Source organism: Plecotus auritus (genome assembly GCF_963455305.1).
Source record: "Plecotus auritus genome assembly, chromosome: 10".
Lineage (NCBI taxonomy): Eukaryota > Metazoa > Chordata > Mammalia > Chiroptera > Vespertilionidae > Plecotus > Plecotus auritus.
Genome location: NC_137785.1, coordinates 9,296,678 through 9,412,719, shown reverse-complemented (window position 1 = coordinate 9,412,719; position 116,042 = coordinate 9,296,678). Strand labels below are relative to the sequence as shown.

General features: G+C 43.5%; 4 protein-coding genes across 8 annotated transcripts; all 4 read left to right on the top strand.

Moving 5' to 3' along the window:
• Positions 1–15,431: 15,431 nt before the first annotated feature.
• Positions 15,432–33,946, top strand: ZNF613 (zinc finger protein 613). The gene is made up of 5 exons (XM_080644285.1): positions 15,432–15,574; positions 21,977–22,184; positions 24,413–24,539; positions 24,808–24,900; positions 30,511–33,946. Exons 2-5 carry the CDS (start codon positions 22,170–22,172, stop codon positions 32,241–32,243), a joined length of 1,968 nt encoding a protein of 655 aa, XP_080500411.1. The 5' UTR covers positions 15,432–15,574; positions 21,977–22,169; the 3' UTR covers positions 32,244–33,946.
• Positions 33,947–45,266: 11,320 nt separating this feature from the next.
• On the top strand, positions 45,267–60,416 carry LOC308235454 (uncharacterized protein). Of its 2 annotated transcripts, XR_013959181.1 has the most exons (6): positions 45,267–45,404; positions 46,818–47,006; positions 51,113–51,239; positions 52,388–52,471; positions 56,528–58,924; positions 59,040–60,416. XR_013959181.1 is itself a non-coding variant. In XM_080644286.1 (5 exons), the coding sequence occupies exons 2-5, from the start codon at positions 46,992–46,994 to the stop codon at positions 58,243–58,245; spliced, it is 1,944 nt and encodes a 647-aa protein (XP_080500412.1). In that variant the 5' UTR covers positions 45,267–45,404; positions 46,818–46,991; the 3' UTR covers positions 58,246–60,404. The 2 variants fall into 2 exon arrangements, 1 of the variants encoding a protein (XP_080500412.1); XM_080644286.1 differs by having other exon boundaries at positions 56,528–60,404.
• Positions 60,417–63,117: 2,701 nt separating this feature from the next.
• Positions 63,118–80,550, top strand: ZNF614 (zinc finger protein 614). 2 transcript variants are annotated; one of them, XM_080644979.1, is made up of 5 exons: positions 63,118–63,458; positions 71,984–72,200; positions 77,265–77,391; positions 77,660–77,752; positions 78,588–80,550. In XM_080644979.1, exons 2-5 carry the CDS (start codon positions 72,186–72,188, stop codon positions 80,096–80,098), a joined length of 1,746 nt encoding a protein of 581 aa, XP_080501105.1. In that variant the 5' UTR covers positions 63,118–63,458; positions 71,984–72,185; the 3' UTR covers positions 80,099–80,550. The 2 variants fall into 2 exon arrangements, with proteins under 2 accessions (XP_080501105.1, XP_080501106.1); XM_080644980.1 differs by having other exon boundaries at positions 63,145–63,432.
• A 9,351-nt stretch (positions 80,551–89,901) lies between these two features.
• Positions 89,902–109,805, top strand: LOC308235189 (uncharacterized protein). 3 transcript variants are annotated; one of them, XM_080643948.1, is made up of 5 exons: positions 89,909–89,996; positions 96,181–96,291; positions 99,122–99,264; positions 99,996–100,094; positions 106,910–109,805. In XM_080643948.1, exons 3-5 carry the CDS (start codon positions 99,123–99,125, stop codon positions 108,703–108,705), a joined length of 2,037 nt encoding a protein of 678 aa, XP_080500074.1. In that variant the 5' UTR covers positions 89,909–89,996; positions 96,181–96,291; position 99,122; the 3' UTR covers positions 108,706–109,805. The 3 variants fall into 3 exon arrangements, with proteins under 3 accessions (XP_080500075.1, XP_080500074.1, XP_080500076.1); XM_080643950.1 differs by having other exon boundaries at positions 89,928–89,996; positions 99,999–100,094; positions 106,910–109,804; XM_080643949.1 differs by lacking the exon at positions 96,181–96,291 and having other exon boundaries at positions 89,902–89,996; positions 99,999–100,094; positions 106,910–109,803.
• Positions 109,806–116,042: the final 6,237 nt, after the last annotated feature.

Here is a 116,042-nt window from a genome sequence, read left to right as displayed (position 1 = left end):
AGTCTTACTCCTCTCTTCCCTGGGGTAACCATGCATCTCAGGTGCACAGTCATCCACAATATCCTTCCTGTGCTTACAAAATGTGTGCGTGTTAGTGATCAGTAATAAATATAGGATGGTTTTAGCAATGAGTAATAGATACAAGATTCAGCATGATGCTTATGTTTAGAAATTCTTCCTTATGAAACAGGCCAAGAATAAAATCATACCGGAAACACGGCATTAGGAAAATTATATACATGGCCATATGAGATATATACCAGGAATGCAAGGACAGAAATTTATTAAGAAATGCCGCCATAGCCAAAACCGGTTTGGCTCAGTGGATAGAGCGTCGGCCTGTGGACTGAAAGGTCCCAGGTTCGATTTCGGTCAAGGGCATGTAACTTGGTTGCGGGCACATCCCCAGTAGGAGGTGTGCAAGAGGCAGCTGATCGATGTTTCTCTCTCATCGATGTTTCTGACTATCTATCCCTCTTCCTTCCTCTCTGTAAAAAATCAATAAAATATATTTAAAAAAAAAAAAAAAAGAAATGCCGCCATATATGCCTTGATATTGTAAAATTCACTTGATATAGCTAAAAAGAAAATTCATATGACTATCTCCATCGATGCTATAAAAGCCTTTGAGAAAAAATCAACATGATTTTTCAAAAACCACCCAAGGACATAGGAATTTACGGATACTTCCTTAGTATGATTATATATTTACATACTAGTACTTTTGCTTAAGGGGAAATATTGTAGGAACAAAGCAAGGAGGACCATTATTTCAATTAATAATTAATATTGAACTATGAGTCAATGTAATTATAGCATAGAAATTTATAAAGTAAATATATATTTGCAGATGATATAATATAGCAAGAAACCCTAGAGAAACAATGTTAAAACAAACTCAATCAAATAATTTAGGAAGGCAGCAAGCTATAAAATTAATACACAAAGCGCATATACACAAGTAATAATGTTAGAACATATAATCAGGAAAATAAGAAAAGGAAATTCTATCTTACAAAACCAATCAGCATTATACATTTTAGGAACAAACTTATGAAAACAAAAAAAATTTCAGTGGTTTCCTATTATCTATACTAATAAAAAGGTAATATGCTAATTAGACCAGACATCTTCCGGACAAAGCTACAGTACGGTGGTGGGGGCCGAGGCATAGGCGGTTAGGGGCGATCAGGCCAGAAGGGGGAGAGCAGTTAGGGGCAATTGGGCAGGCAGGCAGAGTGGTTAGGAGTGATCAGGCAGGTGAGTGGTTAGGAGCCAGCGGTCCCAGATTGTGAGAGGGATGTCTAACTGCTGGTTTAGGCCCAACTGGCAGTCAGACATCCCTCAAGGGGTCCCAGATTGGAGAAAGTGCAGGCCGAGCTGAGGGACCCCACTCCTCTGCATGAATTTTGTGCACCGGGCCTCTAGTATTTAGGATAAAAGACAAAATTCTTCATAAAATCCCAACTTAATCATTCACTGCTCCTCTCCTCACCCAGTACTTCCAGTTACACAGGTGTCTTTTTTTAAAAAAGTATATTTTTATTGATTTCAGAGAAGAAGGGAGAGAAACATCAATGATGAGAGAGAATCATTGATCAGCTGCTTCTTTCATGCCCCCTACTGGGGGTCAAGCCTGCAACCCAGACATGTGACCTGACTGGGAATCAAACAGTGACCTCCTGGTTCATAGGTTGACACTCAACCACTGAGCCACACTGGCCGTGCTACACAGGTGTCCATTTGATGACTTGAGTTTTCAAGCTCGTTCCTACTTAAAGGACATCTAACATCCTCTTCTTTCCACAATCTATGTATCAGATTACTCTTAGTCATTCTGGTCTCAGCTAATGTCACTCTATCTGAGAGGCCATCTCTTAATACTTAATTCTAAATTAGGTACTACTAGTTATTTTCACTTAGAGGTAAAATTCTTTAGCTTTTCTTCAGGCATTTTTCTGCTATTTATATAAGAATAGAGGCCTGGTGCACGAAATTCGTGCACGGGGGGTGTCCTCAGCCCAGCCTGCACCCTCTCCAATCTGGGACCCCTTGAGGGATGTCCAGCTGCCCGTTTAGGCCCAATCCCGATAGGCATTGGGCCTAAATGGGCAGTCGGACATCCCTCTCACAATCCAGGACTGCTGGCTCCCAACTGCTCGCTTGCCTGCCTTCCTGATTGCCCCTAACCACTTCTACCTGCCAGCCTGATCATCCCCTGCCAGCCTGTTTGCCCCTAACTGCCCTCCCCTGCACGCCTGGTCATCCCTAACTGCCCTCCCCTGCACGCCTGGTCCCCCCCAACTGCTCTTCCCTGCAGGCCTGGGTCCCCCCCAACTGCCCTTCCCTGCAGGCCCGGTCACCCCCAACTTCCCTCCTCTGCCAGCCTGGTCACCCCTAACTGCCCTCCCCAGCAGGCTTGATTGCCCCCAACTGCCCTCCCTTGCAGGTCTGGTCCCTCCCAACCTCCCTCCCCTGCTGGCCTGATCACCCACAACTGCCCTCCCTTGCAGACCTGGTCCCTCCCAATTGCCTTCCCCTGCTGGCCATCTTGTGGCGGCCATCTTGTGTCCACATGGGGGCAGCCATCTTTGACCACATAGGGGAAGCCATCTTGTGTGTTGGAGTAACATTCAATTTGCATATTACTCTTTTATTAGATAGGATAGAGGCCTGGTGCACGGGTGGGGGGCCGGCTGGTGTGCCCTGAAGGGTGTCCCGGATCAGGGTGGGGGTTCCCTTGGGGCGTGGGGTGGCCTGGGCGAGGGGCCTGTGATGGTTTGCAGGCCTGCCACGCCCCCCGGCGACCCAAGCAGAGGCCCTGGTATCTGGGATTTATTTATCTTCTATAATTGAAACTTTGTAGCCTTGAGCGGAGGCCAGGGCAGGCCAGGAAGTTTGGCTTCCTCCATCGCCGGGGGCAATCCAAGCCTCCTGCTCTTTCCAGCTCCGTGGCTGCTGCCATTTTTGTTGGGATTTATTTATCTTCTATAATTGAAACTTGGTAGCCTTGAGCGGAGGCCAGGGCCGGCCAGGGTGTGCGGGAAGCTTGGCTTCCTCCATTGCCGGGGAAACCCAAGCCTCCTGCTCGCTCGTGGCCACAGCCATCTTGGGTTAATTTGCATACTTGCTCCTGATTGGCTGGTGGGTGTGGCTTGTGGGCATAGCAGAGGTACAGTCAATTTGCATATTACTGTTTTATTAGATAGGATTTTGTAGTTCATTTGTGTTTCACACCTTGAGCTCAAATTCAATTCTGTTGTCTCTACCTACCCAGCCCTCAGCAGAAAAGCTGGCCCACAGGACATGGTCAGCAAATATTTTGGAAATGATGATACCTGATTGGATTTCATGTGCACCTTTTTCAACCATCTCCCCATGCAGCTGTCAAACACATTTTTGGAGGCACCACAGTTATGTGGGGCCCCATCAGAGGCATGAATTTTTTAAAAAATATTTTGTATTGATTTTTAGAGAGAGGGAAGGAGGGAGAGAGAGATAGAAACATTGTTGAGGCATGTGCCAAAGGGTTGGAGTCAAACCCGACACCCTTTGGGTGCATGGGCTGTCACTCTAACCATTGAGCAACTCCAGCCAGGGCAAACTTTCACATTAATAACCAATCTACCTCTTCATTTTGGTCATCTTTTTTTTTTTTTTTTAATATATTTTATTGATTTTTTTACAGAGAGGAAGGGAGAGGGATAGAGAGCCAGAAACATCGATGAGAGAGAAACATCGATCAGCTGCCTCCTGCATACCCCCCACTGGGGATGTGCCCGCAACCAAGGTACATGCCCTTGACCGGAACCGGACCCGGGACCCTTCAGTCCGCAGGCCGACGCTCTATCCACTGAGCCAAACCGGTTTCGGCCATTTTGGTCATCTTATGATCTTTCAATAAAGTGGTAGGTAGAAATCATTCCAATTCTTTTGTAATTTTTATTGTGAACAGTACTTTTCAAAGCTCTTCTATTGCTAGTGCCTAGCACTCAGCTGAACTTGCAGTTGACCAAGTATCCAGAAGTCCTATTGGACTCTCTTATTCTATGTGGTTATCTGTGAATTCTCCTGTCCTTCTACATAGGCAATCCTATCATCTGCAAATACTGACCATTTTGTTTCTTCATTTCCAGTTTTGAAATTCTTCAGTTTTTATTATTGTATAGCTGTGCTGGTTAAGAACTCCAGCAATTTTTAGAAGAAATAGTGGTAACAGACATGTGTAGCCCGTTGCCAAACATCTTTAAAATGTCATCATTAAATATGATGTCAGCTGGAACATTTTGGTAGCTAATATCTATTAAGTCAAAGAAGATATATTTACACCTGTTTTGCTAAAAGTAATTGCTGATGTTTAGCTGCATTTTCAGTGCCAGGGTGCTTGCAATGTTATTGTTTTTATTTTTATTTATTTATATATTTGAGAGAGAGAGGAAGGAGGCAGGGAGAGAGAGAGAAACATTGATTTGTTGTCCCACTTACTTGTGCATTTATTGGTTGATTCTTGTATGTGCCCTGACCCGGAATCAAACCCACAACCTTGGTGTGTTAGGACAATGCTCTAACCAACTGAGCTACCAGCCACCAAGGCCCAATGTTATTCTTTATATATATATATATATATATTTTTATTGATTTTTTACAGAGAGGAAGGGAGAGGGAGAGCGAGTTAGAAACATCGATGAGAGAGAAACATCAATCAGCTGCCTCGTGCACACCCCCTACTGGGGATGTGCCTGCAACCAAGGTACATGCCCTTGACCGGAATTGAACCTGGGACCCTTGAGTTCGCAGGCCTACGCTCCATCCACTGAGCCAAACCGGCCAGGGCCCAATATTATTCTTTTTAAAGATACTTTTATTAATGTAAAATTCACACAATATAAAATTAACCATTTCAAAGCATGCAACTCGTAATATTTACTACATTCACAATGTTATAAACATTTTCATCATTCTAGAAAACCATGAATCCATCAGTCTCCATTCTCCCTTTCCCCTGGGCCCTGGTAACCACCAATTTGCTTTATGTCTCTGTAAATTTACCTACTCTACACACTTCCTATAAATAGAAATATAATGTGTGGTCTTATGTGTCAGGCTTCTTTCACTTAGCATAATGTTTCTGAGGCTTGCTCTTGTCCTAACATGTATTAATACTTCACTTGTATAGTTAATATTCCATTACATATGTGTGCGCGTATATACATATATGTATGTACACACACCACATTTTGTTTTTGTATTTTCCATCACTGGGAATTTGGATTGTTTCTACCTTTTGGCTACTGTGAGTGGTGGCATAAACGTTCATGTACAAGTGTTTAAGTACCTGTTTTCATTTTTGTTGGGTATATACCTAGAAGTGGAATTCCTGGGTCACATGGTAGTTATATGTTTAACGTTTTCGAAGAACTGCCAAATGGTTTTCCACCGCCTTGAGCCATTTTACATTCCAGCAATGCTCAAGAGTTCCCATTTCTGCCATGTTACTCCTAACACCAGGCATTTTAGGAAATGCTGCAAGGGAGGGCAGTTGGGGGCAATCAAGCCTGCAGGGGAGGGCGGTTAGGGGTGACCAGGCCCGCAAAGGAGGAAAGTTGGGGACAATGGGGCCTGCAGGGAAGGGCAGTTGGGGGGGACCAGGCCTGCAGGGGAGGGCAGTTGTGGGGGACCATGCCCGCTCCCTTTTTTAACAAAACAAAATGGTGAGAAAAAAAACTGAAAACAACCTGTGTTACCCCATTTCCCCGACCGAAACGCTCAGCAGGGGCGTAACACAAACTGCTTAGCTGCTCAGCAGCTGAAGCCGGCCCGGTGCCCCTCCAGATGGGCAGAGGTGGTGCCGGACGTTAAACCTTGGAGCCGACGAAGGCCAGAGAGGAGCTCAGTGGACACGGTCATGTTAGAGAGTAAGTGCCACGGAAGGAGACCCGAGCAGAATCCAAACGGAGGGGCGCCGGCTGTCCCCCGAGAATTGCGGATGGAGGGCGCTTCGTGGAGGAAGCCGCATTGGAGGCCAGTCTAGGGTTTAGAGACCGGCCGAAGCCGGCAGGGACCTGGGAGCGGGTAAATGGCGGGGTTAGGACGTTCTGGTTATGATTGGGGTGGAGGAAACCGGTGGTTCGGGGGTCGGCAAAGGGGGTAGAGCCATCGGAGAGGCCGGGCTCTCCCGGGAGTGGGGGCGGGAGTGGAGCTGGCGCTGCTCTCCCCAGCAGCACAGGTTCTAGGACCGGATCCGCGTGGATATGAGCGCGGCTGCCTGGGCAGAGCTTCCTGCTGGGGCAGTAAATGGGAAACATCTCTCTGTTGGAGGGAGAGAAAGTATGTCTCCCTGTTTGAGGTTCTTTTTTCTTCTTGTTTTCATCCTCACCTGAGATTTTTTTCCATTGCATTTTCAGAGAGAGAGATATCATGTGAGAGAGACACGTGGACTGGTAACCGGTTACCTCCGCGGGAGAGGAGGGGCAGGGCTTCGATTCTCCAGCGGACAAGGCGCTCTAACCACTTAGCAACACCGGCCAGGGTTCCCTGTTTGAGTTTCATATATATATTTCAGAGAGGAAGAGAGAGAGAAAGAAACATCAACTATGAGAGGGAATCATTCATTGATTGGCTGCCTCTTGCATGTTGGACCTCCCGGCATCCCAGGCATGTGCCCTTGACGGGAATCAAACCTGGTACCCTTTGGTCCGCAGGTCGATGCTCTATCCACTGAGCCAAACTGGCCAGGGCTGTTTGAGTTTCTTAATAGTGAGTCACAGGGTGTAGGAACACCCCCTACAGGCCATCCCAACTTCAATTTCAGTTAAAGTTTCCGGTTATTTTCACACCCGTGTCCCATCTCTGGGTTCACAGGTTCACAGGGACAGAGGCATTTTGCCTCCAAGTAAATTGTACCCCTCAGGTCTCTCTCACATCTGATTTAGATGAAACTTTGGACTGGAGACTTTCGAGTTAATGCTGGCATGAGTTAACACTTTGGGACTGATAGGATGGAATGCATGTATTTGGAAAACAAGAAAGACATGAATGGGGGTGTGTGAAATGTTATATACTGAATGTTTGTATCTCCTCAAATTAATGTTGCTCTAATACCCACTGTGGCTATATTTGGAGATGGGGCCCCTATTAAAGTTAAATGGGGTTATGAAAATGGGGCTTGGATACAATAAGTGTAATGTCCTTATAAGAGACACCAGAGCCCTAACCCGTTTGGCTCAGTGGATAGAGCGTCGACCTGCAGACTGAAAGGTCCCAGGTTCGATTCCGGTCAAGGGCATGTACCTTGGTTGCGGGCACATCCCCAGTAGGGGGTGTGCAGGAGGCAGCTGATTGATGTTTCTCTCTCATCGATGTTTCTAACTCTCTATCCCTCCCCCTTCCTCTCTGTAAAAAATCAATAAGATATATATATATATATATATATATATATATATATTTTTTTTTTTTTTTTTTTAAAGAGACACCAGAAAACTATCTCTTTCTCAGTGCAAACTAAGGAAAGGCCATAGGACAACACAGCGAGCAGGCAGCTGTCTGCAAGCCAGGGGGATCCTCACCAGAAACTAAATCTGATGGACCCTTGATCTTGGACTTCTAGCCTCCAGAACTGTGAGAAAATGATTCTGTTATTTAAACTACCTGCTCTGTGGTATTTGTTATGGCAGCCAAATAGAGTGGAAAATTGCATTGCTTAGAAAAGTAGCCCTAGCCGGTTGGACTCAGTGGATAGAGTGTCATCCATCAGTTCTGGTTAATTCCTTTTAAGAGCTCAATCCCTAGTAGCGGGCGAGCAGGAGGCAGCTGATCAATGATTTTCTCTTCGTCATTGGTGTTTCTCTCTCCTCCTCTCCCTACCTCTCTGAAATCAATAAGAATATATTTTTTAAAAAAGAAAATAAAACACATTTTAACTTATTTTGCATTTTTTTTATAAACCCAGTGTAGTTATGAAGTAGTTATCTCTTTACATATTGCATATGTGTTCAGTAGAAATCCGAGAAATATTTGCGGGATCATGGTAAAACATAATTTTGGATCAAGCAAATTAAATAATATGGGCTTACCATGAATTAACATGGCCATAGATATATATAGATATAGATATAGATATGTATTTTTAGATATATAGATATGTATAGATATATATAGATATAGATATGTATTTTTTTTTCCAAATTTTAAGAGAAAGTTTATTTAGAAACTTACAGAGGCCCTTTGGAGCTTAGGAGAAAGGCCGAGGCAATGCACCGGGGTGGGGATGAGGGGGAAGGGAAAGGCTCTATGTTTTTTTAATTTATTGATTTTAGAAAGAGAGGAAGTTAGGGGTGGGGGGAAGAAACCTCTATTTGTTGTTCCACTTATTTATGCATTTATTAGCTGCTTCTTGTATGTGCCCCGACTGGGGATCGAACCTGCAACCTTGGCAGGTTCTATCCAACTGAGCAACCCGGCCAGGGCCTGATTCTGGCTTTAATGTGTGAACTCAATTAGAGTGCTTCTAGCAGTTTGCCTGGTTGGTTGAGTAAAACCTGACACAGAAGTGGACTATACTAAGTAAGTTTAAATGCCAGAAATTTCTTCTTATTCTGCAAAGTACCCGCAGTACATGAAGTTAGGAATGCTAATGTGGATTGTCATGTAGAACCAGCTTACCTAATGCTAAATATGTATCCCAGAAGCACCCAGAAGACAATCTCTTCACTGAATCTTACCTTGCTTCAGAAGATGGAAGTACACTATTATAAAATTCTGTTACTATATGTGAAGAGGTATAATAATACTTGGACTTAGGCTGATAAGTTAATGACATATGCTGTAAACTCAAAGAACCACTTAAATAACAAACTTACAGCTAATAAGCTAACAAGGAGGTAAATACTAATAGGACATACTCAGTTACTTCAAAAGAAGGTAGAAAAAAAGGAAAAGGTAGCAAAGAACAGGATAAATAGGATGTTATGTTATTAATTTTAAAACTAACCATGTTAATTCTCACATTAAATATAAATGAACTAAATACAATTTTAAAAAAACACAAAACTCTGTCGATTAGATGAAAATGGAAGGCCCAGCTATTTGGTGCCTACCAGAAACCCACTTTAAATATTAAGTCACAAATAGTTTTAAAAGTAAACCATGTTACCCTTGGTTGGTGTGGTTTAGTAGGTTGGGTGTTGTCCCATGCACCAAGAGGTCGCCAGTTTGATAACTGGGCAGGGCACATGCCTGGGTTGCAGGCTTGATCCCCAGTAGAGGGTGTGCAGGAGGAAGCCAATCCATGTTTCTCTGTCTCTCTGTCTCTCTTGTCCTCTCTCCTCTCTCTCTAAAATCAATTTTTTTTAAACATTTGTTTTAAGTAAAACCATGTTAACATGAAAGATAAAAAGAAATGCCCAAGTCAAATTTCTAGAGCTAAAAACTACAATTTCTGAGATAAAAACAACTGGATGGGTTTAATGGTAGATTAGACACTGCAGAAAAAAATATTAGTGAATTTGAAGACACAGCAGTAGAAACCTAGCTAAAATGAAACATAGGGAAAAAGATCAAAAGTCTGAACAGTATTTTAAACTATTTTTGTATGCAAAAGATCAGTGCACTTGATGACAGGCAAATCGGGACTGGGCGAGATGGGCCGGACACGCCCTGGAGCCCTCCCACGGTCCCTCCCCAATCTCTAAAATATTTCTTCTAATTAATTTCCTTTCAATGTGCACGAATTCGTGCACTGGGCCTCTAATATTTAAATAAAGCCAAAGAAATGCAATAGCTAATCATCAAACAATGGGTGTTGATTGAAAATAATTTTTTAAAAGAAAAGAATCTACGAATGGAGAAGTGAATATATGATGATGTTAACCAATGATGTGGGGTAGAGACTATCTCCTTTAAGTTATAGAATCATTAACATAGTAACTAGGAATATGGTTCAAGGTATCCTGTCCAAAAACGTTCATCAGGTGTATTGTGTAATATATAATGAATTTGAACTTCAAACAGTCTTTATTTTCACAGGCCTTCTTTGATTTTCAAGGACTTCAATATTTTGTTAAATTTATTCCACATTTGCCCTAACCGGTTTGGCTCAGTGGATAGAGCATCGGCTTGCGGACTGAAGGTCCCAGGTTCGATTCCGGTCAAGGGCATGTACCTTGGTTGTGGGCACATCCCCAGTGGGAGGTGTGCAGGAGGCAGCTGATCGATGTTTCTCTCTCATCGATGTTTCTAGCTCTCTATCTCTCTCCCTTCCTCTCTGTGAAAAAGCAATAAAACATATTAAAAAAAAAAATTATTCCACATTTAGTGTGTTCACGGTATTTTATTTCTACATGATTTTACCTGCTAACAGATGAGGCAGAATGTCCTACTGAAAACTCAGCATATTCACTGCCTTCCAACAGACTCTCTCCAGAATATGCCGACACCTACTGAGGGCAAGAACATTCGCTCTATCACATTTCTACCCACTATGAGCTCACTGATGATCTATGGTGATCACTGATGATAGATAGGGTCTATCTTCCTAAAAACAGCTTTCCTACGCTCTGCATTCATAGGCTTTCTATTGACCCATAACCATATAATCAGCTAGATATTATTGCTCAAGGCTTTTCAAATTGAATGTACCAGTTTTTTCCTATGTGTTTTTTTGTGATATAAAATAAGATATAACTGACCATTGAAGGCATAACCACATTCACTTCATTCATAACATTCGTCTCCTGTATGAACTCTCTGTTATCTGCTGAGGGTGCATATCCAGTAGTTGGCTGTTCCACAGTAACCTCATTCCTATCTACTAGGATCCCCCTGATGTTTAATGATGTCTGAGGAGTCACAGTCCCCGAATTAACGGGCTTTTCCTTCTGCAGGAGTTCACTTGTATCTAATAAGCTGTGACTATTTGTGGGAGGATATTCCACCTTGAATAAATGTGTATGTTTCTCTCTTACGTGTGTCCTCTTATGTTTCACCAGGCATGACATGTGGGAAAAAGCTTTCCCACACTCATCGCATCCATAGGGTCTCTCTCCTGTATGAGTTCTCTGATGGACAATGAGCACTGTCTTTGTGGTGAAGGCTTTCCCACAGTCACTGCACCTATAGGGTTTTTCTCCTGTGTGAATTCTCTGATGTTTAATGAGTCCTGGTTTCTGCGAACAGGACTTTCCACATTGGGTACATACAAAGGGAGTCTTGCCCGTATGAAACTGCTGATGTGTAATGAGACATGCCTTCTGGCTGAAGGCCATCCCACATTCAGTGCAGCCATAGGGTTTCTCTCCGGTGTGAGTCCATTGATGGATAATGAGATTGCCCTTCTGAACAAAACCTTTCCCACAGTCACTGCATAGAAAAGGTTTCTCTTCTGTGTGAGTTTTCTGATGTAGAATGAGCTGTGACTTTCTGGAGAAACTTTTCCCACATTCACTGCATCCATAGGGTTTTTCTCCTCTTTCATTTCTCTGATGTGTATTGAGCTCTGCCTTCCTGCACAAGGCTTTGCCACACTCAAAGCATTCATAAGGTTTCTCTCCTGTATGTCTTCTCTGGTGTTCAGTTAGCCTGAACTTTCTGGAGAATGCTTTCCCACACATCCTGCAACATGGGGTTTATTTCCCGGGTGACTCTTTTGATGTTCAGTAAGCTGAAATTTCCTGAGAAAGGCTTTCCCACACTTGCTGCACGCATGAGGTTTGCACACGTGAGGTTTCTCTCCACTGTGAGTGTGCTGATGTTCAGTGAGCTTGAACTTGGAAAAGGTTTTCCCACAGACACTGCATCCATGGAGTTTCTTTCCCATATGAATTCTCTTATGTTCCATGAGCTGAGGCTTCTTGAAGACGGCTTTCCCACTTTCAGTACATTCATAGGCATTCTCTATTCAGTGTGTTTGCTGAATTTTAAGGGATTACGACTTATTTCTGATGGGTTTGCTACTTTTGTGGAATTTCATTTCAGTATGAGTTTGCTCATGATTTGCATGGAGAAAAGGATCTTCCATCTCCATTAAACTCAGCAGGCTCCCTTATGTCACAGCTTCTACTCTGGTAGATTAAATCTAAATATGATTTGAAAGTTTTTCCATCTAAATCAGTGGTTCTCAACCTTTCTAATGCTGCGACCCTTTAATACAGTTCCTCATGTTGTGGTGACCCCAAACCATAAAATTATTTTCGTTGCTACTTCATAACTGTAATTTTGCTACTGTTAATGAATTGCAATGTAAATATCTGTGTTTTCTGATGGTCTTAGGCGACCCTGCTAGCAGTTCTCAACCTGGGGGTAATGACGTCCATCGCAAGCATCATTACATCCACCATTATGTCACAAAGGGTGATGCACCCTTTCTAACCTGTCTCCAAGGAACTGCGTCCCATCACTTTTCAGCAAGGCGCAGGAAAATAAAAATGGCCGCCTCCGCTTTGCTGCTGATTTGTAGAGGCTGCCCTTCCCGCCCCCCCCCCCCCAGTGGGCGCAGCCATCTTGGAAAAGATGCACGTGTCTGTATAGGACTGGGAGGCGTCCTTTAGGGAGTTGGGAGCAGGTAGAGCGACTGGCAGGGATGCTTTTAGAGAACAATATAGGGTTTGGAACAGCCAAGGTGGTAGGAGGAAGGCGGGATGCCTCCTGTGGGCACAGAGTAAACGAGTTTAGTTGAATGAAAGCATCTTCTTCAGCCAGAATTGGTAATGAACGTTAGGTGACATCTCTGGGGCAAAAGGTGAGAGAACTCGGGGAGGATCAGCGGTAATAGGGAGGGTGAAGGTTTGTGACGTGGGGAAAATAGAAGACCAGAAATACTTTTGGTAGAAATTTCTGTGCAGTCTTTATCTAAAATCTTTTCACATATAGTTTCTAGTGAAGAAATTATTAACATTGGAATTGTTAAGTAAAAGAGAATGAAAAATTCCAGATTGTTGTCCAAAAATGTTCTAGTAATGAACACACTTTACCGACTGCTATCCTTCCTCCCTCAAGAACTCCTATTTAAAGCTAATGGCTAATTTTTATTTAGTATATACATATTTTTTGAACAAGGAACTATTTTATTAATACTCTGAAAGCTATAGATTGTGGAAATACATCTCACTCTTACTTCACATGTAAAAAAATAAAAAAGAAAAGCTAAATGTATCAGAATGCCTATTTTCTCACCACCTTATTAATCTTTTAAGCTTTGCCATCTTAAAGGTGAGTAAAAAACTTAGTTTTATTTCTTTATACATTGTTTATTATTTCCCCCTTTCCTATTTTAGCTTGGTTATCATTTTCTAAATCATATCCTAGATATTTATACCTTCTTTTATATACCTTTTTTAAAAAATATTTTTTTATTGATTTCAGAGAGGAAGGGAGAGAGAGAAACATTAATGATGAGAGGGAATCACTGACCAGCTGCCTCCTGAATGCTACACGCTGTGAATGGAGCACACAACCTGGGCATGCGCCCTGACTGGGAATCAAACTGTGACCTCCTGCCTCATAGGTGGATGCCACGCTGGCCCGGCAAACATTTATCTTTTAATTCTAGCTCAGTTCTCCCCACCTTTAAGTAACTACTAATCTACTTTCTGTCTATAAATTGGCTTACTCTGGACATTTTATAAGTGCAGTCATATAATATGTAGTGTTTGTGACTGACTTCTCTCACTCAACATAAAGTTTGAAGGTTTGTCCATGTTACAGCATGTTTCGGGACTTCGTTTTTACACCTGAATAATACTGGTATTCCATTGTATGGATAGGGCACATTTTAGTTTTCTCCACATCAGTTTGTGGCTATTTGAGTTGTTTCTATTTGGGGCTATTTTAATGAATGCTTCTATAAACATGTACACGTTTTTGTGTGGACATATGTTTCCATTTCTCGTGGATGTAAACCTAGGAGTGAGCTTGCTGGATTACAGAATAGTAAATGTGTTTAGCTGTTTGAGGAACTGCCAGACTGTATTCCAAAGTAGCTGCATAAAAGGAGGACCAACTAAATGAGGACTGTTTTTCTACCTTATAATATTTCTGACACCAAATGCATCGTTTTTTTCCACACCAAGCAACTCTATTTATCTGCGATAACAAGTGTGTGTTCAATTCAATTCAATTCTGACAATGTCTTCCTTGAGTCAGGTTAAGGGCCCAATCCTACAATATTGCTACCCACCCCCCACCCCCACCCCAAATGCCAATTGCCAGGTTGGCGGCCGGGGGGGGGGGTAGTTTCCTGTATTTCTGATGGATTAGCTATAAATCATGGACTTCCATGACCTCCTCCTCAGTTTGGTAATTTGCTAAAGTGGCTCACAGACCATGGGAACAGTTGACTTATTACATTACCACAATTTAAAAAATCAGATGTAGTGTTTACATTATGATGGCTATTAAATACGATTTATAGCTCAGCCATGTAATATATAGGGTGTCCCCCCAAAATGTATGCACACTTGGAGTAGTTATTAATTCCACTGGGTTAAATCTGAAAAGAAAGAAACATCAACGGAGCTATCAGAAAAATAGTGTGAATACATTTTTGGGGACACCCTGTACTGTGATTACTTTTCCATTCTTGCATAACTTCTTATTCCCTGTGGAGTTATTTATGCCTTCTAAAAATCCTGGCCTTCAGTTCTCAAAAAGACCCACTCTGGTATTGGCATCACTGGAAGCTGTTTCTTCAGTCCCGGGATGGGGTGGGGGGAGAGAGGGAGAGAGAGAGAGAGAGAGAGAGAGAGAGAGAGAGAGAGGTGTTTACTTCCTTTGATGGCTTTATAGCTATACCCAGTGAGTGATTCTGAAGACCCTTTTCTGTCCCCCAAATCTTTCCGCCAAAAGCATTTTCGGGGTATTTGCCTTTCAGCCTGTACCTTTGCTCTTGAACTCCGCGGAAGAGCCGCTTTGTTTTGTACGGACACCTAACTTGCAAGATGGCTGCGCCCACGGTGTCACTTGGGACTCGTGCTCCGTGCAAAGCGGACAGCTTTTCTCCCTAGAGGTGGACGTAGCCCGCCCCACGTTTGCCTGGTGCCCGTTTGAGCTTCTGAAAGTTAATGCAGTTTGTTCACAGGGTTTTAAAGTGCTGAGCAATGAGGTCGTTCGGTGGCTTTCCACCGTTCCAAGCCTTCCCTGGCGACTCCGTCAAAACGGCCCTTTTGCCTCTTCTCCAGTCAAGTGCTAAGCCGTGGCCTGGACATATTTCCTGCCCGGAAACGTCAGAAATCCAGGTGTCCGTGCTCCGTGGGGTGGTTTCGGAGACTTTTCACCGTTCGGGACCCTTCCCTGACTACTCCAGCCAAAACGGCTATTTCGCTTTTTGTACGTCAAGTGTGGAAAGATGGCCGCTCCCTGGATACGATGAGGAAGTGGGCGCAGACATTTTCTCCTGGAAACCAGAAATCCAGGTGTCGGTGCTCCGCAGAAATGCCGCCGACTCTGTTCGGTCGCTGCAGGCCGGCGCCTAGGCTGAGCGAGGACGCACGCGGAGGAGAATTCACGGAAGTGCAGTTCGTGGAAGGTCGCAGTGGGGTCGGTCACGAGAAAACTCTTGTCTGTGTGTGTGGAGCTCTCAGAGGTACAGGATGAAAGGATAGAGGTGTCTTTGAGTGTTGGGGTGGGAGAGCAGTGGGGTCCGTGGGGGCAGAGGCAGCCAGCGGGAGTCGGCGGCTGGGCAGTCTGTGGTTGAGGTGCCTGCGGGGTCAGCCCTGAGGGATGCTTGTGGTCAGTAGAGAAAGGCCGGCCGAGATGCACGGCTGATGGTCCGTGGCCAGGGTTTGGTGTGTGTGAGACTGCGGACTGCGGTGGGGACTGGGTTTTGATCGGGAAGGCAGTGTCTGTTCGCATTGGGGATTTAAGATGCGGCTCAATGACAAGAGCCAGGGTCACGGTCAGCATCCCGGGGTCTAGTCTCGTGATTATGCTGATGGACAGTGACCAGTGTTTGGGAAAATCAATAAAATATATTTTTAAGCCCTAACCGGTTTGGCTCAGTGGCTAGAGTCGGCCTGCGGACTCAAGGGTCCCAGGTTCGATTCCGGTCAAGGGCATGTACCTTGGATGCGGGCGCATCCCCAGTAGGAGGTGTGCAGGAGGCAGCTGATCGATGTTTCTAACCCTCTATCCCTCCCTTTCTCTCTGTAGAAAATTAATAAAATATATTTTAAATATATATATATATATATATATATATATATATATATATATATATATATTTTAATGTTTCCGTCGTTGTGGGCTTTGTGAGAGCCGAAGCTGGAGGTGGGTGGGGTGAGTTGCAAACGTACCTTCTTTGCAAAGCTTTGGCTTCCCCCATCCCTCCTTCATCTTGACCTGAAAGCTTGTAGGAGATGGACGATTCAAAGCGCATTTGAAAAGGTCAGGCTTCCACTAAAATGAGGATTTTGCCCTTCCTGCAAATTTGTGCGTCACACACACACACACACACACACACACACACACACACGTAAGTGCATCATTATAGCACAAGTACAATAGCACTCAGTTCCCCAATGGTGGTAACCTTTGTTAAAATGTTCATATATGTTTCTTTTAGTCTTCATTTTTCTATGCTTGATTTGCATAATTCCAAGAAATCGCTGATAATTTGCCTCATCACTTAATTTCATAACATAAACATTCATATAACAAAACTTTTCCTTTAAATATATATAGTTTTTAAATTTCTGGTAACAGTATAACAAGAGGCAAATCCATGCCATTATGACTGGAATCACTCAATGTGTACATTCATTTAGGTGGAATTTAAATACTTGAAAATGCAGTTGTCACTTTTAAGGACAGGTTATGATTCTGCATTTACTAAGGATGTGGCTCCCTGTCCCTCATCTCCACCTTGACTTTTAATTTTTTTGCCATTGTGAATGGTGTCTTTTTTACTTTCGACCTTTTTTGTTCTTTTCTTTAAATTTACTGTTACATAGAAGAGCAATTATATTAAATTATTTTATTTTGTTTCTGCTCACCTCACTGAACCCTTTCTATTATGAGCATCCCTGTTCCCTATGATTTTATTATGAAAATTTTCAAGTATATAGCAAAGTTTAAAGAATTGTACAATTGAAACCTATCAGTGTGGCTCAGTGGTTGAGCATCGATCTATGAACCAGGAATTCACAGTTCAATTCCCTGTCAGGAAATATGCCCGGGTTGTGGTTCGATCCCCAGTGTGGCATGTGCAGGAGGCAGCTGATCAGTGACTCTCTCATCATTGATGTTTCTATCTTTCTCCCCCTCTGCCTTCCTCTCTGAAATCAATAAAATATATTTTTTAAAAGAATTGTACATTTGAATACCTATATGCTTAGGTTTTATCATGATTCTATTGTGTTTCCTTTACTACATATCTATCCATATATCACAATTCTGCTTGTCATTAACCCATCTTTTTTACATTTAAAAAAATGTATTTCAAAGTAAGTTGCAAACATTTATACATTTCCCCCTAAATCTTCCAGTAAGCATATGATGAGAATTCTACTCAGAGCTTTCTAAAAATAAGTTTTATTAGTCATATACCACACAACTTACCCATTTAAAGTGTACAATTCAGTGGTTTTTAGTATAGTCATAGTCCTATTCAACTATCAGCACAGTCAATTTCAGAACGTTTCACCACCTCAAAAAGAAACCATGTGCCTTCTAGTTACCACCTCTGTCCTTCCATTTCCCCCATTTGTAAGCAGCCATTTTCTTTGTGTTCTCTATAGATTTGCCTATTTTTGGACATTTCATATACACTGAGTGGCCAGATTATTATGATCTCTGAATGCATAATAATCTGGCCACTGTGTGTGTGTGTGTGTGTGTGTGTGTGTGTGTGTGTGTGTGTGTATTAGAGGCCCGGTGCATGAATTCGTGCATGGGTGGGGTCTGGCCAGCCTGGCCAGGGGGAGGGGACATGGGTGGTTGGCCGGCCTGCCTGCTGGTGGAACTCCTGGTTGAGGGGACAATTTGCATATTAGCCTTTTATTATATAGGATATTATATAGGATATACACTGAGTGGCCAGATTATGATGATCTCTGAATGCATAATAGTCTGGCCACTCAGTGTAAATGCAGTCATATAATGTGGTCTTTTGTGACTGGCTCCTTTCAGTTGGCATCATGTTGTGGAGGTTTATCTATGTGGTAGCATGGATTTCTTTTTATACCTCAATACTGTGCCATTGTGTGGATACAGCACATTCTGTTTATCCCTTCATTGGCTGGTGGGTATTTGGGTTGTTTCCACATTTGGGCTATTATAAGTAACTAGAGGCCCGATGCACGAAGATTCGTGCAAGAATGGTCCTTCCTTCCCCTGGCTGCCAGCACCGCCTTTGCTCTGGCCAGAGCTGCCTTTTCGCTCCGCCCCTAGCTGCCTTTCTGCTCTGGCCCTGAGCCACCTTTCTGCCTTCCCACACTGCCCAGAGGCCTGGAGCAGCTAGGGTGGGGTGGAATGCCTGCGTCATTGCCATGGCAACACACAAGCATCCCACCCCTCCCCCCACTACTCAGTGCCTGTGTATGCAAATTAACCCATCATCTTTGTTGGGTTAATTTGCATACTCACTCCTGATTGGCTGGTGGGCGTCAAGAAGGTACGGTCAATTAGCATGTTACTCTTTTATTAGTGTAGATGCTGCTATAACATCTGCATACAAGCTTTTCTGTGTGTACGTTTGTTTGTTTTAATATATTTTTATTGATTTCAAAGAGGAAGCAAGAAGGAGAGAGAGAGAAACATCAATGATGAGAGCGAATCATTGATCGGCTGCCTCCTGCACGCCCCCTTCTGGGGATCCAGCCCATAACCTGGGCATGTGCCCTTGACCAGAATTGAACCCGGAACCCTTCAGTCCACAGGCCGACACTCTATTCACTGAGCCAAACTGGCTAGGGCTGTGTGGGCATGTTTTTACTTCTCTGATGTAATCCTGGAGTGAAATTTCTGGATCATATGGTAAATGAGCACAGAAATATTTCCTCCATCTTAAAGACTAAAGATAGATTTCTGATGAGTAAAGGAGTGGCATATAGATAGATATATAATAAAGGAAACAAAGGCATGATAAAATCTATGTGATAGGCATACAGGTATTCAAATGTAAAATTCTTTAAACTTTGCTATATATTTGAAATTTTTCTTTTTTTTTTTTTTTTAAATATATTTTATTGATTTTTTACAGAAAGGAAGGGAGAGGGATAGAGAGTCAGAAACATCGATGAGAGAGAAACACCGATCAGCTGCCTCCTGCACACTCCCCACTGGGTATGTGCCTGCAACCAAGGTACATGCCCTTGACCGGAATCGAACCTGGGACCCTTGAGTCCACAGGCCGACGCTCTATCCACTGAGCCAAACCAGTCAGGGCTGAAATTTTTCAATATAAAATCATGGGGAGCAGAGTAGCTCATCAGAGTTCAGTGAGGTGGCCTGGCCGGCTTGGCTCCATGGTTGAGCATCGACATGTGAACCAGGAGGTCACAGTTTGATTCCTGGTTGGGGCACATCCCCGGGTTGCGGGCTTGATCTCCAGTGGAGGGCATGCAGGAGGCAGCCGATCGGTGAATCGCTCTCATCATTGATGTTTCCATCTCTCTCTCCCTCTCCCTTCCTCTCTGAAATCAATAATATATATATATATATATATATATATATAGAGAGAGAGAGAGAGAGAGAGAGAGAGAGAGAGAGAGAGTTCAGTGAGGTGAGCGCTGAATATGTTTAATTGCAGAGGAACAACCAGACATTTCCAAAGTGGCTGTGCCATTTTACATTCCCACCAGAAGTGCATGAGGGCTCCAGTTCCCCCACAGCCTCACCAACACTTGCTCTTTCCCTGGTTTTGTTATAGCCATTCTAGGGGCCGTGAAGTGGTATCTCACTGGTGATTTTGATTTGCAGTTCTCTGAAGATTAATGATGTTCAACATGTTTTCATGTGCTTATGCTGTACATAACGTTGAGGTGCATGTCTCTTTACTAAATATAGATTGTTAGCATTTTTAATAACTGCGTAGTATTTCATTAGATGTGTGTACTTTTACTCATTCAATTACTCCTCTACTAATAGGCCTAAATAATACTTTTACATCAGCTTTGCATGTGTTTGCCATTATTTCCTTTGCAAACATTTTTAGAAGTGGATTTTGGATTCTAGTATTCAATGTATTCAATTAATATATTTAATTAAAGTATTGAAAGTATTCAATGCAGAGTATTAAACTATTCACAGTCATGTAACACTGTTATAAAAAGTGTGTATTTTGGAATATTATCAATTTTTAGATATAAATTTTGTAATCATCTGACAAATTTTTAAAATAATTTTTAATTGAGAGAGAGAGAGAGAGAGCGAGAGAGGTAGGAGAGAGAGAGAGAAACATTGATTTGTTGTTCCACTTATTTATTCATTCATTTGTTGCTTCCTATATGTGCCTAACCAGAGATTGAACCCACAACCTTGGTGTTGGGATGACGCTGTAACCAACTGAGCTACCCAGCCAGGGCTAAAACGTATTTTATTTTTTAATTAATATATTTTTATTGATTTCAGAGAGGAAGGGAGAGGGTGAGAGAGATAGTGACATCAGTGATGTGAGAGAATCATTGATCGACTGCCTCCTGCACGCCCCACACTGGGGATTGAACCCGCAACCTGGGCATGTTCCCTGACTAGGAATTAAACCGTGACCTCCTGGTTTATAGGTTGAAGCTCAACCACTGAGCCATGCTGATTGGGCTAAAACTTATTTTTGATATATGTTTACTCAAAATCTCTGAAACTCTGACTCTTGATTAATCATGGTAGGGAACGTCTTATAATTTGCTTCCTCTTCTCTGTTATTGATTATTCCTACTTGGTTCTTTATCCAGTTAGTGGGGTCTCATTTCCAGAATGGAATAGATAATAGTGGTTATACTGCTCATCCTTGCCTTGCTCTTGACTTTAGAGAAAGTATGTATATTGTTTCACTGGACATATGTAGGATGTATTAGATTTTTCTCACTTGATGTTTTGCTGTTGCTGGATGGGTTCTTGGAGCTGCCATTTCCAGTCAAAGGGATTTCCCATCATAAAGTCCTCTTTCTCTCTCTCTCTCTCTCATATTTTTAAAGAGATAAACTGCTGCAAATACAATTTAAGTGATAACCTTTAATCGATCCCCTTCTTTCCTCCCCAGAGATAACCACGGTCTTGAACTTGTTTTATATAATGCATGTTTTATACTGTTACAAAGTGTGTATATGTCCACAAACAATAGTCTTGCTCTATATGCTTTAATTTTTTTTCTATTTGTTTTCCTTTGTATCACATAATGATTAGCGAAATGCTCGGCTTAGTACTGAAGTGTGTTTACAATGAGTTGTACAGAGATTTCTGAACAGATACATGAACACATATGATATTAAAGAAATAGGTGCCTGGATCCTCGCCTTTTATATGTCTCTGTCCAATAATAATGTGTGAGACGTCCCCTGCTGTGGGGGCATCGCATTGTGCTGGTTCTCCTTTGCCCTCTCACCCTACTTTGTTTTTTGGGGTTTTTTTTGTTTGTTTTTTAAATATATTTTATTGATTTTTTACAGAGAGGAAGGGAAAGGAATAGAGAGTTAGAAACATCGATAGGAGAGAAATATCGATCAGCTGCCTCCTGCACACCTCCTACTGGGGATGTGCCCGCAACCAAGGTACATGCCCTTGACTGGAATCGAACCTGGGACCCTTTAGTCCGCAGGCCGACGCTCTATCCACTGAGCCAAACCGGTCAAGGCTCACCCCACTTTGACTTCACCGAAGGAGCACATACTGCCCACACCTTCAGAATCTTATGGTTTATTGCTCCAGAGGGTAATGGCCTCCAGAGCTCCAGATAAAGGGACAGATGGCCTTGAAATCAGCTGAGTGACAGTAGCAGGGACAGCATCTGGACCCAGAGGAAATGTACACTCACAGCGAATTTACTTTTCAGCCCACAGGTCCTGGCTCGAGGACCAAGATCTACCAGGTGGCCTGAGAAAGAGGTCTCAGGACCTGGATGGCATCATTTGTGGGGACACCACTGAGCAGAGTGTAAGATTTCTACCCAGAAATTTAGAGCAGCTCAAGAAGAGATCAAAGACACAGCGTCCATCTTCCTGGCCATTCCCCAATAACAGAAGAAAATGATTAAGGACCAGGTGACTTCCGGGTTGTTTTATTCTTTCCTTCATTCTGTGATTGATTTCTGAAGGACTTGAAAACATGATTGAATTAAATGGAAGAGTCCGATTTGTGCAGAAATAAATTTAGCCTCTAACTTCAACATTAAGGCAAAATAGGATGAGGAATGTATTGTTCCCGGGAACCTCACTAAATGACTAATGTTTGAATATAGTGTGACTGGAGCATCGTACAGGTTACATGAGCTGTCACCTTCTGTCCAATATCTCTGACAGCCCTCATAGCCAGAGAACCGTGATGAAGACAGGCTCTTCACTGACAGAGGGGACAGCAGGCCCTTCCTCAGAGGGTGTCACTCTATGTTTCCTGACACTTACGTTTTAGGACATTTAAAAATATATATATACTAGAGGCCCTTTGCACGAAGATTTGTGCAATAGGCCTTCCTTCCCCTGGCAGCCGGCACTGGCTTTCCTCAAGCACCCGGGACCCAGGCCTTCGCTCTGGCCGCAGTGGAGAAGCCAAGTCCCAAGGCTTCTCCGCTCCGGCCACAGCGGGGAAGCCAAGCCTCTTCATTCATCAGTCTTCACTTGGGCTGGAGCCTTCAGTCTTCGCTCCGTGCCTGCGTATGCAAATTAACCATCTCTGTTGGGTTAATTTGCATACTCACACCTGATTGACTGGTGGGCATTGCGGAGGTACGGTCAATTTGCATATTTCTCTTTTATTAGTGTAAATTTTTTATTAATTTCAGAGAGAGAGAGAATCATCAATGATGAGGGAGCATCATTGATCAGCTGCCTCCTGCACGCCCCACACTGGGAATTGAGTCCGCAACCCGGGTATATGTCCTTGATCGGAATCAAACCCGGGACCCTTCCGTCCAAAGGCCGACGCTCTCTCCACTGAGCCAAACCAGCTGGAACAGGACATTTTTTATGGTTCTTCCTAGAGCTGAGATATTAGGCCGTGTCCTTAACTTCAGCTTTCCTGTAAATGCAAAAGCAGGGCTCCTCAGAGATCCCTTTGAGAATAGACCACAAGAGCTCAGTGGGCACAGGTTTTCATGGGACCATAACAGTGACCCATCGACCCAGCCTCATGGCAGTCAGGATTAATCTAGAAACAAAACCTCGATGGCCTAAGAAAATGGAAGGATTGCATGGCATTCAAAGGTCCTGTGTGACCACGTGGCTGAACTAGTGTTTGAGGTCAGGTTTGGCAGTAGGCAGTGTGGAAAGTACTGTTGTCTGCGAAGGGGTCCCAGAAGGTTTTCTTTAGTACATCCTCCTCTATAAGATAGTACACTCTTTCCTGTGTTCAAAGCCACTTCCTACTGCCTCATCTCTTATTGCCTTTCAGCCACACATCGTTGTATATGTGGTCCGAAGTTGGCCGAGATGTTATGTAGCACGTGACTATATTTGTGTTTTTTGAAGGCTGCTGTTTATGTTCTTAGTCTGCTTAATGACTTTAATAGTCTCCTATTCTTTGGACATGTTTTGGAAAAATGCATTATTCCTCCTAATATATAAAATATATTTGTTTAATATGTAGTATCTTGTAATTATACTGTCTGCATTTTTTTTTCTGGTTGATTCTGATGATGGCTATCAAGATTGACAGTAAATGTAGGAATGGAATATGTTTTAGTTACCTTGATATTAGTAGTATATGTTTAGTGCCTGGCAAATATGTGCCTTTAAAAATACATATACATATATATTAAATGCAAATCTTTCTGGTTTTAGCAAGAGGGTTTAATGACTACTTATTATATAAATACTTGATTTGTAGAATGATGGTTGACTGCACAATTACAGAATAGTTTACTAGAGATTGATGTTGAATATGGATAGATTTTGCTTCTATAACAATATAGTTTTTTAAAAAAATCAAAACAGCCTTAGCTGGTTTGGCTCAGTGGATGGAGTGTTGGCCTGCAGACTGAAGGGTCCCGGGTTCCATTCTGGTCAAGGGCACATGCCCGTGTTGCAGGCTCGATCCCCAGTATTGGGGGGTGAGAAGGTAGCCAATCAATGATTGTCTCTCATCATTGATATTTCTATCTCTCCCTCTCCCTCCCTTCCTCTCCAAAATCAATAAAGATATATTTTTAAAAAACCAAAACACTTAATATAGATGTAACCTGTATGGTAAAAATGAGCAGAACAACTTTCTTCACATTCCTTCTCTTTCAATAACAAGAGAAACACTCCTGTTAAACAGGACCGTGTTGTTACAGGAACCACTGACACTAGAGGATGTGGCCGTGGACTTCACCTGGGAGGAGTGGCAGCTCCTGGGCCCCGAGCAGAAGGACCTGTACAGGGACGTGATGATGGAGACCTGCAGCCACCTGGTGTCAGTGGGTGAGGACAGCTCCCCCGTGTCAGCCAGAGGGTGGCCTTTCATGGCTTCTGAAAGGTCCGGAGTGTCTGTGATGCTCTAAAGTAGTAGATGAGTCTCAGTCCCCTCTCTGGTGCCAGGTTAGAGGGTATAACGTGCCCTAGTACAGAGAAAAGCCTTTCCTTTGCTGACCTGCGGGCTGCGTAGTTCCTAAGGTACAGCATTCTTCGGTGTTAGCACACCAAAGCCCATGTCAAAGAGCCCATCTCTTCTGTCACTTCCCGTGAACAGGGTATCCGGCCAGCAAGCCAGACACACTGTCCAGATGGGAACGAGGGGAACCATGGACAAGAGAAGATGGACTCCACAGTGGGATCTGCTCGGGTGAGTGAGCGAGAGCCACCAAGGAAGGCAGCCGAGGAAGTCCTGTTCTAGTCACTCAGAGGAGTCACAGCCGTGAGGTGTCTGAGGTCACGTACTCAGAGCCTCCAGGAACCGCCCATGAAAGAGCTCTTTTTCTTTAGGCGTTTAGAGGAACATGTCTCTTCTTGGACTTGATCCCTGTTTGTTTCATCCAGGTCTTGATTTCTTCCCCCCCCACCCCCGCCCCTCTATGTTTCTCCTTACAATTCTCAATCTCACCGTCTTTCTTCCCCCAGGAACAGCACCCGTTCCTTCATTTTCTTTCTCGGAAATTCCACCTCCCGTTGCCTCTGTTCAAGGAGAGATGTGTGATGTTAGCGCTGTCTTCTGACTACAGCACCTTCTTGCCCCGTTGGATAAGGTTGATTTCCCTTCCTAACACCCGCCCCCATCTTTGATTGGGGGTTAGGATTTTATTTATTTACTTACTTACTTTTTGTTAATCCTCACCCAAGGATATTTTTCCATCGACTTTTAGAGAGAGTGGGAGGGAGGGAGGGAGAAACCTTGATGTGAGAGAGACACATCAATTGGTTGCCTACTGCTTGCGCCCCAACCTGGGCCGGGGATGGAATCTGCAACGCTTGATCGGAATTGAACCTGAGACCCTTCAGTGCACAGGCCAACACTCTAACCACTGAGCAGCAACAGCCAGGGCTGGATTCATTTTCTTAAAGGTTTCCTTTTCCTTATGATAGTTTGATGACATGACATCCCAATTAATCATGGTCATGCCACTCATATAAGATGGACAGTTCTCTCTTGTCAATGACCTCCATTATATGGTGTGATCTTGCTTATACAATTTGCTCCCTCCTCCCCAGCTAAACTCAGGGTCAACTATATTTAAAGGAGCCTCCACAGTGTTTTCCATACATGAGAATCTTTTCTTGGTCCATTGTTTTAAATACTTTTTGATTGCGCTAAATGTGGTTGGATAACCTGTTACACACCGGCGCTGACAGCCAGGAACACGACCTCCAAGATAATGCGTGGCGATTTTATTCTAAATGAAGAAGACATAAAATTCATCAAAATAAGTCTATATAAATAAGATGTCTTGAGGTGAAAACTGCTGAGAAGATCAATCAAACAGCAAAAGGGAATAGTGTGTGAGGGGCTGGGAGCTGCTGTTAGCAGCTGGGAATCTATTAGGCCCTTCGATCTTCAGTCCTCTAGGACAGGGAACGCCTCTTTGGTAAATGACTTTGGCAACCATATGAGGGATGTGAGTAGGTCCGTTGGGTGAATTGTGTTCCAAAGTAGACAAAATAGCAGATTCACAGGCCCAGGAAGAATCTCAAGGAAGCCTGTGTGAGTACAGTGGGGTGGGCATAATATGGAGATAAGGGCGATGTGGTGGTAGCTAGATTTTGGAGTGAACAGGTCACGTAGGACATTTCAGGAACTTGATTTTTAAAAATATTGAGGTGTCCTGGCTGGCATGGCTCACTGGTTGAGTGTCGACCTATGAACCAGGAGGTCACGGTTTGATTCCCCGTCAGGGCACATGCCCGGGTTTCGGGCTCGATCTCCAGGAGGCAGCCAATCAATTATTTTCCCTCATCATTGATGTTTCTATCTCTCTTTCCCTCTCCATTCCTCTCTGAAATTAATAATTTATATATATTTTTAAAAATAAAAATAATGAGATGAACAAACATTTGAGAGGTTTCAGTAGAGGAGTGACAGGATGTAATTTTTATTTAAAATGATCCCTGTGGCTACTTTGTAGAAAGTAGATGGCAGCGGGCAGAGGCTGAAGTTTGAAATCCAGTTGGGAGCCTATGTGCTGTAGTGCAAAGCAGAACACGTGTCTTCAACCTGGGTAGAGAGGGTGAGGGGCGGTCAGCTTCCGAATATCTTTAAGAGGAAGGCAGAAATGACTTGTTATTGAATAGGTAAAGGATGTGAGAGGAAAATACAAATGAAGGATGATGGTAAAGTTTTGGGTGTGAATCCCTGGAGGAATGGAGTTGCCATTCCCAAGATGAAGACGGTGTGTGGAGAAGGAGATGTGGGCTGGACATTGTAATTTACACATGGTTGTTCACATCCAAGTGGGGCACTCTGCTGCATTTGAATATATCTAAGGAGTTCAGGGAGAGTTTAGGATGAGAGGTGGAAAAATGGACTGAATGAGATCTATGGTGTGAGTACAGATTAAGAAGAGTCTTGGACAACTAGCAATCAGAAAGATTTGTTAAATGCATGGTTTCTTTTTCTAAAAAAATATTTTTTATTGATTTCATAGAGGGAGATAAAGATAGAAACATCAATGATGAGAGAGAATCATTGATTGGCTGCCTCCTGCACGTCCCACACTGAGGATCAAGCTTGCAACCTGGGCATGTACCCTGACCAGAATAGAACACTGACCTCCAGGTTTATAGGTCAATGCTCAACCACTGAGCCACACCAGCCGGTCAATGCATGGTTTCTCAATACATGTACCAGGACCTCTTCTGAGAGTGTTTTTGTTGGCGTTGGGATTATGGCCTGGCTAGTCTATATATACTGCTGACAACAGGCCCTCTTGAGCCTAGTTGGTGAACCACAGCTCTAATATGTGCCAGAAGCAGTTGAATTGAATGAGAAATAAAGCCATACATTTTAGGAGTAAGATTTTAGTAACAAATACAGTCTGTGTGTAATAGGTAGACGTTCAGCTTTTGCTACAATTCAGGGCTGTGTCAAGTTAATTGTCAACATGAACAGTAAAGGCGGAATACATTACAAATTTAGGGGAAGCCGTTTACAGTGACAGAATGGGGGAATGATAGTGTGATAGACAGGAGGCATATCTAGGACAGAATGAAGATGAAGGGCAAAGAATGAAGGTATCAAGTTAGAAATGTGCAGTCAAAAGATTGGCCTGAAACCTGCCACTCGAAGGCCGATTTTAGAAGGTAGCTGTAGGGGAACTGGTGGAGTGTCAGCATGAATAAATGGGGTAATTGTTGGTAATGTAACTTATTTCCAGGCTAACTGTTGTGGATTTTGTTAGTAATTGGGTAGAATGATGAGGTTTGGAAGTTTGATTTATATTATCCTTAGATATGTAGTCTTATTATTACTTTTTAAAAAATACATTTTTATTGATTTCAGAGAGGAAGGGAGAGGGAGAGAGAGAGAGAAACATCAATGATGAGAGAGAATCATTGTTTGGCTGCCTCCTGCACGTCCCCCAATGGGGATCAAGCCCGCAACCCAGGCATGTGCCCCTGACCGGAATCGAACCTGGGACCCTTCAGTCCGCAGACTGATGCTCTATCCACTGAGCCAAACCAGCCAGGGCTGTAGTCTTATTTTTTAACTGTGTGGCAACAGTGTAGTGATAGTAATGTATGCCCAGTAGTTCTAGAAAAGGCAAAAAAAAAAAACAAAAAAAAAAAAACGGAAGGCAAAACTGTCAAGAGACTTGGTTTGGTTAGAAGTGTGATCCCTTGGGATCCCTTAAGTCAGGGGTGGGGAACCTTTTTTCTGCCAAGGGCCATTTGGATATTTATAACATCGTTCCGGGGCCACACAAAATTATCAACTTAAAAATTAGCCTGCTATATTTGGTGAAACATGTAATTAACTTACCCCTAAAACCTTGGCAGGGCTAGATCAAATGATTTCTTGGGCCTTAGGTGGTCCGAGGGCCAGATGATCCCCACCCCTGCCTTAAACGATGGAAACCCAGATCTCTGTGTGGACTTTTGAAAGAAGATAAAGATGTGGGTTTAGGGATAATTACATCAGATATGGACTTAGGGATCATTACATGGAAAGGAGAGCAAGTTTAAATATTGCATGTGAACAATTATAAAGTGTGGCCAGGAAAGGTGACAGTTCCCTAGTGTGATATTGTGATAAAAGAAATACATATTTGGCCCTAACCGGTTTGGCTCAGTGGATAGAGCGTCAGCCTGCGGACTGAAGGGTCCCAGGTTCGATTCCGGTCAAGAGCATGTACCTTGGTTGCGGGCACATCCCCAGTGGGGAGTGTGCAGGAGGCAGCTAACTCTCTATCCCTCTCCCTTCCTCTCTGTAAAAAATTAATAAAATATATTTTTAAAAAAAGAAATACATATTTGGTTCCTGACACAAAACCCTAATGCTTATTTTCCTTAACAGGAAAATAATGTTTGATGCTCCTCAGTTGACTTTTTAAAACCCAAGCTCTTTATATTTTTCTTTATTGATTAAGGTATTACATATATGTCCTTATCGCCCCATTACCACCACCCCCCCCTCATGCCCTCACCCCCCTGTTGTCTGTGTCCATTGGGTAGGCTTATATGCATGCATACACGTCCTTTGGTTGATCTCTCCCCCTTACCCTCACCCTCCCCTACCTTCCCTCTGAGGTTTGACAGTCTGATCGATGCTTCCCTGTCTCTGGATCTATTTTTGTTCATCAGTTTATGTTGTTCATTATTTTCCATAAATGAGTGAGATCATGTGATATTTATCTTTCTCTGACTGGCATATTTTGCTTAGCATAATGCTCTCTGATTTCAGAGAGGAAGAGAGAGGGAGGGAGAGATAGAAACATAAATGATGAGAGAATCATTGATTGGCTGCTTCCTGCACTTCCCTTACTGGGGATCGAGCCGGCAACCCGGGCATGTGCCCCCTTTTTTTCTAATCCTCACCTGAGGATATTTTTCCATAGCTTTTTTTTTAGGAAGAGTGGAAGAGAGAGGGAAAGACAGAGAGAAACATAGATTGGTTGCCTCCTGCATGAGCCTGGACTAGGGCCCAGGCTGTGGAGGAGCCCGCAACCAAGGTACATGCCCTTGACCGGAATCAAAACCGAGACCCTTTGGTCTGCAGGCCAACGCTCTATTCACTGAGCCAAACCGGCTAGGGCTGTATTTACTCATTTGGAATGAATTATACCTTATTTATACAATGACTGTTTTTACCTTTAGTTTTTTTTGTTTATATTATTGTATTTTAACCTTGTCGAAGTGATAAAAAACATATTTGCTTGGAGTTTCTTTAAACTGAGATCAGCGTTATCAATAAAGCGTCAATCTTCACAGAGCTGTTAGTGAAATAGTTTTATTCTAGCCCTGACTGGTTTGGCTCAGTGGATAGAGCGTCAGCCTGCGGACTGAAAGGTCCCAGGTTCGATTCCAGTCAAGGGCATGTACCTTGGTTGTGGGCACGTCCCCAGTGGGGGGTGTGCAGAAGGCAGCTGATCGATGTTTCTCTCTCATCGATGTTTCTAACTCTCTCTCCCTCTCCTTTCCTCTCTGTAAAAAGTCAATAAAAAATATATTTAAAAAAAAATAGTTTTGCCGAAACCGGTTTGGCTCAGTGGATAGAGCGACGGCCTGCGGACTGAAGAGTCCTGGGTTCGATTCCGGTCAAGGGCATGTACCTTGGTTGCGGGCACATCCCCAGTGGGAGGTGTGCAGGAGGCAGCTGATCGATGTTTCTCGCTCATCGATGTTTCTAGTTCTCTATCCCTCTCCCTTCCTCTCTGTAAAATATCAATAAAATATATATTTTTTAAAAAAAAATAGTTTTATTCTATACCAAGCTAATGGAAAGGTTTATTCTTCTCTTTTCTAGAAACCAAGAAAAATGATCGTCACCTACAGAGGTATTTGCAAAATCAAAGATGTCTAAAGAGAACAGAACAGTGCCATGAACATAATGCATTTGGAAACATCATTCATTGGAGTAAAAGTAATTTTCCTTTAAGGCAAAATCATGATACATTTGACTTGCATGGGAAAGCATTGAAATCAAATATAAGTTTGGTCAACCAGAACAGAAGCTGTGAAGTAAAGAACCCAGTTGAGGTTAATGGACATGCGAAATCTTTCCTCCATGAAAGGCATGAGCAATATCATACTGAAATAAAATTTCCTGAATGTGTTAATTCTGTAAATACAAACTCCCAATCCCTTAAGGCGCAAAGGACTCAGAAGGTAAATAAACCCCATGTATGCAGTGAATGTGGGAAAGACTTCATCAAGAAGTCTCGCCTCATAGATCACCAGAGAGTTCATACGGGAGAGAAACCTCATGGGTGCAGCATATGTGGGAAGGCCTTCTCCAGGAAGTCCAGGCTCACTGAACATCAGAAAACTCATATAGGAGAGAGACGGTATGAGTGCACCGAATGTGACAAAGCCTTTCCCAAGAAATCACGGCTACTCACTCATCAGAAAACTCACACAGGAGAGAAACCCTACGTTTGCGATGAATGTGGGAAAGGCTTCATCAAGAAGTCTCGGCTCGTTAATCATCAGAGAGTTCACACAGGAGAGAAGCCTCATGGATGCAGTCTGTGTGACAAAGCCTTCTCCAGAAAGTCCAGACTCATAGAACATCAGAGAACTCACACGGGAGAAAAACCTTATGAATGCATGGAATGTGACAAAACCTTTCGCTGGAAATCACAGCTCAATGCCCATCAGAAAACTCACACAGGAGAGAAATCGTTTATATGCAGTGACTGTGGGAAAGGCTTCATCCAGAAGGGGAATCTCATTGTACATCAGCGAACTCACACAGGAGAGAAACCCTATATATGCAACGAATGTGGCAAAGGCTTCATCCAGAAGGGCAATCTCCTTATACATCAACGGACTCACACTGGAGAGAAACCCTATGTTTGCACTGAGTGTGGAAAAGGCTTCAGCCAGAAAACTTGCCTTATATCACATCAGAGATTTCACACCGGAAAGACTCCCTTTGTGTGTACCGAATGTGGAAAATCTTGTTCACACAAGTCAGGTCTCATTAACCATCGGAGAATTCACACAGGGGAGAAGCCCTATACATGCAGTGACTGTGGAAAAGCTTTTAGGGATAAGTCTTGCCTCAATAGACATCGAAGAACTCATACAGGAGAGAGACCCTACGGGTGCTCTGATTGTGGGAAATCCTTCGCCCACCTGTCATGCCTGGTGTACCATAAGGGAATGTTGCACACCAGAGAGAGATGCGTAGGTTCCGTCAAGTTGGAAAACTCTTCTCCAAAGAGTCACAGCTCAGCTCATTCGAGTGACAGAGTACAGGAGAAAACCCCTGTTGATACGGTGACTGTTCAGATGCCTTCAGTGGCAGGTCAGATTTCATTACACATCAGTGGGTTCCTAGCGGATGGGCACGTGGCCACTGTGGGACCGCCAGGTGCCAGAGGCGCAGCCTCAGCAGATAACAGAATTGGCACAGAGAAACCTGATGAATGCAGGGAATGTGGTAGTACCTTCAGTGACCAGTTATGTCATATTGTATGTCTCAAAAAACACACAGGAGTAAACTGTGATACAATCAAGGCAGAAGACCCTTGAATAAAACATTCTAGCTCATTATTGGCTTACAAGTGTCTGCTGAGACAAGTGTGCATACAGACTGGGAGAGCCTTTCGTGGCACCATAGACCTTATCCGTGCCGCTTCATGTGTCACATGTCATGAGTGAGCTCCTGTTGGTAGAAATATAATGACCATGGGAAATCCTTTTCCAGAAATAAGACTTCAGTAGGTGGTAGAGAGTTTACACAGGAGAGAAATTGTTGGAACTTTGAAGGCAGTGATTATGGCAGGGTTGTCTACCTCATCCACTGGCAGAGGAAACCCAAGAAATAAAACTCTGGGCACACTAACTGTGGAACATCTTCAGCAAAATATCGGAAAATGCATGAAGTAAATAAGGCCTGTGCGAATGAAGAAGACTTTAGGGATTTGTGTCACAATTCTAACATAATTATACATCAGAGAATAGACACAGTGTACATTGTAGGACAGTATACCTTGAATCAAACTCCTAGTTGATATGTCTATGAGGACTCCTTAATTTAATGCTTCTTTTTTTAAAAAAATATTTTTATTGATTTCAGAGAGGAAGGGAGAGGGAGAGACAAAAACATCAATGATGAGAGAGAGCCATCGATCAGCTGCCTCCTGCACACCCCCCTACTGGGGATCAAGCTCACAACCCGGGCATGTGCCCTTCACCGGAATCCAACCCCGGACCCTTCAATCTGCAGACTGTCGCTCTATCCACTGAGCCAAACCAGCTAGGGCAGGACTCCTTAATTTAAAGGAGGTTGTCTGTGTTGCACTCTCCCCCTGTTGGGGGCATGAATCTATTTTCTCACGTAGGAACATTATATGGTTAGCTCTTGCATTTCTTTGTTTCTAAATTTATTCCGTTTGTATTTTAGATGACTGAAGTCCTTCAAAAGGAAACAATACATTTAATTCTGCAGTAAAACAGCATGTTTGGATCTGCTAACTTTATAAACATTACCCTGGAACAGAGCTCAAAACTCACGAATAACCTGTCAGCCAAGCTTTGGCCCAAAAGATAGTTTCCCACCCTGTGCACACACCACTCAGAAAAACATTAACAACCATTTCCTTTATCTGGCACTGTTCTAGGACCTATAGATGATGATGGTGATGGACTAAACAAAAGGTTATTGCTATCTTTGAGCTAGCAATTTTTTTCTTTTTCTCTTTTTCCCCTTCTCCCTCTCTGGCTTCCTAGCTCTGGCTGCTAGCAATTTTTTAAAGATAGATTTCATGCATATAGTTTTACCCTTCAGCAGGTATAATCAGAGTACGTATACACTTAAGTTAGTTGAAAAGGATATATAGTAAAAGAAACAAAGTATCCTGATAATTTCTTGTCTAAGGTGCGTATTGTTTTTTGGAGAAGGGAGGGATTCATTTTATTTTACTGGTACACACATAAAATAGGGTATGGATACTTTTTAAAAAATGTTCATGTCTTATCTTCTACCCAGATGATAAATTCCTTGATATAGTTTATAGGTGATGGTATATTTCCCAGAACATAGCAAATAAGAAATGAATTATGTATAGAATTGAAAGATGAATGAATGAGCTATTGGACTAATCAAGATTATTTTTGTCACTGAAAGAATGGAGCTCCTGGAAAGTCTAATGATCAGTATTCTTTTGTTGTCCCTCTTTTTTATTTTTTAAATAGTTATTTTTTTCATTTTTTAAAAATAGGATCAGTATTCTAAGAAACTTAAAAAAAAATCCTGAAAAGAGGCTCCTGTCAGAATATAAAAGTGAGCAGATCAGAGAAGGAATAGGATCTGGAGAATAAACCCAATTAATGGAAGAAAATAATTTCACTAAAAATGGAGGACAGAAGGTGAAATCCTTTGAATGTCTTAGAGACACACCCTTCCCTTTGTCCACAGGTCTATCATCTTTTAAGAGTTGCTACCATTTCAAAGATCCCGGTTCCTCTGATGTGATGAATTGAAACAAGTTATATCAATTCATCCTCACTCTCCTGGGAATGGGGTCCTTGTCCTCTCTTCTATACTCAGGATTCTTTCTCTTGATCCAGTAAAGATACCCAGATTAAAAAACAGTGAGTCCTGCTTATAAGGAAAAAAAGTAGAAATTTGCCATGAAGTGGCCGTCTCATAATTGTATTCCCAACTCTGGGTCTTCGAGTAATTCACTACAACATGTTTATTTGAGTGTTTGCACTGTGCCAGGCACTGTTGTAGACACAGGATACCCTGCAGAACAACATATGCAAAGTAATGGCCTCTAAGAGAATGCATTCAGGTGCTCTTCAGCAAAAACTCAGAAGTGGATTCTACAACTCAGACTTCAGATCCTTTTCTTGTCTTGCAAATCTGCACATCCTATCATGGCAGTCATAGTGTCTTTCTCACTGAAATTGTCAGTCAGGGTCCTGGAATGGACTTCCCTGAGCCCAGAGGACCAGGTGCGGAACTCAACCTTTCAGAGGTTGGCATTGCAGGTAAATAAATGTTCATGGTATAGACAATTTCAGATTGACCTCTTTAAGAAAAGCATACCAATTTATATCTTCTGCTTTACCCCTCATTTTCTTTATTATTTTTTATTTTTTTTAAATATATTTTATTGATTTTTTACAGAGAGGAAGGAAGAGGGATAGATAGTCAGAAACATAGATGAGAGAGAAACATCAATCAGCTGCCTCCTGCACACCCCCTATTGGGGATGTGCCCGCAACCAAGTTACATGCCCTTGACCGGAATCGAACCTGGGACCTTTCAGTCCGCAGGCTGACGCTCTATCCACTGAGCCAAACCGGTTTTGGCTATTATTTTTTAAATTTAATAAATCTTTATTGTTCAGATTACTACAATTGTTCCTCCTTTTTTCCCCCCATAGTTCCCCTCCACCCGGTTCCCACCCCACCTTCTGCCCTTACCCCCCCACCACGTCCTCATCCATAGGTGTACGTTTTTTGTCCAGTCTCTTCCCGCACCCCCCACACCTCTTTCCCTGAAGAATTGTCAGTCCACTCCCTTTGTATGCCCCTGATTCTATTATATTCACCAGTTTATTCTGTTCATCAGATTTTTTATTCACTTGATTTTTAGATTCACTTGTTGATAGATATGTATTTGTTGTTCATAATTTTTATGTTTACCTTTTTCTTCTTCCTCTTCTTAAAGAACACCCTTCAGCATTTCATATAATACTGGTTTGGCGGTGATGAACTTTAGCTTTTTCTTATCTGTGAAGCTCTTTATCTGACCTTCAATTCTGAATGATAGCTTTGCTAGATAGAGGAATCTTGGTTGTAGATTCTTGCTATTCATCACTTTGAATATTTCTTGCCACTCCCGTCTGAACTGCATAGTTTCTGTTGAGAAATCAGCTGACAGTCATATGGGTGCTCCCTTGTAGGTAACTAACTGTTTTTCTCTTGCTGCTTTTAATATTCTCTCTTTGTCTTTTGCTCTTGGCATTTTAATTATGATGTGTCTTGGTGTGGTCCTCTTTGGATTCCTTTTGTTTGGGGTTCTGTGTGCTTCCTGGACTTGTAAGTCTATTTCTTTCACCAGTGGGGGAAGTTTTCTGTCATTATTTCTTCAAATAGGTTTTCAGTATCTTGCTCTCTCTCTTCTCTGGCACCCCCATAATTTGGATGTTGGTACGCTTGAAGTTGTCCCAGAGGCTCCTTACACTATCTTCATATTTTTGGATTCTTTTTGCTTTTTGCTTTTCTGCTTGAGTGATTTTTGCTTCTTTGTATTTCAAATCTTTGACTTGATTCTTGTGATCATCTAGTCTGCTGTTAGATCTCTGTATATTATTTTTTATTCAGTCAGTGTATGCTTAATTCCTACTTGGTCCTTTTTCATATCCTCAAGGTCTCACTAAATTTATCGGCCTTTTCTAGAAAATTCTTGAAAAACCTTATAACCGTGGTTTTGAACTCTATATCCAGTCGTTTGCTTTCCTCCGTTTCTTTCATTTGTGATCTGTTTCTTTGTCTCTGTATTTTGGCTGCTTCCCTGAGTTGGTAGAGTGGCTTTGTGTGATAGGTGTCCTATAGGGCCCAGTGGCTCAGCCTCCCCAGTTACCTGAGGTGGACACTCTTGGTGCACCCCTTTGTGGGCCGTGTGCACAGTCTTATTGTAGTTAAGCCTTGATTGTTATTGGTATCACTGGAAGGAACTGACCTCCAGGCCTCTTGGCTGTGAGGGAAAGCTCTGTCTACACTGGGAGAACTTCTGTGCTGGAGACACTCTTATGAGACAAGACTTGCAAAAGCCTCTGTGCTCAGCTTGGATGGGGCGGAGTCTAAGGGCGGAGCAGACAGCCTTGGCTTCCCGTTAGCCCTGCCCTAAGAGGCCCCTGGGTCTCAGTGTCCCGTGGTAATCGCTGCAAGCACCTCTGAGAGAAAGCTGCCCTCGAGTTTCGCCCACTGCCAGACGGTCCATTTTCTCCCCGAATGAGTCTGGGTCCCCAGAGTCTCACCTGGAACTGGAGTTCAGCGCTGTTGGGAGCTTTTGTCTCCCTCACGCTTGAGAAATCCAGCCGCGTATTCTGTTGCCAGTTGTGTCTCCGTACCTCTGCCTTCTGCAGGTCCTCTGAGTCTCATTGTTCTTTTCTCTTTCCTTCTAGTTGTAAAATTTCCACTCAGCCAGCTTTCCTTGGTTCTGGATGATGTCCATTTTGTCTTTTAGTTGTAGTTTTGAATTTGTTGTGCGAGGCACCAGTTTAGGTGTTTACCTATGCCGCCATCTTGGTTTCTCAGCATTCATCCTATTATTATTTTAAATATGTATTTTTTTATTGCAGAGAGAAAGGAGGAATGAAAGAGAGATAGAAACATCAATGATGAGAGAGAATTGATTGGCTGCCTCCTAAGCGCCTCCCACTGGAGATTGAGCCAGCAACCCAGGCATATGCCCTTGACCAGAATCGAACCGGGATCCTTCAGTCCACAGGCTGACATTCTATGCACTGAGTTAAACCAGCCAGGACTTTTTTTCTTTTTTTAAAAAATATATTTTTATTGATTTCAGAGAGGGAGAGAGATAGAAACATCAGTGACGAGAGAGAACCATTGATCAGGCTGATGCTCTGTCCACTAAGCCAAACCACCTAGGGCTCATAAAAAGTATAGTTGTTATTAAGTGTCCTGCTTGTCAGACATTAACTGTATATTTAGTTATTTAGTTCTCAAATGCTCTATTTCCATCTTCATATGTTGTAGGGAAACATATATTATAGGGTTCTTGAATAATGTTTTTTTCATGGTCCTTTGGTTATAACATTTTTATGCCATGGGAACTTAACTCTTGTTTATATCAACCTGTGATAAATAAAATCGGTTTCAATATATATAGTTTGGCTTAAAGTCACAACCTATCGATGTTAAGTGAGGACTTATTGTCTAGGTATCATCCTCATTCTTTTCTCCTTAGTACCGGTAGCCAGATACTGTATACAGTTGTATGTGGCCCAAACTGAGAGTACTGAGATCAGGGTTTAGGGTCTTACTGGGGTCACTCTGCCTTGTATGGCTCAGTGATGGAAAACTGGAGTTGGGGGTGGTTGTATTAGTGGGCTAGGGCTGTCATACAAAGTACTACAGACTGGATGACTTAAACAAAATAAATTTATTCCTCACAGCTCTGAAGGCTGGAAGTTCAAGATCAAAGGTGTCATCAAGGTTGGTTTCTTCTGAGGCCTCTTTCCGTGGCTTGCAGATGGCCATCTTCTTTCTATGTCTTCACATGATTGTCCCTTTATGTGTATCTGTGTCCTAATCTCTTATGAGGACACCAGATTGGATCAGGTCCCATCCCAATGACCTCATTTTAACTTAGTGACCTCTTTAAAGACCCTATCTCCTAACACAGTCACATTCTGAGGTACTGGAAGTTATGACTTGCACATATGGATTTTGGGGAACACAATTCAGCCCATATTTGTCCGTGCAATTTGTCAATAAATGCCATTCAGGTTTGGAAATTTATATCGAGCTAACTACTGGAGCTAACAAGTCATCAGTAAACAGTGGTGTCTTTTCCAGGTCTGACTATAGGGGGATCTAGTCAATATCCGGGGAAGCCCATGTGTTTCTGTGGTTGAAGCTATGGAGGCCCAGGACCCCTATGCTGCTGGGACAGACCTGATGAATGTTACTTTCTCTTCAGTCTTTCAAGTAAGTCTAACTTCTTCATATATATTTATAAAGTTTTATTTACTTAAATACACTGAGTGGCCAGATTATTATGATCTCTGAACACATAATAAGCTGGCCACTCAGAGTGTGTGTGTGTGTGTGTGTGTGTGTGTGTGTACACACACATATATATACAATGTGTGTGTGTGTATGTATGTATGTATATATATATATATATATATATATATACATATATATATATATATATATATATTAGAGGCCCGGTGCATGAATTCGTGCATGCGTGGGGTCCGGCCAGCCTGACCAGGGGGAGGGGACATGGGCAGTTGGCTGGCCTGCCTGCTGGTCGAACTTCTAGTTGAGTGGACAATTTGCATATTAGCCTTTTATTATATAGGATATACACTGAGTGGCCAGATTATTATACATTCAGACATCATAATAATCTGGCCGCTTAGTGTATATTTATATATCTACATATATAGTACTATAATGTATAGTTTTACTTCCTGAATGATGGGGGTGATAGAGCTTCTCTTGTTCTAATAAGGTGACTCCTTGATGGGGGCTGGTTACAAGAAAGACCAAGCCAAAATTAGAAGCTTGGAATTTTTATTTTTTAAATATATTTTTATTGATTTCAGACAGGAAGGGAGAGGGAGAGAGAGATAGAAACATCAATAATGGGAGAGAATAATTGATTGGCTGCCTCCTGCACGCCTTACACTGGGGACTGAGCCCGAAATCCGGGCATGTGCCCTTGACCAGAATCAAACCATGACCTCCTGGTTCATAGGTCAACGCTCAACCACTGAGCCCCACCGGCTAGGCAGAAGCTTGGAACTTTCAACCTCATCCACTATACTCTGGGGGAGGAAAAGGACCTAGAGAATTAATTATCAGTTATTCATGTAAATATATGTATATATGTAATCATTTAAATCTTACCATATATATGAGATACATATAATAAATAATCATTAGAATCTTATCTTTAAAAGGTATCCATGAATCAAATAGGTCATTTTTAAAAAAGGCAACATATATGCATATACTTAATATTTATACATTATGTATATGTTAGCAAACAAGGATGTTCCCTACTATTGCAGGTTCCCTCAGGGTTGATAATATGCGAGGAGGACTCTCAGCAAACTTGCTGTCCTCAAGGTTACATTCATTATAGAAAGGAAAGGGATTAAAATCGAAGGATAAAGGTGAAAGCTACACCCCCGATGTGATTTAACTTGGGGGCTGTGGATCACATGGAAATCTGGAGGGGCTGGGAACTAAGGCACAGTGATGTCCTACCAAGATCACATGATTGAGTCCCAGTAAAGACTGGACATCAGTTTCAGGAGGGCTTCTCCGGTTGGCAGAACTCCCCACCTACTGCCACACACTTGTGCCGACGGAGAGAGGAACAAGGCCCATGACTCCCTTGGGGAGGACAGCTGGACTCTGCCCTTTATGCCTCTTCTCTGGGCTGATGCTAATCTCTAGCTTTGAACTAGTAATGAACCCCAACTATTTTGGATAATTTCTAGTTCACTGATTATCTCCTTCTGTGCTTCTAATGTGCTTTTTGAAAATATATAGACATTTTTATTGATTTCAGAAAAGAAGGGAGCGGGGGAGAGGGAAATAGGAACATCAGTGATGAGAGAGAATCATTGATCGGCTGCCTCCTGCATGCTCCACACTGGGGATTGAGCCCGAAACCTGGGCATGTACCCTGACTGTGACCTCTTGGTTTATAGGTTGACGCTCACCACTCAGCCATGCCAGCCAGGCTAATGTTCTTTTAACATGCATGTGTATGCACCTGATTGTCTCTTTAGTTTCCTTTTCTTTAGACATACTAAAATATTTTATTCCTTACAACATTTTAAACCCACTTATTAAAACATGTCGTATTTGAATAACTGTTGTCTCTGCCACCATTCTGATCCACCAAGCCTGGGAAGGCCCTTAATTAATTGTAATACTGTGTTTTATTAATCTTTATATCACCCACATATTATCCTTTTTGTCCAATTGGTGCATATATATGATTCTTGGTTAACTAGAGGATTTAATGGCTGTGCATTATAGAAATATCTAATTTGTTGAAGACTGAATTATAATAGCAGAATATTCTAATAGTACTTTCCTTCTACAATTTTTTTTTTAACTTTTTAAACTGTTTGTACTGATGCAGCCTGTATGGTGAAAATAAGCAGAATGACTTCCTGTACATTCCTTCTGTATGTCAATAAAAGAGAAACACTTCTGATTAAACAGGACCGTGTTAATACAGAAATTGAAGCTGTGGCTTTGGACTTCACCTGGGAGGAATGGCAGCTTCTGGACCCGATTAGGACCTGTACAGGGACGTGATGTTGAGAACTACAGCCACCTGGTGTCAGTGGGTGAGGACAGCTCCCCTGTGTCGCCAGAGGGTCCCCGGTCAGTGGCCTTTCCTCTTAGCTGCTTCAGAGTCTCTGTAGTGCACACAAGTGATAGATTCTCAGACCCTCTCTGGCTCCAGACAAGAGTATATCATGTTCCCTCTCCTGAGAGAAAAGCCTCCGCTTTGCAGATGTGAAACTGTAGAATCCTTAAAATGTAGCGTTTTCCCATCTTGACATGCTAGCCCAATGCTATGTGTCAGTCTTCTGTCATTTCCTGTGAACAGGGTCTCAAGCCAGCAAACCAAATACATTCTTCAAGCTGGAATGGGGCAAGAACCTGGACAATAGAAGACAAAACCCACAGTTGAACCTGTCCAGGTGAGTGGGTGAGAACCAGCATGGTAGGCAGCCAGGGAAGGCATATGCTAGGCCAGTGGTCGGCAAACTCATTAGTCAACAGAGCCAAATATCAACAGTACAACGATTGAAATTTCTTTTGAGAGCCAAATTTTTTGAACTTAAACTTCTTCTAACGCCCCTTCTTCCAAATAGACTCGCCCAGGCCGTGGTATTTTGTGGAAGAGCCACACTCAAGGGGCCAAAGAGCTGCATGTGGCTCACGAACCGCAGTTGGCCGACCACAGTCCTAGGCAGTCAGAGAAGGTGCCACAGTGTGAGAGGGAGGAAAGCTAAACAGCAGCTCCTCATATCCTTCTTGCCATCTGAGACCTTTCTCTTTATAGTTTAGAGGGAAATACACCCTTTTCTTCTTCTGTGAGCTGATCCCATCTGACCTGTTTATGTACATCTTGGATGTTTATTGTTGTTTGACAAGTACTTTTTTTTCTAGGTCAACTCATCTCTTTTGTTCATTGCCACCGTGCCTCTTCCTATTTCTCCCACCTCCATTGCTATGAAAGTCTACCTTCCAGGCCTCATTCCAAACAGAGACTTTTGAGTTGAGCATAGTCTTTAACTAAAGCATCTCCCTGCTGCATTGGGAAATAGTGATTCCCCTTCCTAACATTCAACCCCATGTGGGATGCTACGCCCACACCGGAACCTGATCTCTGTTTATATGGTTTCTTAGCATCTTGCTATAGACTAAATGTTTGCGTCCCCTGACAATGTATATGTTAAAATCCTAACCTCAAGGTGATGGTTTTAGAAGATGGGGCCTTTGAGAGGTGATTAGGTTATGAAGGCCCTCACCAGACACTGAATCTGCTGGTACCTTGATCTTGGTCGTCTCAGCCTCCAGAAATGTGAAAAATACATTTCTGTTGTTTTGTGTTATAGTAGCCTAAATGAACTAAGAGACTTGTCTTTGCCCCTCTCTGAAATTGTCCAAAGGTTCTGTTTTCCATTTCTTGCTCTGTTCTCATAATTCTTAAATCTTTCCTCTATTCTAATAAGTTAAGCTATTATTCTCTATAAAGACTCCTAAATTCACATCTCCTGATATGCACACTTGTCCTATATATTTTACTGTCTCCACAGACACTCGTGAATGAATTCAGACTTTTTGTTCGAGGAATGAAAATTATCTTCCCTACAAGAAAATTTCTTCCACCTTCTTTTTCTTTTTTTTTTTTAAAGTTTATGATCTTCTAACTATTTAGAAAGATGAATATTTAATAAAGTATTTTAAGAACGAGCAGTTGTGCCCGGCCGGTGTGGCTCAGTGGTTGAGCGTCGATCTAGGAGTCAGGAGGTCGTTGTTTGATTTCTGGTTAGGATACATGCCGGGGTTGCAGGCTATATTCCCAGGAGGGGGCATGCAGGAGGCAGCTAATCAATGGTTCTCTCTCATCAGTGATGTTTCTTTCTCTCTCTCTTTCCCTCTCCCTTCCTCTCTAAAATCAATAAAAGTATTAAATAAAAAAAGAACAGTTATGCCCTAACCGGTTTGGCTCAGTGGATAGAGCGTCGGCCTGCGGACTGAAGGGTCCCAGGTTCGATTCCGGTCAAGGGCATGTACCTGGGTTGCGGGCACATCCCCAGTAGGGGGCGTGCAGGAGGCAGCTGATCGATGTCTCTCTCTCATCGATGTTTCTAACTCTCTATCCCTCTCTCTTCCTCTCTGTAAAAAAATCAATAAAATATATTTAAAAAAAAAAAAAAAAAAAAGAACAGTTATGAAGTAGGGAGTTAACAAAGAGATGGTGAGGTTGGAAGATCCAAGGGAGTCTGATTCACCAGAAATAGAACAAGAATGTCTTTCAAGAAAGATATAGCTGTGAAATGTAAACATTCTGCACTTACCATTTCATGAAGTCAGATATGAACTGAGGGACAGGTATGTGATGATAGTGTTTTCTTCCTACACAGAGTGTGTGTGTGTTGAGAAACTCAATGTCCGTGTGAATATAAAAGGACTAGGATTCTCAGGATAAGTAAAAGTATGATCACCTTGGTTCAAATGGAGGAAAGTATGAGAAATAAAGGAGGTAAAATCCCCTTGGGATATATTGTAGAAGAACCTTCTTTGTATTTATTTGTTCACAGGCCATCATTTTTAAGAGTTGCCATCACTTCAAAGATCCCATCTTCTCTGTGATGTGCTTCACTGGACCTGTGATTTTCCTATCTTCTTTTCATTCCTTCTTACTCTTCTGAGTGGGGCTCTTGTTCTCTTTCCTGCACCCAGTCATTCCCTTGATCCAATAAAGATGTCCTGCTAAAACACCTCGAGTCCTGCTTAGAGAACAAGAAATAGAAAATTTCAAGAAATAGGAGAATTCAGTTGCTGTCTTATATTTACATCACAAGCCCAGGATTATTGGGTAAATTCACTCCAATATTTTAATCACCTAAATTTAGTCATCTCAATACTTATTTTATTCTGGGATGCAATCATTAGATAATTGAGAACAGGCAAATTTCGTGACTGATTTGTGTTTTACAAGAATCATCACCTTGTAAAGGTGATGTAGGATAGGCCAAGGGCATAAGCAACGACAGTTCTAGCATCTCACTTCAGAAACTGGGCCAACATAGTACTATTGATGGAGGAGTCAGAAGATGCAGCTGACTTCCTGTTTTGACCTGTGGCTACATTATCAGGTACATTTTGAGAATTATAAGGGCCTATAGGGTTGAACATAATGTGAGCAAGCAGATGCACCTGATGTCTGTGCACAGCTCGCCTTCTCAGGATCTCTGGTGCCTCCTGGTGAGCGAGTATTCTAGCTCAGAGCTGAAGCCACTATAAATGGGAGCTGAAGCAGGGCTAGAAATGGGTAGCAGGCCTGCAAATGGCTGGCAAAGACCTCTTGGTGAAGGCGATACAGGTGCATACGACTGTGGGAAATTCAATTCTTGGAGGTTGTTTTATTTTTTTGAATGTTCCTAGAAGTTCCATTTGCAATATCCAAAAAAGAAAACCACCTGGAAGCAACCTAAAAGTCCCACCGATAAACGATTAAACACATTTTGGACTACCCGTACAGTGGAATATTGAGCAACAATATTGAAACTTACTTATACTTCAAAACAATTATGTTGCCCTAACGGTTCTGGCTCAGTGGATGGAGCGTTGGCCTATGGACTAAAGGGTCCCGGGTTGGATTCCAGTCAAGGGCACGTACCTTTGTTGGGGGCACATCCCCCCTAGGGAGTGTGCAGGAGGCAGCTGATCGATGTTTCTAACTCTCTATCCCTCTCCCTTCCTCTCTGTAAAAATAAAAAAACAACGACAATTATGTGGTGTGAAAGAAGGCAGATAAAAAGGTTTCATACAGTAAGAGTCTATTCATACAATACAGACTAACCTGTGGTGACAAGGCAGTTCAGTGCCTGCTTAGGGTGTATGTCGCATGCTTTGTGCTTGAGCTGGTTAGAAGGAGGCTGAAAGAGCCTCGCAACGTCCTTCGTTTCTGCTCACGTTGTGATCCCGGTCCCCCAGGCACCGCCTCCCTTTTCCAAACCCGGTTGGTTTTCCGAACGCACTGCCACCTGCCGGGTACACGCTGAGCTCCCGAGACCACTTGTTCTGTACGGACACCGGACTTCCCCCAAGATGGCCGCGCCCACGCGCTCCTGCCTCACGGCGCTAACCCCACACCGTTTTTATCGCCCCACCTGCTTTTTTGTCAAACGTGCTTACGTTTTTATGCGGCCCCTAAATCTCTTCGCATTTAGACTAGTGACTGAGGTGTCGGGAGCTTATTTTACTTTTCCACCGAGCTGAGGCGTCACAGCCGTAACGGCTGCTCAGAACGTACGCTGGGCCCATTAGGTGCTGATGGGCTCCCCCTTTGAGAAATAGGCTTCGTTCACTGTCCCCTACAACACGTGAATGTCCCCGCACGTCACGGGCCTTCTGTGACCTCAAGCCTCTGAAAACCTTTCCATATTCCTATCCGGGCTGACGGGCCAGAAGCCGGAGAGTTCCGACTTTTCTCGGCGTCGCTTCGGCCGGCCGCTGACGCAAAATCCTTGTGTACGTCAGGTGTGCAAAGATGGCGGCCCCCGGGGCGCCGAGGCGACGGCAGCGCGGATCCATTACGTCATAAAGAAAAGCCAGGAACCCGTATTCCGTTCTCCATAGAAACGCGGCCGAAACCTCCTGTGCTTTTGTCGGACCTTCTCAGGAGCGGAGGCCAGAAGGGAGAAGCTTAAGGAAGTAAGTTAGGCCTGCAGAGGTCGCTGCAGGCTCCGGAGGGAGTCCGGTCCGTACGTGGGTGTGGCCGTCGGCTGCTAGGGGGGTGGCAGCTCCTGTGAGTGGGTGAAGGTAGCGCCGGGCGGGGAGCACGGAGGAATCTGCTGGGTGTCTGTGAACGGGGTGTCTTGGGGGTCAGTCATGGGGGTTGGGGTGGGGGGTCGTCGCTGGTGGTCAGTGATTAACGGTCTGAACTGATCCACTACCGAGAGTCTGGAGGTCAGGGTTCAGGATCTTCGCGGGTCACTGCCTGTAGGTGACTGACAGCTGGTGGGCTGGAGTTTGTCAATGACACGGCGTCCCGTCCGGGTCAGGCTCCCAGGTAACTTGGAGGAATCGTTAAGGGAGGTCAGTGTACGCGGGCGCCGGTCTGGTTTAGGTATTAACCCCGTGGAGGGTGGGGGGTAGTGAATGGGGTGTGGGGGGCACTGTCTTTTGTGCCGAGATGTGTGACAGCGAAAGGCTGGGAGGCTCGGGGCCCCGGTGCTTCTGCCTTGAGCTCAGGCTCCTGGACCAAGTCTCTCCACCACATCTTCCCATTCCTTTCAACCCACAGAAATAAAAGTTTTGGGGGTAGGTGAACCATTCAGCATATTTAAAATTAGTAAGATTTTTATTTAAGATTCTGTTTTCATCCTCCTCCTGCAAGTTTACTGTATATTTGCTTTCAGGTTCTATGTATGAATATACGACGACTATTTTCTCAGTACGTACATTTTTTAACTGTTTTAAAAATTTGTATTTATAGCTTCTATTCCTTCTCTCTCCTTTTTCCCTGTGTTCATTGTTCCTCAATGACGTGTGTGTATATATATATATATATATAAACAGGGTAGATAAAGACTTTTTAAAAGTTTTTATGATTTTTAAAATGGATTTTTAGATATATTTTTATTGATTTCAGAGAGGAAGGGAGAAGGAGAGAGAGAGAGAAACAGCAATGATGAGAGAGAATTACTGATTGGCTGCCTCCTGCACCCCCTACATGGGATCAAGCCCCCAGTCCCAGGCATGTGCTCTGACCAGGAACGGAACCGTGACCTCCTGATTCACAGGATGACCCTCAACCACTGAGCCACGCCGGCTGGGCTGTAGTTTAAAGGAAAGATTCACGGTGCCTCACTGTCCATGTGACCTCATTTCTGTAATTGTTCTGAAATCTACCTGCCACTGAGGCACAGTGCTGTGCTGTTCTCCTTTGCCACTTTCTCTTTCCCATTCCAGCTCCTTACATCTCCAGGGTCTTCTGTGTCATTACCTCAGGTGTGATCTCTAGGGAACCAACTAAAGAGCCAAAATACTGGGGAGCGTGTGTTAAGGTGAGTGCGGAGCAAGGGGAATGTAGCCCTGAACTTCATCTTGCTCTTCATCCCACAGGTTTTGACAAGAGAGAAAAGAATGAAGAAAGCGGAGGTTCCCGGACCTCGATGTTGTCCTTGCCGGGAACACTTTCAGCTGGAGAGTGAGATTTTTAACTAGAAATTTAGGACAGGTCAAGAGAAGACAAAGACGAGTGTACCAGCGGCTGGCCATTTCCCCCAACTGAAGGAGATGACCCAGGCCCAGGTGATGTTTGTTTTATTCTCTCCTTTATCCCCTAATGGGTTTGTAGTGGCCTGTAAAAATCAGTTCACTATCCATAGTGAAATAAACTCTGAATCTAACGCCAACATCAGGGCAAATTAGGGTCAAGAATATAGTATTCATGCCGAAACCGGTTTGGCTCAATGGATAGAGCGTCGGCCTGCGGACTGAAAGGTCCCAGGTTCGATTCCGGTCAAGGGCATGTAACTTGGTTGCGGGCACATCCCCAGTGGGAGGTGTGCAGGAGGCAGCTGATCGATGTTTCTCTCTCATCGGTGTTTCTAACTCTCTATCCCTCTCCCTTCCTCTCTGTAAAAAAATCAATAAAATATATTTAAAAAAAAAAAAAGAATATAGTATTCATGCCCTAGCCTGTTTGGCTCAGTGGATAGAGTGTCCGCCTGCAGATCAAAGGGTCCCGGGTTTAAATTCCGGTCAAGGGAACATACTTTGGTTGTCGGCTCCTCCCCAGGAGGCAGCCAATAGATGTGTTTCTCTCACATCTGTGTTTCTGTCTGTCTTTCCCTCTCTCCTCCGCTCTTCCCTAAAAAACAATGGAAAAATATCCTAGGGTGAGGATTAGCAAAACAAAACAAAAGAAAGAAAATAAAAAAAGAATATAGTGCCCTAGCCCGTTTGGCTCAGTGGAGCGTCGGCCTACCGACTGAAGGGTCCCAGGTTTGATTCTGGTCAAGGGCACATGCCTGGGTTGTGGGCTTGGTCCCCAGTCGGGGGCGTGCAGGAGGCAGCCGATCAATGATTCTCTTTCATCATTGATGTTTCTTTCTCTTTCTCCCTCTCCTTCTCTCTCTCTGAAATCAATAAAAAATGTATATTAAAAAAAAGAATATAGTATTCATATGATTCTGAGTAAATAACTAATGTTAGCATGTAACATATAATTGAAGGATCCTCTGGGTTACTTTAGCTGTCAGCTTGTGTCTAATGTCTGTGGCAGCCGACACAAGAGAATCATGCTACGTTATATGATACTAGTATGTATCATATATTGTGAGGAGACAGCTGACGGTTCCTCAGGGAGTGTCAATATTTCATAGCACTGAGGTCTCAGGAAAAATGTTATATTCTTTCTAGAGGTGATGGGTGGACAGTGTTTTGAACTTCTAATAAAGGCAGAGGCAGATTTCTTTTTTTTTTTTTCTTAATATATTTTATTGATATTTTACAGAGAGGAAGGGAGAGGGATAGAGAGCTAGAAACATCGATGAGAGAGAAACATCGATCAGCTGCCTCCTGCACACCTCCCACTGGGGATGTGCCCGCAACCAAGGTACATGCCCTTGACCGGAATCGAACCCGGGACCCCTCAGTCCGCAGGCCGACACTCTATCCACTGAGCCAAACCGGTTTCGGCCAGAGGCAGATTTCTTACTGCTGTTTATTCCAGGGTTCCTCACAGACCCATTGGGCAAGAGACCAAACTCAGTGAACACAGCTTTATCAGGGACTAAGGAAAGTAACTCAGAGGACTCAGCCTTGTGTCTGGGTTTACCCGGTAATAAAATCTAAATGGCCTAGGAAAACGGGAGCATTGCATGGCTTTCTTTTTTTTTTAACTTTTTTGATTTATTGATTTATTTGAGAGAGAGAGAGAGAGAGAGAGAGAGAGAGAGAGAGAGAGAGAGAGAGAAAGAAACATTAATTTGCTATTCCACTCATTCACACATTCATTGGTTGTGCCCTGACTGGGATTGAACCTGAAATGTTAATGTATCGGACAACGCTCCAACCAGCGGAGTTACCCAGCCAGGGCTGCATGGCTTTCAAATGTTCTTCCATCAACACGTAGCTGAACCGTTGAAGTTCAGATTTGGCCTTAGGTAGCTGCAAGAAATTTTGTCTGGTAAGAGCTTGAGTTAATGGGTTCCAGGGTGTTTGCTTTATAACTCCACGCCACCTTGGAAAATGCAGAATCTGTCACCATTTTCAAATGCAGTTCTGACCTCTTCTTTCTTTGCTTTTATTTTCTATAATTATGCAAATTACTCACAGATACCTGTTTTTAAAAATATGATTTTACTGATTTGAGAGAGAGAGAGAGAAACAGAGAAACATTGATCAGCTGCCTCCTGCCGAGCCCTGGACCTGGGATCTAGCCTGCAACCTGGGCATGTGCCCTGACCGGGAATTGAACTGGTGATCTTTTGGTGCACTGGATGATGCTCAACTAACTGAGCCACACGGGCTAGGGTTCACAGATATATTTTAAAGAAAAATATTCAATGATGAGTGCCCATGGGCAAAAAAGTGAATTTCCTCTTTATAACGTCCTTCCTCATTGTCCCCTCATATTGCTTTAACAAATGTTTGCTAGTGTGTGTTGCTGTCACTAAACCTATGTGTGCATCTATATATATGTGCCTGTTTACCAATGTATGTGGATCTGTGTACATATCTGAGTACCTTAACACATCTACTGTGACATTTATATATCAATGGACTCATACTTCAAAGAACATGACCTGTTGGCCTATGATAGTGTAATTTAAGCATCTAAAGGAATAATGACAGCAATTGCTTGGTGAGTATTAAATATATGTAAAATTCCATTTGTCCACAGTCATACTAAAAAAAAATGAATTGCACTATGTAAAGCATTTAGATGAGTGCCTGCTACATAGTGTGTGATGTGTGGGATCATCCACGCCTTAAATCTCTGCCAGTACTTAATAATAGGACATTATAAAATTGCATAATTTTCAGCAATCTGAATGGCCCAATATTCTTTAGCCTTATTTTTCGTTTTTCCTCAGCACAGGTGAGGTTGAAATCCTTGTGTATTTTGTGGTCAGTTGGATTTTGTCTCTTGTGAAATGCCTGTCCTTATCATTTTTACATTTAAAAAAACTACGTTTTCTTACTGATTAATAAGTATAATTTATATCCAGTATATATTGATCATTTTGTTTATTAAAAACATTTTCCTAGCTTGTTAGTTTTCTTTTAGCTTTGTCCATGATATCTTTGTAATGCGGGTGCTTTAAATTTTCCTCTCACAAAACTTTTTTTTTTTTCTTTTTCTTGGTTTTATTAATCCTCACCTGAGGATATTTTTTTCCATTGATTTTCAGAGAGAGTGAAAGGGAAGGAGGGAGGGGGAGAGAGAGAGAAACATCAATGTGAGAGAGACACATCGATTGGTTCCCTCCCGCATGCACCTGACTGGGCTGGGGATGGAACCTGCAACCCAAGCATGTGCCCTTGACCAGAAATCGAACCCTCGACCCTTCAGTACTCGGGCCAGTGCTCTAACCACTTAACAACCCCAGCCAGGGCTGTTATTGATTTTCTGTGATTTTTTTTGTGTGTGTGAACATACTTCATATTCTCCTCTCTCTATTCCTTTCATAGATTACCTTATTTTATGGTTAGCACTTTAAGCAGGAAAAAAGTATTTGAACCTAAGTTTTCATTTTTCCAAATGAATCTGCATCTCACATGAAATAACTCAAAATGTGGTCAGATCAGCAGTGTTAAGAATTGTCAGCCCCCTACCAAGTCTGCTCTCTTTTCTATGTAGTACTGTCGTCAATAACATGGGCAAGATTATCCCATAGTTTTTCCCTCTCTGGCTGTTCAGTTGACAAGCAGGTCTCAATTTATTTTCTGGTGACATTTGAGCTTAGGCTGCAGGGCCACAGGATCAGGACATTGAAGATATTCCACACCTCTGGGCTGTTTTTATTCATAGCACTTCTGACACCAAATGTGTGGGCATTTTTCTCACATCTACCCATTCTACAACTCTCAGGACACCATCTGGATGTCCAACAATTCAACTAAATTCTGACACTCCTCTTCCTCCCCCCCCCTCCCCCCTCCTCCCCCTCCTCCTCCTCCTCCCCCTCCTCCTCCCTCTCCTCCTCCTCCTTCCTCCTCCTCCTTCCTCCTCCTCCTTCCCCCCTCCCCCCCCCTCTCTCTAATATCAATTTTTAAAAAAATTTTAAAACCACACATTATAATTGGTGTCAGAAGTGTAGTTAATATGAACAGGACAACTTCCTTTATATTATTTATGGCCATTAAAAGAAAAACACCCCCTAGTAAACAGGACCGTGTTGTTACAGGAACCCCTGACACTGGAGGATGTGGCCGTGGACTTCACTTGGGAGGAGTGGCAGCTCCTGGGCCCTGCTCAGAAGATCCTGTACAGGGACGTGATGGTGGAGACCTACAGCCACCTGGTGTCAGTGGGTGAGGACAGCTCCCCCGTGTCAGCCAGATGGTCCTCAGTCAGTGGCCTTTCCTTTCCCAGCTGCTTATACTTGGGAGTCACTGCAGTGCTCCGAATGGCAGTTCTCAGTGCCTCCTCTGGCTCCGCATAAAAGCACATAACATACTATGAGCTCTACCAACACAACTGACACCAACTGTGTGGGGGTTTTCTACACCAGCAGTAAATTCTCCACCTCTCCAAGTACCAACTGGGTGTCCTGCAGCTCAGTTTGATTCTGTTTTGACACTAATACCCAGAGGTAGCATCAGACTCCACAGGTTTAAGGGCTCATACCACAGGACCGCCCTCACTTCAGATGCCAGTCGCAAGTATTATGTATCCAGGGTACATCTTGGCTATAAATCTGTCCAACTTGGCTGTAAATTTGGTGTTCCAACAACGTTTAATCGTTCACTAGAATGGCTCCTAGAACTCAGGAAGGCACTTATTATCACTATCGGTTTATTATAAAGTTAAAAACAAACAAACTTAGGAACAGCCAAATGGAAGAGATATTTAGGGCAAAGTGTGGAGAAAGGGGTGTGGACCTTCCATGCCCTCTCCAGGGACGCCACCGTCCCAGAATCTCAGTGTGGTCATCAAGCTGGTAGCTCTCCCATCCAGTTATTTGGGGATTTTTAGGGAAAGTCCATGACGTAAGCATGCTTGCTTAAATGCTTGGCCATTGGTGATCCATTCTACCCCCAGCCCTCTCCCTCTCCACAGTGAGGGGAAGGGTGGAGGGGAAGGTTCCAGCCCTCGAGGCATGTCTTTGCCTTCCCGATCAGTCCCACGCTGAAGCTATCTACGGCCTCCAGCCACCAGTCATCTCCTTAGCACACAGAACACTCCTCCCTCTCAAGAGCACAGGGGGGTTAGCAGTTCTAGAGTTAGGGACGGGAACTTACACTGTCGGAAAAAATGCCCCTATTATGCTGTTCACTTAGGAAATTACAATGGCTTTAGGAGCTCTGTGCCAGAACCTGCACAAAGACCCGACATACAGTATATCACAGTGTCACATGCGCCCTCTCCTGAGAGCAAAGTCTCTGACATGTGCGACCTGTCTAGTCCCTTAAACATAACGTTCTCCCAACCCAAGTCTTCTGTCGTTTCCTGTGAACAGGGTATCAAGTCAGCAAGCCAGATGCTCTCTCCAAGTTGGAACAAGGGGAAGAACCATGGACCATAGAGGATGAACTCCATAGCGGTGAGTAGGTGTGAACCAACAAGGCAGGTGTAGGGGAGGAAAATCATTTTCCTTTTACCCTTCTAAGTTGTTCTGGCCAGGCTAATAATCAAATTGACATGAAACAGACTGAAAGGAGGAAATAACCGAATTTGTTATGTATGTACATTCAGGGGCTCTGTAAGAATACGGGGCCCAAGGACAAATCAGGCAACTGAGGTAAGGATAATGAGGTGGGCAGGGTTGTGATTTGGGGCTTCAAAGGAGAGGAAGTCGATCCACATGGAGATGACAAAGCCAATATTTGGTAAATAAATGTTTGCTGGGCCATCTTCAACAATGGGACCCAGAGAGGAGTTGGATTAAAAGGGCCTTGCCAAAAATAGATCCAGAGACAAATGGCAGAGGGGGGTGGGGGTTAGAGAGCAACCAAAGGACTTGTATGCGTGCATATTAGCATAACCAATGGACACAGACACTGGGGCAGTGGGGGCTTGCCCGGGTTGAGAATGTCTGGGGGGGGTTGTCAATCAGGTTAAAAGGAGACATATGTAAAACATTAGACAATTTAAAAAAAAAGGGGGGGGGGCCTTGCTAGGTTCCTCCCTGTCTATCACACCTAGTTCATATTAAACTGTCGTATCTATGATGGTATCTCCTTTCCTGGAGCAAGCACTCTATCTAAATTCTTACAGGCAGTGAGGGCCAATGTAAGAGCTTTTTCTTGCGTCTTTCTTTTCTTAAAAATAGCCAGCTTAAAATAATCAATATTTAGATGGCAAAATCTGCTTCCCCTCATGGGTTACTGCAGAAGTCATATTCTAGTCAGAGAAGGCTGGGGGGAGGGGTGTTTGAGGATACAGAAACAGTGCCCCCATATCCCTCCCCTTAGCAGAACTTTTCTTTAGGTCTTTAAAGGGACATAAACCGTTTTTCCCTCTTTTCTCTGAGAACTGATCCTCGCTTATTTTATCTAACATCTTGATTTTTGTTTGTCTAGATTTCTCCTTCCTTGGATTCTATGAACTACTCCTTCTTTGTACCCTGTCACTGTGTCTCTCTCTGTTCCACCTCCCTGGCTATGAAATTCCCACTTCATTTCTCACCTTGTTTTTGTTTTTGTTTTTTCTTGTTTTCTGCCTCCATTTTTGTATTTCCTATCTCTTCGCTGAAGTTTTCAATAAGTTCCTCTACTCTTCCTGTAAGTTCATTGAGCATCCTTATAACCAGTGTTTTGAACTCTGCATCTGGTAGATTGCCTATCTCCATTTTGTTTAGTTCTTTTTCTAGAATTTTGTTCTGTTCCTTCATTTAGAACGTGTTTCTTGGTCTCCTCATTTTGGCGGCCTCCCTATGTTTGTTTCTGTGTATTCGGTAGAACTGCTGCATCTCCTGTCTTGGTAGAGTGGCCTTATGTAGTAGGTGCCCTGTAGGACCCAGTGGTGCAGCCTCCCCAGCACGTGAGCTGGTCACTTCAAGTTTGCCCCCTATGTGGGCTGTGTGAACTCTCCTGTTATAGTTGAGCCTTGATTGTTGTTGGCACATCAACGGGAGAGATTTACTCCCAGGCCAATTAGCTATAAGGACTGGCTGCTATCACCATGGAGAACTCACATCAGCAGTTGTCCGGTACCCGCCAAGTTCACCCTATGTACAAGGTATGAGTACATTTTTAATAAGGAAGATGATGCTATGAGTTAGTTATAAAGGCGTGAAACACATGAGGAACTAGGCCATGGGGTTGACTATCAAAAGAGTGGCCTAAAGTTGGGCAAATGAAAGCTATGTTAGAAGCTCTCTGCAGGGAAAAGAGTGGAGTGGAAACCTGGATAAATGGAGTATTCATGTAGATGTACACTTATTGCCAGGATGGAGTGTGGATAGAGTGTCGGCCTGCGAATTGAAGGGTCCCAGGTTCAATTCCAGTCAAGGGCACATGCCCGGGTTGTGGGTTCGATCCCCAGTGGGTGGGGGCTTGCAGGAGGCAGCCAGGATGACTGACGGGATTTCATGAGTTGAAGTAGCATGGTGGAGAGTTGGTTGGTTTTGTATTTTTGTAACTCTACATTGTCTTTCCTTTTACCTGATTTTAGTAGTATAGCAATAATAAGGAACAAGCAGATGTTCTAAGAAATATTGAAGATAAAACTAACACAACCTAGATCTTCAAGGAGGAAGTTGGTCCTTTAGTACAACCTAACTGTTGCCAATAAGACATAAATATAGAATTACTGAAGTAGATGCTGGTGGCAAGTGAGGGAATAAATATATCAGCGACATTAAAATGGGAAAATTTTGGATATGACTTTTGTACTGAATGCTGAATGTGATTGAAAAAAGGTGACAGTTGCCATATCCATGTAGCACTGGAGCTTCTGAAGATGACTGTGAGGTACACTGGCCAGCTGCAAAATTTCCTGTCATTGTTGTCCTATTTTGTTATCAGTGGGACATATGATAACATGACACAGCTAGGCTAAAGGCTGGAGTGGTGATTATGTGAGTTCCACTCAATGTTTCTTGGTGGTGGTTCTTGCGTGGTGGTCTAGAGAAGGGCAAATTTAGGAACAGGATTATGATGTAAGAGCCTGTCTCAGTTCACTTTAGTCTAAATTCTGAAGACCTTACAGTCTTACTTGCTAGGTAATATATTTATTCTTTACACCCCCATATGTATTTTCTCTAACTCCATAGTCAGAATTTGATGCCTCTAAGTGGACTTTAAAGAATCCAAAAACCCTAAATGTTGGAATGTCTAAAATCTTGGTTTGTACCTTTATCATCTTTCACATTACATGTCCTCCCAACATATGAGCCAGTTTTCTCGTCTTGAATATCAGTATATGTTGATTATCTCCACATTTTTTTAAATATATTTTTATTGATTTCAGAGAGGAAGGAAGAAGGAGAGAGAGAGAGAAACATTAATGATGAGAGAGAATCATTGATTGGCTGCCTCCTGCATGTCCCACTGGGAATCAAGCCCGCAACCCCAGGCATGTGCCCCAAATGGAAATCGAACTGTGGCCTCCTGGTTCATAGGTCAATGCTCAACCACTGAGCCACACCAGCTGGGCTCTCCACATTTTTTTTTAATATATTTTATTGATTTTTTACAGAGCGGAAGGGAGAGGAGAGATAGAGAGTTAGAAACATCGATGAGAGAGAAACATCGATCAGCTGCCTCTTGCACGCCCCCTACTGGGGATGTGCCCGCAACCAAGGTACATGCCCTTGACCGGAATCGAGCCTGAGACCCTTGAGTCCACAGGCTGACGCTCTATCCACTGAGCCAAACCGGTTTTGGCCCTCATCTTGATTTGAGATGTTTCTACATACCCAGTGGCTCAAGTCAAGTTAGCAGAATAATCCTGGATTCTTCACTTTCATTAACCACTCTCCCCATGGAACCCATCATTCAGCTTTGTCACTTCTCTATGCAAATATATCCTGATTTCCTCCAATTTCCACCATCTCCATTGCTCCTTTAATCCATGTTTAATAATCTCCAACTCCTTACTTTTCTTTTCTTTTCTTTTCTTTTTGGTTTTCCCTAACTAGATTTAAGATCAGTGAAAGTAAGGCCTATTTTATATATATATTCCAAACACCAGCATAGTACCTGGTACAGGGGGCCATTCAATAAGTAATTTTGGTCTAAACAAATGCAACCCTCATCATCTGGATTAGTTTTCTCTTCCACCTCTGGGATCTGCGTCTTCCTAAGTTCTGTGGAAAGGTATTCCTCCAAACCTTGTCCTTTGCTGCGAAAAAATGACTTGCTTGTATTTTACTCTCTCTACATGTTTTGAAAGGTCCAGAGCAGCTAAATCTACATAAATTGTCAACTACCTTAGTGGTATACTGCTTTTCCCTTTTGGTTTGTTTGTATTATTGTGTTTTTACCAATGTGTAAAAAATAAGGAACATTTACACCTGGTGTATTTTTACAGTGTTATCACAGGGTTGTCACTAAAGTGCCATTAAAAAAAAGAACACCAAGGAAAATAAAAGTTTAAAAATAAAAAGTTTAATTCCAAACAAGATTATAAAATGATTCATTGTTTTCTTTCCTAGACACTGGCAAAATTGATAATTATCTCCAGGGTCACTGGGAAAATCAAAGAATGTTGAAAGGTATGGAACAAAAGCAAAAACAAGATACATTTGGAAATATTGTTCCTCAAAGCAAAAGGCATTTTCCTTTCGGGCAAAATCATGGTGTGTTTGACTTCTACATGAAAACTGTGAAATCAAATTTAAGTTTAGTCAAACAGAGTAAAAGCTATGAAACTAAGAACTCTGCTAAGTTAAATGGAAATGGAAAGTCATTTCGGCATGGCAAACATGATTCTCATCTTGCAGTTAAATTCCCTGTCAGTGCAAAACCCATTAGCAATAAGTCCCAGATCATTAAGCATCAGAGAACTCAGGAGGTAGAGAAAGCCCACGTGTGCAGTGAATGTGGAAAAAGCTTTGCTAAGAAGTCTCAGCTCACTGATCACGAGAGAGTTCACACAGGAGAGAAACCTTATAGATGTAGTTTGTGTGCAAAAGTATTCTCCAGAAAGTCCAGGCTCAATGAACATCAGAAAATTCATGAAAGAGAGAAATCCTTTATATGCAGTGACTGTGGCAAAGTCTTCACCATGAAGTGCCGTCTGATTGAACACCAGCGAACTCACACTGGAGAGAAACCCTATGTATGCAATGAATGTGGAAAAGGCTTCCCAGGGAAGCGTAATCTCATTGTACATCAACAAAATCATACTGGCGAGAAATGCTACGTCTGTGGTGAATGTGGGAAAGGCTTCACTGGGAAAAGCAAGCTCATCATACATCAGCGAACTCATACTGGAGAGAAACCCTACACCTGCAGTGACTGTGGGAAAGCTTTCACCACGAAGCACTATGTCCTCATACATCAACGAAATCATACAGGAGAGAAACCATACGTATGCAATGAGTGTGGGAAAGGATTCACCATGAAGAACCGCCTGATTGAACACCAGCGAACTCACACTGGAGAGAAACCCTATGTGTGCAGTGAATGTGGAAAAGGCTTTACCAGGAAGAGTAACCTCATTGTGCATCAGAGAAATCATACCTTAGAGAAGTCCTATGTATGTGACGAATGTGGAAAAGGCTTCACTGTGAAGAGCATGCTTATCATACATCAGCGAACGCATACTGGAGAGAAACCCTACACCTGCAGTGAGTGTGGGAAAGGCTTCCCCTTGAAGAGTCGGCTGGTCGTACATCAGCGAACACATACTGGAGAGAAACCGTACAGATGCAGTGAATGTGGGAAAGGATTCATCGTGAATAGTGGGCTGATGTTACACCAGCGAACTCATACTGGAGAGAAACCCTACATATGCAATAAATGTGGAAAAGGTTTTGCCTTTAAGAGCAACCTTACGGTACATCAGCGGACTCATACTGGGGAGAAACCCTTTACGTGCAGTGAATGTGGAAAAGCCTTCACCATGAAACGCTATCTCGTCATACATCAGCAAATTCATACAGGAGAGAAAGCCTATATGTGTGGTGAATGTGGAAAAGGCTTTGCCATGGAAAGTGAGCTCACTTTACATCAGCAAATCCATACTGGAGAGAAACCTTATGCGTGCAATGAATGCGGGAAAGGCTTTGCTGTGAAAAGTCGTCTAATCGTCCATCAACGAACTCACACAGGAGAGAAACCTTTTGTGTGCAGTGAATGTGGGAAGGGCTTCTCTTCAAAGAGAAATCTCCTTGGACATCATAGAACTCATAATGGGAACAAACCCTAACAAAGCAGTGAATATGGTCACACCTTCAGAAAAAAAAATATGCCTTTTACAATGTCAGAGACTTCACACAAGATAGACTTCTTTTATATGTATTGACTGCAGAAAATACTATTCATACAGTCTTGATCTCATGACCCACCAGGTAAATGACACAGTAGACCAAGTGTATGTATGCAATTAGCCTGAGAAAGCCTTCAACATGAATTCAGCACCCACTGTACATGAAAGAACTTATAAAATAAAAGACAGACTCTATGGAGTCAATGATTGGGGTAACCTTTCATTTGTCAAGCCTTATTAATACACACACAAAATGTGTAGTCAAGGTACGTAATCCTTTGCAGAGTCTGAATTCATTACTTACAAGTGAACTCATGTAAGGGACAAAGTCAAACCATGATGGTTCAGTGCAGTGTGCTCCTAGCATACTTGAATATAGTCAGTGTACTTTAGCCTGTTGCTAGACTTTCACTCATGGGAAATTATGGAATTTGCATAGGAGTGAAATTTAATGAATGCAAAGAATGTGCTAGTGCCTTAGGTAATAAATTACCTCACACTGTATGTCAAAATTAATACATAAGAAAAATGCAGAAAGTCTGGAGGAAACATTTCTAGGTAATGATATTTCTGACAAGTATATGCTAATATAAATCGTATGAATAGGAACACTAGGAAAGCCTTCTGTGGGAATAAAGACTATCTCATTAGTGATCACAATAGATCATCAGTGAGCTCATATATAGTAGTAACGTGATTCTTTGACTAGAATTAAAGGATTCGATTCTCAGTAGTTGCCTGATATTCATGCTGGAGAATAATTTTAGATGGCAAAGAATATGGCAGAATTAATCATTTCTCATGAATTCATACAGCAATAAAACTGCTCGAAACACACTTAATGTACAGTGACTTCAGCAAAATATCAGAATTCGTGAAGAAAGCTTTGTGAAAATGATGTATACTTGAGTTTTCTAAGCTATGTCTAAATTTATTATATTCCTGATGTCCATTCTGGGACAGGATACCTTGAACCATATACTCAATGGATCCATAAATTTAAAGTAGGCAGTTCTCAACACTGATTAAATTTTAATGTTATATACAAGCAGGAGTGTTCTGTGTCCACTTCGTATCATTTTATGATTAGCTCTTGCATTTCTTGGGCTCTAAATTCATCTCTTTTAAGGTACTATGTACTTCAGAAGTAAAAGAAATATACTCATAAATATAATTCCAAGTTTATAAGTTTTGAAAACATCTTAAATATGATCTTTCTGAAATTTGTTTTGGAATAATTTTAGACTCACAGGGAATTACAAATCATACAAAGTTCCTGAGTACCTTTACTCAGCCTCTTCAGTAATAGAACCATCATACATCATCAAAACCAATAAAATGACATCAAAACCAATAAAATGCTGTTAAGTAGACTACAGACCTTATTTGGATTTCACTAGTTTTTTTATGTTTCCATTTGTGTGAGGTTTTTTTGTTTTGTTTTTTGGTGTTGAGGTCTAAGAAATTTTATCACATGTATAGATATCTGTAAATCCCACCACAATCAGGATGCAGAATTGTTGTGCCAACACAAAGATACATCTACCTGCTACCCCTTTATACACACACTGTCCCACAACCCTGACCTATGGCCACCACTGATCAGTACTCCATAGCTCTAATTTTCTCATTTCTAAATGCTCTTAAAATGGAATGTATGGCCCTAACTGGTTTGGCTCAGTGGATAGAGCATCGGCCTGTGGACTGAAGGGTCCAGGTTTGATTCTGGTCAAGGGCATGTACCTGGGTTGCAGGCACATCCCCAGTAGGGGGCGTGCAGGAGGCAGCTGATCGATGTCTCTCTCATTGATGTTTCTAACTCTCTATCCCTCTCTCTCTCTCTCTCTGTAAAAATCAATAAAATATATATATTTTAAAAATGGAATGTATGTAACCTTTGAGATAGGCTGTTTTCCCTCCACTCAGCAAATTGCTCTTAAGATCCACCCACTTTGTTGGGTGTATACCAGGTAAACAGTTTTCCTTTTTTGTTACTGAGTAGTATTTTTCTCTATGGGTGTATAGTTTGTTTATCTGTTCACTGTGGATGGATGTTTGGGTTGTTTCCAGCATTTCATTGTGATGAATAAAGACTTTATAAACATTTATGTACCCAATTTTGTTTTTCTGGGATAAGCACTGAGGAGTTTTATGCTAAGTTAGTATTTAACTTTATAAGAAATGCCAAACTTTTCCATAGTGGCGGTACTAATTTACTACATCCCCACCAGCAATGTCTGAGACTAGAGTCTAGGACTCTGGGTTTGCAAAATGAGCCTTCTGATGTATATTTAAATTTGAACATCAGGGTCCCAGAATGGGCTTCTGCTGCTGCCCTGAGCAATTTAGGTTGAGATGCTGAACAACTCGCCTTTCAGAGCTTGATACACCAGGTGAATAGGACTGAATTTAATCCCTGAAGGAGATAAAATACTCTTACTATTAAGAAATTATGAAAACTAATTTATATAAATTAAAAAACATATAAGCAAATGAACAAATTTTAAATCACCCATAATTGTACCTAAGAGCCAAGCATTGTTAACAATATATTCTTCCAGCCCTGACTGGTTTGGCTCAGGGGATAGAGCATTGGCCTGCGGACTGAAGGGTCCCAGGTTCGATTCCGGTCAAAGGCATGTACCGTGGTTGCGGGTACATCCCCAGTAGGGCGTGTGCAGGAGGCAGCTGATCAATGTTTCTGTCCCATGGATGTTTCTAACTCTCTATCCCTCTCCCTTTCTCTCTGTAAAAAATCAATAAAATATATATATTTTTAAAAACAATATATTCCAAATTTTTCAAATGCATGAAAGTATATTTTTATGAAAAATTACACTATTTTGACCATATTATGAACACCAACATCATCAAATGTCCTAAAACTTTTCTAAAATCAACATCTTATTACAATACTGAAATAATGTAATTATTATAAAGATATGTTTACAATGAAGAATCACAAAAATTGGGATGTGAAAACACATATTTTCTACCCACGAGTACAAAATCCTAGACTAATCCAAAGTAAATGCTTTATTTAACCAATCAATTTTCAAAAAGACAAGCATTTATGACTTGTCATAACAGGGTCATAGTAATATACACTAAAGACCCAGTACACAGAATTCATGCTCTGGGGGCAGCGGGTCCCTCAGCTTGGCCTATGCCCTCTTGCAGTCCGGGACCCCTCGCTGTTCCTTACTGCTTGGTCCACTGCTCCTTAGTGCTGCTGCAGAGGCAGGAGAGGCTCCCGCCACAGCTGCTGCACTTGCCAGCCATGAGTTTGGCTTCTGGCTGAGCTGTGCTTCCCCTGTGGGAACACACTGACCACCAGGGGGCAGCTCCTGTATTGAGCGTCTGCCCCCTGGTGGTCAGTGTGCATCATAGCAACCAGTCGTTCTGGTCGGTCCGCCTTAAAGGTCGCTTAGGCTTTTATTATATAGATACTGTCTTACAGATCTGTTTTTTGTCCTCTGAAATCTTTTTTTTAATACTGACAACTGTATATTGGTGGTGGTGTTTTTTTGGTTAATCCTCACACAATATTTTTCCATTGATTTTATGAGAGTGGAAGGGAGGGAGAGAGAGAAACCATGTGATAGAGACACTGATTGCTTGCCTCTCCCTTGTGCCCTCAAGCCTGCAACCGACTAGAATCGAACCCAGGACCTTTCAGTCCACAGACCAACGCTCTATCCAATGATCCAAACTGGTTAGGGCTGTAGTATATTGTTGGGTTTTGTTTTTTTTTTAATATATATTTTATTGATTTTTTACAGAGAGGAAGGGAGAGGGATAGAGAGTTAGAAACATTGATGAGAGAGAAACATCGATCAGCTGCCTCCTGCACACCTCCTACTGGGGATGTGCCCACAACCAAGGTACATGCCCTTGACCAGAATCGAACCTGGGACCCTTGAGTCTGCAGGCCGACGTTCTATCCACTGAGCAAAACCAGTCAGGGCTGTTGGTGTTTTTTTTAGTATATTGTTTTTAATTGCTATACAAAGTTATGCTAAATGGATATTTCATAATTTACCAAGATAGTTATCATTTTATTTTTAAGTTTTTACATTTTTTAAATTACAAAAGCAGCTGTGGTTAATTTTTAAAAAAATACGTGTTGTTTTTTTTGTTGTTGTTTTACCAAATAACCTGCTGTAATTAGAATCGCTGGGTCAAAGAAAATGAAAAATTTTAAGTGGATTCAGGTTGCCTTCTGTAAAGGATCTACTTAAATCCTCTAATGATAGACCCCTCGCTCCTGCGTAAAAATAGCGTTTTAGATGTGCCCTTTTTTAGTTGGAAACTATGCAAAGTCTGATAATTGTGTCATCTCATAATTTCATATTCCCAAATGCCCCGCCATCATCATTTACTTTTGGAGGGAAACGTACACAATTTGCCCCTTCGCTTCATCCCTTTCTGCACTAGAGGAAGCTGTGTGTCCGCTCCCACGAGGGTATCATCATTTTGACGGAGCGCCGCCCTTTTACGGGCGTCTTACTTCCCTCTAAACCACAAATGCCTTATCCACTCCACACACAACCGCGCTGTCGGCGGACCCACGCCTTTAAATGACCGCTCCTTTGTCAACTCTGTGCCCACTACCTCTCCGGCGCTATCCCGGCTTCTACCAGCATCCGCGATCTCAGCCAACTCTGCCGTACGGACACCTGCCTTCGTCTAAGATGGCCGCTCCCATTGTGCCCAGCTACGCAGAGCGCACAGGGCGCCGCCATCTTTCCTTGTTCCCCAGCGGGCGGAGCGCGCCTTGTCGGCCTCGGATAGGCACCGCCTCTAAACTCTTACAGAAACGCGGCAAGGTTGACCGTCCGTCCAACCGGGAGGTAACAGCATCGAGGTGGCCAGGAATGATCGCGATTTCTTCCCACAGCCGTTACGGCCGCTCCGATCACAAACGACGGGGTGGGCGTGGGCAACGTACGTCATAGAGCGGGGCCCACAGTTGAAAGTAGGAAGTCCGGCATCGCTGGACTGTCCTCGTGGGACTCCCTGGTGCCTGCCGGTGCGCGTCCTTAGGAACCGCGAATGGGAAGTGGCTTCGGACCTGGGCTCAGCCTTCCGTCACTGCCCGTGGTGTCCGGAGGGGCTGGGGATCAGGTGAGTCGGGGCTGGGGATCAGGGGAGTCGGGGCTGGGGATCAGGGGAGCCGGGGCTCGGGATCAGGGGAGTCGGGGCTCGGGATCAGGGGAGTCGGGGCTCGGGATCAGGGGAGCCGGGGCTCGGGATCAGGGGAGTCGGGGCTCGGGATCAGGGGAGTCGGGGCTCGGGATCAGTTGAGCCGGGGCTGGGGATCAGGGGAGCCGGGGCTCGGGATCAGGTGAGCCGGGTCTGGGGATCAGAGGAGCCGGGGCTCGGGATCGGGGATCGGGATCAAGTGAGTCGGGGCTCGGGGTCAGGGGAGTCGGGCTCTGGGCTCGGACTCTCGGCTTGCGGAGCTCGTGACACGTGCGCGTGTGGGCCGTTGTGGTTGGGGATTTTTTCGGATTCCGTCACGAAGGGATCTGGCCGTTGGTGACGGGGCCTCGGGCAGGCAGGCAGGGACTAAGAGTGGGAAGAAATCACCCACCGGGAACCCGACTCTCTCTGGGTTTGAGGTTCACGTGGGTCGCTCCGCTTGTGGGACTCAGCGGGTGAGAGCTGGGGCGGAAAGTCTGTCAGCGGACGCAGTGCTCGGTGGCAGAGAAGCCTGGGTTTGGGGGCGCCCCTTTTGGTTTCTGGGGCATGTTTGGGGTTTAATGTGACATTCAGTATAGGACTCGTACAGACGCCTGGTGGGGTTGTCACCGCTGAGAGGTCAGGGCCCCCAGAATCATTAGGTTCTGGCTCAAACCTGGATTCCCGGAAACAGACCGGAAGGATGCCTGCCCCCAGTTAACCCAAAGCCAGGTCACTCCTTCCAGTGCTAGTCCGTCCTAAAAACTTGTGGGTCCCACTGATGCCTGAGGGGCGAGTCCCTAGTAGGGACTGGAACCAAAAAGGTTCTTGGTTTCTGGCAGGAAAGAATGCAAGAGGGAACCTGTTACAGAATTTACCAGGCGACCAAAAAGACACAGGAGTACTTGGAGACACAGAAAAAACCTATTTATTTTCAGATGTTTCGCATGTACTAGTACAGTGACTCAGGGGAGACTGTTTCTCTCCAAATCCTGAGCAAACCAATATGGAGGAAGCTCTCCCTTTATACCGTTTGGTTTCTTTTCTTTTTTTTAAAAAAAAAAATATATATATTTTATTGATTTTTTTTACAGAGAGGAAGGGAGAGGGATAGAGAGTTAGAAACATCGATCAGCTGCCTCCTGCACACCTCCTACTGGGAATGTGCCTGCAACCAAGGTACACGCCCTTGACTGGAATCGAACCTGGGACCCTTCAGTCCGAAGGCCAACGCTCTATCCACTGAACCAAACCTGTTAGGGCTCCCTTTGGTTTCTTTTTCCCCCAAATATGGATGGAACTTCCGGACCTTTCGCAGGCTTTGCAAAAAGCCCGGTGTGTTAGGATGGGGGCCATGAGACCACACCTAAAGGCCTGGCGCAAGCACTGATAACCCCCTCGGGGGGTTGTGTATTGTTCATGGTTTGTGGCTTCTGTAAAATGTGAGTATTTAGGTAAACAGGTCTTGCAAGACCAGATTATGAAGAAAGGGGCAGTGACTTAATTATAGGCAATCAAGAATGTACATTAGGGCCCTGACCAATTTGGCTCAGTGGACAGAGCGTAGGCCTGCGGACTCAAGGGTCCGAGGTTCTATTCAGTTCAAGGGCATATACCTTGGTTGGAGGCACATCCCCAGTCGAGGGTGTGCAGGAGTCAGCTGATCGATGTTTCTCTCTCATCGATGTTTCTAACTCTCTCTCCCTCCCCTTTCCTCTCTGTAAAAAAATCAATAAAAAATATTTTTTTAAAAGAAGAATGTACATTAGGTTACTGGCACAGATTCAGATTGCTGGCCCCCCAAAAATGTCTTACTTTCCCCATCAAACCTTGGAATGAAGTGGAAGAGCAGGGGTTTTGTTTTTGTTTTGAGAAAGCTTTATTAAAGCTGGAGACAGCGAACCAAGGAAGGGCTTAGGGCAGAAGCAGCAACAGGAGAGAGCCTAAGCGGGGCTGCTTCCTTTTCACTGAGAAGTCAGAGAAAGGGGGCCTTGGGATAGGTTCAGGGCATAGCTCACCTCCCCCTCCCCCCCCCCCAGGAGCTGCCACTGCCCATTGCTTCCCCCACTGCAAGTCTCTAGGGGCCCTTAGACTTTAGTAGAAGAGGGAAGAGAATAAACCAAGGGAGGGAGAACGTACCTGGAAAAGCAGGTTTTATTGAGCAAAGAGGACAAGCAAGAAAAGCCACTCCGCGCCCAGCCGGGTGTGACTCAGCGGTTGAGCGTGGACCCAGGAACCAAGAGGTCACCGGTTCAATTCCAGGTCAGGGCATGTGGCCGGGTTGCAGGCTCGATCCCCAGTGGAGGGCTGTCAGGGCATGTGGCCGGGTTGCGGGCTCGATCCCCAGTGGAGGGCGTGCAGGAGGCAGCCAATCAATGATTCTCTCTCATCACTGATGTTTCTCTCTCTCTCTCCCTCTCCCTTCCTCTCTGAAATCAATAAAAATATATTTAAAAATTTTTTTAAAAAAAGAAAAGAAAAGCCACTCCGCAGACAGAGTAGGGAGGGCTCTCCTCACAAGAGAAAGGAGACTCCCTGTCCCCAGAGGTTGAGGTTATATCTGTTTGTAGTTTCTGTGGGAAATTGCCAGTATGGGAAAATAGAGAATGGGGTGGGGGGAGTTGGGTTTAACGTCAGTCTTTACAAAGTATGTTTTGTGGTCCGGTTTTGTTAATGGTATGAGTAAATGCTTGCTGTATGAGCAAGCTGTTTGTAGTAATTTTTTTTCCTTTTCTTTATTTTTTTAAAAATATATTTTATTGCCGAAACCGGTTTGGCTCAATGGATAGAGCGTCGGCCTGCGGAGTCAAGGGTCCCGGGTTTGATTCCGGTCAAGGGCATGTACCTTGGTTGTGGGCACATCCCCAGTGGGAGGTGTGCAGGAGGCAGCTGATTGATGTTTCTCTCTCATCGATGTTTCTAGCTCTCTATCCCTCTCCCTTCCTCTCTGTAAAAAATCAATAAAATATATTTTTAAAATATATTTTATTGGTATTTTACAGAGAGGAAGGGAGGAGAGAGAGTTAGAAACATCGATGAGAGAGAAACATCAATCAGCTGCCTCTTGCACACCCCCTACTGGGGATGTGCCCACAACCAAGGTACATGCCCTTGACCGGAATCGAACCCGAGACCCTTGAGTCCGCAGGCTGACGCTCTATCCACTGAGCCAAACCGGTTAGGGATCCTTTTCTTTATTGATTAAGGTATTACATATGTGTCCTTATCCCCCCATTGCCCCCACCACCACCACCTCCCCGCTCATGCCCTCACCCTCCTGGTGTCTTTGTCCATTGATTATGCTTATATGTATGCATACAAGTCCTTTGGTTGATCTCCTCCCCTTCCCCCCACCCTCCCCTACCTTCCCTCTGAGGTTTGACGGTCTGATTAATGCTTCTCTGTCTCTGGATCTGTTTTTGTTCATCAGTTTATGTTGTTCATTATATTCCACAAATGAGTGAAATCATGTGATATTTGATCTCTTTCCAACTGACTTATTTCGCTAAGCATTATGCTCTCCAGGTCCATTCATGCTGTTGCAAATGATAGGAGTTCCTTCCTTTTTACAGCAGCATAGTATTCCATTGTGTAGATATACCACAGTTTTTTAATCCACTCATCTGCTGATTGTCACTCAGGCTGTTTCCAAATCTTAGCTATTGTAAATTGTGCTGCTGTGAACATAGGGGTGCATATATCCTTTCTGACTGGTGTTTTTGGTTTCTTGGGATATATTCCTAGAAGTGGGATTACTAGGGCAAATGGGAGTTCCATTTTTAGTTTTTTGAGGAAACTCCATACTGTTTTCCACAGTGGCTGCCCCAGTCTGCATTCCCACCAGCCATGCACGAGGGTTCCTTTTTCTCCACATCCTCACCAGCACTTGTCCTTTGTTGATTTGTTGATGATTGCCATTCTGACAGGTGTGAGATGGTACCTCATTGTCATTTTGATTTGCATCTCTCGGATGATTAGTGACTTTGTGCATGTTTTCATATGTCTCTTGGCCTTCCTTCTGTCTTCTTTCGAAAAGTATCTCTTTAGGTCCATTGCCCATTTTTTGATTGGGTTGTTTATCTTCCTTTTGTTAAGTTGTATGAGTTCCCTGTAAATGTTGGAGATTAATCCATGCTATCACAAAAGGTAAGATTTCCTTCTTTTTTATGGCCAAGTAGTATTCCATTGTGTGAATGTACCACAACTTTCTTATCCACTAATTTACTAATGGGCACTAGGGCTGTTTTCAGATTTTGGCTATTGTAAATAATGCTGCAGTGAGCCTGGGGGTGCATATATTCATTCCCAGGAGTGGAATCACTGGGTCCAAAGACAGTTTCATTCTTAAATTTTTGAAGACACTCTATACTGTTTCCCACATTAGCTGCACCAGTCTTCATTCCCAGCAACAGTGCACGAGGGTTCCCTTTTCTTTACATCCTCACCAACACTTGCTGTTTGATTTATTGATGATGACCATTCTCACAAGTATGAGGCGATATCTCATCGTGGTTTTAATTTTCATCTCTCTGATGAACATCTTTTCATATTGCCCATCTGTATGTCCTCTTTGGAGAAGTGTCTATTAGCATCCTTTGCCTATGTTTTTCATTGGATTACTTGATTTCTTTATGTTTAGGTGTATACGTTCTTATATATTTTGGAAATTAACCTCTTATCAGATGTATCATTGGTGAATATGTTCTCCCATTCGGTGGGTTGCCTTTTCATTCTGTTGATGTTTCCTTTAGCTGTGCAAAAGCTTTTTAGTTTGATGTAGTCACATTTGTTTATTTTTTTCCTTTGTCTCCCTTATCTGAGGAGCTATCTTAGCAAAAAAACAAAAAATTGCTGTAAGAAATGTCTGAGCCCTAACCGGTTTGGCTCAGTGGATAGAGCGTCAGCCTGCAGACTGAAGGGTCCCGGGTTCGATTCCGGTCAAGGGCATGTACCTTGGTTGCGGGCACATCCCCAGTGGGGGGTGTGCAGGAGGCAGCTGAATCGATGTTTCTCTCTCATTGATGTTTCTAACTCTCTATACCTCTCCTTTCCTCTCTGTAAAAAAATCAATAAAATATATTTTTAAAAATTATTAAAAAAAAAAAAGAAATGTCTGAGATTTTACTGCCTTTGCCTATTTTTCTTTTAGGATTTTTAAATTTATGTTTTTAATTCATTTTGAGTTTATTCTTGTATATGGTATAAGTTGGCAGTCTAGTTTCATTTCTTTTTTTCATGTATCTGTCCAATTTTCCCAATACCATTTATTACTAGACTGTCTTTACCCCATTATATGTTTTTGCCTCCTTTGTCAAATATCAGTTGACCATAAAGGCGTGGGTTTATTTCTGGGCTCTCTATTCTGTTACATTGGTCTATATTCCTGTTCTTCTGCCCGTACCATGCTGTTTGATTACTATGGTCTTGTAGTAAGTATAGTTTGATATCAGGTAGTGTGATACCTCCAACCTTATTCTTCTTTCTCAGGATTGCTAAGGCTATTGGGGTCTTTTATGAGGCCATATAAATTTTTGGAATATTTGTTGTAGATCTGTGAGATATGCCATTGGTATGTTAATAGGAATTGTGTTGAATCTATATATTGCTTTGGATAGTATGGATATTTTATTTATTTTTTTAAAATATATTTTATTGATTTTTTACAGAGAGGAAGGGAGAGGGATAGAGAGCCAGAAACATCAATGAGAGAGAAACATTGATCAGCTGCCTCCTGCACACCCCCCACTGGGGATGTGCCCGCAACCAAGGTACATGCCCTTGACTGGAACCGAACCTGGGACCCTTCAGTCCGCAGGCCGATGCTCCATCCACTGAGCCAAACCGGTTAGGGCAATATGGACATTTTAATGATGTTAATTTTTCCTATCCATGAACATGGATATTTGTTTCCACTTATTTGTACCTTCCTCAGTTTCTTTCTTCAGTACCCTATAATTTTCCAAGTATAGGTCATTTACCCCCTTGGTTAAATTTATTCCTAGGTACCTTATTTTTACTTGTTGCAGTAGTATGTGGGATTGTTTTCCTAATTTCTCTTTCTGATAGTTCATTCTTGGGCTACAAAAATACCACTGATTTCTGAATATTAGTGTTGCATCCTGCTACCTTACTGAATTCATTTATCAGTTCTAGTCATTTTTTGGTGGAGTATTTAGGGTTTTCTTTTTTTAAAAAAATATATTTCTTTTATTTATTTCAGAGAGGAAGAGAGAGGGTGAGAGAGATAGAAACATCAATGATGAGAGAGAATCATTGACTGGCTGCCTCCTGCACACCCCGCACTGGGGATCGAGCCTGCAACCCGGGCATGTGCCCTTGGCCAGAATCAAACCTGGGACCCTTCAGTCCGCAGGCCAACACTCTATCCACTGAGCCAAACTGGCTAGGGCTAGGCTTTTCTACGTACAGTATCATGTCATGTGTGAATAATGCCCGTTTTACTTCCTCTTTTCCAATTTGGATGCCTTTTATTTCTTCTTCTTGTCTGATTGCTGTGGCTAGGACTTCCAGTACTATATTGATTAAGAGTGGTGAAAGTGGACATCCTTGTCTTCTTCCGGATCTTAAGGGAAACACTTTTAGTTTTGCCCATTGAGTATGATGTTGGCTATGGGTTTGTCATATATGGACTTTATTATGTTGAGTTTTGATCCCTTTATTCCCACTTTGCTGAGAGTTTTTATCATAAATGGATGCTGGATTTTATCAAATGCTTTTTCTACATCTATTGATATGATCATGGGATTTTTATCCTTCATTATGTTTATGTAATATTTCACTTTTATTGATTTGCTAATATTGTACTAACCTTGCATCCCTAGAATAAATCCCACTTGATCATGGTGTATGATCTTTTTAATGTATTGCTGGATCCAGTTTGCTAATATTTTGTTGATGTTTTCGCATCTATGTTCATGAGAGATATTGCCTACAATTTTCTTTATTTGTAGTGTCTTTTTCTGGTTTTGTTATTAGGATAATGCTGGCCTAATAAAATGAGCTTGGAAGTGTTCTCTCCTCTTGAATTTTTCTAATAGTTTGAGAAGGATAGGTGTTATTCTTCTTTAAATATTTGGTTAAATTCACCTGTGAAGCCATCTGGTCCAGGACTTTGATTTCTGGGAGGTATTTTTTAATTACTGCTTTGATTTCATCAGTTGTAATTGGTCTGTTCAGATTTCCTGATTCTTCCTGATTCAGTTTTGGAAGATTGTATATTTCTAGGAATTTATCCATTTCGCCCACGTTTTCCAACTTGTTGCAATATAGTTGTTCATAATATTTTCTTAGAATCCTGGGTATCTCTGTGATGTCAGTTGTTACTTTCATTTCTGATTTTATTTATTTGAATCCTCTCTCTTAGATTCATGAATCTGACTACAGGTTCATCAATCTTGTTTATTTATTTTTTATTATTATATTTTATTGATATTTTATAGAGAGGAAGGGAGAGGGATAGAGAGCTAGAAACATCGATGAGAGAGAAACATCGATCAGCTGCCTCCTGCACACCTCCCACTGGGGATGTGCCCGCAACCAAGGTACATGCCCTTGACCGGAATCGAACCCGGGACCCTTCAGTCCGCAGGCCGACGCTCTATCCACTGAGCCAAACCGGTTTCGGCTTGTTTATGTTTTTAAAGAACCAGCTCTGCTTGGGTTTTTTATTACTTGATAGCTAATTTCCTTTGATTGCTGAGCAATATTTGATTGTCTGAAGATCCTATAAACATCTATAATCAGATTTATGAGTAGACATAAATTTTCATATCATTTTGGTAAATACCAAGGAATGTGCTTTTGGGATCTTATAAGAGTATGTTTAGTTTTGAAAGAAACTGCCAAACTGACATATGTCTAACTACAGACATTGTCCTAGAGGGTGAAAGCCTCTGGGACACCAGAATATTGGGGTCCTGCCCTAACTGGTTTGGCTCAGTGGATAGAGCATTGGCCTGCCGACTCAAGGGTCCCAGGTTCGATTCTAGTCAAGGGCATGTACCTTGGTTGCAGGCACATCTCAATAGGAGGTGTGCAGGAGGCAGCTATTCGATGTTTCTCTCTCATCGATGTTTCTAACTCTCTACCCTTCTCCCTTCCTCTCTGTAAAAAATCAATTATATATATATATATATATAATATTGGGGTCCTTTCTTTTTTTTTTAAATATATTTTATTGATTTTTTACAGAGAGGAAGGGAGAGGGATAGAAAGTTAGAAAAATCGATGAGAGAGAAACATCGATCAGCTGCCTCCTGCACACCCCCTACTGGGGATGTGCCTGCCACCAAGGTAGATGCCCTTGACCGGAATCAAACCTGGGACCCTTGAGTCTGCAGGCCGACGCTCTATCCACTGAGCCAAACCGGTCAGGGCTGGGGTCCTTTCTTTAAGCAAAGGGTATGGTAACAGTGACAACATCTGGGCCCAGAAGGAATGTCCACTCAAAGTCAGTTTGCTCCTCATCCCACAGGTCCTGGCTCCCCAGTAGTAAGAGGCATCAAGTAAAGGAATGAAGGAAGAAAAAGGAGGCTCTTCAGCTTGGATACCATAATTTCTGGGGACAACTTTAACTGGAAACCTAGATTTCTAACTCTAAGAACTTTATGGCAGATACAGAGGACACAACATACATAGAATCCATGGAACTCAGTATTTCCTGAGCACAGAAGAAAATGATGGGAGCCCAGGTAATGTTTTATTTCTTTTACCTTTCCTTGGTTTTCTTACAGGTTTGTGGTGACATTTAAAAAAATCAACTAGCCCTAACTGGTTTGGCTCAGTGGATAGAGCGCCGGCCTGCGGACTGAAAGGTCCCAGGTTTGATTTCGGTCAAGGGCATGTACCTTGGTTGCAGGCACATCCCCAGTAGGGGGTGTGCAGGAGGCAGCTGATCGATGTTTCTCTCTCATCGATGTTTCTAACTCTCTATCCCTCTCCCTTTCTTTCTGTAAAAAATCAATAAAATATATATATTTTTAAAAAGGCTATCATAAAAAATAAAATAAAATAAACTAAATAAAGGATACATTGGGATAATTGGGTTCTGGATAAATTAACTTAGACTCAAATTCGAAGTTAGGACAAAGTGAGATCAGGAAAACACCGTTTCTAGGGGTCATTCTCAATGACTAATATTGGAACATAATGTGCGGTGTGGTGGATTCTATGGGTCACATGAGCTGTCACTTTGCCTCTAATATCTCTGAGTTCTGTGAACTGTGCTAGCAAATGACTGAACCCAAGAAGAAGGTTATGGGAACCTCAGATTTGTAGTCAATCAGACAGTGGGTTTCCCGGAGACCCACTACTTAAGACTGGTGTCTGAAGTGTGGACAACCTTGTGGAAATGAACCCTTAACCTGTGGCATCTGCACTACAGGCAGTTAATGCCAGAAGTTCTTGGTGTGGAAAACCCACACATCTGGTCCCAGAAGTGTTCTGTATTAGCGTGTAAAGGAAAACAGCAGCAAGTTTTTCCCAGACAGGTACCTAACAAAGTACTCCAAAACGTAGCAACTTCAAACACAGGTTTTTTATCTCTCACGTTCTGTGTGTCAGTAATATTGGCTTGGCTTAGCTGCTTCATGTTGTTTTTACCCACAACACTTCTCACACCAAATGGGAACGTTTTTTCTTCCTGACGCCAGATATGTGCGCTCCAGTTCTCTGACATTGATGTTGTGGTTGCAGGCAGGTCAGGACCCCAATATTCTTTTTTTTAAATATATATATTTTATTGATTTTTTGCACAAAGGAAGGGAGAAGGATAGAGAGTTAGAAACATCGATGAGAGAGAAACATCGATCAGCTGCCTCCTGCACATCCCCTACTGGGGATGTGCCTGCAACCATAACATTACACAGATTTAAGGGTTCAGACCTGCAAGAATGCCCCCCATTTAAGATGCCAATCCCAAGTCCTGGGCCTCCTGTACTTCCAAATGACCTGTTATAAACCAGGGGTTTCCACAAGCCCTTCCTCAGGTTTGCTAATTTTCTAGAACAACTCACAGAATTCAAGAAAGCATTTTACTTAACGTTTATAGGATTGTTATAAAGGATACAACTCAGGAACAGTGACATGGAAGAGATGCAGAGGACCACGTATTGAGGTGTGCTACTCTTTCATTACCTCAATATGTTCCCCAACTTGGAAGCTTGCCAGACCTATGGTTTGGGGTTTTATGGAGGTCTCATTTGCTGGGCTTCATTGGTAAAATCATTGGCCATTAGGCTTGAACTCAGTGTCCAGCCCCTCTCTCCTCAGTGTAGGTTTTAGGGGTGGGGCTGAAAATTCCAATCCTTTAATCAGTGTTTTGTTCCTCTGGCAACCAGTCCCTATCCCAAAGCTAACTAAACCCTTCTGCCCCCTTGAGTCATTAGCATACAAAAAATACTTATCAGCCCGAGTGGTCTGGCTCAGTGGATAGAGCGTCAGCCTGCGGACTGAAGGGTCCCAGGTTCGATTCCGGTCAAGGGCACATGCCAGGGTTGTGGACTGGATCCCCAGTGTGGGGCATGCAGAAGGCAGCCAATCAGTGATTCTTTTTCATCATTGATGTTTCTGTCTCTCTCTCCCCCTTTCCCTCTCTGAAATCAATAAAAATCTATTTTTAAAAAAATCAGTGAAAACGTATTTCTTTAATATATTTTATTGATTTTTACAGAGAGGAAGGGAGAGGGATAGAGAGATAGAAGCATCGATGGGAGAGAAACGCTGATCAGCTGCCTCCTGCACACACCTACTGGGGATGTGCCCGCAACCAAGGTACATGCCCTTGACCGGAATCGAACCTGGGACCCTTCAGTCTGCAGGCCGACGCTCTATCCACTGAGCCAAACTGGTTAGGGCTCAATGAAAACATATTTTAAAAAACATTAATATCTCTAGACATTCTAAGCATTTAGGACCCATGTGTCCCAGGAACCAGGGACAAAGATCAATTTTTTTTTAAAGCATATCACTGCTGTATACTTTGCTCTAGTCTCTCATGAGGCCATAAGCCAGAGTAAAGTGTGATCTGAAGACTCAAGTGGGGAAGAATGCACTTCTAAGTTCATTGACTTGGTTGTTGGCAGAATTCATTTCCAGAAAGGCTGAACAAACGAGATCCTCAGTTTATACCTGTCTGCTGAGGCAGACCACTCTAACTTCTTGCCATGTGAGCCTCCCCGAATGCCACCTTGTTTCATCAAAATCATCAAAGGGCGGATCCCATAGCAAGATGGATGTACATATAGCCTAATTGTAAGAGTGCCAGCTCATCACTTTTGCTGTATACTTTCTTAGAAACAATTTACTAGTCAGCCCATGCTCAAGGGAAGGGCACTGCACAGGGGTGTGAGTATCTAGAAGGTCATAAGGAATTTGCCTGACATTTGTCTCTGATTCCTGGGAAGTTGCTCTTAGGTGTCTAGCTATAGACATTTTGTTTGGAATTTGTTAGGATATCTGAATCTGAGGTTAGCAGTGTTTAATCCAGGCGTGGGCAAACTACGGCCTGCGGGCCGGATCCAGCCCGATAGGCTGTTCTATCCGGCCCGCGGAGCCGAAAGAGCGGAGGGTTCTCTTGCTCTCCCCTCCGCTCCTTTACTTTGAATTTATATTAGTTCACACAAACACTCCATCCATGCTTTTGTTCCGGCCCTCCGGTCCAGTTTAAGAACCCATTGTGGCCCTCGAGTCAAAAAGTTTGCCCACCCCTGGTAATCAGTACTGAAAACTTTTAGCTTTTAGATCTTTGAATACTGCTTCTACGTTACTCTTTTCTCTTTTAGAAACTATAAGTAGGCGTACGTTAGGTTTGTTGATGCTATACTCTTTTGCTAAATTTATTTCAGAGAGAGGCAGAGAGAGGGGGAGAGTGATAGAAACATCAATGATGAGAGAGAATCATTGATCAGCTGCCTCCTGCACATCCCCTACTGGGGATCCAGCCTGCAACCCGGGCATGTGCCCTGGCCGGGAATGGAATCGTGACCTCCTAGTTCATTGGTCAACACTCACCCATCGGCCAGGCTATGCTATATGTAATAGCCTCTTCCTTATGTTTTTATTCTCTTCTCCCTCTGCTGCACTTTCTGTTATTTCTTCAGTTATATATTCTGGGTCACTACAGTGTACTGAATATACTATTCATCTGTCCATTAGTATATATATGTGTGTATGTTTTTTTATTATAAGTTTTTTCCCCTAAAATCATCCTGATCAACTTTAATCGTCTATTTGCATTTAAACATACATTGTATAATTTCTGTTATTTTATTTATTATTTTTTAAAATATATTTTTATTGATTTCAGAGAGGAAGGGAGGAGAGAGAGATAGAAACATCAATGATGCCAAAACCGGTTTGGCTCAGTGGATAGAGCGTCAGCCTGCGGACTGAAAGGTCCCAGGTTCGATTCCGGTCAAGGGCATGTGGCTTGGTTGCGGGCACATCCCCAGTAGGAGGTGTGCAAGAGGCAACTGATCGATGTTTCTCTCTCATCGATGTTTCTGACTATCTATCCCTCTTCCTTCCTCTCTGTAAAAAAACAATAAAATATATTAAAAAATAAAAGAAAGAAAGAAACATCAATGATGAGAGGGAATCATTGATTGGCTGCCTTCTGCATGCCCCCACTGGGGATTGAGCCTGCAACCCAGGCATGTGCCCTTGACCAGAATCAAACCTGGGACCCTTCAGTCCACAGGCCAATGCTCTATCCACTGAGCCCAACTGGGTAGGGCTCTGTGGGTTTGTGTGTTGTTGTTTTTTTGTTGTTTTTTTAATATATTTCATTGATATTTCACAGAGAGGAAGGGAGAGGGATAGAGAGCTAGAAACATCGAAGAGAGAGAAACATCGATCAGCTGCCTCCTGCATACCCCCTACTGGGGATGTGCCCGCAACCAAGGCACATGCCCTTGACCGGAATCGAACCAGGGACCCTTCAGTCCGCAGGCCGACGCTCTATCCACTGAGCCAAACCGGTTTTGGCTGTGTGGGTTTTTTTTAATATATTTTATTGATTTTTTACAGAGAGGAAGGGAGAGGGGGAGAGAGTTAGAAACATTGATGAGAGAGAAACATCAATCAGCTGTCTCCTGCACACCCCCTACTGGGGATGTGCCCACAACCAAGGTACATGCCCTTGACCGGAATCGAACCTGGGACCCTTGGGTCTGCAGGCCGATACTCTATCCACTGAGCCAAACCGGTTAGGGCATGGTTTTGTTTTTGTTTTTGTTTTTGTTTTTTTTAAATATATTTTATTGATTTTTTACAGAGAGGAAGGAAGAGGGATAGAGAGTTAGAAACATCGATGAGAGAGAAACATCGATCAGCTGCCTCCTGCACACCTCCCACTGGGGATGTGCCCGCAACCAAGTCACGTGCCCTTGACCGGAATCGAACCTGGGACCCTTCAGTCCGCAGGCTGACGCTCTATCCACTGAGCCAAACCGGTTTTGGCAGGGCATGGTTTTTTTTAATATATATACTTATTAAAAACACTTGTCTTGTAAATTCTAGATGTGGGGTTTTGTTGTAATCTAGGAATATTTTATTTGTCCCGATGTTATTTGTACATTAGTATTTGGAAATATGTGCTAAACTATATATATAAAGAGAAAGATAGGTTTTGTTTTTACTAAAATATATTTGAGAAAAGTACATAGATGCAGGCTATGTGGTAAAAACTAGAACAACTAACATTTTCCATGTTAGTAAAGGGCGTTATCACAGTAAACAGGACTGTGTTATTACAGGAATTGCTGACATTGGAGGATGTGGCTGTGGAGTTCAGCTGGGAGGAGTGGCAGCTCCTGGACCCTGCTCAGAAAGACCTGTATTGGGATGTGATGTTGGAGAACTATAACAATCTGGTTTCACTGGGTAAGGACAGCTCCCTGTGTCACTTAGAGGTGCCCTGTCACTGGCCTTTGCTCTAGTACTTGATGAAAGCTTTGTAGTCACTGTGGTCATCTGAAGAGTCAGCGGATTTTCAGTCTCCCCTCTGGGCCCAAACAGAGGGGTATCGTCTCCTCTATCCTGAAAGAGATCTTTTACTTTGCATGTGAGAAATTGTAATATTTCCCATCTTCACATTCTATACCATATTCACGTCACTGTGTCTATGTCATGTGTCATTTCTCCTGATCAGGGTATCACACTGCCAAGCCAGATGTTCTGTCCAGGTTGGAACATGGAGAAGAACCACGAATAGAGGATGATATCTTTACTGGAAGCTGTCCAGGTGAGTGAGTGAGTGAGTGAGAGCCAGCAAGGGAGTGGCCCTGGAAGTCATATTCTAGTCATTAGGAGAAGGGCTCGCCCAGCTGGCAAGGCTCAGTGGTTGAGCGCTGACCTATGAACAAGGAGGTCACGGTTTGATTCCCGGTGAGGGCATGTGCCCAGGTTGTGGGCTTGATCCTCCGTGTGGGGCGTGTAGGAGGCAGCCGATCAATGATTATCTCTCATCATTGATGTTTCTATCTCTCTCCCTCTCCCTTCCTCTCTGAAATCAATAAAGATATTTTATTTTTAAAAGAGAAAAAAGAGAGAGAAGGGCTCACAGCTCTGAGGGTGTCTGAGGATAGCTAAACGGCTCCTCCACATACGGATCTCCCGAGATAAGAACTCTTTCTCTTTGTGGTTGTTTTGCTTTAAACATACTCCTTTTTTCTTCTTGGATCTGATACTTTTTCACCTTACATCTTTATGGGATGTGATGGTCGACAATGAAGAGCCAGTCCCCACCGCATCATCTTTTAAGCATTTTTATTCTTTTGTTTGTTTGTTTTTGTTAATGCTTACCCGAGGATATTTTTTTCCATGATTTATAGAGAGTGGAGGAAGGGAAGGAGAGAGAGAGAGAAAGACATCGATGTGAGAGAGACACATAGATTGGTTGCCTCCCACATGCACCCCGACTGGGGCTGGGGATTAAACCTGCAACCCAGGTACCAGCCCTTGACTGGGAATCGAACCTGCAACCCTTCGGTGCACAGGCTGATGCTCTAACCACTGAGAAACACTGGCCAGGGCTAAGCACTTTTATCCTAAGAAATTGGTTATTCTCTCTTTACTAGGAATCAGGAACGTTGACAGTTGTCTACAGGAGCACTCGCACAACCAAATAGTTCTGAAGAGCATACAACAATGCAATGAAAGGAACGCACTTAGAAATACTTTTCATCTGAGCAGAACAAATATAGCCATAATGCATAATCGTATGTTGGAATTATGTAGGAAAGCTTTGAAATCAAGTTTAACTCACCAGAAGGAAAGATATGAAGTAAAGAACCCCACTGAGTTTAATGGAGATGAGAAATCCTTTCTACATGGTCATCATGAACAGTTGTACACTGGAACGGAAATCCCTAAAAGAGAAAAACACATTAGCACTGAATTACAAGTCTTTAAGCATCAGAAGACTCATAAAATAGAGAAATCCCAAGCTTGCATCCAAGGTGAGAAAGCCTGCATCAGGACATCTCAGCTCATGAACCATGGGGGCATGCATACAGGGGAGAAAAGCCATGGATGTGATTCATGGAAACCCTCCAGAAATGTCATTCTCACTCAACATCAGAAAACTCAAACACGAGACAAACGCTATATAACCAACGAATATAGAAAGGGCTCTCCTGTGAACACTGGTCTCACCAGACACCAGCAAACCCATTCAGGAGAGAAATCCTATATCTGCAGCGACTGTGGGAAAGGGTTCACCGTGAAGCGCTACCTGATTGCACATCAGCGAACACATAGTGGAGAGAAGCCTTACGTTTGCAACGAATGTGGGAAAGGCTTCACTGTGAAGAGCAATCTAGTTGTGCATCAGCGAACTCACACGGGGGAGAAACCCTACGTATGCAGTGCGTGTGGGAAAGGCTTCACCATGCAGCACTATCTTGTTGTACATCAGCGAACACACACTGGAGAGAAACCCTACGTATGTGATGAATGTGGAAGAGACTTCACTGTGAAGAGTAATCTCAGTGTTCATCAAAGATCTCATACAGGGGAAAAATCTTATATATGCAGCGACTGTGGCAAAGGCTTCACCGTGAAGCGCAAGCTCACTATACACCAGCGAACTCATACAGGAGAGAAACTGTACATATGTGAGGAATGTGGGAAAGCCTTCACCACTAAGTGCACTCTCATTATACATCAGCGAACTCACACAGGAGAAAAACCCTATGCGTGCGATGCGTGTGGGAAGGCCTTCAGCCAGAAGATAAGCCTCAGACAACATGAGCGATGTCATACAGGGAAGACACCCTTTGTGTGTAGTGAGTGTGGAAAACAATATTCTCACAGATATGGTCTCATTACCCATCAGAGAAGTCACACAGGAGAGAAACCTTATGAGTGCAAGGCATGTGGGAAAGCCTTCGCCACAAAGTCAGTCCTCAATGTCCACCAAAGAACTCACACAGGAGAGAGACCCTACAAGTGCAGCATTTGTGAGAAAGCCTTCTCCCAATTGTCACACCTTGTTAAACATCAGAAAACGCACACAAGAGAAATGGGTAGTTTCATTCAAGTTGGAAATTCCTTTAACGGAGAGTCACAGGTCATTACCTGTGAGTGAAGTCATGCGGAACAACACACCTATTAATGCAATTTCCGTGGAATGCCTTCTGGGACAACCACGGCCTCATTAAACACCGGTGTTTCTAGCAGATCAGGATGCAAACATGGTAATGCCTGTTAAACGTGTGCCCTGAGGAGATGAAGGAATTTACCCAGGAGATTAACTTGGTGAAGACAGTGACCGTGGCAGTGCCTTGAGTGATCCTTACCTCACATTTTCTGTCGGTGAAAACATGTTGGAAAAACTCTGATACGTCCAATGTGAAGATGCCTTTCCAGCTTCATTATATGTCTCAGCAAAGCTTTCTAGCTTCAATATATGTATGAAAAGTGTATATTGAGACAAATTCTGTGAATACAGAGACGAGGAAAGCCTTCAGTGGGAAGACAGACTTTATTATCAGGGATTGTCATAGATCATCAGTGTGTCTATCAGTTTGTAGAAATATGAAAAACAGACAAAACAATAAAAAACAAAGAAATGGGGTAACCCACGGGAAAGCCTCTACCCAGAAAGAAGACCTCAGTGAGAGAGTTCACACTGGAAACAAACCTTAAGAGAACTGCGTATATGACAATTTCACCGATGCATTCTATCCCATTGTTTGAAAATCATATAGAAGTTAAGGCTTTATGAACATGCTAAATTTAGAGCACTTTTAGTCAAATGTCAGAGAACTTACAAGGAAAGAAGTTCTATGAAAAGGGATAATGTTTGAGTGGGGGTTTTTTTTGTTTGTTTTTTAAAGACCAAACTACTACACCACTGCTGGTGGTGGTTTTTATTTTGAATCTGTACCAATGGTTCTCAAACTTCAGCATGCTCCGTTTCTTTTAACTATATTTTTCATTGATTTCAGAGAGGAAGGGACAGGGAAAGGGAGATAGAAACATCAATGGTGAGAGAGAATCATTGATAGGCTGCCTCCTGCACGCCCCCTACCTGGGATCAAGATGGCACAACAATGGGAATCGAACCATGACCTGGTTCATAGTTCCACACTCAACCACTGAGCAACACCAGCTGGGCTGAGTGTTCTCTGTTATAAGTCTAACTTCATTTTATATTAGATAATTCACCTGATAAAAACCAGTGTGCTTTCCTCATTCCTGATTAATTTTTACTGTTAAATGCAACACAGGAGTGTTCTATGACCTCATACTATATGATTAGCTCTCACCTTTCTTTGGCTCCAAAAATAATTGTAAATTTATCATACAGAAATAGTTTAAAGGGAAACATTATTTTAAATTTATAATATAACACATATTTATACTTACCCAATTTATACTTACCCAATCAAGTTTATAAGAATGGCCAAATTTTTTTTTTTAATTTTTATTGATTTCAGAGAGGAAAGGAGAGAGAGAAGAAAGAGAAACATCAATGATGACAGGGAATCATTGATCGGCTGCCTCCCTGGGACCCTTCAGACCGCAGGCCGACGCTCTATCCGCTGAGCCAAACCATCTAGGGCTGGCCAAATATTTTATAAAACCACCTTCAAAGTTATTTTTATAAAATGTTTAATTTGAAATTATTTTAACTTACAAGAAATTGCAAAACAGTTCATAGACCTTCCTAGTATTCTTTACCCAGCTACTCCCAGTAAAAACATCTGATAAAACCATTTTTTATTGAATCCAGAAAAATGACATTGAAACTCTTAACCTTATTTGGATTCTATTAGATTTTACATGTATTTTTTTAAAGTTTGTAATTCTAAGCTTTATTACCTTATATAGATCCACATAACCACAACCATGATGGAAAATTGCTTAATCCACAGACTCCTCCATGCTAACTTTTTTAGGCTCATATCCTCTATCTAAACCTACCTCTGGCAAACACTTGACCTGTTTTCCATCAGTTTAATTTTGTCATTTCATAAATGTTATATAAATCATTTTTATAATTGGATTTTATACATTTTATATAAATCAATTGTATTTACTTATAAAAATTTATAATGTTTTACTAATAGGGACCAAGTAAGCATTTTGTGTTTTTGTCACTTGGCAAATTGCTTTTAATTATTTGAGTTGAGGATAGTTTTCTTTTTATTAGTGAGTACATACACTGAATATACCAGTTTGTCTAGCCATTCAAACTCATGAAAGATTTGTATTGTTTCCTGGTTGCAGCTGTTGATGCTATGAAATCTGCATACAGGGTTTTGTGTGAATGTAAATGTCTATTCCTCTACGATACATATGCAGGTAATGATTATTGGGATATTTGGTAAGTTATACTTAGCTTTATAAGAAATTACCAAACTCTTCCAGAATGGCTGTACTATTTTACATTCTTCCCAGAAATATGTGAAGTCTTAAGTTGCTCAACATCCTCGCCAGCACTTGGTGTTGTCGTTACATTTTACATTAACCATTCCAATAAGCATGTAGTAGTATCTGATCTTGAGCTTAACTGCATTTTCCTAATGGCTAATGATGATCAACATTATATTATTGTTATTTTTGGAGTTATTTTTAAGTGGAAGTTTGTACCTTTTGACCACCTTCACCAGTTTGCATCCCACCATCCCTTCCATCCCCACTCCTCTGGCAACCAGCAATCTTTTCTCTGTATCGGTGAGTTTGTTTTGTTTTAGATTCTACATATTAGTGAGATCATACAGTATTTGTCTTTCTCTGACTTATCTCACTTAGCATAATATCCTCAAGGTCCATTCATGAGTTGCAAATGTCAGGATATGCTGCTTTCTCGTGGCTGAATAATATCCCATTATGTCTACATAGGTATATAATCCTATATAATAAATGCGTAATATGCAAATAGACTGGATGGCCCAACAGCGGAACGACCATCCGGACAACCATCTGGAACCATGCTATGACACCCACTGACTGGTGCCAGGCCAGCCAAGGCAGGTGCGATGTGATGGGTCAGGGGCCCGGCTGTCACCCATGATCGCCCCACAGAGGGAGGCTCAGGCCACGGATCAGCAGGCTGCAGCGGGTGGGCAGGGCCAGGTCCTGGGTCCTGGGTCCTGGGTCCCGGGTGCCGGCAGCCGGGGGAAGGAAGGCCTACTTTTGCACAAATTTCGTGCATTGGGTCTGGTGTATATATAACATACTATATACATAACACATCTTCTTTGTTCATTAGTCCATCGATTAACAGGTTATTTTCCTTTCTTGTCTATTGTAAATAGTTCTATAATGAACACGGAGATGCAGATATTTTTTCGAGATATTTTGTTTTCTTTAGATAAATACCATAAGTGGAATTTCTGGGCTGTATGGTAGATCTCTTTTTTAATTTTTAAGGAATTTGTACTGTTTCCCAGAGTTGCTGCATAAATTTTATAATCTCATATTTTTATGTTTACATACTGTCATGAAGAGACATCTCATGATTTATTTAACAAATTACCTGATATACATTCATATCTGTATTAGTTACTTTTGATTTCCTCACAAACCTGTATCTCCCTAAAACTTAATGTCTAAAGGCAGCAAACATTTATTCTCTTTCTGTGGGCTGAGAGTTGAGTGCCTGGTACGGGCTGGCTCACCTGGGGCTGCATGGTCTGGATGTTTTTGTGTGTATTTTCCCCACATGTTTTAGCCTTCACAAAATGGGTGGCTCCCATTCTGCAAGAGGCTAGCCTGGTTTCTGTGACGATGGGTTAGAAGAGCTCCAAGAGACAGACAGAACATGTTCCAGTGAGCAAGTCTGCTGTCCGGTGTCGCTCTTGCTATTGTTCCATTGGACGCATTGGTCAGAGTACCGTGGGGGGGCTGTTATCCGAAGGTGTGAATACAGAGATGTAAGAATACTTTATGTTGCAATACTTTATGTTGCAAGCACAAGGTTATTTGCTAAAATTCATGCCATAAATATCCTAGTACCTGTTTCTTTTCAAAAAGATGATTCCTACTGAATCAGTTATTTAAATTGGTGGCTCTCCAGTAGCTCTCCGCCTGCTGCCCCACCCTCCTGTAGCTCCCCCCGCGCCCCCTCATACCTTGCTGCCCTTCCCCCTCCTGTAGCTCTCTGCCACCTGCTTGTAGCCAGTAGCTTGTTGCCGCCCTCCTTTAGCTTCCTCCACCCCCCTGCTCCCCCCTCATAGCTTGCTGCCCTGCTCCTTTCTGTAGCTCTCCGCTGCCTGCTTGTAGCTCGCTACCCCACCCCCATGTTGATCTGTGATCCAGTCATTATGCATTAGGCGGTGGGTCATTACGCTTCACTGCATAACGACCATTTGCATATTACATCTTTATTAAATAGGAAGATGTGTGTGTGTGTGTGTGTGTGTGTGTGTGTGTGTGTGTGTGTAATTTATTTCAGAGAGGATGGGGGAGGGGAAGAGAGATAGAAGCATCAATGATGAAAGAGAATCATTGATTGGCTGCCTCCTGCATGCCCCACACTGGGGAATGGAACCCACAACCCTGGCATGTGCGCTGGCCAGGAATTGAACCGTGACCTCCTGGTTCATCTCAACCACTGAGCCTCGCTGGATGGGTGAAAGTGGATCTCTTACATTGATGGTAGGAATGAAAAATGGTACACTGAATCTAGAAGGTAGTTTGGCAAAATATATATATATTCTCTGTTCAAACGTCCCTTCAAGCTGATTTCTACTAGAAATTTGGCCCAGACCCCCCCTACCCCCTATCCACAATTTGCCTTTTCTTAAGAGTGAGTTCCGTGTTTTACCAAGGCCTCCACTTCCTGTAAGGTGGTGGCGTCCATTGGCTGTTTCCTAACTTTTGTAGGAGTAAATGTCACTGCCATGTTAATTTTCTTGTCAGCTGCTGAAAATTACCTATCCCACGTCATTTTTGCGTTATGTAAGCTGAGCCTGTGCCCATACAGATATATCGGGGGGGTTTGTTTGTTTTTTACCAAGGGTTGGGGTGCCAGGATATGGGACAAGTTCGGTGAATTTGTAGCTTTCCAGCCAGCCCTGCTCATGTGCACAAAATTGGCCGCTTTGCCCTCCGTAGAGCCGCTCTTCCAAGATGGCCGCCCCCACAGGCACAGCAAGAAGCCCCGGCCATGTTGCTTCTGTGGAAAACCGGGAAATGCAGTTGTCTTTTTTTTTTTTTTCTGCAAAAATGCCTGAGACCTTTGGGGGGCGATGAGGAAGGGGGCAGCGTTCTGTAAATTTCGTGCAGTTGCTGGCGGGTCCTGGTAGTTTCTGGAGTCAGATCAGTGTCTGGGTCTCTGGGTGCACCGTGGGGAGGGAGGGCCTGTCCAAGTGCACCTTGGGTGATGCGAGTGGCATTGCAGGGGAGCCCTAAGGTGTCCGCAGAGGCGGGTATTGTGCGATTGGGGTGCCTGTGGCCGCGGTCAGGACCTGCTCTTGTGGTTAAAAACCTTCGGAGATAAACATCTTAGTCCCGAGGGCACATTTTGTCATTTTCTTGCTGCTAACTCTCTGTGGGCTGAGCGAGTTCAAACTGCAGAGTGGCCTTCGTCGGTGAATGCTCTGTGTGGCTCTGGTTTGTTTGGGAGCTAAATGATGGATGGACTTTTTGGGGGTCAATGTACTGGGGTAATGGGAGGAAGCATCTGGGGTTCCATGCACATCCGGGCTGATCCTTTGGCAGCCCTGATACCTGGGCCTGCCTGTGTGAATCCATTGTAATTAGTTATTAATAACTAGGGGCCCAGTGCATGAATTCGTGCAGCTTGAAAGGAACTGTGGGCCGGGAGGCTGTGGTGGGCACAGGGGCAAGTCTTGGCCTATTCTCCACACCCCCACCCGGCCCCTCCTGCCATGGCCCCTGTTCCCCTGTCTGCTGGCACCCCTCCTCCCACTGCTGCGGCTCCCACACGCTGACGGCGGCACTGAGCGATTGGGGCCAGCGCCAGCAATGGGTGCGAGCGGCGGCTGCTGCCCCTATCGATAGCCCCTCAGGAGCAGGGGGAGGTGGAGAAGCCCTGAAGGGAGATTGGGCCGGTAGCTGCTGCTCACACCCACTGATGGTACCAAGCTATTGGGGCCTGCACCAATCTCTGCACTGACAGCAGTCAACACGGCTTCTCTCTGAGCGGCGCTACCCCTGTGGGAGCGCACTGACCGCCTGGGGGAAGCTCCTGCATTGAGCGTCTGCCCCCTGGTGGTCAGTTTGTCATAGTGATTGGTTGTTCTGCCATTCGGTTGATTTGCATATTAGCCTTTTATTATATAGGATACCTGACTAATGATTGAGGACTTCATTGAGTATAAGATTGAGAAATGGTCACGGAATGGAGATAATTAAGGAAACGTGATGTTTCAATGCAATATTGTGTTTTGGGGTGAATCCTGGGTCAGAAGAAGGATGGTTCAATGCAATATTGTGTTTTGGGGTGAATCCTGGATCAGAAGAAGGATGGTAGTGGAAAAATTTGTGAAATGCAAGTAGCGTCTGTAATTTGGTTGTGTATTATACCGATGTTAATTTCTCAATTTGACAAATGTACCACAGTTATCCAAAATGTTCACGTGAGGGAAAGTCAAATGAAGTTATATGTGATCTCTCTGTAGTAGTACTTTGTGACTTTTGTGTAAATATATATTTTCCCAAAATAAAGTTACTAAAGTAAGTCTAATTTATGTTTATTATATTACAGTAAAATTGGAGAAAACAGGTAGGATATACTTTTACTGTAATTTTTCACAAACATATTTCCATATTACAAAATGTTTATGTATATCTACATGTAATTAATATAAAAGTGGCTATAATAAAGTCGTGGGTGAACTGGTGGGATGGTAACTAGAGTCACATAAATGTGAAGTATCATGGAGGCTCTCCGGAGCACGCTGTGCCTTCTCCCCTCTCCCCCACCCGGCCCCCCTCACCAAAGGCATAGTTCTCTCTCTGGTCTCCTAAACTCCATGACCCTCCTGTGCTTCCGTAATTTGTTTCCTGAAGCCTATTTCTTCCACAGCTCACTACTTCTACCTCTGTGTCTCTAACTAAACTTTTTCTTATATATAAAAACATGGAATATACATGAAAAACATAAAATTCAGCCCTGACTGGTTTGGCTCAGTGGATAAAGCATCACCCTGCGGACTGAAGGGTCCCAGGTTCGATTCCGGTCAAGGGAATGTACCTTGGTTGCGGGCACATCCCCAGTAGGGGGTGTGCAGGAGGCAGCTGATCGATGTTTCTCTCTCATCGATGTTTCTAACTCTCTATCCCTCTCCCTGCCTCTCTGTAAAAAATCAATAAAACATATTTTTTAAAAATTCAATTACATCCAGTTCAGTTTATTTTATATATATATATATATATATATATATATATATATACACACACACACACACACACACACATATTTCAGAGAGGAAGGGAGAGGGAGACAGAGAGATAGAAACATCAATGATGAGAGAGAATCTTTGACTGGCTGCTTCCACTGATTGGCTGCCTCCTGCACACCCCCACTGGTGATTAAGCCCACAACCCAAGCATGTGCCCTTGACCGCAATTGAACCTGGGACCCTTCAGTCCACAGGCTGACGCGCTCTGTCCACTGAGCCAAACCAGCTAGGGCCAATTACGTTCAGTTTATATTATGATCCTCTCATTATTCAAATTATTTTTTTTCTTAAAAAATTATTTGCCCTGGCTGGTGTGGCTCAGGAGTTGAGTGTCCACCCATGAATCAAGATTCACCATTTCGCCGGAACCGGTTTGGCTCAGTGGATAGAGCGTCGGCCTGCGGACTGAAGGGTCCCGGGTTCGATTCCGGTCAAGGGCATGTACCTTGGTTGCGGGCACATCCCCAGTGGGGGGTGTGCAGGAGGCAGCTGATCGATGTATCTCTCTCATCGATGTTTCTAACTCTCTATCCCTCTCCCTTCCTCTCTGTAAAAAATCAATAAAATATATTTAAAAAAAAAAGATTCACCATTTCAAGATATATATACACATATATATGTGTATATATATATATATATATGTATATAATATTCACGTCGTAATTGTACAATTTATTAACATTTAGGAAGTTTAGAGCTGTGCCATCATCACCACAATTCAGTTATTAGAAAATGTTATGACCTCATACATGAACTAATTGGATGGTTATTATTGAGTTTGGCAAATTCTTTATATATTTTGAATGCAAGTCCTTTACCAGATGGATGATGTGGAAATGTTTTCTCCCAACCTCTGGCTCCATTCTTCACTCTCTTAAACGTTGTGCTTAGAAATACAAACGTTTAAATTTTAATTAAGTCCAAGTGTTACTTTTTTATTTCATGGCTCATCTTGTACTGTCTTCTCTCAGAATTCTTTTGCTAACTCCGGTTCAGGAAGACTGTCTCCCGTTTGCTTTTCTAAGTTTTATAGTTTCAACTGTTATGCTTAATCAGTGATCTATTTTGAGTTCATTTTTGTTTAGGGTTGGAGTTGGGGTCTCAATTTTCTATTCCGAAAATAGATGCACAATTATCCCAGCGTCTTTTGTTGAAAAGACTTCTCCCTTTGGCTTACCTTGGGACCTTGGCCAAAAAACAACAGACATTATTTTTGGATTCTCAGTTCTGGTTGTGCCTTTCTCATTGGCTCCAGACCTTTGCTGGCCTCACTTTGCTGGGCCTTTCTTCGAGGCCCCATCTCCATGACAACTGCAGCTGCTCCCAGCAGCTTTTTCCCTGGGTGCTGATGGCCAGCCTCACACTGTGCCAGTTTCTCGAAATCTTTTTCTGTTCTTAAAAACCACTTCCTGCAAGAAAATTTCCCCCAGAAGCTTCATGTTGGTGTCTATTTACTAGATGTATGACCTTTTTTCTTGGCAGAATTTTATTCTCTGCTGCTATAGCAACAACTGAGCTCAAGACGGCATGGAAACTGTGTGTGTGTGTGTGTGTGTGTGTGTGTGTGTGTGTGTGTGTTTTAATGTTGTCGGGGGTGGCCAGGGAGAGGGTCAATGGGGACTCAGGTAATACTTTAAACAATAAAATATTTAAATAAAAAAAATGTTGTACAAACTGTAAAATAAAAGCTGCATTCGTGCCCTGACTGGTGTGGCTCAGCACCATGCAGTGCACAGCACAGGCCATGGGCTGATCCCTGGTGAGGGCATCTAAGCAGGTTTCGGGTTTGGCCCCCTGTCCAGAGGTACAGGAGGAAACGCGTCCATGGATCTCTCTCCCATCAGTGTTTCTGTCCCCTCCCTCCCCTCCCCTGCCCTCCCCTCTTCTCTTCTGTCTCTCTCTCAGTCTCCCTCCCCCTCCCTCCTTCCCTCCATGGAAAAAAAAAAAAAAAAAAAAGCTCCTGTCATAAGACTTCTTTGCTCAGACCGCCCAACGCAATTCAACTCGCTTCTTACTTGCCTCCCGAAGCTTGAGTCTCTGGAAATACACTCCCTTTATTTTATTTTTTAAATATATTTTATTGATATTTTACAGAGAGGAAGGGAGAAGGATAGAGAGTTAGAAACATCGATCAGCTGCCTCCTGCACACCTCCGACTGGGGATGTGTCCTCAACCAAGGTACATGCCCTTGACCGGAATCAAACCTGGGACATTTCAGTCCGCAGGCCGAGGCTCTATCCACTGAGCCAAACCGGATTCGGCTACACTCCCTTTAAACAAAAGTCAAAGAGCTCCGGAACAAGATTAAATTCGTGAGCTTCTCACCTGCCAGCCAGCCCTGGCTACTGGTGCCAAAGTCCCGGCTCTGCCTTCTGTACGGCAGTCAGGCCTCCCGACATGGCGGCCCCCGTGCGGCGGCGGCGCGGCAACAGGGCGCCGCCATATTGCCGGGAAGGGGAATGCGGAAGTCGCTCGCGGTTCTGCAAAGGCCTCAGGTCCTCGCCCGCCGCTACTGGATGACGACATATCTGAGCGCCGCTGGCAGCAGCCGAATCGGTCCGCGGAAGTGTAACCGTTAGGCGCTCCAGGTGGGCTGGAGAAAGCAGGTCAGTGCGCGCACGTCCTTTGTGTTCGGGCCGATCAGCTAATTGAATGGATGCCTCCCCGGCGAACCGGCCTTCAGGCCGCGTGACGACGGACACTCCCTTTCGCTGAGACCGCATTCCACTACCCGCGACCATTGCCTCTCCCCTCCGACCCGCCCAGGGAATCCTCCGCCCAGAAAACCTCCGACTCCCCGTCTTTGGCGCCATTTTTGGGCTCAGCCCATCTGGTTATCCTGGTGACGTAATAATTTCCTAATCCCTGACCACTTCGGCCTCGGGCGGTCCTCCTGTGACCCCATCACTTTGAAGTTGATGAATGTAAAAATCTGCTTAGTTATTTTGGGGGACTATTTTGCTCTCTTTTTTAATCCTCACCCAAGGAGTGAGGAAACACTTTCCATCGATTTTGACAGTGAAGGGAAGGGGACGAGGAAGAGGGGGGCGGGCGAGAAACATCACTGTGGGAGCGACCCCTGGATGGGGTGCCCCCCGCAGGCCCCCCTGACCAGGGATGGGATCGAGCCTGCAACCTGGGTACCTGCCCTGGATCGGGAATCGAACCCAGGACCCTGCGGGCGCAGGCCAGCCGCTGAGCAACACCGGCCAGGGCCATTTTCTCTTTTAAATAAGGAACTCTTTGAATCTCTTTTTCCATGTGGATGAAATAGTGTCTGAATATAACATTCGTTTCCTGTCCTCCTTTCTCTTGTTTATAATTTACTCTTGTCTGAAAGCATGGGCTCAGCTGTCAAATACAAAATTAGGAAATTGGGGTTGTCCTGGGAAATCTGTGCCCTGTTGCTTACCCAGAAAATTCACCTGCTACGGTGTCTGGAGTTGACAGTTTCTGTGGGATCATAAAATTATGATTCATCCACGATTTCAAATTGGATGATACAAGTGTATTTATAGTATTCTTTAAGACTAAAAAAAGCTTCTTTAATGGGATTTATGTCTCCCTTTGAATTTTTAAATACAGTGCTTGCACACGTTTTCTCTTCATCCGTGTCACTCGAAATGCATGTACTTTTTTCGTTCTTTTATTTATTTTAAATATTTTTATTCATTTCAGAGAGGAAGGGAGAGGGAGAGAGAGAAAACATCAGTGATGAGAGAGAATCATTGATTGGCTGCCTCCTGCACGCCCCCTACTGGAGATCGATCCCACAACCTGGGCATGTGCCCATAACTGGAATCGAACCCAGGACTCTTCAGTCCCCAGGCTGATGCTCTGTCCACTGAGCCAAACCAGCTAGGGCTATTAGTTCTTTTTCTTTTTTTTTTTATATATATATATATATTTCATAATTTTTATTTTAATACATTAAATAGCAAGATGGGGTTAGCATTACTTTTAAAATACAGTGAAAAAGTGATATTGGAGTCCAGGTTAATGGTATATTCCATACTGAAAAATGCCTTTTAATGTTAACACATAGACTACCTCTGCTATTGGTTCTTTTAAAGGACAAGCTTTTGGTATTGTTGAGCTCTTCCATGGAATTGTTAACTTAAAATCTACAACTTAATCAGTATGAAAGCACTGTTTACATACATGTACATATGTCCTGCTCACAGATGTAAGAAACAACACTCCAGCACCCAGTGGTGTTCTGTGAGCCCCACCCCAATTATATTACATCCTCTCACCCACAGGTAATTACCATTGCTCTCCCTACCAAGCACTTTAAGGCTTTTCATATAATTAATCACTCCCGATCTTCATAGTTTATTCAGTTTACCTGTTTTTAACTGTATCAATCAATCTTACATTATACATTTTTTAAAATTTAATAAATCTTTATTGTTCAGATTAATACAATTGTTCCTCTTTTTTCCCCCCCATATCTCCCCTCCACCAGGTTCCCACCACACCCTCTGCCCTTACCTCCCCCGCACTGTCCTCATCCATAGGTGTACGATTTTTGTCCAGTCTCTTCCCGAACCCCCCACACCCCTTTCCCCCCAAGAATTGTCAGTCCACTCCCTTTCTATGCCCCTGATTCTATTATATTCACCAGTTTATTCTGTTCATCAGATTTTTTATTCCCTTGATTTTTAGATTCACTTGTTGATAGACATGTGTTTGTTGTTCATGATTTTTATCTTTACCTTTTTCTTCTTCCTCTTCTTAAAGAATACCCTTCAGCATTTCATATAATACTGGTTTGGTGGTGAAGAACTCCTTTAGCTTTTTCTTATCTGTGAAGCTCTTTATCTGACCTTCAATTCTGAATGATAGCTTTGCTGGGTAGAGTAATCTTGGTTGTAGGTTCTTGCTATTCATCACTTTGAATATTTCTTGCCACTCCCATCTGGCCTGCACAGTTTCTGTTGAGAAATCAGCTGACAATCGTATGGGTGCTCCCTTGTAGGTAACTAACTGTTTTTCTCTTGCTGCTTTTAATATTCTCTCTTTGTCTTTTGCTCTTGGCATTTTAATTATGATGTATCTTGGTGTGGTCCTCTTTGGATTCCTTTTGTTTGGGGTTCTCTGCGCTTCCTAGACTTGTAAGTCTATTTCTTTCACCAGGTGGGGGAAGTTTTCTGTCATTATTTCTTCCAATAGGTTTTCAGTATCTTGCTCTCTCTCTTCTTCTGGCACCCCCATAATTCGGATGTTAGTACGCTTGAGGTTGTCCCAGAGGCTCCTTACACCATCTTAAAATTTTTGGATTCTTTTTTCTTTTTGCTTTTCCGGTTGAGTGTTTTTTGCTTCTTTGTATTTCAAATCTTGACTTGATTCTTGCGGTCCTCTAGACTGCTGTTAGGTCTCTGTATAATATTTTTTATTTCAGTCAGTGTATGTTTAATTTCTACTTGGTCCTTTTTCATATCCTCAAGGGTCTCACTAAATTTATCGGCCATTTCTAGAAAACTCTTGAAAAACCTTCTAACCGTGGTTTTGAACTCTATATCCAGTCATTTGCTTTCCTCCATTTCTTTCATTTGTGACCTGTTTCTTTGTCTCCGCATTTTCGCTGCTTCCCTGAGTTGGTAGAGTAGCTTTGTGTGGTAGGTGTTCTATAGGGCCCAGTGGCTCAGCCTCCCCCAGTTACCTGAGGTGGACACTTTTGGTGCACCCCTTTGTGGACTGTGTGCACAGTCTTGTTGTAATTAAGCCTTGATTATTGTTGGTATCACTGTGAGGAATTGAGCTCCATGCCAATTGGCTGTGAGCATCAGCTGTGTCTATGCTGGGAGAACTTCTGAGCTGGAGACACCCTTTTGAGACAAGACTTGCAAAATTGCAAAAGCCTCTGCGCTCAGCTTCGATGGGGCGGAGTCTCAGGGCTGAGCAGACAGCCTTGGCTTCCCATCAGCCCTGCCCTATGAGGCCCCTGGGTAATCGCTGTAAGCACCTCTGAGAGAAAGCCGCCCTCGAGTTTCACCCGCTGCAAGACAGTCCAGTTTCTCCCCGAATGAGTCTGGGTTCCGAGATACTCGCCCGGAACTGGAGTTCAGTGCCGTCAGAAGCTTCCGTCTCCCTCCCGCTTTAGAAAGCCAGCCGCACACTCATCCGCCCGTCTTCTCTGTGCACGCGTGCCTCCGGGCCTCTGCCTCCGCAGCTCCTCTGAGTCTCAGTGTGCTTTCTCTTTTCCTGACAGTCCAGTTTCTCCCCGAATGAATTTTGGTTCCCAGAAACTTACCCGGAACTGGAGTTCAGCGCAGTCGGGAGCTTCCGTCTCCCTCCCGCTTGGGAAAGCCAGCCACGCACTCAGCCGCCTGTGCATTCAACCGCCCTTCCTCTCCATGCGCTCGCGCGTCTCCGTACCTCAGCCTTTTGCAGCTCCTCTGATTCTCAATGTGCTTTCCTCTTTCCTTCTAGTTGTAGAATTTCCACTCGGCCAGCTTTCCTGTGGTTCTGGATGATGTCCGTTTTGTCTTTTAGTTGTAGTTTTGATATTGTTGTGTGAGGCAGCAGTTTAGGTGTTTACCTATGCCGCCATCTTGGTTTCTCTCCACATTATGCATTTTTTAATGTCAGGTTTCTTTTGCTTAGTACATAGGTGTATATTTTTTTTTGCTGCGTAATGAGGGTCAGGTAACCCTATTCTATAATGTTCACACAGTAATTATTTTAGGAGTTGCAAGCCACAGAATGCCTCTCACATATGCTTCACAAAGAGGTGTTTTTGTTTTACCATTTAATAAAATACAGCCTTGCCAGCATGACTCAATGGTTGAGTGTTGACCTATAAACCAGGAGGGACTGGTTCAATTCAACAGTCAGGACACATACCTGGGTTGCAGGTTCGATCCCCAGTGTGGGGTGTGTGGGAGGCGGCCGATCAGTGATTCTCTCTCATCATTGATATTTCTGTCTCTATATCTCTTTCCCTCTCCCTTCTTCCTCTCTGAAATTATATATATATATATATATATATATATATATTTTTTTTTTTTTTTTTTTCAAACACACCATTAGGTGCTCTCTCTCTCTGGGGAGCACCCCTGGGCCTTCCCCTTCCCCACCTCCTTCCCTCTGGGAGAGCTCCCTTTGCCTTTCTTTTTTTTTTTTTTTAATATATTTTATTGATTTTTTACAGAGAGGAAGAGATAGGGATAGAGAGTTAGAAACATCGATGAGAGATAAACATCGACCAGCCGCCTCCTGCACACCTCCTACTGGGGATGTGTCCGCAACCAAGATACATGCCCTTGACCAGAATCGAACCTGGGACCCTTGAGTCTGCAGGCCGACGCTCTATCCACTGAGCCAAACCAGTTAGGGCCCCTTTGCCTTTCTCTCTCCTAAGCCCAAGGGCCCCTTCTTTGGCCTCTGTGACTTGTTTCTGAGCCCACACAGCTCAGCTGGCTCAATGTTTCTACCTGTGTGACTTCCTAAATAAACTCTCCTAATAATATAAAATAAAATAAAAACTAAAATCACTGAAAGCATTCTTAGCCAAGGTTGTATTACCCTCTGGCCTGCTGTAGTTTGTATGGCAGCTTTACTTCCTGTTCATTAGAGTCGTGTCATTTACAATCTGGATTGTTAGGAATACTGCTGCCTTGAACATCCTTGTACATGGCTTCTGGTTCAAAGGTGCCCTTATTTTGTTCTGGGGGGTGGGGTGGGAGGAAATAAATACCTTAAATGTATACCTCACAGTGAAAATGCTATGTCCTAGGCCAGTGGTCGGCAAACTCATTAGTCAACAGAGCCAAGTATCAACAGTACAACAATTGAAATTTCTTTAGAGAGCCAAATTTTTTAAACTTAAACTTCTTCTAACGCCACTTCTTCAATATAGACTCGCCCAGGCTGTGGTATTTTGTGGAAGAGCCACACTCAAGGGGCCAAAGAGCCGCATGTGGCTCACGAGCCGCAGTTGGCCGACCACGGTCCTAGGGTGTGTGTAACTTCAGTCTAAATAGATGATGCTAAAATGTTTTCCACAGTGGTTGTACCTTTTACATTCCAGCGACTGTAATTAGCTCTACAGTGCGCTGTGCGCTGTGCGTGGCCTGTTTGAAATCCTTCCATAGTGTAACACATTGAGAAATTTTCCTGTATCTTAAAGGCCTATTGACATGCCTCTCCCCTTGAGATTGAGAGTTGTCTACGAAGTGATTTGTGTGTGTGTTCTGAGGTGGGGTTCATTCTTCTTCTCCCCATCCCCCCACTGCCAGCGTGGACATCTGATTGTCCCCGAGCCGTTTTTTAAAAAGACATCCTTACCCTCCTCTCTGCAGTGCTTCCTGTGTCATCACGTCTATCTGTACGTGAGTCTGTCTGTTCACAGGCATTTCATTCCGTTCTTTGGCTGACTTGTCTGTTGTGCTAACATGGTGCTGTCGTAATTACAGTGACTCGAAGCCCTCATAACTGACAGAGCACGTCCTTCACCTGTTTTTAAAGGTGTGTATAGCTGTCAGTTAGGGATTTTGATTGGGATTTCATTGGGTCTTTATATACATTTGGGAGACATGGCATCTTTAAACTGTTCGGTTTTCTGAGTCATGTTCACAGTCCATCTTTCCGTTTATTTAATTAAGACTATTCAGGTTTTATCTCAGATTTCTTGCTTTCAAGGGAAACAGTGCCCAGACCCTCTCCTTCCCCACGCTCTGCTGTGTTAGTGATTTTCCTGACGCTCACCTGCTCCTCAGGCCTGGGGCGGGCATGGATGTCACTTCCCAGGTCTCCGGTGACACTCACCCCACTTTACCTCCACAGGATAAAGGGGTGCCTCCACACAGGTGGAACCTAAGGCTCTCTTGGCCAGAAGAATACATTCTTCCCGACACCATTTGAAGGGACACTAGCGATCCTGTGGCCTTGTGTGAGGTGAGTGCTCAGAGCAGGGTAGCGTCGGGGCCCAGAGGAAATGTCCCACCCGTGGGGTTCTTTCCTCCGTCCACAGGCCTGACTCCCCACGAGCAATAGAACCTTGTGAAGCAGGAGGACGCTGCGGGGTTGGGTATCAGCATTTCCGTGACGCCCCTGACTGCAGGCGGATTTCTGTGCAGAAATACAGAGCAGACCCCGACACACCAAGGCAGGGCCTCGCCCTCACAGCTCTTCTCAGAGAGCAGAAGGAAATGCGCCAGGCTCAGGGCATTGGGTTTGTTTTATCCTTTCCTCCCTACCCCCTTTTTTAAAAATATATTTGTATTGATTTCAGAGAGGAAGGGAGAGACAGAGAGAGAAAAATCAATGATGAGAGAGAATCATTGATCGACTGCCTTCCTGCACACCCCCTTCTGTGGATCGAGCCCACAACCCGGGCATGTGCCCTTGACTGGAATTGAACCTGGGACCCTTCAGTCCGCAGGCTGACACTCTATCCCAGCCGTGGGCAAACTACGGCCCGCGGGCCGGATCCGGCCCGTTCGGCTGTTCTATCCGGCCTGTGGAGCCGAAAGAGCGGAGGGTTCTCTTGCTCTCCCCTCCGCTCCTTTACTTTGAATTTATATTAGTTCACACAAACACTCCATCCATGCTTTTGTTCCGGCCCTCCGGTCCAGTTTAAGAACCCATTGTGGCCCTCGAGTCAAAAAGTTTGCCCACCCCTGCTCTATCCACTGAGCCAAACCAGCCAGGGCTGTTCTTCCCTTTCTTCATTGAAGAATTTGTAGAGGCCTATAAAAACCACCTCCATTAATCTGAAAAGTATACATATATGTATATACCTTTTGTCTCTCAAATATGTGAATGTGGCCCTGGCCGGTGTGGCTCAGTTGGTTGGGTGGCATCCCATGTACAGATACCTTGCAAATTCCATTCATGGTCAGGGCACATGCCCAGTTTCAGGCTGGATCCCCAGAAGGGCGGGTACAGGAGGCAGAGGATCTATGTATGGCTCTCACATCAATGTTTCTCTCTCTCGTCCTTCTCCCTTTCTCTCTGTCTAAAAGTTAATAAAAAACTTTTTTTTAATATATTGTATTGATTTTTACAGAGGAAGGGAGAGGGATAGAGGGTTAGAAACATTGATGAGAGAGAAACATCGACCAGCTGCCTCCTGCACACCCCCCACTGGGGATGTGCCCACAACCAAGGTACATGCCCTTGACCGGAATCAAACCTGGGACTCTTCAGTCCGCAGGCTGACGCTCTATCCTCTGAGCCAAACCGGTCAGGGCAATAAAAATATTTTTTAAAAATGTTAATGTCGTGTTTCTAGGATCACAAGAATATTTTGTCACATTATAGAAACTTATAACTGGTTGAATGCATGAATGTCTGAATGCACAATTACAAGATATAGGATGGGGCAACGTTAGGTTTACAGTTGTACGTGCAGAAAACACAGTTTATTCCTAACAGGGGTCCTCAAACTTTTTAAACAGGGGGCCAGTTCACTGTCCCTCAGACCGTTGGAGGGCCGGACTATAGTTTAAAGAAAAAAAACTATGAACTAATTCCTATGCGCACTGCGGGCCTGGGACGAGTCGGCTGCTAAGCAGGACAGCCAGCGGCACCCAGCGGGCCGGACAAATGTCCTCGGCGGGCCGCAGTTTGAGGATCCCTGTAACTAATATTATTTTTCATGTGAACAACTGTAAACCTAACTTTGCCCACCCTGTGTTTTATTCGGCATGTGATTCTCCAACTGTACATAAAATAAAACCCCACTTGCTAAATAGATGCAGCTTATAGAGTGAAAATGAGCAGGAAAATTAACAATTCATCCATATCATCTAAAGCAGGGGTGGGAGGGGAAGGTAAGGGAGGATGGGGGTAAGGGGGAGAGATCAACCAAAGGACTTGTAACAATAGAGGGGTGAGGGCATGAGGGGAGGGGAGGGGGGTAATGGGGGAATAAGGACACATATGTAACATTGTAATCAATCAATAAATTAAATAAATAAATAAATAAATAAATAAACAAAATAAAGCAGGGCTGGGGAAGCTTTTTCTGCCAAGGGCCTTTTAGATATTTATCACATCATTCCAGGGCCATACAAAATTGATTGCAGAGAGAAAGGGAGAGGGAGAGAGAGAAACATCAATGATGAGAGAGAATCATCGATGGGCTGCCTCCCACACGCTCCTCCTTGGGGACTGAGCCCGTAACAGGTTATGTGCCCTGACTGGGAATTAAATCCTGACCTCTTGGTTCATAGGTCGAGGTTCAATCACTGAGCCACGCTGGCCGAGCCCCAGCCCTGCTTTAGATTTTAAAGGACATCACCCATTAAACAGCATGGAGTTGCCCTAACCGGTTTGGCTCAGTGGATAGAGTGTCAGCCTGCGGACTCAAGGGTCCCAGGTTCGATTCCGGTTAAGGGCATGTACCTTGGTTGCGGGTACATACCCAGTAGAGGGTGTGCAGGAGGCAGCTGATCGATGTTTCTAACTCTCTATCCCTCTCCCTTCCTCTCTGTAAAAAATCAATAAAATATATTTTAAAAATAAAAAATAAACAGCATAGCCCTGGCCAGTTTGGCTCGATGGATAGAGCGTCAGCCTGCGGACTGAAGGGTCCCAGGTTCGATTCTGGTCAAGGGCACATGCCCAGGTTGCGGGTTGTGGCTCGATCCCCAGTGGGGGGCGTGCAGGAGGCAGCCAATCAATGATTCTCTCTCATCATTGATGTTTCTATCTCTCTCTCTCCCTCTTCCCTCCTCTCTGAAATCAATAAAAATATGTTTAAAAAAAAATAAATAAACAGCATGGAGTCGTCACAGGAACCCCTGACATTTCACGATGTGGCCGTGGACTTCACCTGGGAGGAGTGGCAGCTCCTGGGCCCCGAGCAGAAGGACCTGTACAGGGACGTGATGGTGGAGACCTACAGCCACCTGGTGTCAGTGGGTGAGGACAGCTCCCGTGTGTCACTCAGCGGGTGCCCTGTTTTTCCTTTCTCAGCTGCTTAGCTGTTCAGAGTAACTCCAGTTCTCTGACATGGTGGGATCTCAGGTCCTTCTCTTGGCCAGACAGGAGGGTATAATGTCCCTTTTCCTGAGAGAAAAATATTTGTGTTATAGATGGGGACCTATAATGTTACATTCTCCCTTCTTTTTTCTCTTTTTGGTTAATCCTTATGTGAGGATTTTTTTTTAAATATTTTTTATTGATTTATTGATTTTTTTTTAGAGTGAGGGGAAAGGAGCGGAACACAGAGGTAGAAACATCAATGAGAAAGAATCATCGATTGGCTGCTTGCTGCACATCCCCTACTGGGGATCAAGACCTCAACCCGGGCATGTGCCATGACTGGGAATCAAACCATAACCTCCTGGTTCATAGGTCAACAGTCAACCACTGGGCCACATCAGCCTGGTGCAAGGATATTTTTCAGATAGAGAGGAAGGGAGGGGGAGAGAGAGACATCAATGTGAGACAGACACATTGATTGCTTGCCTCTTTCACTTGCCTAAGGGACTAGGATGGAGCCTGTAACCCAGGCATGTGCCCTTAACCGGAATCCAACTCAATTCCCTCCAGTCTGCAGGTCGACACTCTATCCACTGAGCTAAAACAGCCAGGGCTCATTCTCCCTCTTCACAGACTCCAGCCCAATATAACATGTCATTGTTCACAAGCAGGGTATCAAGCCAGCAAACCAGACGCGCTCTCCAAGCTGGAACGAGGGGAAGAACCGTGGACAGTACAGCGTGGACGCCACTGTCTAGTCTCTCCAGGTGAGGGGGGGAGAGCCAGCAAGGCGGGCGGCTGGGGAGTCACATTCTAGTTAGAGGCGGCGTCAGAGCTGTGACAGTGAATGAGGAAACAAACCACCCCTCCGCATATGAGAACCCTTTTTCTTTGTAGAAGTTTCGAGGAAACATACCCCTTTTATCTCTCCTGAGCTCTGACCCCTGTTTATTTTACCTTCCGCTTGTTTTTATGTAGTTTTCTTCCTCCTGGGATTCTCAGATCTTCCTCCTTTCTGTCCCGGTCACAGTGTCTCTGCCTGTGTTAGCACCTCTCTCGCTATAAAATCCCACTTTCCAGGCCTCTCTGGAAAGACAGAACTTGGAATTCATCGCTTTTTTCTTGCTACTGGGCCTTTGTGCCCTGTTTCCCTCCATAACATCCAACCCACCTTAGATGCTGGGTCCCCGTGATAACCTGCTTTTCACAGCGCATTCATGTCGTTCTTTCCTCCTCTCCCTCCAAGGTTCTTCACACTCAGTTCTCCTCACTCTTAAAATTTCCTCTGTTCTCATGAGGTGACCTCTTTCTGTTCTGTGACATGGACTCCCAAATCGACTTCTCCCTCAGTATTGTCTAATGTACACTTTCTTTTTAAGTATTTTACGCAGCGTCACGGAGGCTGGCCTCAGATTTCCCATTTTGTGCGAGAGCAGGAATCATCTTCCCTTTATTCCTTTTTAAATCTACTTTCTCTTTCAGCACTAGACATTTTTACCAGTAATTCGGTCCATCCTGGCATCACCTGGGATGTTCCCTACAGGCTGAGCTCCCTTCTTAAAGGTCTCTACTCCTTCATTTGATGAACAAAAAAAGATCTTAACATCCTATGTGAGTTACAGCCCAAACTAGGTCATAACTTATGTCTGCTTCAACTGACTTCCATTTTAGTTTTCCTAATTCAGATTTTCCTTTATTCTTCGATGTTATCACTGCATTGACCTTCCTAAAACTTGTGCTTTTATATCATATTTTAATGACTTTACTTAGATTTAATTTATATACGATACAATATACCCATTTAAAATATACAGTCAGCCCTGGCTGGGTTGCTCAGTTAGTTGTTAGAGCATTACCCTGTACACCAAAAAAGGTTGAGGGTGAGATCCCTGGTTGGGGCACAAAATGGGAAGCAACCAATCTGTGTTTTTCTCTCATTGATATTTTTCTCTCTCTCTCTTAAATAAATAAAAACATATTCTCAGGTGAGAATTAGAAAAATATATATATAATATATATATATAGTTGACTAGATTTCAGTATATTTATATAGTTGGTGATGGTTATCACCACAGTCAATTTTGGAACACTTTATATGTATATATTCTAATCGTGGCCTTGATACCTACAGCTTTATAGTAATTTTGGAAATTGCAAAGAGTGAATTCTCCAACTCTGTTCTTTCAAGACAGTTTTAACATCTGGATCCTTTAATTTCCATTGGAATATTAGAATCAGCTTGTAAATTTCTGCAAAAAAAACAAGCTAGTATTTTGTTTTTGTTTTTTAAATAAATCTTTATTGTTCAGATTAATACAATTGTTCCTCTTTTTTCCCCCATAGCTCCCCTCCACCCTCTGCCCTTACCCCCCACCACTGTCCTAATCCATAGGTGTACAATTTTTGTCCAGTCTCTTCCTGCAACCCCCACACCCTTTACCCCCGAGAATTGCAGTCCACTCCCTTTCTATGCCCCTGATTCTATTATGTTCACCAGTTTATTCTGTTCATCAGATTTTTTATTCACTTGATTTTTAGATTCACTTGTTGATAGATATGTATTTGTTGTTCATAATTTTTATCTTTACCTTTTTCTTCTTCCTCTTCTAAAGAATACCTTTCAGCATTTCATATAATACTGATTTGGCTGTGATGAACTCCTTTAGCTTTTTCTTATCTGTGAAGCTCTTTATCTGACCTTCATTTCTGAATGATAGCTTTGCTAGGTAGAGTAATCTTGGTTGTAGGTTCTTGCTGTTCATCACTTTGAATATTTCTTGCCACTTCCATCTGGCCTACATAGTTTCTGTTGAGAAATCAGCTGACAATCATATGGGTGCTCCCTTGTAGGTAACTAACTGTTTTTCTCTTGCTGCTTTTAATATTCTCTCTTTGTCTTTTGCTCTTGGCATTTTAATTATGATGTATCTTGGTGTGGTCCTCTTTGGATTCCTTTTGTTTGGGGTTCTCTGCACTTCCTGGGCTTGTAAGTCTATTTCTTTCACCAGGTGGAGGAAGTTTTCTATCATTATTTCTTCCAATAGGTTTTCAGTATCTTGCTCTCTCTCTTCTTCTAGCTCCCCCATAATTCGGATGTTGGTACGCTTGAAGTTGTCCCAGAGGCTCCTTACACTATCTTAAAATTTTTGGATTATTTTTTCTTTTTGCTTTTCCGGTTGGGTGTTTTTTGCTTCTTCGTATTTTACACCTTTGACTTGATTCTTGCGATCCTCTAGTCTGCTGTTGGATCTCTGTATGTTATTTTTTACTTTAGTCAGTGTATGCTTAATTTCTAGTTGGTCCTTTTTCATATCCTCGAGGGTCTTGTTAAATTTATCGGCCTTTTCTAGAAAACTCTTGAAAAATCTTATAACCGTGGTTTTGAACTCTATATCCAGTCATTTGCTTTCCTCCATTTCTTTCATTTGTGATCTGTTTCTTTGTCTCCGCATTTTGGCTGCCTCCCTGAGTTGATAGAGTGGCTTTGTGTGCTAGGTGTCCTATAGGGCCCAGTGGCTCAGCCTCCCCAGTTACCTGAGGTGGACACTCTTGGTGCACCCCTTTGTGGGCTGTGTGCAGTCTTGTTGTAGTTAAGCCTTGATTGTTGTTGTTATCACTGGGAGGAATTGACCTCCAGGCCAATTGGCTGTGAGGATCAGCTGTGGCTACACTGGGAGAACTTCTGTGCTGGAGACACCCTTATGAGACAAGACTTGTTTCAGTGGGGCTTCGGTGCTCACTGAGTCTTCCCCCTGAATGTGTCCCTTATGGATCTGAGGAGTTGTAATCTGGATGGTCCTACTCTTACTCCTGGTACACTGGCTCTTGGATCTCCAAGGAGGTGCTAATTTAACCTCTGCCTGAGGCCACCCAGCAGGAGCTAAGGAGAGCTCTGCAGATTCCTCTTCTTTGTTTGGGTTTTGGAGGTGCCTGGATGAGGCCCAGCTGTGAAGCAGTGCAAGCTGCTGCAGGGCTTTGGGACTTCTTTTGGATGTTCTGGGTCTTACTGACTCACCTGCAGATTGTTAGGTAAGTTTAGAATTCAAAGGACCAGGCCATTCATATGCAAAAGCCTCTGTGCTCAGCTTGGATGGGGCGGAGTCTCAAGGTGGAGCAAACAGCAATGGCTTCTTGGGGCGGGATCTCAGGGTGGAGCAAACAGCAATGGCTTCCCATCAGCCCTGCCCTAAGAGGTCCCTGGGTCTCAGTGTCCCACAGTAATCGCTGCAAGCACCTCTGAGAGAAAGCTGCCCTCGAGTTCCACCCGCTGCCAGACAGTCCATTTTCTCCCCGAATGAGTCTGGGTCCCGAGAGTCTGGCCCGGAACTGGAGTTCAGAGCAGTCGGGAGCTTTTGTCTCCCTCCCACTTGAAAAAGCCAGCCAGGTACTCAGTTGCCAGCCCTCTCTGTGCACGGGCCTCCGTACCTCTGCCTTCCGCAGCTCCTCTGAGTCTCAGTGTGCTTTTCTCTTTCCTTCTAGTTGTAGAATTTCCACTCAGCCAGCCTTCCTGTGGTTCTGGATGGTGTCCGTTTTGTCTTTTAGTTGTAGTTTTGAAATTGTGCGAGGCAGCAGTACAGGTGTTTACCTATGCCGCCATCTTGGTTTCTCCTTCCAAGCTAGTATTTTGATAGGAATTACATTAAATCTGTATATGAGTTGGGTAATAATTTTATCTTAAGCATATTCTGCATCCTAATCAGGGTAACTGGTTGTTTTTCTATCTACTTTGGTCTTTAATTTCTTCCAACAACATTTTGTTAAGTTTCAGAATAAAAGTTTGACACTTGCCTTTCTTAAATTTGTTCCTATGTACAATAATTTTTATTATGAAGTAAATGGAATTAGTTTTTTTATTGCATTTTCCAATTATTCATTTCCAGGATATGAAAATAAAATTGATTGCTTTCCCATCATATTCTGATGACTCTCAGTTGCAGATAACCAACATTCCTATCATATGAAATTGCAGTTTCTCTTTTAGTGCTCTCTGAGATATGCTATCATCTTGACTAGAAAGTTCCTGTCCTTTTTCTAAACGCTCTTTAATGTGTTCCATACCTGTGATTGTGCCCTACAATTGATGTGATCGCTGTATTTCTTTAAAGCTTGCATTCTGATAGCCAAATGTTTTTAAGCTTAGAGCACTAAAGGAAAAGATAGAAATAAACAGACCTTGTCCCTACTCTCCCCATTGCTTTTGTTCTCAGTAGAAGCACTATATAATCAGTAATTAACATATATCATAGGGAAAAATGGCTCTAAGGAAAATTAACACACTCAGTGACACAGCAGGTGTTCATCCTAGAACTGAGCTGTTAGCAGTGGGAATGGTTCTTTGGTAAGGTGCCTTCAAGCACGTAGATGAGGGATATGATGAGTCAGGTCTATGGAGTTTTCCAAATGTGAGACGGTGGGAAGTTCAAAGAGTTGAATCTGGAATGTGTTTGTGGAACTTCCTGGAAACTTGTCTGCATAGCCTGTAATGAGCAAGAGGGGAAATGACTGGATATAAGGAAATGGGGTGGCAGCTGGAAGTTCTGAGATATTGGTCACACATCGCCTGGGGAGGCCATTTAAGACCTTGCTTTTATTCCAAATGAGTTGGGAAACCAGTGGGGACTTTTGGTAGACGAGTGGCGTTATTTAACTAATTCTTAAAATGGACCGCTTTGCCTGTGGTGTAGAAGGTAGGCATTCTCAGGGAGTGTACTGTTATACTTATGGTTACAATTTTTGAAAGTAAAACTATACAGACGCAGAAATAGCAGAGGTCCATATGTAGAATTTGTATATGTTGATGGGATCCACACTGCTGTTTTCAAAGAAGACTTTTAAAAATGTATATAAGCAACCAATATCTCCATGTTTGTACTTGGATATGTAATAATCACCTTAACCTTTGTTTCGCAATGCACTCTAGCTTTTCCCCTCATTCTGGACTTCCTTGTTTCATTGGGAGGCATTCCACCTACCTCATCAATGAAGCCACATAATCCCAGAGTCCTCCTTGAGTTCTCACTTGTATTAACTCTTCCTGCTTCTCCCATTGAGCCAATCAATGAACCATATCGTCTCTTTAAGTACAAGGTGGGCAAAAGTAGGTGTACAATGGTGACTAAGTGAAACTGTGTTTATTCTTATTATTTATAGAATACTGTTTCATTTCACATACGAACAACTATAAACCTACTTTTGTTCCACCCTGTAAATCCTGATTTCGTCCACTTCTCCCATCTCCATTGTTCCTTTCGCCATGTCACACAGACTGTGGTTGCCTTCGTTACTTTGCTTCATGTGTCTATACATAGAATTATTCAACCTGGGTTTCCTACAAAGTTAACTCAGTTCTGACACTCTCTTCCTAGAAATAGGGTCAGACACTACAAGTTACAAATACAGTGACATAAGACAAGTCCCACTTCAGATGTCACTGGCAAGTCCATGCTGTACCTGTGCTTCTGACCCACTGGCTATAAATTGGAGGCTGTCGTGAGTCCCCTCCTTGGATTCAATTGCTTTGCTAGAGCAGCTCACAGAACTCTGAGAAACACTTAATGTTTAGTGTGTGTGTGTTTTTAATAAAAGATAGAGATGAATAGGTACATGGGACAAGGCCTGAAGGATTTCAGAATACAGGAGCTTCTGTCTTTATTGATCTAAGTTGAACCACCCTGTGGGCACAAGGATGTATTCACTAACCCAGAAACTGATCAGATCTAGTTAGAGTTTGCATAGAGCCTGAATCTCTAGGCCTTTTCTCCTTTCCCAGAGGTCAGTTAGTGGGGCTGAAAGTCCGAACCATTAAATCCTTTGGTCTTTCCAGTGACTAACTATCCTGAGAATATGTAGGGACTCTGTGCTATCCTCTCATTAGCATAAACTCAGGTGTTTGGTTTTTTTTGGTTGGTTTTTTAAAATATGTTTTTGTTTATTTCAGAGAAGATGGGAGAGGGAGATAGAAACATCAGTGATGAGAGAGAACACTAGGGATCTCAGTGATGAGAACACTAGGGATCGATCCTGCAACCCAGGCATATGCCCTGACCGGGAATCGAACTGTGACCTTTTGGTTCATAGGTTGACACTCAACCATTGAGCTACACCAGCCGGGCTTAGCTGTTTTTAATGTAGAACAAAGGATACTTCTGGCGAAACCGGTTTGGCTCAGTGGATGGAGCGTCGGCCTGCGGACTGGGGGGTCCCGGGTTCGATTCCGGTCAAGGGCACGTAACTTGGTTACGGGCGCATCCCCAGTGGGAGGTGTGCAGGAGGCAGCTGGTCAATGTTTCTCTCTCATCGATGTTTCTAACTCTCTATCCCTCTTCCTTCCTCTCTGTAAAAAATCAATAAAATATATTTAAAAAAAAAAAAAAAAGATACTTCTGTTACTCAGGAAACTGCAGCGGTTTCACAACCTCAGTGTCAAGAACTATGCATGAAGACCAAATATATTTCTTATTTTACATCATATAGGATTGTCACTAAATAGTTACTTCACATGACGGCTTCTTACAAAACAGTTTTATTTCAAACAAGGATTGTGACAGATTGCAGAGTGATTCCCTGTTCTCTTCTGTCCTAGAACTCAGGAAGGTTGATGATCTTCTGCAGCATCACTTGCAAATCCGAAGCCTTCCGAAGAGGGTGGACCGAGGCTGTGCACGTGGTATCTTAGCAGATGTTGTTAATCAGAGTGGAGATCATTCTCTATTCAAGCAAAATCGCGATGATATGTTGGAGATAAGTGAAAAACCTTTAAAATCAAATGAAAAATTTGAAAACCAAAACAGAAGCTGTAACTTAAAGAAGTCTGTGGAGTTGAAGGGAGATGGAATATCTATTCTTCATGCTACCCATGAACAATTTTACACTGAAATCATGTTGCCTGTCAGTACCAAAACCATTAATAATCAATCACAGGTCATTCAGCAGCAGAAATCTCACAATGTAGAGAAAGCCCATGTATGTGTTGGATGCGGGGAAGCCTTCATGAAGATGTCTCAGCTCACTGATCATCAGAGAGTTCATACTAGACAGAAACCCTATGGGTGCAGTCTGTGTGGGAAAGCCTTTACCAGAAAATCCAGGCTCACTAAACATCAGAGAATACATACGGGATTCAAACAGAATGAATGCACTGAATGTGACAAAAGCTTTGCTAAGAAATCACAGTTCAATAATCATCAGAAAAGTCACATGAAAGAGAAACCTTATATGTGTAGTGAATGTGGGAAAGCGTTCATCAAAAAGTCTCTTCTCATTTATCATCAACGAACTCATACTGGAGAGAAGCCTTATTCATGCAGTGAATGTGGAAGAGGTTTTACCAAGAAGTGCCATCTTATTGAGCATCACCGAACTCACACAGGAGAGAGACCTTATACATGCAGTGAATGTGGGAAAGGCTTTATCAACAAGAGTAATCTTATTGAGCATCACCGAACTCATACAGGAGAGAAACCTTACACGTGCAGTGAATGTGGGAAAGGATTCTCAGTGAAGCACCGCCTCATAGGACATCAGCGAACTCATACAGGAGAGAAACCCTATGGATGCAAACTATGTGGCAAAACCTTCTCTATAAAGTTTAATCTCACTAAACATCAGAGAACTCACACAGGAGAAAAACCTTTTTTATGCAATGAATGTGGGAAACGCTTCTCAATGAAGCAGTGCCTTATTGGACATCAGCGAATTCATACTGGAGAGAAACCCTATGTGTGTAATGTGTGTGAAAAAGGCTTCCCCAGGAGGGGTGATCTCACTATACATCAGCGAAGTCATACGTCAGAGAAACCATACATGTGCAATGAATGTGGAAAGGGCTTCACTGTGAAGAGTCGACTGATTGTACATCAGCGAATGCACACTGGAGAAAAGCCTTTTTTATGCAGTGAATGTGGCAAAGGCTTCTCATTGAAGCAGGGCCTTGTTGGACATCAGCGAACGCATACTGGAGAGAAACCCTATGTATGTGTTGTGTGTGAAAAAGGCTTCACCATGAAGCGTGATCTCACTGTACATCAGCGAAGTCATACTTCAGATAAACCATATATGTGCAATGAATGTGGAAAGGGCTTCACTGTGAAGAGTTGTCTGATTGTACATCAGCGGATGCACACAGGAGAGAAACCCTATGTATGCAGTGAATGTGGAAAAGGCTTCCCAGTGAAAATGTACCTGACTGTACATCAACGGACTCATACAGGAGAGAAACCTTATATATGTAGTGTATGCTGGAAAGGTTTCACAGCAAAGCAAAATCTCATTAGACATCAGCTGAAACATACAGGAGAGAAGCCCTATGTATGTAATTTGTGTGGAAAAGGCTTCACCATGAAGACTGACCTCACTTTACACCAGCAAACTCATACTTAAGAGAAACTGTATGTGCAATGAATATGAGAAAGGCTTCATTATGAAGAGTATACTAGATATACATTAGCAAAAGTCATGCTGCAGAGAAGCCCTACACGCAAGAATTGTGATGAAGGCTTTAGGAAGAAGATATGCTTTGTACAACATCAGAGATTTCACTCAGGAAACACTTCTTTTGCATGTAGTGAATATGGAAAATTCTCATTCAGCAAAAATGATCTCATTACCCATCAGAGAAATCACATGGGAAAGAAACCCTATTGATGTAACGAATGTGGGAAAGCCTTTACTACAAACTCAAGACTTTTATATTCATCAAAGAACACATACAGGAGGGAGGCCCTAAGAATGCAGCCATTGTAGAAAAGCTTCTGACCACTTGTCAATTGTTAAACATAAGAGATTTCATAAGTATTTGCTTTGGGGAAAGCCTTTGCCAACTTTAGGCTCTCAAGATAATAGTATGCAATGAAGAATAGCTTAATGAAAAAGAGAGATGGGGGAAAGAATTAAGTTACTATAGAGAATGTGGTACTGTCTTTCTTGGTCAATTACCTCATATTTTATATCAAAAAATTACAAAACAATTCAAATACAATCAGCCTACATTAAAATATTTTAGGACATTGTATGTCTAAGAAGTTTATCCTGGTGTATATCCTATGAATGTGACAGAGTAGGAAATTCTTTAGTGAGAAGTAGACCCTATCATATGTGATCAGAGATCATGAATGAATAAATATTTCTAATTGTTTGAAAGCATCTGCCCCAAAAGTAAGACATCAATAGATGTCAGTTTACATTAGAGAAATACTTTTCTCTGGCAGAAATATGGCATGGTTTGCAGTAATGCATGTTGCCTTATCATTTGCCATCTATGAACAACTCATGAACACATTCAGTTTGGTGGACTTTAGCAAAACTTCTAACTTAATAAAAAAGCATTCTGTCACAAGTCTGAACAGAAAATAATACCTCACAAGCCATTGTGGACAGGATACCTTCAGCAATATTTCTAATCACCTTGCCTTTGATTTTATAAGTTTTAAACAGTGACATTTACTCTCATTGTGAATTAAATTTTAATATATACAACACAGGAGTAGTCTGTGCCTGTTTAATTCTGTAATTAAATATTGCACTTCTTTCTATTTTTAGGTTATTTCAGAACTAGAGGCCCAGTGCATGAAATTCATGCACGGGGGGGGGGGTGTCCCTCAGCCCAGCCTGCATCCTCTCCAATCTAGGACATCCCTTTCACAATCCAGGACTGCTGGCTCTCAACCGCTCACCTGCCTGCCTGCCTGATTGCCTCTAACCACTTCTGCCTGCCAGCCTGATCACCCCCTAACCACTCCCCTGCCAGCCTGATCGATGCCTAACTGCTCCCCTGCCCGCCCGATTGCCCCTAACTGCCCTCCCCTGCAGGCCTGGTTCCCCCCAACTGCCCTCCCCTGCAGGCCTGGTCGCCCCCAACAGCCCTCCCCTGCAAGCCTGGTAACCCCTAACTGCTCTCACCTACAGGCCTGATCGCCCACAACTGCCCTCCCCTGCTGGCCATCTTGTGGTGGCCATCTTGTGTCCACAGGGGGGGCAGCCATCTTGTGTATTGGAGTGATGGTCAATTTGCATATTACCTCTATTATATAGGAGGAGGAGGAATACTTGAAGTACATGAAAATGAATATATTCATTTATAAGTATAACAACATATTTTAATGTGTTTGAATAAGTTTATAAGTAGCATCGAGTGGTTTATAAAATTAATATTAATGTGAGTTTTAAAAACTTTTAATTTTGAAAAAAACTTTAAATTTGAAATAAGCTTAGAATCACAAAAACAAATTTTCTAGAGATTTCCAAATGCTCTTCATGTATCTATGGGCTAAGCCCCAAGTCTCGGGGAGTATTTCTGACCCTAAAAGAGCCATGGGAAGGACTGAGGGCCAGGAGAAATGAGTCTCCTGAATGAGAATGTCATTGGCCTTTTCTACCCTCCCCCCAGCCCCCAGGATTGTGGCCTCCAGACACAGTGGAGGTGGTACTGTATTCCTAGTGCTTTGGATACCTACCGAGTGACTTGGGCCTTGAACGAAGGGCCCTTGTCACTTTGGGGGGATCGCGGTAGTCCAAAGTAGGGGGTTGTTTCTAAAGTGAGGGTCTGGACCACCTCCCGTGCCTTCTCAGTTCTGCAGGGGAAGGCTTCTACCCAATTTGTAGAGGTGTCTACCCACACAGGGAGGTATTGAAAGCCTTTGGCTTTAGGCATTGGGTAAAGTCTATTTGCCAGTCTTCTCCCAGGTATTCTGCTGATCCCTAGAGGCCTGGCAATGCTAATTTTTTATCGTTAGGATTGCGTCTCTGGCGGACCTCACAAGATGTGACTACTTGTTGGGCCGTCTTCCGGAGGCCCTTCCCCGTAAGGAGTTGTTGAATCGTTCGGTAGGCCTTCTCGCCTCCCAGGTGCAATGTCCGGTGCAGTGCTCTGATTCCTTCCCACTGATTGGCTCTAGGAAGAAGAAGTGGACCCTCCTCAACTTGTATCCATGCCGTGGGCAGAGGCGTATCTCCCTGGGAACTAGTCCATTCTCTTTCTTCCTGAGTGTAGTAAGGCTTAATGTCTCTCAGGGACTCTTCCTAGACCAGAGGGGCTTCTATGACCTTTAAAGGGTCTTGGGCGGCAGTTTTGGATGCTAAATCTGCCGGTGGTTTCCCTCTGCAATGTCATCTGCCCCTTTCTGATGTCCCTTGCCGTGTCTGACTGCAACCTCAGGGGGTTGGGAGACAGCCGATAAAAGGCGGTGAAGCCCCTAGCCAGTTTGGCTCAGTGGATAGAATGTCGGCCTGCAGACTGAAGGGTCCTGGATTCGATTCCGGTCAAGGGCTTGTACCCTAGTTGCAGGCTCCTCCCCAGCCTGGGCCCTGGTCGGGACTCCTGCAGGAGGCAACCAATGAATGTGTTTCTCTCACATCCATGTTTCTCTCTGTCTTTCCCTCTCTTCCATTCTCCCTAAAAAATCAAAGGAAAAATATTCTCGAGTGAGGATTAACAAAACAAACAAAAAGGCAGTCATTTTTCCTTGTGGTGTTTAATTGGTGGCCCACTGGCTGCTACATACTATCTTTCTCTGCATATGGCTGCGTGGGCATGTAAAGCTCAAAAGGTGTATTTGGGATCGGTATAGATGTTAACTCTTTTTTTTAAATTTTTATTTTATTTATTTTTTATTTTTTTCTAAAATATATTTTATTGATTTTTTACAGAGAGGAAGAGAGAGGGATAGAAAGTTAGAAACATGGATGAGAGACATCGATCAGCTGTCTCCTGCATGCCCCCCACTGGGGATGTGCCCACAACCCAGGTACATGCCCTTGACCGGAATCGAACCTGGGACCCTTGAGTCCACAGGCCGATTCTCTATCCACTGAGCCAAACCGGTTAGGGCAACTCTTTTTTTTTTTTTTTTAAATATATTTTTATTGATTTCAGAGAGGAAGGGAGAGGGATAGAGATAGAAACATCAATGATGAGAGAGAATCATTGATCGGCTGCCTCCTGCACGCCCCCTATTGGGGATCGAGCCCACAACCCCGGCATGTGCCCTTGGCCGGAATCGAACCTGGGACCCTTCAGTCCGCAGGCCGACGCTCTATCCACTGAGCCAAACCGGCTAGGGCTGTTAACTCGTTTTCCCTGGCTTCATGCTAGAGCTCTAGTGGGAGCAAGCAGTTCCGCGAACTGTGCACTAGTCCCTGGGGAGAGAGGCCTACTTTCAAGGGCATCATTCACGCAGACTACTGCATACCCTGCTTTCCCAATCCCCTGTTCAACACAAGACCTGCCATCAGTGAACAGCACAAGGATTAGCTAGAGGTGTCTCCTTCGAGTCCTTTGCAGCATATGTTTGTAAGATAACCTGCTCACAACCATGCAGGCGCCTCACCCACCTCGGGAAGGGACGAGACAGGGTTTAGGGCAGGACAGGCTTTATCTGGGCAGCCGGGCCTTCTGTTGAGAGGGCCTGGTATCTTAACAGGCGGTTATCGGAAAGCCACAGGCCACCCTTGCCGTCGTTCAAGAGGGAGGCTACACGATGGGGATTATACACAGTGAAGTCCTGGCCTAAGGTCAGCTTGGTGGCTTCAGGGATTAAAAGGGCCACTGCAACCACCACTCTCAGGCAGGAGGGCCAGGCTTTTGCTATGATATCACTCCTGGCGAAGGCAGCCTACTGGCTGCTGAGCAGGTCCCCTGGGCTGAGTTAAGACTCCCAGGGTGGTTCCTCCTCTCTCCATCGCATCTAGAGCATCTATCAGGGGTCCTCAAATGTTTTAAACAGGGGGCCAGTTCACTGTCCCTCAGACCGTTGGAGGGCCGGACTATAGTTTAAAAAAAAAACTATGAACAAATTCCTATGCACACTGCGGGCCTGGGATGAGTCGGCTGCTAAGCAGGGCAGGGAGCGGCACCCAGCGGGCCGGATAAATGTCCACGGCGGGCCGCATGTGGCCCGCGGGCCGTAGTTTGAGGATGCCTGATTCTTGTCCTGTTCCAAGGCTTAGTGCAGGGGCGTTTAAGAGGGCTTCCTTGAGCCCTCACCAGTTTGGCTCAGTGGAAAGAGCATTGGCCTGCGGACTGAAGGGTCCCGGGTTCGATTCTGATCAAGGGCACATGCCTGGGTTGTGGGCTCAACCCCCAGTAGGAGGCAACCAATCAATGATTCTCATTATTGATGTTTCTATCTCTCTTCCTCTCCCTTCCTCTGTGAAATTATATATATATATAAAATAGCCCTAGCCGGTTTGGCTTAGTGGATAGAGCATCAGCCTGTAGACAGAAGGCTCCCGGGTTCGATTCTGGCCAAGGGCACATGCCTGGGGTTGTGGGCTTGGTCCCCAGTGGGAGGCCTGCAGGAGGCAGCCAATGAGTGATTCAGTCTCATCATTGATGTTTCTATCTCTCTTCCTCTCTGAAATCAATAAAAATATATTTTAAAAATAAATAAATAAGAGGCCCATGGACACAGACAGTAGGGGGTGAGGGCATGTGCTGGGGGGTGGGAACAGCTGGGGAGAGGTCAATGGGGGAAAAAGGAGACCTAGGTAATACTTTAAACCAGTGGTCGGCAAACTCATTAATCAGTCCACAGAGCCAAATATCAACAGGACAACGATTGAAATTTCTTTTGAGAGCCAAATTTTTTACACTTAAACGTCTTCTAACGCCACTTCTTCAAAAGAGACTCGCTCAGGCTGTGGTATTTTGTGGAAGAGCCACACTCAAGGGGCCAAAGAGCCGCATGTGGCTCACGAGCCACAGTTTGCCGACCACGGCTTTAAACAATAAAGAATTTAAACAAACAAAAAATAAGAGGGCAGCCCTAACCGGTTTGGCTCAGTGGATAGAGCGTCAGCCTGCGGACTCAAGGGTCCCAGGTTCAATTCCGGTCAGGGGCATGTGCCTTGGTTGCGGGCACATCCCTAGTAGGAGGTGTGCAGGAGGCAGCTGATCTATGTTTCTCTCTCATCGATGTTTCTAACTCTCTGTCCCTCTCCTTTCCTCTCTGTAAAAAATCAATAAAATATATTTTTTTTAAAAATGAAAATAAGAGGGCTTCCTGGAGCAGCTTAAAGGCCCGTTGGCCTCAGGTTCCCACGCTGGAATGGAGAGGCTGTTGGTTAGGGTCTCCTTGGTTAGTTGGGAAAGAGGGCGAGCGATCTCCCCCAGCCGGGGTCCGGAGCCTGCAGTGCCCTGCCATGCCTAGGAAGTGCCTGGTTGTGTGAGGGTCCGAGGCAAGAGAAGGTGGAGCTAGGTTCTATTCGTTCCTCTCCTAAGGCCCGGGTCCCTTAGACCAGGTCAGGCCTGAATACCTGATGACCCGCAGGCACCACGGAGCCTTGGCTTTTGAGACCGTGTATCCCTGTGCAGCGAGGAAGTTCAGCAAGGCCTCGGTGCCCCCGTGGTATGGCCTCCAAAGGAGCACACACCAGGATGTCCCCTACATACTGGAGGACTTTGGCTGGGGGATCCTCAAACGGACTAAGGTCTGGGGACGAGGCCTGGCCCAATAAAGGAGGGCCATCTCGAAAGCCCTGGGACAGAACTGCCCAGGATAGGTGGGAGGCCTGGTTGCTAGGGTCCTCAGAGGCGCTTGGAAATGGGGAATCTGCAGAAGGAAGCATCCTGAAGGTCCAGGGCTGTAACCCGCTCGGTGTCCTCGAGGATCTGGGCCAGTAAAGGATAAGGATGAGGAACTGCCGGCTGTAAGGGTACGACTGCCTCCTTTACTCATCTCAAACCCTGTACTAGGCTCCAGCCCCCACTGGGCTTCTGTACCCCAAATGTGAGGGTATTACTGCATGGCTTCAATAGTCCCTGTGCCTTATTGATTTATTTTTTGGCTTCTTTACATATATATATTATTGATTTCAGAGAGGAAGGGAGAAGGGAGAGAGAGAAACATCAATGATGAGAGAGAATCATATATATTATTGATTTCAGAGAGGAAGGGAGAAGGGAGAGAGAGAAACATCAATGATGAGAGAGAATCATTAACTGGCTGCCTCCTACTGGGGATTAAGCCCGCAACCCCAGGCATGTGCCGTTGACCGGAATTGAACCCGGGACCCTTTAGTCCGCAGGCTGATGCTCTATCCACTGAGCCAAACCAGCTAAGGCTATGTTATACATTTTTTTATGTATACATATTTGTAATTAATATGAAGTGGCTATTGTAACATCCTGCGTGAACTAGAAGGATGGTAACTAGAGTCTCATAAAGGTTATGTATTAATGTAATCTTGAAATATGTTTCGATTCTTAGAAACTGCGCTAACCGGTTTGGCTCAGTGGATAGAGCATCGGCCTGCGGACTCAAGGGTCCCAGGTTCGATTCCAGTCAAGGGCATGTACCTTGGTTGCGGGCACATCCCCAGCAGGGAGTGTGCAGGAGGCAGCTGATCGATGTTTCACTCTCATGGATGTTTCTAACTCTCTCTCCCTCTCCCTTCCTCTCTGTAAAAAAATCAATAAAATATATTTATATAAAAAAAAAATTCCTGCAAGAAATTTCCCACCCCAAGCTCCCTGTTGGTCTGCATATATCGGATGTATAACCTTTCCTCTTGGCAGGATTTTATCATCTGCCGTTTGGAAACTTTTTTTTTTTTTTTTTGCGTGGGTTTTTAAATCCTCACCCGAGGATATTTTGTGTTTTTTAAAATCCTCACCCAATGATTTCTTGAGAGAGGGCAATGGAGGGGCAGGGGGGTGCGGGGAGATAAACCTCCGCGTGAGAGACACACCTATTGGTGGCCGCTCCCAAGTCCCCCTTACC

What these genes read in the sequence shown, in the direction of transcription:
- ZNF613 (XM_080644285.1), top strand. An exon ending in CAGCCACCTGGTGTCAGTGG is followed by an intron (nt 24,540 to 24,807) that starts GTGAGGACAGCT and finishes TCCCGTGAACAG; the next exon opens with GGTATCCGGCCAGCAAGCCA. An exon ending in CCACAGTGGGATCTGCTCGG is followed by an intron (nt 24,901 to 30,510) that starts GTGAGTGAGCGA and finishes TCTCTTTTCTAG; the next exon opens with AAACCAAGAAAAATGATCGT.
- LOC308235454 (XM_080644286.1), top strand. An exon ending in CAGCCACCTGGTGTCAGTGG is followed by an intron (nt 51,240 to 52,387) that starts GTGAGGACAGCT and finishes TCCTGTGAACAG; the next exon opens with GGTATCAAGTCAGCAAGCCA. An exon ending in AGAGGATGAACTCCATAGCG is followed by an intron (nt 52,472 to 56,527) that starts GTGAGTAGGTGT and finishes TTTCTTTCCTAG; the next exon opens with ACACTGGCAAAATTGATAAT.
- ZNF614 (XM_080644979.1), top strand. An exon ending in TAACAATCTGGTTTCACTGG is followed by an intron (nt 77,392 to 77,659) that starts GTAAGGACAGCT and finishes TCTCCTGATCAG; the next exon opens with GGTATCACACTGCCAAGCCA. An exon ending in CTTTACTGGAAGCTGTCCAG is followed by an intron (nt 77,753 to 78,587) that starts GTGAGTGAGTGA and finishes TCTCTTTACTAG; the next exon opens with GAATCAGGAACGTTGACAGT.
- LOC308235189 (XM_080643948.1), top strand. Translation starts at nt 99,123, where the DNA reads ATGGAGTCGTCACAGGAACCCCTGACATTTCACGATGTGGCCGTGGAC. An exon ending in CAGCCACCTGGTGTCAGTGG is followed by an intron (nt 99,265 to 99,995) that starts GTGAGGACAGCT and finishes ATTGTTCACAAG; the next exon opens with CAGGGTATCAAGCCAGCAAA. An exon ending in CCACTGTCTAGTCTCTCCAG is followed by an intron (nt 100,095 to 106,909) that starts GTGAGGGGGGGA and finishes CTTCTGTCCTAG; the next exon opens with AACTCAGGAAGGTTGATGAT.